General features: G+C 40.6%; 3 long non-coding RNA genes across 4 annotated transcripts; all 3 read right to left on the minus strand.

The window, feature by feature from the left end:
• Nucleotides 1-28,534: 28,534 nt before the first annotated feature.
• LOC124711780 lies at nt 28,535-40,555 on the minus strand. Its single transcript, XR_007005515.1, has 4 exons — nt 40,495-40,555; nt 40,188-40,384; nt 39,885-40,069; nt 28,535-28,854 (listed from the first exon to the last, which is right to left on the minus strand). It is a non-coding gene; the product is annotated as an uncharacterized LOC124711780 (long non-coding RNA).
• Nucleotides 40,556-40,560: 5 nt separating this feature from the next.
• LOC124711781 lies at nt 40,561-41,143 on the minus strand. The gene is made up of 3 exons (XR_007005516.1): nt 41,111-41,143; nt 40,803-41,001; nt 40,561-40,692 (listed from the first exon to the last, which is right to left on the minus strand). It is a non-coding gene; the product is annotated as an uncharacterized LOC124711781 (long non-coding RNA).
• A 24-nt stretch (nt 41,144-41,167) lies between these two features.
• Nucleotides 41,168-111,591, minus strand: LOC124711782. 2 transcript variants are annotated; one of them, XR_007005518.1, is made up of 5 exons: nt 111,420-111,591; nt 51,437-51,469; nt 47,486-47,628; nt 41,420-41,512; nt 41,168-41,308 (listed from the first exon to the last, which is right to left on the minus strand). It is a non-coding gene; the product is annotated as an uncharacterized LOC124711782 (long non-coding RNA). The 2 variants fall into 2 exon arrangements; XR_007005517.1 differs by lacking the exon at nt 111,420-111,591 and having other exon boundaries at nt 51,437-51,768.
• Between the last annotated feature and the right edge of the window lie 32,588 nt (nt 111,592-144,179).

Here is a 144,179-nt window from a genome sequence, read left to right on the forward strand (position 1 = left end):
TTTACCCTATAGGATGCCATCATCATGTAAACACACAGTAAAGCTGCATGCCCTCGGGAAAAATTAGGACTGTACTTTCTCCTTGCTTTCAGCTGTTCACAGTACCAGCACAGCAAGGCCGTTTTGATTGATGTTACAAGGCCAGATCAGTCAATCATCCAGACTGTTGCCCTTGCAACTACTGAAAAGGCTGCTGCCCCTCTTCAGGAACCACACATTTGTTTAGCCTCTTAACAGATACCCTTCCATTGTGGTTGCACCTATGGTACGGCTATCTGCATCACTGAGGCACACAAGCCTCTCCACCAAAGGCAAGGTCCATGTTTCATGGGTGTTACTGAATAATATCTGGGGAAAACTGGAAGTATCAAGAGAGAGAGGTGGTCAGGTGGCGGGTTGAGGTGGGGAAGAAAGAGTGAGTGAGAGAGAGAGAGAGAGAGAGAGAGAGAGAACTGTTTGGATTTTTACTACAATTACCATCGTTCTGTAAGTTAATTGTATCTGTTACTGAACAAATGACAGTCTCTTAAAATTTTTGAAGTTCAACCATTGTGTTGAAGAAGTAAGAACTCATTTGTGTTTTTAGGCTCTCGTGGCAGATGATAGTATGTGGTGCTGATGGCCATGGCCACCTGAAAATGGCAAGTTAGCTTCCTGAAATATTGGACCATTTGGATGATGCCACCTGGCTTAATACCTGAGATTTTGAGAGTTCATTTAACTAAATTGGCAACAGTGTGTACTGTGAAACACAGTGTGTATTATATCCATTTGCAGTGATCTGGAAAGTATTCTTATTACAATATGGAGAAAAAGATCACTCAAGTAGTATGCTGAATAGCAAATTACTCTTTTACAAGTCTCTAGAAATTCAGAGGTACAAATACTCTGGAAATAAGCCTCATTCTTAGCGAAGCTGGATGTCAGGGAGGACGTGGCAGTCTTAATATAATTTACTGAACAAAAACATTTTAACGTAAAATCTTTTAATGCAAAGGCCACAATTTTCAATATATAGTCAAAGGACAGTGATTAGTTTTGGTTGTTCTTCACAACCATCTTCAGATCATAACTTCGCAAGATGATGATAATAGACGTTGAAAACGCCCAGTGTCATTAATAAATATTGAATCACAGGCCCATGATTTGCAACTGTTTAGCATGTGTTATAGTGAGAACAGTATAAGCAATGGTAACAAGAATTGTCAGCTATTCCATAGCCTAGCTAGCAAAGGAGTGATCCAGCATGGCATATAAAATAGTCATCTGCAGTGGGATTTTGGAACATATACTATGTTTATTTACTTATTTATTTCATGTTCCGTAGATCCAGTTAGTGAGTCAATCACAAGGACATGGAACATGTCAAATTTTACAGGTTTTGATTTAAACTTACAATAGATACAAGGGCAATTCAATGCCAAATTTTACATAATTTAAGTAAGATATGCTATAAATACAGCAATAGATACAATGTCAACTAGATAACATAACAACAATTTAACAGGAAAGGGAGTTTCAAATAAAGGTTATAAATAAGAGCACGAAGTTAAATCAGATATTAGGCCTACAAGAGTAAATACAGGTACAGCCAATCTGTTGCTACAAAAAGTGTGACAATGCTCAAATGCTCAATAAAATCAGTTGAACTGGTTCTAGACACAATAAGTTTAGTGATGGTATACATTTTCTTTCAAATATTCACCCACAGTATAAAAAGATTTCTCTGTCAGGTAATCCTTGAGAACTTGTTTAAATTTTGGCAGTTCTGTATGAACACATTTGATATGTAGTGGGAGAGCATTGAACAGCTTAATGCTGGAGTAGTAAACTCCTTCTTGTACCAGATGAGATGTTTCATTTCGACATGTTGATTGTTTTTGTTTCTGGTGTTGTAGCCATGGAATTTACTGTTGTCTTGGTAGATAGAATAATTTTTGCACACAAAGGTCAGCAAGGAAAAAATGTACTGTGAGGCAGTTGTTAGGATACCTATCTTTTGAAACAAGTGCCTGCAAGAGTGTCTTTGATGGACCTCACACATTATTCTGATTGCTTTTTTTTGGATGGTGAAAACTTTTTTTGCAAGTGGTTGGTTCCCCAAGAATATGATAGCATTTGAGATCAATGAGCGGAAGTAGCCAAAGTAAACAACCTTAATGGAGTAACTTCAGCCACTGAAGAAATTACCCGTAATGCAAATGTTGCTGAGCTAAGTTTTTTACATAGATGGAGAATGTGAACTGAGCAATTACATTTGCTGTCTATATAAGCACCCAGGAATTTTGTATCTTCAACTTTCTGTATTGGTTGATCTCTACATTTTATGTTAATTTCATTGAGATTACTTTGTGATGTACATAACCTCATATAATGAGTTTTATTTGCATTGAGTGAGAAACCATTTGAGGAGAACCAATTTAAAATACGTTTGAACATTATGAATTGCCTCAAAGAACATGACTTATTAGCATATAGCTACAATATATTCAGAAAATACTGTTCTTGTAAAATATAATTAGCTCTTTATTCTCATGAAGTAATGAGTGCTATCAACAGCAGATGTCAGATTGATTACATATATTTTAGATTTCCAGAAGGCTTTTGACACCATTCCTCACAAGTGACTTCTAAACAAATTGTGTGCCTATTGAGTATTGCTTCAGTTGTGTGACTGGATTCTTGAGTTCCAGTCAGATAGACAACAGTTCGTAGCGACTGACAGAAAGTCATTGAGTAAAACAGAAGTAATAACTGGCATTTCCCAAGGAAATGTGATACATCACCTGCTGTTCCTGATCTACATAAATGACTTATGAGTCAATCTGAGCAGACCTTTACCTTTTTTTGCAGAAGAAGCCATCATTTACCATCAGGTAAGGTCTTCAGCTGATGAAAACCAAATGTGTAATGATTTATACAATATATATCATGTAAAATGTGGTAACTGACTATAAATAATTAAAAAGTATGAAGTCATCCACATGGGTACTAAAAGAAGTCCGCTAAAGTTTGGTTACACAATAAGTCAGCATAATCTAAAGACCATAAATCCAACCTGATACTTAGTGATCAGAATTATAAATAACTTAAATTGGAAAAATCATGTAGATAATGTTTTAAAGAAAGCAAACCGCTGTGCGGGTTTAGCCGAGCGTTCTAAGGCCCTACAGTCATGGACTGTGCGGCTGGTCCCGGTGGAGGTTCAAGTCCTTCCTCGGGCATGGGTGTGTGTGTTTGTCCTTAGGATAATTTAGTTTAAGTAGTGTGTAAGCTTAGGGACTGATGACCTTAGCAGTTAAGTCCCACAAGATTTCACACACATTTTAACATTTGAGGAAAGCAAACCAAGAACAGCAGTTTATTGGCAGAACACTTAGGAAGTGCAACAAGTCTACAAAAGAGATTGTTTACACATGCTTGCCTGTCCTATTCTGGAGAACTGCTGTGTGGTGTGGGATCTACTCAGCTGGGACTCATGGAAGACATAAAAAATTCAAGAAGGGCAGCTGATTCTGTATTATTGCAAAATAGAGGAGAGAGTGCTATGGGCATGATATGTGAATTGGGGTGCTTATCTTTAAAAGAAGGGCATTTTTCATTGTGGCAGGATCTTCTCATGAAATTTCAATCACCAACTTTCTCCTCCAATTGTGAAGATATTCTGTTGGTACCCACCTATATACAGAGAAGTGATTGCCATAATAAAATCAGAAAAATCATAGCTTGCTCTGAAAGATTTCAAAACTCCTTTTTCCCATGCACTAGTACCCTGACAGGATGTCCATTAGAGCTCGGAGGAAGGATAATCTTGGCAGACAAAGTAGGAAATTGATCCAACAACTTGTGCACTGACAGATGGACACACAGGAGAAACAGTGATGGACTGCAAACTAAGAGAAGAATGCAAATATGTGTGCAGTGGCTGAAGATGGGTTCCACATGTAATTAAAGTGGTGTTACTTGAAGTGAATCACAAATACTACAAGAGAAATTATCAGATTTCAATGGTGTCACTAAAAGTTGAATTTGTTCAAACGTTTTGGTGCCACTAACTGTCGGCCATGACAAGTTAGTGCCATGCGACTGCAATCCAGCAGCTGCCTTTTGAGACACCAGCAGAATATATACGGCTTTTTTGTGTCAGAAAATGTCAATGAACAATGTGTTGAGAATCACAGAAACTGGAATTTGAAGAATCTACTTGATAAAATGATATGCAGTATAAAAAATAGTTTTTGAGTAGCTTGTAACAATATCTTTCCACTATGTGTACTGAAAAATTATTAAAATACAAGTGAGGTAATTTTTGTGAGTTGGATATAAGTGTGTTTTTACTGAACTCACAAGCTGTACAGGATGGGAATTTCATGTTGTATGATAACATGCCAGATGAAAGAGTATACATTAATAAGAGCAATATTATTATTTATTATTATTCATATATGGACCCAATAGCACCATGCGAGGTAGAATCAATCAATGTCACTTTTGATGGTTGGACTTTCTTTGTGTCCAAGTTTGTTTCATCCTTTCAGAATGAAGTCTTTTTCTTTCGTCAGACCATGGTGTTCCATTCCATTTTCTAATTTCCCTCTGACAAACTTTCCTATGGAATATCTTTTGTCTGAATGTTTTTCTATCTGTAACATCTCCCTGAGTTATACTGACTACTTTAAGATCATCCTTAATTGCAGTGATCCATTTAATTTGCTCAGTTTTGCCCTTACTTCTGTTTTTGTTGAGTTTTACTATTTGTTTTGTCATCCTAGTGCATCTCATTCCATTAATGTGCCCATAAAATTTAAATCTTCATTTTCTCATGTCACTATTTATGTCCGCGTATTCTTCTATTTCCTTATTACTTCTCAGCCTATGAGTTTCTCCATCAGTAATATTGGGGGCCTAATATTTTCCTAATAACCTTTCTTCTTTCTTTTAAATTTCTTCAATATCCATCTTTCTATTTAAAATTAAAGTTTCTGCTCCATAAGACATTCAGGTTTGATTACAATGGATTAATGCCTAAGTTCACTGAATTTAGAACGCGATTTTTTACTATAAATATGTTTTTAATGCCTCTAATGAGCATGTGATAGCAAATTTACACCCTGAATGCATAAATGTTCATACCACATGGTCTATGGGTAATACTTTTTTTGTAAATAAATTACACTGAAGGTACACCAATAAATCTGAATAACTAATAACAGAAGGCCATTTCCCAGCAGCTCAGTTTATTTCACAACTGGGGGAAAGTAAAGAACTGTGGTTAATGTGAACTGGCCTGACTGTATCCAGTTTCTGGTAGTGACAATATAATCTGCTCATAAGTGCACTTAAAGGTCTGAAAATTATGGTTACAAGAGAATGTCTTGGAGGCTAGATTCTAGCAAAACATATTAGATTATGAAAGGCTAAATATCAGGTGTATGCAATAGTTTGTATCAATGATGTAGCCATTAAGGGGCAGGGGAGAGTAGTTGCCCCTCTCTTCTTGCCTACAAAAAATCGCCACAAATGAAACCTGCACCATTCCTAACCTAGCAGACAGATGCCACAATATGTCATGAATATTCATTAACAGAAAGTGTTCCCAGAATCATTTACTGTGATATCTCAAAACTATTTCATCATTTGTCCAAAAATTAACATTTACTATCTTTCTGCCCCCCCCCCCCAAGCCTAAAACTCAGATTTTGAGTATACACTTGCTTTGTGTACTTCATGACAGAATCAATGAATGACTATGAGTAGCAACTGCAGACGCAAGCATGAGTTTTGTGGAAGTCCTGCAGTATCATGACCAGCACTGAGTCAACACTGCTGTGAAACAAGTGAGCAAAGAGTTGGACAGGGTGCTGTTAACTGAAATAAAATCTCATATGTGTGCAGTGCCTGTCACCACAATTGGGAGATAGGAATATTCTAAACATCAAACAATGTTGACATGTAGCCTTGGCCTGCTCAATCACCACGTATATCTCCAATCGAGCATCTATGGGAGATAATCAGATGACAACCAGCTTTATCCACAACCAGCATTAATTATCCCTGTATTGACTCTGACCAAGTACAACAGACATGGAACTCCATTCAACAAACTGATATCCAGAAGCTGCACAGCAAAATGAATGCACGTTTGCATGTTTGCATTCAACATTCTGGCAGTTATGTTAGTTATTAATGTATCAACATTTCACATTTGCATTGGTTTTTCTCATGTTTATATTAACCTGTGATCCTGCAACATAATCACTTAAATATGTTTCCTAGAAAAGTGTATTCCTGAAATTTCATTACTCTACAGTTATTATTTCTAGGTGTTGGAACTTTTTATCCATCAGTTGACTGATACTACCAGTTCCACAAAACCTTATTTTATCTAGGAGGATACTGTGATTTACACAATCAAACATCTTAGACAGATCACGGAAAATGCCAACCTGTGATGTTATGTTGTATAATGTAAATAGGTCAGTGTGTTACTTTCTGTTGTGAGCTCTGCTTCTCCAAAAATAACTATTGTACACAGCCATTATTGAAAAGAAATTGTTTCACTACTATGGTGGACTCAAATTACTCCTTATTAGGGTATAACTTTCCAGCTGTTTATGGCAGCTTATGCTTCATAATGTTCATTTGACTGAAACTAGTAGTGAAGCGAATTGTGCAGATGAAGGTCCACGATGAATTTTAACAATTATTTTCCAGCTGAATATCCCCATCTGCAAACATACATAGATTAAAAACATACCTGCCACCTGGGACTGATCATGCATAAACCCTCCATTTGAACCAACAATGATGTTATCCTGTTCTGTGGCCTGCTGTCCTGTCCCTCATTTCACTATGTTCCATATAGGACTACATTCCATATGGCTTATGTCTGTTGTTGGAATGATTTTTGATGTAAGGTGCACATTTATTATTTGAAACGACTTTCTTAGTCACCTTGCGTCATTTTTGGAGTATGCAACTACTGCAGGATCTTTACCTGTTCTTGCCAACAGATACATTTCCCTTTTCCTTTCACATTATGCTTTAATTTGGCTAGTAATCCAAGTTTCTTTACTTGGATGTTTAATGTCCTTTCTGATTATTTTACGAGGAAAGCTGTTTTCAAACAACTATATGACTTTATCATGGAATAAATTAAATTTTACTTCAGCATTTAATTCACTATAATTTTTATCCCAGGTCATGTGTTGTAAACTATTTGTGGCACCAATGAAATTAACACCAACATCGATATGCATTCATCTTTGGACTCTAAGCATTATCTTTGGCTGTTCTGCCATGTTCAGTTCAGTTATTTGTGATCCTTGTATGTGTTAAGGTTAATAAATGAACTATTGCTAAAAGGGTGTGATTATTCGTGCAACCAACCCGGTAATCCTCCTCACTGGTGACCCCGAGTTGCAACGTCTTCTGTTTTCGCCATTTTACTGTGTCTGCAAGCTCCGCGTCAGTTATTTTCATGTGTATTACATCGACACAGCATTTGAACAATGACTTCGGCCCAGCGCCTAACGCCGGATTTTGTGATCAACATGCATCGTGTTGCAGGTGATGTACGCCCACCAGGACTGCAACGCGATGCCTTTCACTCAATGATTCCGCCGATTTCACCAGACGTTTTTGAGCCTGCAACAATAGGTGAGGTTAGGAGTGCACATGACTCCAGCCATCAAACGCCTTTGTTCCCACCTCATGTGCCCTCCCTCATCGACTGTGCAGTTACCTCTTATGGATCTCCGTGCAGTGCGGGACCAATGCCAATTTCTGCAAATGCTTCGACGGACAACTTACTACCGCCAAGACAACGATTTGCCATGCCGCAATCTGTGCAGTACCACATGAATACCTGCTATGTGGCCGGAACTGCTTCGTTCACAGGTGTATCTCCTCAGCATCTGACCATGCCCGCGCCTACCTTGGTTCAGCGTCAGCACATGCCATCCTACTTCGATACCTCGGCCTGCTACAGGAACAATAATTTGTTATCTGTGCCTGACCTCCACCTCCGTCCCACTGCTACGCATCAGTGTTTTGTGCCACGACATTCACCTTATCCGCACACCATTTTGAGTGGAGTGACTATGAACAGTGAACATTCACACATTCCGTCCCACGTTCGACATCATTTCACACACTGTGCTTCTGGACAGCCTGCACCTCCGCAGCCTCCCTGCAACACAGGTGGCCCCGGCTCTGATGATACGTCGACCTTTCCGTGGACTAACACGTGTTCTCAAACTTTGAACTTTTTCTCACCTGTCACCCCCGCGCCGGCTCCAGTCGAGCTTCCACTACTGTTCTCGGCACATCTCGGTGCCTCATCTGCATCAGTCTTCCACGATGCGTCAATCCAAACACACCCGCAACGTTTTGAGCTTCCGCAACTACAATTGACACATTACAGTGTCTCACCCATGTCGGCGTTCCGCATTGTGACGGATCACGCTCAACCACAATGCGTCACCTTCACGCTGCCACGTGACCAGCCATCGTCGTCTCATCCCCTGGAGGCACACTCTCCTGGAATACTACAGCAACAACAGCTCAATTCAGGCAGGCCCCGACAAATTCAATGCAACCTGTTCTTCCGAAAATTCTACAACACTTACCAATGCTGCCGCCATTAAATCCCGACAGAGCAACAACCTGGTTCAAAATTGTGGACGAAGTGTTCGACCATTACAAACTCAACGAGTCAACCATGCTTCTGTGCCTCATCACCCACCTGCATGACCAGGAGGACTAGATTGCTGACCTGGTCGACGCCCCGGACTCATCTACTTGGTACACTCTAGCCAAAAAGACAGTTCTACATCGGCTTGCACACTCAACTGAGGCAGCAATACGGCAAGTGCTCCACGTCGAGCAACTAGGCAATGACAAACCTTCCCAGCTCTGGAGATGGCTGCGTGCCATGGTCAGCGCCGATCTACACTCTGACACAGCTCTCCTCGCCATCTGGTCAGGTAAACTATTTCCTCACATCCCCTTTGCTCTGGCTCAAAGGTCTCCTGAACCTGTCGAGCAAAGAATGACAATTGCCGCAAGCTACATGATGCATCTCTGTTCTATTTCACCAGCCACTGCCTACCTGACAAGTCTCAGGTTCACGCTCATCGCCCTGCGGCCGGATGCAGCTGGGGCCGTACTGAGCCGACCATTCCACTCGCTCCGGGAAGCAGTAAACAAGCAACTGGGACGTCACTGACTCTGCCCACGGTCACACCCCCTCCTGCAACTGAACTGCCGCTGCCACCTAACCTCCGCCACTGCCAATGGCAATGAACTTTCCACAGGAAATGCAACCTCACTACCCGTACTGTTACTTCCACACACGGTTTGGTGAGGCGGCATGGAACGGCAAACTACCCTGCTACTTCCCAAACGCCAATTGCAGGTAGGTCCAGGTGCCACCTCCTGCGCACAACATGACATGCACCCCCTGGTGCTCCATTCTGTCCAGGAACGACCAGATAATTGTGGATGACTTTACATTAAAGACATTTCATCGGGATACCTTTTCCTAGTGGACACAGGCACCGATGTTTCGCTGCTGCCTACATCCTTAGTGTCGTCGAACATCTGCCCCCATCATACTTCACTGCAAGCCATGAATTCAACTAAACTACAATGCTCGGGTTCAACTTCCCACGTCGTCTCACTCTCCACAAACTGCAAACTTGAGTGGACTTTTTTAGTGTGTGAAATTGATGAACCTATCCTGGGCATTGACTTCTTGCAACACCACAAACTTTCACCATACCTAGTGCGAAACACCGTGTTTCATCATCCGTCCAAGACTCACTTCCCCTGTGCTCTGTTGAGCAATGCCCCCCCCCCCCCCTCCCCCTTGACACATCGGTCCGGGCTCATCTCATCTGTACATGCTCGTCTCTGTCGACGACGTTACAAGAAACCACCCACAAGTGCCTTGTCGAGCTTGAACATGTCACTCGCCTATGCAAGGAAAACTTTGAGCTCTCCCTCCGGCTCCACGAAACACAGCTCCATATCTCTGATGCGGCAAAGGAATTACAGACACTATAGCAAGGACAAAGCAAGGTCAGTAAGTCCGCCGAATCTGCTTGCAATCCCAGCAATCGAGCCTCCGTGGGTTTACCCCCCCCCCCCCCCCCCCCCCGCTACCCTTGCAACTGTGCTATCAAGACTGCCATAATGTGTACTGCCAGTTCCGCAGGGCCACACCCTCCTAACACGGCAGCGTTTGACACTCGGCCAGACATAAGTGCGCATGCGCGACGAACGTCACGTGTTCCCAAACCGACGGCCCCTACCCCGCCCCTTGTGGGCAGCACCTCAAACTATGCAACTTTGGCTCCTGCGCGCCGCCATGCAACCACCACTGACAACACAAACAGTGCACCCGTGCCAAGCATTTCGCCCACGACTGCGCTGCCACAGGCCGCACCCATGGCAATGGACTCACTAACGGCCCACGAGCTCTACCGAGCTCACCCAACCATGGTGCCACTGCCTCGGGCCAGCGGCCATCTTGTCACATTGACTCATGGGACACTTTGCTGCCTCGTCTCCCGTCAGAAACGCCGAGTGGCTCCGAACACCCCGATCACGCCTCGCCTGCCCCGCCCGCCACACATTGTAAACAAACCGCCTTCCGTGCCACCGGCAACATTTCCGTCATCACCAACGGCGCGGTTCACAAGCTTCGCCTCATGCCAGGACCCCCGATCTCCAGTAACCCATGTTGACTTTGTCCCGAGCCCCACTCCGACCTTAAAAAACATATTTCTGAACTACTAACCTCTGGCGTCATTGAACCCTCTGCCAGTAGCTGGTCTACGCCCATACATATGACACCCGAGAAAGACGGGTTCTGGCGCATGTGCAGAGACTACCGTCGACTAAACGCATGAACAATTATGGACACCTACCCCATACCCAACATTGCCAACTTTACCAGTTCCCTCGCAGGTGCGACCACATTCTCTGTCATTGATTGCAAATGGGCCTACCACCAGATCCCCATGGCACCTGAAGACATCAAGAAGACAGCAATCATCACCCCAATCGGTTTATTTCAGTTTTGATTCATGCCCTTTGGTCTGAAAAACGCAACCCAGACCTGGCAATGTTTCATCAAGGAAGTGCTATTCGACCTAAAATTCTGCTTTGCGTATCTTGATGACATTCTTGTGTTCAGCTCCTCCGTTGAGGACAACATTCGACATGTGCACACTGTTATGAACACACCCACACCAGCAGGCATCGAGACCAACCAGGACAAATTGCAGCTACATCAACCTGCTGTCACTTTTCTTGGTTTTCGGGTCTCTCCCGACAGCATTTCACTGCCCCCTGAGAAAGTGCAAACAATACTAAACCTACTGAGACCTTCATCATTCAAAGAGCTCCTACACTTTCTGGGGTCAGTTAATTATTATCGCCAACATCTACCTTGGGCTGTGGAGATTCAGGCTCCACTGACGGACACCTTGGCAGGCACCAACACTTCTGGATCTCGGCCCGTTCCATGGACCCCAGCTATGACTGACTCTTTCACTGCCCTCAAAAATCTTCTTGCCGAGGCCTGCACCATCGTGCATCTCATCCCAATGCACAGCTTTTCATCACCACAGACGCAAGCGATACTGTCATTGGAGCTGTCCTTAGCCAGACAATCAACGGCCAGACTTTGCCTCTGCAGTTCTTCTCGTGCAAGCTCACCAATGCACAATGGAAATATTCCATATTTGACAGGGAGTTGCTCATGGTCTACGAAATGATTAAACCTTTTAAGACTGACATTAAAGGACGCCCTTTCTATGTTTTAACGGACCACAAACCCCTGGCTGCGGCCATTGCAAACCCGCCAGCTGACCCGCCTCCTCGCCGCTTCAGATACGTGGACTTCATATCCCAGTTCACCACTGATGTCAGACACATAAAGGGTGCTGACAATATAGTTGCTGATTTCCTTTCACGAGTCGATGCCGTCCATTCTGTGAACTGCCTAACCTCCAACCCGCCGACGAGGAAACACAAAACCTGATTTCAGACTCTACTTCTTCACTACACTTCATCCGCACCACCTTCCCTGGCATTTCTGGTGAGATGTGGTGCGACGACAGTACGGGCTAGTTATGCCCCCTCATCCCAACCACGTTCTGTTGAGCTGTCTTCAACGCATTGCGTAATTTAGCCCACCCCAATGTTCGTGCGTCTGCCCGCCTCATAGCGGAGCGCTTTGTGTGGGGAAATGACAACAAGGACTGCCAGCAATGGCCACGCTCCTGCATCACCTGCCAACACTGCAAAGTACACAAGCACATTTCACCCTCCCTTGGCGCCTTTTCGATCCCTCCTGGGCGTTTCCAGCATATTCATATTGACATTGTCGGCCCTCTCTCCCCCTCTAACGGCTTTCATTATGTTCTCTCGTCTATCGACCAAACAACTCACTGGGTCGAGGCTGTTCCCCTCCCCAATATTATGGCAGAAACTGTTGCTTGAGCTTTCGTCAAGTCATGAGTATCACGTTTCGGATGTCCAGCTATCATCACGACTGACCAGGGCAGACAATTTGAGTCGGCCCTGTTCAACGGGATTTGTAACATTTGCGGCATCCAGCACATCCGTACCACAGCGTATCACCCGCAAAGTAACGGGCTAGTCAAGCACTGGCACCGCACTTTCAAGGCGGCTCTTCGATGCCACAACTCTCTATGGACAGAGGCCCTTCCCCTTGTGCTACTCAGCAATAGCTGAGTTCATATATGGCCAGAACATTGTTCTCCCTGGCGAACTTGTGAGCCCTTCTGCTTCTCTCCCTCAGTCTGACTTACCTTCCTTTGTGGACTGCGTCAGACGCCACTTATTCAACCTCCATATTCCTCTGCCCACCAGCCATTCCTGCCCTAAGGTTCACGTCCTGAAATCTGTGGACAATTGCGAGTACATCATCCTCTGAGATGACACTGTCTGTGCTCCCCTCCAACCTCCATATACCGGCCTGTACCGAGTCCTCCGGCACTCAGCCAACACCTATGACATCCAGATGAAAGATCCAGCTGTTACAGTCTCTCTCAGCAGACTTAAGCCTGCTCATGTTGAGCCTTCTTCTAACCCCCTTCAGGCCACAACCACACCAATCACTGTCGTGGCTCACAACACTCCAACCACTCCCTCCACGTTGGACTTACACACTCCATCGAGTGGCTTCCAGCTCCAATTGTCGAGCTCTCCTCCAACCTCACCCTATACTCGTGTCTCACGCACTCCGCCAAGTGACCACATGCTCCCGAGCCTTCTTCTAACCCCCTTCAGGCCACGACCACACCAATCACTGTTGTGACTCACAACGCTCCAACCACTCCCTCCACGTTGGACTTACACACTCCATCGAGTGGCTTCCAGCTCCAATTGTCGAGCTCTCCTCCAACCTCACCCTATACTCGTGTCTCACGCACTCCGCCGAGTGACCACATGCTCCCCACGTGAACTTACCTATGATCATGCCCTCGCCACTGGGCCCTTGGACCTCTCCACCGTCGCCTGTCTCACCCTGTCGAGGTTTCTCATGCCCCCCCCCCCCCCCCCTACGTCTTGAACGTGCCCTCGCTCAAGGTGCTGTCCCCCTTGACATAATCCACAACAAGTCAATATTACTGCACAATTATACACTGTTCGTCATGTGTTTCTCGTCATCCAGTGCTCAACAAAAAGACTGACAGCAAGTAATCTTTCAGCCAAAATGGCCTTCATCAGAAACAGACGACATATATGCACACAGACAATCATACAAATCCAACTCTCACACACATATGACCACAGTCTGGTTACTGAATCCAGACTGTCAGCTTCAGCAGCTAGGGTTCATGATCATGTGTGTGTGAGATGCTGTTCAGACGGGTGCTGGTTGGTGGTGCTATGATAATTATTTGGTGGCACCTGAAGATAAAATTTTAAGCTCCAAAATCAGTTGTGAAATAAATTAAGAACATTACTGGCAACTGGAGAGCTATAAATGTCGTTGCAATGATGGAGGAGGCACAAAAGATGACGAAGTTGTCTCCAAACAAAGAAGAACACAGGGCGAGGTAATATTATATTACTACTGTCAAGATTATATTATATTAAAATGTAAATGAACAGATAAAAAATCTACTCTCCAAGCAGTGGCAGGGAAATACATGCACAAAAAGATTTAACTTTCATGAGCTTTTTGAGGTAGTGGCTCCTTCTTCTGGCAGAAGAGTTGAAGGGGAAGAAAGAGGGGTGAAGGGAAAGGACTGGAGAGATTTAGGGAAAGGGGTACAGTTTAGAAAAGTCATCCAGAAACCTAGTTCTGGTTGACTTTTGTAAACTCGACGCCTTTCCTGTTTGCCTTACATAGCACCTGTTATCCTAGTTTTATTCTGGGCGCCACTCTGTCTGGAAGGTGAATCTAGAGCAAGAAGTGATCACCAGTAAAAGTCATCAACCACTTTCCACTGAGCAGTGTGCATGTGGGATGGAGAGCAAACAGAAAGACAAAGAGGAATCAACGACACTAATGAATTGCTGCAGTGAATGCTCCACCCTCTTGCATTGCTGCAGTGAATGCTCCACCCTCTGTTCAGGGCTGTGTTGTTTACGAAAATACTCACTCCTTCTTCAGCCTTCTCTGTCCTAAGATCATATTTTTTGTGGTAGCCACAACCATGTAGTCCAATGGTGAAATATAGCTTAAAATGTACCTGTTGAAATCTTACACACTTTGGTCTTTCCTGAGCTAATGGTCATGGACCCACCACATGTGCCCAAAAGCAATTGATTTTCCACTTTAGTGTGAGAGCTGCCTTAGCAGTGAGGTTTTTCTGCTGTTTTCCCACTGTTATTCCTCCTTGGTGGGTAGTCTGCAACGAGGGTTGGTGAGAGGAACTTGCTGATCTCCAAGGCAGACATCGACATTGATACCACCTAGCTGTTTTCCCATTGTTATTCCTCCTTTGTGTGGAGTCTGCAACGAGGGAGGGTGAGAGGACTTGCTGATCTCCAAGGCAGACATCGACATTGATACCACCTATGACATGGTCATCATCTGATCCGTCAGATAGGATGAAAATCACATAGCCTGATGGTTTTGGACCTGTTTTTTCCGGCCTGTTGTTTTTAATCCTCAGTTTCAAGTTTTGGGAAATTGGTAAGGCTGCTTTAACAGATTTTTTTCTGTTTCTCTCTGCCACGAAGGTGTAGTATTCTTCCCACAATATGTTCTGCAGCCACCATTGTTTCAGTTGTAAGTGGAAGCTTCGAGGGTACATATATAACTGTAGGTTGGGCTCTGTTCAGCTGTCAGTGTCTGGTTGCCACTACAAGTCTTTTGTACAGGCTGGTACAGTTTTGAGATGAAGGACTTCACTGAAGTAGGTGGCTGTGTGGCCTTATGTCTTCTTCACCTCAAAGTATGAGATATGTTCTCCAGGTATATGTGTGCTGAGAGAAAGTGAAACTGAGGATACTGACAGCAGTACCTCAGCCAAAGTTTGGGCCTTCAAAATGAGTGGACATAGTTCACAATTAAGTGTACATGTGAAGAGCTTTCAGCTGAACAGTAAGCCATATAAAATTTAAAAAAAGTCAGCAAGAATTTAAGGAAAATAGTTATAAAATAAATCATCTTTGCTACAAAATTTCTATTATGTTAATATATATGTTTGTCTACAAAACAGTACAGTATCATGTAGTTTTAGTATACTGATGAGAAAATATTGTGGTATTGTACTACAAATATTCTCAATGTTTTGGACGTTATGTAATGTGGCGTCGATAGTTACGACGTAACAACATAGGTGCACGCTCTCGTAAGTTGGCACTATGAGAGAAGACTAACTATGCTGACCACAGCACCATCTGGCAGATGCTGTGCAGCTCAGCGAGTGCCATCTTGATTTCTGGCCCTTTTTCATCAAGAGCAGATGGGCTGGAAATATCGCATCTACTACCAAATGGGCTAGCTTGCTATTGAGACTTTGTATTAGTTACATTCAATTAGAGTTTGGACAGCAATGAGTATTTGTTAGTTTTGAGATTATATAGAACAGTCATCCTAACTTCACAGGATTAGACATGGACTATGGCTTCACACCTACGTGCTCACCCTGTCCAAAGTTATGTATGCATTTGATATTTACTTGTATTTTTGACTCTATTAAAAGTGTTAAAGTTACATGCAGTACCGAAGTGCTTCAGCTCTCCTGCTCCTACTCGCTTCCTTCACTCTCAGCCTATATTACAGAAGCAGTTCACAGGAGCAGACCCATGCATCGCCTATCCAGGAGGGATACAAAAAAGTGTCGATGAGTATGGGATTTTTTTTTTTTTTCTCCTCTTACCTATGTTTTTTGTTTGGCACTGCTTTATCTTTTTTGTGCTATCTCTGTGTGACTGAGTGAATGTGCAGTCCCACTCTTCGCTCTAAGAAATGATTTTGTGTCAATGATGGCTTCGCAACAGGAACAGGCTTCACTGTCCGATATTGTATGGTTTCAGGTTCAGCAAATGACGCCACTGCTTGCTGCTGTGAATGGACTTGTCACACTACAAACTGCAGCTGCCTTGGCACCTCTGATGCCCCTGCCTGTGCCACAGATGATACCTTCGGTGCCGCCATTCTGTGCCATCAATCCGAACTCTGGACGCTGGCCAGATTACATTGCCCAGCTTGAGGCTTAACTTGCCGCATACAACATACCAGGTACAGAGCAGCTTGCCTTTTTCATTGCCAATGTTGGTGTTATGTAATACCCTGCACTCATAAAATTGTTTCCCACCACCCTCCCAGAAACTAAAAATTTCGCCAAAGTGATAGCAGCTTTAAACTCCCACTTCTGTAACAGTGTAAATGTGGTGGCTGCACTCTACAAATTTTTCCGTCCCCTGCATGGTCCTACTCAGTCAAATAATTCATGGTTAGCTGTGACTTTAATTGCTCCTGTGGACTCTCCTATGTGAATATCATGATTCGGGATGCTATAGTGCAGAATGTGGCGGATCACCGCATCCACGAAAAACTCCTAAGATTTAAAAACCCATCTTTGCAGGAAGTAGTAGACTTGTTAGACAGACAAGATACACTACATAGGGCTACTTCCACATTCGACATGACCTCAGGTGTGTGTACTGTTAGTGAGGCACAACACACGTCCTCCCGCCCTGCCCCGGCACAGGGAGCCACGCCGCGCTGCTTGTGCACAAGTAAACAATTTTCCAACCAGGCACCCACTAAGCAACTGAAATCTTATCTGAATTGCTTTCTTGCCCACCCTCAGGACAGTTGCCCATCCTATCATTCACAGTGTTATTTTTGCAATAAGAAAGGACATGTGCAAGGTGTGTGTAGTAAGAGACACACAAAATCTCAGAATGTTTCATGTTCGCGTGACTCATGTGGGCATCACTGCAATGGAAACTGCCGTGATCATAGTTCCCATCATCAGTCTTCTGCTTCACATGCTTCTACAGCTCGTAGTGTGCATGAACAAGTTTTGCCAGACACTTCCTCTCGCATTCAGCATGATGCGAATAAACTTTTTGTGGCTTTGAACATTTGTGGACGTTCTGTTTGTATATAGCTGGACACTGGTGCGTGTGTTTCTATACTCAACTGATCAATGTATGACCTGCTTGGTTTGTCCCGACTTCGTCGTTCGCGTTCCACACTGACTGCATTTCCTGAACAGGAAATCTCAATGCTAGGTGTGTGTAGTTTGCAAGCCATGTATTGTGCGATGACAATAACTGTGTCTTTTTATGTTCTCCACTCTAGTAATGCTCCGAACATGTTTGGCATGGACACATTTGAACTTTTTGGCCTTGCATTTCAGGACAATGTACTTTGCATCAAAGCTTGTGACCATGCAGACAGTGTGGCTACACTATGCGATGATTTTTCTGAATTCTTTTCTGAGGGCCTTGGTTATGCCACAGACTTTGCAGTGCATATTGTAGTTAGAGACAATGCCATGCCTGTTTTCTGGCGTGCACGTCCGGTACCACATGCACAATGCGACGCTGTGGCTGCTAAACTTCAGCATTTGCAAGGCAGTGGTGTCCTTGAACCAGTTTCTGCTTTGCAATGGGCTTTGCCTATAGTGTGTGTGTCAAAAAACTAAATGGTCATCTCAGTACTTGTTCTGACTTTAAGTCTACAGTCAATCCCCAGACGGTGGTAGCTACAGTTCCCTTATCATGCCCTGAAGACATTTTTGTTAAGCTTGGTGCAGGTAAATTCTTTTCCACGATTGACTTGCGGGACGCATACTTTCAAATTCCGCTCAACGAACAGTCATGGCAATATTTTGTGATCAACACCCACCTTGGATAGTTCAGGTTTCGCCGCCTTCCGTTCAGTTGTACTTCAGCTCCTGCTTTTTTTCAGTTGTACTTGCAGCAGTTGTGCACCAGTGTCCCTGGTTGTTCCAATTATGTGGACGATATTGTCGTATCAGGTCACACCCGTGACGAACATCTGCAGAATTTGCGTGCCTTATTTACTGTACTTTTGCAGGCAGGACTCTAGTGTAACAGAAACAAGTGCAATTTTTTTAAAACCGAGATTCAGTATTTAGGACATATGATTAACGGACAGGGTATCCACCACTCACCATCACATCTCCATGCGATTAGGGACTTGCCAGTACCCAGGAACTTGAAAGAACTTGTCTGTGTTAGGCAGAATTACATATTATGTTTGGTTTGTACCAAATGCAGTGCACATTGCAGCACCTTTGCATTGCCTTCGGGGTAAGAACATTCTTTTTGTTTGGTCTTCAGACTGTGATGCTGCTTTCCACAACCTCAAATCTGCTCTGTTGAGTGATCGCTGTTTGATTCCTTCCGATCCCTGCTAACCAGTTGTTTTGGCTGCCGATGCATCTTCTCATGGCATCGGAGCAGTTCTGTTGCACCATATTACTTCTGTTGATCGCCCGGTCACTTTTGCGTCTAAATTGCTCAGTTCTGCCCAGCAAAACTATTCTCATATCGAGAAAGAGGCTTTAGCTATTGTATATGGAGTGACCAAGTTTCACGATTTATTGTACGATGTTCAATTTGGTCACCGACCATAAGCCTTTGCAATCGTTGTTTCACCTGTCAAAGGCAGTTCCAGCCCATACTGCACAAAAGTTGCAACGTTGGTCTTTGTTTTTGTCAAACTGCAATTATGAAATTTTGTTTTGGCCTAAGGCCAATGCTCTGTCTCATCTACCTGTCCGTCCTGATGAAGTGTTTGATTCTTCGGAATTGCCAAGCATGTTCATTGATTCGCAAGATTTCAATGATGGTTTTCCAGTGGATTTTCGTCGCATTGCTTCCATGACAGCTGCTGATGCTTCTCTGCAGATTGTTTTGCAGTATATTCGAACTCAATGGCCTCTGTCTGCTATGCGGGTTAGTGATTGCAGTCGGAAATCCTGTGCTTACTGTACGTCATTGAGGTATAGTGCGGACGAAGCAATTAGTGTATCATCACTGCACTTCCGTCGGTGTTGATAACCAAATTGAGAATTTGCTTGCTAATTGTCGCTCTTGCACAGAGAACCAGTGTGCTCCCCGCCAGTGCTTCTTTGCAGGGCCGACTCCTACTGCACCTTGGCAGCATGTGCATATTGATTTTGCGGGTCCTTTCTGGGGCACCCACTGGTTGCTAGTCATTGATGCTTACAGCAACGTTGCTTTTGTTGTACCTATGTCTTGTACCACATCTGCCAGTACTATTCAGACCTTGACGTCTATTTCTTCCATTGAGGGCCTTCCTGAAGTCATTGTCTCCGACATTGGCCCGCAATTTGTGTCCTCTGAGTTTTAAGTGTTCTGCGCTGCTAATGGCATTCGCCATCTGACCTCAGCCCCATTCCACCCCCAGTTGAATGGCAAGGTTGAACACTTTGTGCATACGTTTATGTCACAGATGAACAAGTTGCGTGCCACACGCTCTTGCAAGCCTGCGCTATGGGCTTCCTTTGATTGATATCTCTCCCAGCTGCATGGCACCTGTTCCCCAGTGGAACCACTGTATGGCTGCACACATCGGTTGCTATTGCAGGTGTTGCACCCACCGCTGCATGCTCCGATTGCTTCGCCTTGTTATGGCTGGGCGCCACATGATTTGGTTTTCTATCATGTTTTCTCTGTCAGGCAGCACTGGGAGCAGGGGCGCGTTCTTCGTCAGCTTGGCCATGCCTTGTGTGTGATTTCTGGTCCCTCTGGCACTGTCAAGCAACGCCATAACCAGATCCATTTGTGACGTCCTCGGTTTTTTGCTGCTGGTTCTTTTCCAGCAGAATTGGATGCTCTGCAGCTTCCGTTGCAACAGCCCACAACTCAACCAACAGCGGCTCCGCTGCTCCTGCCTATGGTGCTGGCACCCCTGACTGCAGCATTGGTCTGGTCTGCGGCACTGGGCGGGTGCCTCTCGTCACCGCCATGGCCCCCCCTCCAGCTGCCATCGCTGTCGTCTTACTTCGTGGTGCCTGAGTCGATGAATGCTGAGGCTTACGTCATGCCGCCACTGTCGTCCATGGAAGTTGTTGCTCTGACTCTTTGTCTGAGCATACCCAATGGTGGTGCGCGTCACAGGCAGGTTTTGCAAAGGACATTTTCCTCTGCCCCTCACAAGCAATTCAAGGATGCAGGTGGGAAGCCATCCCTGCAATTCAGCTGTCCGCCCCCTCAATTGTGCCGCTCCTGGGTCCCTCCCCCCATCGTCGGGAGCCCTATTCCATGACGGTGCACTGTTGCAGAAGTTTATAAATCAGTGTTGATGTAACACTGGTCTCAATGATGGACTGTGAAGGAGTGGGCTGGGTTTTGATCCTGTGGTGTTGTGCAACATTTCACGTATAAAGCAGTGGCCATGTTGATTGAGCTCCAAGGAAGCTCCAGAGCACTGCAATACAAGTGGTATGCCTAGGAGGGCGAAGAAATTAATTCTGTTTGTTGGTGTCAAAGTGTTCTAGTTTAAGTGTTTCATTATGTTCTTGGTTTTTGAATCTATTATGCTTGCAACTTGGAAGTAAATGAAGGTATTTTCTGACGAGATGTTTTTGGATAACTTACTTGGGGCAGAAATTATAACACTGTGTTTGCTTACTGCATTATTGAAATTTATGAGCCTAATCATTGCAAACCACACAAGGGTATTTAAAATTTTGATTATTTTACCACTGTTTTGCTGGATTGTAAAGTTTTGCTTTACAAAACTGAAGTGAGTTGTTTTAAGCATTTTAAAGACAGATAGAAGATCCAAGTTATTGGGGATGATTCTGAAAGGTCAAGGCATGTGTGTAATGACAATGGTAAAATAATTGTTATGTTACATAATTAATCATCTATTCAAAAAAGAATCCTCCTATATTGAAGTATGACCCACTCAAGCGATCACCCTCCCATATCCTATTTTGTCCAAGGGGGTTTGAATTATGTGGATTTTAATCATTTGTAGACTGTCGAATTATCGAGGCAACTGTTTCTTAATATCTCTCCAGGGTTGCCACAAGTTTCCTCAAGTGAAATTCCCTGATATTTCTCTGATTTCCAGATAGGTTTTGCATTTTTCCCTGACAAATTTTGATCTCAAGAGTAAGGACAGATGTAAGTTGATAAAAAAAGTAAGGACTTCTGCATTTCTAAACTTCTGAACAAAAATGTTAAGTACTAACATCAACATCTTTTGTGATGAACTGTTTTTAGATGGAGAAAGCAAGCAAAATGGTATATATGTTTCATTAAGACCACTGATGTTATTTTACTTCAATAAAGCAAAACACGTTTGATGACAACAATAGGCACTTTGCTGGAGTCGCAAGACAGATTTAAAATACCTTCTCTATTTCCCGAAATAACCTCAGAAAAAAGTAAACCTCTTGAAGAAAATATGTAAGGTGGGGAAGAGTTGTGTAAACCAACATTATAAGTGCCTGCCAATAAAATGTTGCTTCTACTAAGTTTGTTATTGTCGGTTATTATCCACTGTGTTATGTCCATTATTCCAGAGGTATTGTGTGATTTCTTCTTCTTCTTTTTTTTTTTCAAGAAATACATGGGTACATAGAATACACACCGAGCGAGGTGGCGCAGTGGTTAGACACTGGACTCGCATTCGGGAGGACGACGGTTCAATCCCGCGTCCGGCCATCCTGATTTAGGTTTTCCGTGATTTCCCTAAATCGCTCCAGGCAAATGCCGGGATGGTTCCTTTCAAAGGGCACGGCCGAATTCCTTCCCCATCCTTCCCTAATCCGATGAGACCGATGACCTCGCTGTCTGGTCTCCTTCCCCAAAACAACCAACCAACATAGAATACAAACTGCAGTGACTGCCACAATTTTCTTTGTCTTATCATCCATACTTTCTAAAATATAAACTGCTTTAGAAGTGCCAAAATGTACTAGAATAAATAAAAAGTCTATAAAATGCTGCACTGTTCAATGTACTTGCATTGAGACAGTTGCAATTCCCGAAATCCATCGCCTGTGGCCTCTGGCCTGCTGAGGAACACCACAGTCCATGGTTAAACCATGAAAATCCATTGCATTCTGCCAGACACAACCTGAAGACTGGCTTGATGCAGCTCTCCACATTACTCTATCTCACACAAGGCTCTGCATCTCTAAATAGCTACTGTACTCGCATCCTTTCGAACCTGAGTACTGTGTTCATCTCTTGGCCTCCCTCTATAAGGTACCCCTCGCACTTCCCTCTAATATTAAATTTGTGATACTCTGATGTGTCAGAATGTGTCCCATCAGCCAATCCCTTCTTCTAGTCATGCAGTGCCACAAACTTCTTTTTTCTCCAATTTTATTCAGTAATTCCTCATTGGTTACATGACCTACCCATCCAGTTTTGAGTATTCTTCTGTAGCACCACATTTCAAAAGCCTCTGTTTCTTCCTGTCTAAAGTGTTTATCATCCACATACATACAGAACTACACTCCATAGAAATACTTCCAGAAAAATACTTCCTAAAATTTAAATCTTTATTCAACATTAATAAATTTCTCTTCTTTAGAAACACTTTTCTTGCCACTGCCAATCCACATTTTTACATCCTCTCTCTTTGACCACCATTAGTTATTTTGCTGCTCAAACAGCAAAACTCATGTAATACTTTAAATGCCTCATTTCCTAATCTGATTCCATCTGCATCACCTGACTACATTCCCTCATCCTTGTTTTGCTTTTGTTAATGTTCATCTTTTAACCTCCTTTCAAGACACTGTCCATTCTATTCAACTGCTCTTCCAAGTTCTTTGCTGTCTCTGACAGATTTACAATCTCACTAGTAAACCTCAAAGTTTTTATTTCTTCTCCTTGGTCTTTAATCCTACTCCTCATTTTTCTTTGGTTTCTTTACTGATTACTAAATGTACAGATCGAACAATATCAGGGATAGGCTACAACCACATCTCTCTCTCTTCTCAACCACTGCTTCCCTTTCATGCCCCTTGACTCATAATCGACATATGGTTTCTGAACAAGTTGTAAATAACCTTTGGCTTCCTGTTTTTTAGCTGTGCTACTATCAAAATTTTATTCCAGTCAGCAGTGTCAAAAGCTTTCTTTAAGTTTATAAATGCTGTAAAAGTGGGTTTTCTTTTCCTTAATTTATCTTCTAAGAAATATCACAGAGTCAATATTGCCTCACATGTCCCTACATTTGTCTGGGATTCAAACAGATCTTCCCCAAGGTCAGCTTCTACCAGTTTTTTCATTCTTTGACAAATAATTCATGTTAGTATTTCACTCATTAAATGTACTGTTTGATAATATCCATACCTATCAACATCTGCTTTCTTTGGAATTAGAATATTATGCTCTTCTTCTTTTGTTAGGAGGGAAACAACTATTTTGAAAAAAGAAAAAAAAGGGGGAACTACGTTTCCCATACATTAATTAGCTGGTGTTTTAACACTTCAAACAGAGTATTTCAGCAACTTTATGCAGACCACAACCAGCTGCCTACATATTTGCAATTTATATTACTCAGTACCCTTGAGTACACTGCACATAGAATGGCTACTAAATTCTTTTATTTTGACTTTAAATATTTGGATATTTTTAGTTTCCAGTCATAAGCCAATTTATAAACAATTATAACTTTTTGCACCAGAATAAATAAGCTCCATTCTGAATACTCGAGGTGGTATGTAATCTATATTAAAATTATATTTAATTCTAAATTGTGTTGCCGGCCGGTGTGGCTGAGCGTTTCTAGGTGCTTCAGTCTGGGACCGTGCAACCGCTACGGTCGCAGGTTCGAATCCGCCTCGGGCATGGATATGTGTGATGTCGTTAGGTTAGTTAGGTTTAAGTAGGTCTAAGTTCTAGGGGATTGATGACCTCACATGTTAAGTCCCATAGTGCTCAGAGCCATTTGAACCATTTTTTTCTAAATTGTGTTAGTGAATTTATGAATTCACCATAAATTCACTTTTATCATGAACCAGAAATACCAGTATGGAGTACATGTACTGTTATGTAAGTATATGAATTCTTAGCTCCCTGAAGAGGCTTCTTCAAGATATTTACTTGTCAACTTGTCATGAATTCTTAGCTCCCTGAAGAGGCTTCTTCAAGATATTTACTTGTCAACTTGTCAAAATGTTCTTATTTCAACTTCTGTGGCAATAATATTTCTTTTCATTTAAAGTTCAACAAATTGCAGATTATACCATAGGACAGAACTGAGTCAGACAAGTACATGAAATGTATTTGTAGTTGCAAATATGGACAAACATTAGCTGTATAATGGAGTGACAATGAAATTTTTTTGTGCTGGACCTAGACTTGCGGCAGATTTCTGTCTTACTAATAGCTGTCAGTTTACCATTAGGTTACCCGAGCATTTCCCACTTATCGGGAGTGATCACTTTACCATTAGGCTATCTGAGTGTGACCCACAGCCAGACCCAAATTTCCATATGTTGTCATTATGCCACACACAGCCAGACCCAAATTTCCATATGTTGTCAACCATGCATCTACAACCGGCATTCGTATGTTAATTATGTATATTGCCATACAGGGGTGACATTTTTAACTGAAAGTCGCTTGCTAAGTGTCGATGGATGGTTACAATATTGAAGTGCCTGTGTTGTTCATAATTATGCTGCAATGTTCCTGAAATCGGAATGATCACATAGATAATATTTTGGGGGAGGCAAACCAAAGACTTCATCTTACTGGTAGAGCACTTAAAATATGCAACAGGTCTACTAAGTAGATTGCCTGCATTATGCTTGCCCATCCTCTGCTAGGGTATGATTGTGCAGTATGGTTCCCTTACCAGATGGGACTGACAAGAGGACATCGAAAAAGTTCAGAGAAGGGCAGCTCATTTGGTATTATCAAAAATTATGGGAGAGAGAGATGGACATGATACATGACTAATGATTCCATTCATTCAAACAAAACTGTTTTTCAGAGCAGTGATCTCTTTTCAGCTAAGTTCGTTTTTCCCTTTCACTGTTACAGAGTGGAATGGTAGAGGAATAGTGAAAGTGCTTTGATGAACCCTCTGCCAGGCACCTAAAGGTGGCTTACACAGTATTCATGTAGGTGTAGCTCAAGGTGACACTACCTCAAGAGATGCAATGAGATTTATTGTGGCTTCAACTGACATTGCTAAATAAATTTATGTAACATCATGTAGGAGGTATTTTATGTACAAAAATTAATTTTGAATGGTGATAATAACTGCAGATCAAGATGTGATGAGATGAACAAAAATTATGTCATACTCCTGTGTCATGTCTCACAACAGGACTTGTACGTAGAGCTATCATCACTATATGACTGTGTGTGGGCTATTCTCGGTGTTGTGTTAGATAATTGCAGATGGCCTTATGATTGCGATTGACTAGAGAAACATAATAGCTGCGTAGAATCTTATTGTGAATCATGTTTTGCAGTATCTTCAATATCATGGTTATTTGTGTATCAAATCATGGCAATATAGCTGTTGTGCAAACCCTATGGACAAAAAGTTCATAATTTTTGCTAGATATGTCTCTGCCAAGTAATATGGTTCAATGAAATGTGGGCCACTCATAGAAAGAATTGCTGCAGTGTGTTGAAGAAGGTCACTGAAACAAGTGTGCAATGAGAAGAACAGAAATAACAATTTCATTCAAAGTAGAATTACACTAAAGTGTCTGCGTTTCATGATGGTCCCCAGGTTTACAAATAGCGGGACATGGTTCTTAAAGGAATGTGTGATCACCACTGATGACAGCAAGGTTGGTAATAAGTTTTTGTGGCAGGGTGTTTGATTCATCTGCCAGCAGGATTGACAGCTGTTGGATGGTCCTTGGTGAATGTGGATATGCTGCAATACATTTCCCTAATGGATCTCACACGTGCTCGATGGGATTTACGTCACGAGAACGGACAGGCCAGCCCATTCGCCAAATATCCTCTCACTGCAAGAGAACCTCCAACTGTGCTGTTCGATGCAGCTGGACATTATTATTCATCAGGGGCCCTGTACAAAACTTTAGCACTTTCATAATTTTAAATAATGACAGTATTTGGGATAAGAATGTAGTTGGGATAAGAATAGTTGTGTGAACTGAAAAAAAAAAATTCTTTAAAAATAAACTGAAAAAGCGAAATAATAATCATAAATTTATGACGCACCATTTTCTACATATTTCCACACAGAAAATTTGAATGAAATTCCTTCCAGGGCTTTAGAATACCTCGTTGTAAACGATATGTCATACAAGAATTAGAGCTTCATGAACTTTATATTTTTGATTTTCCTTAAGGGATACGAAAATGTTAGTTGGTTTAGTTAGTCCTGAAATGGCAGCATGCAACTGCCTCTAAGTAAAGAATGGATATGGTAAATTGGGATTTTGATTGCATTTATTACTTCACGTAAGCAAGTTGGGGCGAAGCAACAATACGTAAATCACAATTTATGATGATTATGACTAATATCTTTGTCGTTTTGAAACGTATATTCATTTAGAAAAGTCAACTGTACGATGGGCAGAGATAATGGACTACTGCAGTGGTCACCGTTATTATCTGTGACACTGCTGTTTACAAATTATCCAGTTAATAAGAAGTTATTTGTAATAAGAAAATATGAAAACCGAGTCTCTTGTTCCTGAGTAAGAGGTTAGCTTCACAAAATACAGGTATGATGCTGGGCATCCATGATGCCCTTTTGCCTATGATAGCTCAAGATTTTCTAATGATGCCTCATTCATCTCTGTACGATAAGAATGTCTTGAAGAAGAGGGATGTTGACTTGAGAAATAATATATATGAATGAAACCGAAGCCAGTGCCAAATGCACCTCCAGAAAGGCAAACGAGGGAAACAAGTACAGTGTCGCAATAACATTGACAGGTGGGCGTGGAGGTCAGTTCGATCAAGTAACATTATGTGTTTGCCCAACATTAACACCTGCACCACAAAAACAATCATGTTCAACAATGTTCCTGGATGCATTACCTATTACTACCTCTTGCCACATTGGGGAAGATTCAACTTCCCAGAAATAGTGTTCTGGTACAGCAGTGGATATCTACTATGTGATGTGCAATACCTGACATGTATTTAAATTCCCCTGTAAGCTGAAAGTATCAATTTGCTACAATGGAAGAGTAAAAATGATGTATTTCACTTTCTGACTTTTAGTAACAGAAAAAGATCCAAAAATGTTGTTCAAAAGAGCTGTTGGCTGTGGTCCAGCTCAAAACACTGTGCTCTAGAGTTTACTTTGTCACATCAGACTCCAGCCACCAATCATGGAAGTCGGCTGATAGGGATAGATGTCCACTCAGGTGACTGCAACACGTCATTTCCTGAACCAATGATGTATGCTGGTGCACTAGCTCTGCCAAGCATGAAATTATTTCCTTTTTATTATGACTTTTCATGAGAAATATCTGTCATGAAATGAATGAACATATTGCAGTAACTAAATTGGTGTGGCCATTTCTCAGGCAGAGTATGTCATGAGAGATGTTTAAGTGTTAAGATTTCCATGGGAAAAAAGTCAGGATTATTAGTTTGTAGCTGTGTCTGTGACAACCACAGATAAATTCTTCTCTATTATAAGTTTGTTTTCTCAGGCATAATCTCTCGATCTGCGACTGTTATTCTCTGAAGATAGTTTCGGACATATGAAGCTCTGGAAAACTGATCTCTATTGAGAGTTCTGCCATGAAGAAATTGCAAGGTTGGTGACGCATAACATACATTGCTACAGATAGGCTTAGTAGTTGGCAGTGAATGCGTTCAACAATGCTGACAGATTTCTGATGAAACAAGATGCTGAATGAAAGAGAATAGGCCAATGCATGTACCATTGTGTAAATAATGCTCTAGTACAAAGGTAAAACAGATGCCCTACACTGATCCCAGTGAAGGTTTTTTATGAGAACTATTAAAAAACAATAGTTACACTCAATGAGTATTCTCATGTTGCTCAAATAATTTGTTTATTGTAAACAAAAATCAGTTTTAAATGCCAGGCAAACATTACTGACTGTACTGATTTTAGCCTCACAATGACGTAACGCTTCTGTTGTGGTAGCAGCAGAGCCACAGCGTCTCCATCCAACAGGTGGTGTCTTGTCAGTGTCCATGACGTCGGCACCTGGTGCTGCTAGTGTGTTGGCTGCACTTATAGTAGGCGGATGCCCACCACAATAGGAAAAAAATCCTCGGCGGTGATGAGCTGTCCCCGTTGCCTGGAAGGTGGGTGTCCACCCCAATACTAATGACTTTCTCACTGCTGGCTGACCTGTCACAGGGGACATTAGGCCTGTCCAAGACAACTGAGCACACCTGTGGACAACAATGATGCTGATTTAAGTGCTGGTGCCTATGCCACACGAGAGAAATCTCAAATTTCAAGTTGTATGCCAAAACACATAGATCTTACACATAATGAGAAGATGGAGGTGCATATCACAAGGAAAAGTTCATAAAAAGGAGTCAGTTTCCAAGTCTGAAACAAATTTTAAACTGGAAACAATTATTACGTTTTAGAAGTTTCGCCTCTTTAGCTGTTACCACAGATTTCAAACATATAAGCTACAGTTTCTACGTTTCATAGTTATATGAGGGACTTACTCACATTTTAGTCTTGCCATGTGGCTTAGTGGTTAATGATACTTTGACAAAGGTAATGATATGATGTAATTTTTGCCTAGTGAAGTTACTAGTGCCTATATTTTGTTAATTTTTGTTTGTTTCAATGTGCTCATAATGTTTGTTACTGTTTATACCATTAAGTTGCACCATAATATCCAAGAGTGTGAAACTAGCTATGGATGAAACTGGCTAATCGCCTAACATCTTTCAGTACAACCTTCTCGTACTTCCAGCCATGTCAAGAAGTCATACTTCCATGTGTTTCTGGACAAGTGCTACTAGCCCCCTGTGAAGTGGTAACCGACTGTTGCCTGGTTGCTGTCCTCATCTTTATTTAGCCATGGAACCAGCTGCTGCTAAGGCCATCCACATAAGACTTTGAGGATACAGCCTGGGATACAACTTGCAGAAAGTCAAGTTGCTCTTACTACCTTTTCTACAACTCATTCACTGTCTGCTTCTTTTACAGCAGAGCAGTTCAAAGATGATGTCTTCAGACAGGTGAATCATTTACAAGTTATCAAGCTCCAATTTTTGAAAGAATATTGGTCTACAGCAATTCAGCAAGAACTGCTCATAGATTTCTGGACCGAAGACTAGTATCAACCTGGTCAGGGCACAATGAAGTCATTCTGTAAGCACTGATGTGGGGGTGGCTGTACAGTTGTTGCTGAGGGTATAAAACTTTTGTTACCATACTGTGTTTTGTGAGATCTTGTAGCACCACTCCATGACAATTATGAGAATTATGAACGTTTTCTCGAAAGAGTCTAATATTCTCATGGCCCTTACAGTATAGTGCAAAATATACCACAGCAAATGCGGGAAGGTGGAAGACTGGTGCCCCTTATGAAGATGTGCACGACAGGCAACAGAATATCAATCATTGTGATGACCAGTTTTAAGTAATAGTGAAGAACATAAATTGAGTGTGGATAGCAGCTGCCACAGATTACCTTGGTGGCAAGGAGGTGCACTCAGTGAGGGAACAAGATTGCTGAATAGCTTGGTTGGGCAGTTGATAGGAAGTTCTAGTGAACTTGGTAGGAATGGAGACACTGATGAGTGGGGGAGACATTCCTGCACCACCGAGTGTGTGTGTGTGAAGAGCCACCGGACTTACACACCAGTTATTATTATGACACAAGTGACGAATTAAACACTGCTGGTACTATAGGGATGGTGTGACAGTTTGACAAAAAGCAATTGACTGGAACTGGAACAATAAGAAGTAAAAATTCATTGATGTGGCAAGTCTGGGAACTTCAGGCTGCAGAGCAGTATATAAAAGACTGCAAGGAAGCAAGCACTTCTGAACTGCAAGTGAGAGAATTCAAACAAGCATGTTCATTACAAAACGCAAGAGTGCCTCCGGACGGAAGTAATATGATTTATAAATTCGTATGATTTATAAATTCGTATTTGATGGAGATTCCAAATATGAACTGCCATCTAGGTTGGACAGTGCTCATGCAGTGTGATTTTTGACTCCCAGGCTCAATGGTGAATAGGAAGAGCAAAGATAGAAATTCGATGCCTGTGACTGAGTTTGGTAAAAAAAAGCCAAATAAAAGAGTTGTTTTGTGGAGGAGAGTTGGTGCCCATTTCAGCTGATGTCAATCCAATTGTAAGAGTAGCAGTAGGTGGCTTAGAAAGTGAGGTATTGGTTGACAGCTGTTCACAGATTTCAGTGACTTCACCCAGCAAAATGGACAAAGTACTACTGCTGATCTGTAATGTTAAAATTTATGATGCTACAGGGATGGTGTCCAAAAACGATCCAACATGAAGTCAAACTACTCTTGCAGTTCAAAGTTGTGGTCACAGAATTACACACATTAGAGAATTCAGAAACTCAGTGTCAACATGATCACAGGTATTGATTTTTTAATATGAATTGTTGTGATGTAAATTTCGAGTGGTGTTGTATAATAATGTACGTGCAGTGTTAATGTATTTTACATCTTTGGTGCTCTTTAACAACTAAATAATTAAAGTCAGTATTTTATGTTCAGTGGTTGGTAATACACACCTGTGTGTGGTTTTTCTGTATATTGTTATTGTTGTTGTATGTGCTTTGTGTTCAACCGGTACCTCCATGTGTATTTCCAAATAGGAAAATATTCATTTTCTAACAAAATCTCAGCAGGTTATGGGCCCAGGTGCATGTTAAAAGGACACTTGTATGAAAATAATAACGTAGCTCTGTGTGAAAGGTTTGTAAAGTTATCTCCAAGAAGACGTCTTTGAAGTTGTTAATTCCACGCAACCAATGATGGATTCAATGAGAATTATCAACATCGGAGTTGTGGAAGGCAAAACAAATTGGAGCACTTGGAAATACAAAATAAGTATTTGTCTACAAGGAATTCCTGGTGCACTTGATCTTGTGGAAGGCAGTTTAGTGAAACCTAGTATTATTTCTGAAAGTGCTACGGTTGAACAAAGAGCGATCTACAAAAGTGCTTTAGAAACTTTTAACAAAGCAGACAGCAATGCTCTACTTGTTTTGACTACAAATATGTCGGAAAAAACTTTGCGGAACATAATGCGTCTAAATACAGCATGTGAAGTGTGGACAGAATTACACAAAATATTTGATGGTGTTTCTGAAGACAAAATGTACAACCTTTGTTTGCAGTTCTTTAGTTACAAAAAGGCTCCTGAAGATGATATTGTGACACACATTTCCAAACTGAAAAATTTGTGGAGTTAATTGAAACAGGAAATTACTAAAGATATTGTAAATAATTCAGAAATGCCTTATTTGTTTTTGATTTGTAAAATATTAGGTACACTACCAGAAGACTATTTTTCGTTTAAATCTAGTTGGATGCTAACATCTAGAGATGACAGAACAATTGATAATTTAACAAATCAATTGTGTGCACATGAAAAAGCTCTGAGTACAATGGAGGGTGATTTTAGTAAACAAGAAGTCCTCACTACAGACTCATCAAGGCTGTCATTCAGCAAGTAAATCCAATGGAGAAAAAGAAGTATAAGAAATTAATATGTAATTACTGCAAGAAACCGAACCATACAATTAAAGTGTGCAGAAAGTGGGCAGCAGATGGCAAACCTCCAAAACCAGCTACAACAGATACAAATATACTACTTCTTTCTGTGACATCTTCTGTGATGAACTCTGAATGTAGAAATGCGGACTGGTATACAGACAATGGTGCAACAAGTCATATTACAAATGACAGGAATTGTTTCAAAACATTTCAGCCTTTTCTAACAAAACACTCAGTTACTACAGCTAATGGGGACATAATTGAAGCAATTGGAAAAGGCTCAGTAGACTCTGAAGCAGCAGTTGGAGGAAAATGGAACAGAATTACCTTGACAGATGTATGGTATGTACCTCAGATTCACAAGAATTTATTCTCTGTTCTTGCAGCACAGGATAAACATCCAGAAAGTAAATTCACATCAAGCGCAGAATTTTGTCATCTTAAGATTGATAATGTCACTAGATTGGTAGGTGACAGTGATTGCTTTGTAGGCCTTTTTAAACTTGCTGTAAGAAATGTGAAACCTAGCTCCCTCAGCAAAGTTAACACCACTAGCAGAGACAATACGTTGCAGCTTTATCACGAAAGATTTGGAAACCATACAAGCGTGATGTGAAGTCTGTACTTTGTAGCGAATTAAATATTGAGGTGGAAATGGACAGTGAACTTTGTGAAGGCTGTATTTATGGCAAGACTCATCGTTTACCATTTGGCAACAGAAAGAGGACAGCAGAACCAGGTGAGCTTATTCACGCTGATGTATGTGTTCCGTTTCATGTACCTTCTGTGTCAGGGCACCGGTATTTTATTCTTTTCAAAGATGATTATACAAAGTTTAGGGCAACACATTTCATACAAGAAAAGTCTGGAGTTGCAGAAAAGTTAAGGCAGTTCATTGCTGAAGCAAAAGCTGCTGGACATACCACCAAGGAACTTCTGAGTGATAATGGGAAAGAATTTGACAACAAACAAGCAAAAGAGATTCTTCACAAAGATGGTGTAATTCAACGCCTCACAATGCCTTACACTCCAGAACAAAATGGGTGCAGTGAAGGAGAGAACTGCAAAGTTGTGGAAACTGTCAGAGCCATAATGCATGCACATGCAAACACTCCACAGGAACTTTGGGCAGAGATGGTGAACACCACAACCTACATTCTATCTGAACAGGGCCTTCCAGTACTCCAGGAACATCTCCATATGAATTGTGGTATGGAAAGAAGCCAAGACTGAAACATCCGCAGGTGATAGGCTCCACTTGCTATGCTCATGTTCCAAAACAACAGAGAAGGAAGATGGACCGAAAACCACTGAAAGGTGTCCTCATTGGATATGATCACAATGAGGGTTACAGAATTTATTGTGGAGAGGTGTGCAAACTCATTAGGTCACGAGATGTCATCTTCGAGGAGAGGCCACTGAAGAGTGAGAAAAGTTCAACTCTTCCAGTGAGTGTTTTCAATCATCAGGATCCAGCACCTCAGACTGAAGACCAATGGTATTGATAGCGAGAGTGAAGAGGATGGCAGTTCCTTGGATGTAGATGAAGACGCTTAGGAGGAAGATCAGGAAGTCACAAGTGGAGAAGCTTTACCATGTCTGCGTGATTGGTTAACCCTCAGACGTCCAAAAAAATTTAATGATTATGTAATGAACCTCTCACTATCTTTCCAAGAACCAGAAACAGACAGCGATGCCATGAAGTTTGTTCAACACTATTTCTAGAAGGAAGCTATGGATTCTGAAATAAAAGCTCTTCAAGAAAATAGAATGTGGGTTGTGGTTGACCTACCATATCCAAAGAGGTCCATTCCTAATAGACGGGTGTATAAAGTCAAAACAAATGCTGAAGGCCCAGTCAATAAATTCAAGGCAAGATTGGTGATTAAGGGTTATTCGCAGCAGAAAGGAGCTGACTATGGCCAGACTTTCAGTTCTGTAGCTAGAGTGTCTACCATTTGAGCACTACTAAGTGTTGCTGCAAGTGAGAGCATGACACTTTTACAAATTGATGTTTCAACGGCTTTTCTTTATGGTGATTTAAAAGAAACAATTTATATGCAACAACCTCAAGGATGTGACAATGGGTCTGGGAGAGCATGTCACTTGAAGAAAAGTCTATACGGACTGAAACAGGCTCCACATTGCTGGAATGAGAAGATCAGTAATCATATCACTAAACTGGGCTTTCTGAGGAGTGAAGCTGATCCTTGTCTTTTCGTGAGACAGTAAGGCTGTAAGAAAATATTCCTTGTGCTTTATGTTGATGATGGTCTGATCGCAGCTCACAGTGAACAGGAACTTGAAGACATTGTCAGTGATTTAAGAGAAGAGTTTAAAATTACTTCAGTGCCTGCATCATTTTTCTTAGGTCTGGAAATTGACCAACAAGAACGTGGAACTGTATGTGTAAGTCAGACTCATTACACAGGAAAATACCAGAGCGTTTCAACATGAAGAACTGCAAGGCTGTAACTACACCCATTATAAATGACAATGATACAGAAGAAAGTCCTCGCAACTCTGAATTTCCATACAGCCAAGCTGTTGGAGCACTGATGTTTCTGATGTGTGGGAGACGTCCTGACATTGCATATGCTGTCAGTGTTGTATCATGAAATCAACAGATTGTGATGTAGTGAAAGTTAAAAGAATCTTACGATACTTGAGAGGCACAACAAATTATGGACTTTTATATAAAAACAATTCTAAGAGGCAGGTTTTAGAGTGTTCTAGTGATGCTGACCACATTGGAGGTGATCTTGGCTCTGGGCTCTCAACATATGGTGTCCTTTGTCTGTACTTTGGGACACCTATTTCCTGGATTAGTCAAAAGGCAATCTTCTGTTGCCATAGCCACAACTGAAGCTGAGGTTGTGGCTGCCAGTGACGCTGCTTGGGAAATTGTCTGGATCAAGAAGCTTCTGACAGAAATGGACCAATTGGAGGCAACACCAGTTCTGCAGGCTGACAACAAAACTGCTATCTGGCTTGCCCAGAAACCTGAGTTTCACTGAAGAATGAAGTATATTCATATAAGGCATTTCTTTGTCTGTGAACTAGTCAACGCTTATGAAATCACAGTTGCAAAGTAGACACTGTAGAACAACATGCTGATATACTAAAAAAGCCACTGTTTTACATTAGATATCAGTATTTATGTAATAAGATTAGACTTTCCAAGTTATTAAATAAGGAAGATCGTTAATGTGTTTCACATCTTTGGTGTTCTTTAATAACTAAATAACTAAAGTCAGTATTTCATGTTCAGTGGTTGGTAATACGCACATGTGTGTGGTTTCTCTGTATGTTGTTGTTGTTGTATGTGCTTTGTGTTGAACCGGTACCTAATAAACCATGTGTATTTCCAAGTATGCAAATATTCGTTTTCTAACAAAATCTCAGCATGCAGTAAAAGGCAGTCATCAGATCAGCGAAGTTAAACGCTGTCAGACAGGGCTATGACTTGAATGGGTGACCATTCGGTCTACTGAGCGCTGTTGGTAAGTGGGCTGTACTCAGCCCTTGTGAGGTAAACTGAGGAGCTACTTGATGGAGGTGGCAGTTCCAGTCATGTAAACTGACTAACGGTCAGTGGTGTGATGTTCTGACCACATGCCCCTCCACATCCCCATTGACGCCTGTGGGCTGAGGATGACATGGCGCCCAGTCGGTACCGCTAGAACTTCATGGTGCCTGTCCACGCAGAGTTTAGTTAGGAAAAGGCAGTAGTAACACAATTTTTGTAGCAAAAGGAGCCATTTCTGGGCAATTTTGAACTTCCAAGTAGGACCAAAGGTTCTAACGAAAAAGAAATATGAAATATAAGTTTATATTGTTTTAGAGTTCAAAGGGAAGCAGAAAAAGGATGTAAGAGTTATCCTCTGGAAGGAGGACCAGAAACAGATGCGTGGGAAGTTGATGAAGGGATGGTAGATGAGGCACATTAAAAAGCGTACGAGGGTTCCTGCTCTATGGGAAACTTCACAGCGAGGCGACTGTGCGTACTTGAGCCGGGTAGAACAATGCATTCTTTCCTTGTTCTATTCTCTTCCCCTTTTGTTTAATCTATTGTTGGTAGTCTTCAGTATGTACATATAGACAACTGAGAAGTGAGGAAGTTATTGAAATGCAAGAGAATATGTGAAGTAAGTCAATGGTTGGATACAGGATGTCATGAAGATATCATGATAAACGTAAAATCCTGAAAGTAGAACAGTGTGAATAGGGTTTTGAAATACAGAGAAAATAACAAGGGGGACATGAAGTGAAAACAAGACAAAATTCTGGGCAAACCATGATATTGGAAGTAACGCTCTGTGATATACAAGTATGAACAGTGTTTTTATGTTTTAAGTTAAATAGGTTACAAGAGGAATAAATCTAATAGAAATGTAACTTGGAACTAAAGTAACAGTGCGGAATGTGTAATATACACGAGGGCAAGAATCTGATGTTAAGAAGATTAGTGATTTGTGTCACAAACAGGTGTGTGATCTGCATATTTTATGTATTTGGCTAAGGAAATAAGAGACTGAGCAGTGTGGAGCACCAGAATAGGTGGACTTAGAAGTATAAATATAAAAAGGTCCAATGATTTAGTAAATGTAGCAAATGCAATCAAGAAAGTATGATTTTCAGTGTATGAAAACCAAAAAAGTACAATAATGGACAGGGAAAAGTCTATGGAGTCATGAGTGGTATTCCTTGGACAGAGTAAATCATAATGAGTAATAATGGTAAACTTCCATCACTGAAGTCATGACTAAAATTATTCTGAAAATATTTGGAAAAAGTAGTGTAACAAATTAATCTGTGTGTAGTTAGAATACAAACTTTGTTACATGGTGTGGAAAATGGTGGCCTTCAGGTGTTATTGTGAGGCTTTTATTCTGAGATTTATGAACCTATCTCACATTAGAGAAAGATGGCTCTGGAGTAGGGATTGGAGTGGACCATGGCGTTGATGAGGAAGAAGGTGTCATGGGAGACATGGTGGACAGCAATACTCTCTTTTGTCCCATGCCTAGGGTTAGATCTCAAGGTGGAGGATCATAATCACTTACCTCATATCTTATAGGTTAACACACCAGCACTAGCATGTGAAACTGTGTGGTGAAGTTAGATGTGAAGTGTTAAGTGGTACGACAAAGTAACTGTGATAACACTACATACATAGCATAAAGAGATACTCTTACTGAAATTTGTTGTATTAGAATTAACTTAAAAATTTTATATATGTATCCTCATGACAAATAAAATTATGTAACTACCAGTGCATGTTTTCTTTAAAATATATAGTGTTAAAAGTTGGGGGGGGGGGGGGGGGGGGAAGTTCTAAAAACTGGTAAGACTTGCAAAGGACATGAAAAGGCCAGAATTGAATACTGTGACCAGTTGGGGGCAGGAGAAAATGTGAGAAAATGAAATATACCTGCATGACGTAGAAATAAACAAAGTGAAGTTTATCATGTACCGATATTCAGTGCTCATGAATGTTTCAAAAACAATATGAGAAGGTTGAGACATGGCAGAGGTAGATTCTTGCATGCTCAGCACACTCATAGCTAATCTGTCGATAAATTAAAATAATGAAGGAGAGTGATTAGTATATGCAATCACAGGATGATGTACATACAATTTGATTAGAGAGGGCCTTGTGAAAACATGCTTTGTGATTTGAGTGTTAGATCTCAAGATATATCAGTTGCAACTAAGCACTGAAATTAGAATTTGTAGGACCACCTGAAGGGAGGAAGCTACCATTGTTGCATAGGGACGAAAGGGCGGGGGAAGGGGGGACAAGGGCACCATGTCATTAGGGCAGGCAGGAGAACATAGTTGCAGAAAGTTTCGGAGAGCTGACATAAGGTTTCGCTAAGGCACAAACAATTCGTAAGATTGAATTTTTGAAGGCAGATATCCCTTGGAAATCAGCGAACGGACGAGTCCAAGGAATGGACGACCAAGGAAAAAAAATACTACTTCCGAAAAAAGCATTTTAAGGCAATAAAAATTAAGTGAAAATTTTTCAGAGAGTGCTGCTAAAGAGTATCCACTGGAGAAACCAATATAGGACACTGCAGTTTCGATAGACAAATAATCGATAAAGTGGCTTGCCTGATGTCACAGCAGCCTCAAAAGTTCTAGGTAAGACAGACAGGCCATTGAATGGAAGAAAAGTCTTGGGGCCTGGCTGATGTCGGACCTACTTCAGACTGTAATCCGCCATGGTTACATCATATGCTTTCTATTTGTTCATTTCATATTAAATAAGACTAAATAGATACAATCACATAGGCAATCTTTTTAGTTGCCGTTTCAGTATTTATTTTTCCTGGTGGCAATATCTACAGACTTAGATGGAGGTAGTTTAAGTGAACAAAGCATATGGGAGGTCATACATCGTGACTCAACCAACTGTCGGTCAGTGGGTTGAGGGCTTCATTGCTATACTGGCTCATTGTTGTAACAAGATGTTGAAGATCGCTGTGTGGTTGAGTCTAGGTTGTTGGTGTGATTTTTGTTCTGAAGAAATCGTGTGATTTTATTGAAGGCAAAGTCCAAAACTTTCCTAAGAGCTACATGGCACAACATCAAAGAGATTTTAAGGTTATCTATGAGTAAATAAATATGACACAACGCGATTGTTTTGTATCCACATTAGTTTGTCTCCCAAGCTCCCTGAACTCAGGTAAGTACTGTTGTCAATTTTGCACAAATGTTTTGCATTCTTACCGTCAACTTCATTGGCAAGTAAGGGGCCTCGAAAAAATAGTTGATTTTACCAGATAGTTTGTTCTTTCTCTGTTGGTGCACTGACCCTTTTCCAAGTGTTATTGTAGTCATCCAAGATTCAGTGATGTGTGCAGACCGGAGTGCAGCATAAAAAGAACTGCATCATAGGTAGGGATTGTGTGGCTGGACTTAAGGCATGCAGTCACTCAACGTAGTTCTACGACAAAATGAAATCCTGCACTCCTGTTAGATCGTCGATTACCGTCACATGCAAGTTGTTCCGAATTACGTTATCGTAGTGTGTATTGCCTTTGTTCTTTCTCTCAGTGCAGTCCAATGTATTTATTTGTATTAACATCAAATTGATAAACTATGTTCACAAAATAACCGAGAGAAGGTCAACTATGTTACAGTTTAAGTTGAAATTTCAATGAATGTTGTTGATCAGTAGAACACAGGTAGCTAACACAAACAACAGTCGGAAGTTACCGGTAAATAATGGTTTGTGTCTATTAGTGTGGCTTTCACAAAGTGACAATCTGAGAGAGAAAAGGTTGTAATGAAATATTTCTATCTGTAACATCGCTAACTGTGGTGAAAAACGGACCAAATTTGTGAATGAGCAACTCTGTAGTTTTAGCCCGAACTGAAAAGTTAAGCAATGACAAACAAAAAACGGAATGGTCTGCAGGTGCTTACTAAGATGTGTGATCGCATGTTGGTGTTAGAAATGTAGAATGGTGATATGGGAGGAAATAAGAATAGTCCAACATAGTTGGGAAGACGTTTGACACTAATCTGTGTGTGCTCTGGAGTCAACAAAAAGTCTTTCCCACCCAACACGTGTAAGTACACTGTGAATGAAAGCATTAAGTTTCATCAAACTGCACTGTTGTCGATGAAGGTAAATAAATAACCAAGTGTAAGATCACAAAAAAATAGTAGATTGGAACATATACTCACCATTCTCCTTGTTCTCGAGGCTGAAGGCTGTTCTGCATGGTGTGCGGAATGCTGATTTCTCCAAGGTAAAATTAGCTCCTTCCTGGCCAACATTTCTGAGTAGTACTAGACACCGAAGGCCAATTTGTCTAGCTAGAAGGGTAGTTGCTGTTCTGGACCAAAATGCTCCTCACCGCCAAGTAGACCTGATTAGACAGTGAAGAAACTGGTTACATTTCATCAAAGTGTATATTTATAGATCATGGTAAAATTGCAAAAGAATATAAGAACACAGTATCACAACGGACTGAAACATGTACTCACAGTCCCATCTCTTGCGCTCGAGTTTGAAGACTGTTTTATCTAGTTAGCAGAATGGTTGCTACTCTGCGCCAAATTCAGCTCCTTTCTAGTCACCAGGCCTGAGTAGTACTTGGCTGTGAAGGCTGTTTTGTTAGCGAGCAGAATACCTGCTGCCCTGGACCAATATAGTCGCCCTCCAGCCAGCAGCTTTGAGTAGGCTGTGAACAAAAACGGTTACTTTTTATCAAAATGTACCCAAATCGTTAGAGGTAAAAAATATAAACAAGTGTGTGAACAAAATATCAAGCAGACTGGATCATGTACTCACCATTCTACTTCCTGTTGTCGAGTCTGAACACCATCTTGCCTGGTGACCGGAATGCTTCCTGCCGTGGGCTGAAATCAGCTTCTTCACGGACAATAGATCTGAGTAGTGGTTGGCTCTGAATGCCGTTTTGTCAAGTGTTCAGAACAGTTTCTGCTTTGGGCCAAAATCAGCACACTGCCAGCAAGCAGGCCTGAGTAACTGTGAACAAAAGAACTATGTTTCATTAAAATAAACCCCAGTTGATCAATGTGAAAAATATAAACCAGTGTAAGAAGACATTATCACAGGACACTGGATTGTGTACTCACCATTTTAGCTCCTTTGGTCGAGTTCGAAGGCCGTTTTGCATGGCGAGCAGAATTCTTGCTGCTCCACGCTATAATCAGATCCTTTACGGCCAACAGCCCTGACCAGTGCTTGGTCCTGAAGGGTATTTTGTTTAGACAGCACAACACTTGCTGCTCTGGGCCAGTATAGTCACTCTTCTGTCCAGCAGGAATGCGTAGACTGTGAGCAAAAAGGTTACATGTTATCAAGATGTACCCATATCGATAGGGGTAAAAAATATAAACAAGTGTGTGTACAAAATATCAAGCAGACTGGATCATATACTCACCATCCTACTTATTGTGCTCTAGTCTGAATGGCGTTTCGTGTGGTGAGCGGAATTCTTTCTGCTCTGGACTAAATCCAGCTTCTTCCCAGCCTACAGGTCTGAGTAGTGCTGGCCCTGAGGGCCGTATTGTGGAGTGTGCAGAACAGGTGTTCCTTGGGGCCAAAATTGGCACACTCCTGGCTACCATGCTTGAGAAGACTGTGAACAAAAGGGATAAAGTTTATCAAAATGTACCCAAATTGACAGAGCTAAAACAATATAAACAAGTTTATGAACGCAATATCACAGCAGTGTTGATTGTATACTAACCAGTCTACTTCTCATGCTCAACCTCTAGCGAGCAGAATGCTGGCTCCGCATGGGGCAAAACAAATTCCTGTATATCTGACATGCCTGAGTGCACTGTAAAGAAAAAGATTAACTTTCATGAAAATGCACCCTTGTTTACAAAGGTAAGAAATATAAACTGGTGTAAGAACACAATAAAATTTACAAAACTGATTAGTTAGTTGTGCAGTAAATTTAATCTCAACTGTTTACACCAAGAGAGCTGTAAGTTTACAGTGTAGAAAACATCGGGTAAAATGTTATTATGATCAAAACACAAATGTCGCGTGAGTATCTACAGCAAATAGCTTAGTTCTTGTGTTACATGCTGAGCAGTGGTGGAGCAATTTTGTAGTGTTTTGGAGAGTGGATTGTAAGCATTTTATCCATTGCTGTAAATTTTCTTTTATTTAATGCTGGTTAAGACAGTCATTCAGCCATCCAACACACCATTCAAGCAGTTCTATCTTTGCAGCATAAGTTCAGAAAATTTTCATCCCTCGACTACACTATCTCACACACACACACACACACACACACACACACACACACACACACACACACACACACACACACACACAAACAAACACACATTAATTTCAGAGTTGCTGACTGCATAGGTCATCACAGTGGGTTTATTTTTTTTAGGAATAACTGTCTTATTTCCATATTGTCTGCAATGAAGATGCTCAATAATAGGTTCAAGGCAATGACATTGGTATCAGGCAGAAGCGGCGGGATGGTGGAAGGTCTCCTGTATCCCACATACAGAATCTGATGAAGTAGTATGCATGTTCCGTATTTCCGTCGCTGGTAGGCAAACACAATGTGGTTAATGTCATCTCACACTCTGTATTGCAATATAGTGAGCCCACTCTCCTACTTATGTAAACATGTGGTTTAAATTGTTATTGCTTGAATTTTAGAAGTGCCAATGCTTCATAAGCACCTTGCAGTATAGTTCACCTAGTATACATGTGGAGTTGTCGTATATCCACTGCCTTATAAAAAAAGAGTGAAACTCCCAGAAACCACGGTCAGATAACAATGTAACTGCGTCTATGTTCACACAATCCATGCATTTAAAACTTCCTGACAGATTAAAACTGCATGCCGGACCAAGACTCGAAGTCTTGAAGTTTCATATTAGCACACACTCCTCTTCAGAGTGAAAATCTCATTCGGGATCCACATATTTCTAAAAAATTAGTGTAGCAATTCTCTAAGACAGAATGGTCACCAAACTGTGTTAGTGGTGTTCATGTTTGGTGTTGTACCAGAACTGGTAGGATATATAAGGAACGTGAACAGCTTCAAATGTTGAGTGCTCACTGTAAATGACATTGATATGCTGCGTACACATGAGAGACAGCATTACCAGCTCCTGACTGGACTGAAAGTAGCCTCACAATGGGCGTCCATTGGGTTGGATGGTCAAATAATGCAGTGTCAAGATGTCACATTGGTTTAAAATTGAACACACACACACACACACACACACACACACACACACACACACACACACACACACACACACACTCAGCAATAAATCATTGTTCTACGTTACCCTGACGACTATGGTCAACGAGTGTGGTGGCGGCATGGGGAGTGGTCTCATTCATCCACTGGTTTGGATAGACACAATTTGTTTGCACCTGGTCTCATATTGAGAGGAGCTATCAGATATCATTTCGGGTCATGGCTGGTAGAGATCAACTGAACTGTGATAGTACACTGGTTTGACATGGACATGCTGCACCATCATGTGTTATCTCTCATGTGACAGTATCATGTTGCATTTTTTTAACAGCACAATGCCTATCCACACATGGACGTATATCCTGTCTGCGTAACTGAGATACCCCTATGGCCTGCAAGATCCCTAGATCTATCTCTGATGGTGCATGATTTAGACCAGTTCGAACATCAACGACGTCGTCATTCCTGTATCCAGAATATCAAGTACGATTACAATCGTTGTGGGTTGGGATGCCTCAGGAGAAACCCTTTCTAACCAATTTAGATCATGCATCCAGGCAGGAGGGATTTCAGCATTTTGCTGATAAATGAAATAATTTTGACTCAGTGTGTTAATCACTGAAATAGCATCATGTATCCTCTCAACTCATGAAATTTCATTTTGTCTCCTCCGCCTTTTCTGGGCATTTCCTATTTTAGTCAAACATTGCAACTCGGACTCCACTACAGCGATGTCCTCTGATAGAGGAAGATGTTATCCGTTTGTGTCTTAATGATTCATTTTATTTCGATTACAGATGACATGTTGTGGATCTCATCGTACTCTTGACTGCTCCTGGTAATCTCTTATTTCGCTAACCTCTCAACCATGTTAGGCCAATTAGGATGACTATTTATCCTATCTGCAAAAAGGAACAAAAATATTGTTTCAGGCCATTGGAGGAAGTATATCTGAAACAGTAAATTTTATCAGTGGTGTTAGTTCCTCTGTGACGAATATTTATAGAAAGGGAACTAACAAGAACTTATTTGGAAATGAAAGTATTTGCATGTGTAAATGCAATTGGCTTCTTGCAGCATCAATTGACAGTGACAGTAACATTTCAGAAGACATTTCTCTCCTTACATCTTTTCATTTTGAAAACTGACTTTTCATGAATATGAATTTTTCACTTTTATTCATTAATTACTTCTTCTTCTTTTGAGACTGGCTTTGTTCTGCATCATGCACAGGGTCAGCAGTGTTTAGTACAGAACTTGCATGGTTAATTTTATGGGATGGCTGGATTACTTTCCTGCCACCACCCCATAACCCCCGTCCCCCCTCCGGGATGGAATCAGTGTATCCCAGCTGCCTGCGACGTGAATAAACCATGAAACAGTGCGAGCAAGAGCATCCTAAAACTTCATCGTAAATATTTCAATTCTAGACAAAGGAGTGCACCTCTTGTGGGTTAATTTTAAGGGGTTGCCAGATTACTGGTCTGGGTGCATGTATTGGTTCAGTACAGAATTGTGTCATAAAACTGTTGATCCAGTCCTGACACAAGCTAGCTGGTCCACAGCTGATGTAACTGGTCCTTGATATCCTGGATCGTTTCACTGGGATGGAGATGGCATACGAGCTGATGTCTCATATATTCTATTGGGTACAGAGCTAATAGCTAAACATAACACAGAGCGCTGATAGGGACGCATGTTGCATGTGGATGATCGTTGTCCTCTTGAAAAATGGCGCCATGGTACTGTCTCATAGAAGGCACCACATGAAGATGCAGGATGTAAGTGACGTACTATTGTGCTGTCAGAGTTACCTTGGTCAATACCAGCCACGACCGGAAGTGATACCCGATTTTTCCCTCCACTGGAAGAATCACACAGCAATACTCTAAATGCAGCCTTTTGTGTTGTGGTGTTGATGCCAGCCCACACCTGGCGTAGTAATCCCCTACTCTGGCTGCTGGTTGTCTCTGACCAATGTTGCAGGATGACACAGAATGTAGAGGGAGTCCATTAATTGTTCTCAGATAGCAGACAAGGATATCTAAGGGTTACAATATGTTTCATGCACAATAAGGAGAATCTCCCTTGTGGTGTAATCATAAGTGTTTCATTGGAACTATGACGATGAGTATGCCTGCCCTCATATTCCCTGCCATGCAGGATTAGCCGAGCGGTCTAAGGTGCTGCAGTCATGGACTGTGCAGCTGGTCCTGGTGGAGTCCTCCCTTGGGCATGGGTGTGTGTGTTTCTCCTTAGGATAATTTAGGTTAAGTAGTGTGTAAGCTTAGGGACTGGTGACCTTAGCAGTTAAGTCCCATAAGATTTCACACACATTTTACTCACATTCATATTCCCTTGCAGTCCACCATCGGGCCACTGTCACATCTGAATGTTTCAAAAACTTACACCTGCCATGAGGACACTTTGAATCTCTGTCAGGCGCTATAACTCCGTTTCACAACAGTTCACAGCGTCTCTGTGCCCTTCACAGTCATCACTTAATGTTGACGCTGTTTTGCCTCTTATAATTTTACCAGGCCTAGTAACAACACTAAATATGAACAACAGTAATGCATGTATGTATGTATGGTGTCTGTTCTTTCTAACATGTCCAAAAGAACAGACACCTCAAAATAATATCTTCTGTGGGGATGCACTTACTTGTCTGAATCCTTGTGCGACTCATGTGATGGGAGATAATGGACAGAGGACACTACATCTGTAGTGTGTGGCATGTAGGAATTTGGGCAGGGCAGGAGCTGTGCTCAGGTGCCTTAAGTGATTAAAGGAACTGCTATAGAGAAGTGGAGCATCCGGATTCGAGTTCTGGTCCAACACAAATTTTCACATGTCGCCATTGGATTTAATACAATGCCTGTATGTAGCTGTGTCTGTAAGATTTCTAACACTAGAGCACTCTGGTGGGCCATTCTACCAGTCACAGAGAACTGCCACTCTAATCGTTTACTTACCATCGATGGTGTACAGGTATACAAAGTCACACTTGACATCCAGCCAAGTCTTCTGGGTGCTTCATTAATTAATTTATTTATTTTCAGGCAATATAATTTGTAGTCAGTTTGGAAGTGATTTTGTTAAATATGTGCTTTATCAGCTATCTGTCGACCTAACTGTTGATATCACAGTGGAAGAGTACTGCATTAAGATTCTACAGTTTGATGGAATGGTAGACATCACTGTCTTCCCAACTCCTTTGTCGCGCCCGCCCTGCTCCGCCCCCCCCCCCCCCTTTTTCTGTGCCCTCTTCCTCTATTGGCTTCCCCCTCCCCCTTATTTGCCCCCCCCCCCCCCCCGCCACTCCATACCCATATGCCATTGTACTCTATATTGCAGTATTTTCCGTGAGTGTTCAGTGTTGTACATCCCCTTTTTAAAGTGTTGCGAACAGAAACCAAACTGTCACCATGTTTTTTAATTGTGCCTGTCTGTTTCCTAAGCGTTTTTAATCAGCATCACTGACCTCTTTGTTTTTTATTTTTCTTCACAACTTTTTTGCCATGTACAAGTTTTAAACAGTCACCATTTTATCACCTCTTTATACTGTTATATCTTCTTATTATGTTTTTTAAATTTATCTGTAGGCTGCAGAGTGGCGTATTATGCTGCTGCCAGCCTGCCCCCCTTCTGGGGGGGGGGGGGGGGGGGGGGGGATCAAAATACAATAAGGGAAGAAATAAATAAAGAATGAAAAAGAGGTAGACATCTCGCAGGAAATGAATTTTTGTCTTAAGAACCAGTTTCGAAATGGGTGTTCAATGTTGTCAATGTAGAAGCGAAATGCCCTAAGGAGAAACTTCAAAAGTGCATTTAAAAAGCTAAAAGTCAGTTCAAAGGTCTCTCAGCATTGTTGAATTTCTGTAGGTTAGTCTTGGATCAATCATTACTCCCTGGAGAAAAAAAAAAAGTGAACTTAAAACAGTAGTTTTGCGAAAATGGTGAATACCGTTTTGCTAATGATTGAAGTGGCAGAACTTCATTAAGGTTGACACAAAAATCATATGCTACTTAATGTGGGGCGGTTGACTATACTTTTGCTATCGCATTAACCAAAGCTCGTTTCTGATTTAATTCACTATGTGCTTGGGTCAAAAGCGGAGCGCAAAAAAAGAACCTGCGACAATTTTATCATCTGCCAAACAATTTCTTTACTCAGAAAGAGGTATCGAGGAAATCTCATCAGAAGCGTTTGCTACAGTCAAATGACATGTTTCATCCACATTTGAACTTATTCGGCACAGAAAAGTGTAAGAATCTATCGAACCTTCACAGCTCCATGAAGCCAACTAGAGTTCTGAGACCTATAGCTATATACGATCATAGACTTTGGATGAAACTTCTGAAGTTCCTCAAAACGGGTTCCATAATTTTTGCATTCCCTGGCAAAACTCTGCAGATTGAAGCAAAGGCTAGGTCACAGGATTGGGCCCAAACAGTACATACAGTGCTTGCCTCACATGAACATTTGTGACATTTCCAGGGTGTGGTACAGGTGCGCAGGAAGTAGCGGCGCCTACTAAATTGCATACAAGAAGTTGCCCCACTTACCAGCGACAAGGCTCAGGCTGTCCACGGACATCTCTCTTGCAGCACCCTCCTCTGCTGCTCCTGCTGCTGGTGGTGGTGGTGGTGGTGGTGCAGCAGGTGGCCCAGACCAATCTTCGTTCTTCGCTACCCGTTCATCAGACTTGCTGCAAGGACGAGAAACATGCTTCAGTATATGACCAGACTGCACATTGACTAACGTTTCTACAACTTCCACTACTATGGACACCCTGGTAATAAAAAAGAGAGTCATGCTCATTAGATTAGCACAGCTAACGAAAGCTCTTAGTGCTCTGCCCAATTTTGAAGAATGTCTTTGGCCTAGCTTGTTCTGAGTTTCCCTAAGGTTCTTCCACTCTAGTTCCAGGACTGTTTGCTGGCGTTATATCTTGAGGAACCATTCCTTAACAGTGGTTGGAATTTTTAACGCTTGCCTTCCAGATTACTTTTGTTGACACATGCTATTGAAGAAAAAAGTGAGTCACATGTGTGGCCTAGGATTTAGATGAAGTGGCGTTTGGACTGAGAGCTGTGTACATGAGGGACTCAATTTATTTTGTTTAACATCAACAGATTAGAAATACAGTTTCCTTAAGTAAGATATTTCTGTAGCCTATAAAGATCCCAACACTGGGCTCCAAACAACCAATAAAAAGTATCTTCCATCAAATAACCTTACCTTAGGACAATCGTACACAGCTAACAATGACAAAAATTTACAATGCTTGGCACATAATGAGTAATAATATGTGAGACAACTTCAGTAGCAAAAGACAGAATATAAAAACACTCTAGGACCTAACTAGGATCATAACACAAAACTGCGTATTTGTTTACTACCACCACTGTCACCATATAATACCACAACTAACTACACATTATGCTCTGTAAAAGTTCATTTGCAGCTGCAAGTGTTTTTTTTTTCAGAAACAATTTATCTAATAATGCAACGAATTGATTTTTGACATAGAACAGGTAACAAGATGAATTTCAAGCAGAATAGTCTCAACAAGAGAGTTATGTTCACAGCATAATTTAAGCTAACATTTTAGGATCAATACAATTAATCACACTCACATCATGTATTTAACAAACTGAAGTGCTCTCATTCACTGCACACACACCCACACATCTATGTGCAATCAATAACCAACCACACCTTGTCACACAACAACCAAAGACTTGCAAGTGGAATGCTTTTGCTATCAGATGTACCAAATGTACAGCTAGTATACCACATGATACACTGTACCAACCATAAAGTCACCAGCATGCAACTGTCAGCTGCAAAAGTTCTCAGTTAGTGCTCCTCTTGATATGCCGAAGCCAGGTTCTCTGCCTCAACTGGGATCACTGTCCATCTGGCTGTGAACAGGCACCAACCACTCCACCAAGTTGTTATGTCCACACAGTGGCCATGCCCCTCACAGACTGTTGTGACATTCAGGTGACAGAAGTGTAGTGCATCAAATTTTTGAGGCCCTCAGGAACAATTCTGCCCAGAACCTGCACATTCGTCTCCATGTAGCTGCCCAGTAACTCCAACATCTTCAGGTCCGCCCCACAATATGGACACATTGGCCACCATGACATTTTGGCCACTGGTTCTTCTCTGTAGGCTTGTTCGCCTCTTAAAAATTGGTGATCGTGCTGGAAGACATTGCTGGTTCCTCTAGTTGCAGCTGACTCATTATACCACCATACATGCTTGATACTAGCTCGACCACAGTGGCACTAACAGCAGTCACATATATGGGCTGTCTGCCACTTTGGGTCCACAGAATGACACTCCATTCAAACTTACTCTCTGGACACAGCAAAATAAATCATACCACTCGACTTGGCACCCATGGTTGGGATACACTGAACAGAAGAGCATACATGGCATAGGATCTGTGATATCAGTACATATGTCACCATTTAGCCAATGTTGTGAGGACACAGCACCGATTCAAGGAAAATCACTACCTCTACAGCCTTTCGTCGACATGTGAACACTGTATTTATACTGTAATTTGTTATTGTCAACTGTCGTGGCTTGTGACTGTGGATTGATGGATAATAATGCAGCGACTATTACCCATTTTAATGCTGGACGACAGCATCCTGCCAACAGCCATATTGCCATATCCCTGTGACAGACAATTCATCGCTCCACATGTGTACCTACACTCGCTGCACAAAACAAGCACTGAAATTGCTGTGGGCACAAGAAAAATGTTATGGTTCTATGTCCCCTTGATGCCAAGAGTGCTGCAGGTTGGACACAAGGCTGGATTGGGAAAGGATGGGGATGGACAGGTAAGGAAACTGGTTGCTTTCTTTCTGAGGGAATCATCTAGAAATTTACCGTAAGCTATTTAGGGACATCACGGAAACCCCAAGACAGGTTTGTGAGGGATGGAGCTGGAACTTCTGTATTGTCAAATGCAAGTCCAGTGTCTGACCACAGCACCAGCTCGTTCAGTCCCAACTATCTTATCGAGAGGTGTGTAGTGTACTCTGAATTGCCGACAGTGGTCGAAGTGTTGGAGATTGGAAGAATATTTGCCCTATAAGCTTGGAAAATACACATCAGGAGTAACGTGTCACGATATAAGTTGGTGCACACCATTGGCAGTGATCAAATTCGTTCAAGCCACATGTTCAGTACGCAGGATGAAAAGAGGTGTTTGATGCACTGCTATCATCTTCTCCCGGCCATCAGTACCTTAACATACTGTTTGATTATAACTGCGTAAATCTGTTTCACCACCTTTAGCGCCCAGTGTTCACTTGTAGTTTCAGGAGTCCAATTCATTACTTTTGTCAGTTAAGTGTGAATGCTTTGAGGAACACTCCACACACATGAGGCCACTTGTGTAAGTTTTCATATCATATGACACTGGTCCTATTAAGTACACCTGGGAGAGCATCGAGCGAGATGTCTATGTCTTGGAGAAAACTCCAGCTGATCTACTCCAGTTGTGGTAGCAGTTCGACTTCACAGAACCTTCTCTCTGTTAGACGAAGCATTGTTTTTAAAGATACAATGACACTCCATCCAGCAGTGGGCTGGAGGACCACAGGGCAGGTAGAGATCTGTATAGCTCATTTCCACGTAGGAGCTTTTCATTCCAAATAAAACTGTATGACGTATTTGTGTTTCTCTGGAAAATAAACCGGGGCCAAAAAGGCAAAAAGCTGTTAATAATTTTATAAATGTTGCCTATATAGACGTTACATACATGAAGATTCAGAGAATTTTGACACGCCTTTGGAACCAGCCTCTGCGGCTGTAGCGATGAACAAGATGTGTAGGCGTTCAGTCTATGACTTTTCCGTATAATTCCTAATGATACAAGATGTTTCCATAGGTTTCCATCAGACTGATGTTCAGACATACTCTTTGGTCACCAAACTATATGTCTGCGCCCTGGTTTCAATGCCCAGGCATTCTGCAGAGACATGTTGAATTACTGGGTACAAAAGTGTCAGTTGTGGTTCGTTGGTCATATTGTGACCTCATGTTTATTGCCCTCTGGTTTGATACTGGAGAAGAATAAGTTAGCTGTGATATCTGCTGTCACTTCCTCTTTCACCATCAAGGACACAAAGTCACCTCTACACTCTACACAGCTTCATTACAACCCTCTGCACTAGACAAATTCGTATGATACAGCACATACACAAGGATTGCTGCAAATGTATGTGAAGAAGATATCCCTTCCCAGTAGTGGCCTAACCACATTCTGGAGTCCTAAAGCCTACATCATCCTGGGACATATCATCATTTCTTTGACATCTGGTACAGTCAGGGACTTGGGGCCCCAGAGTAAGTCCACATACTCGTTTAATTTTGATGATGAAAGGAATGTAATCAAAAGAAATGTACTTTACCTGTGACCAGGCAAAGTACTTAGAAATATCTATGGATAATGTAAAGTAAAAGTAAAAAGCTAAAATGGGTCTTACCGATCCAGGACGATACAGGTCCACCAGAGGAACCTGAAACATGAGAAGTTTAAATATTAGACTGTATACTGCAGTAAGCACAAGACAGTCAGAGTGTGTTGCAGTGGGTGCGACAAGTATTTCCGTGTCACTGTGTGTGTGAGCAGGCCTTGTGGCCAGCCTTGTTCTGTACGGCCCTGCTATCTGCTTCTGCTGTCTGCCGTCTGTGTTATGAGGAGCTCCTGCAGCAAAGAGGCTGCCACCTCTCTTGTCAGCGCCTGTTCATACACTGGGAAGGACTTCCACACCTCCAACTGTTTTGTCAAGTACAAAACTCAAACCACCCTTCCAGCTGTACCTTAACCATCATCCCTTCCGATTTATAAACGTTTACATATATTAAGGGCATTTAGTAATTAACAGAAGATTTGAAAATGAAAGTAAAATTTAATTGTAAAAGCTATAGAAGTTGGCCTATATGTGAGACACATCAATACTGTGCATGAGAAAAATCTATAAACAGTTCAGCATACTGTATATTTGTATATTCAAGCACCTACCTACATCCTAAGATACCTATGGCAAAATAATTAACATTTATGTAGATCTCATTTCCCCAGGGATGAGTCTTATGTGACTTGTTCATCTCCCCCAGACAAACGTTATTTTAAATAAATTTTTGTCAGTAGCCTCAGAGGAACCAGTTTGGGAAAAGATTTGATCTTGGAGACAAATATTTATTTTATTCAAGGTAACAATTCAAGCCACAGCAGTCAGTGGGACTTAGGTTAAGTGTCTCTATTTCTTTATTCAACAGTTTTTGTAGGAACAGTTCCCCTTAGCATCTGATACTTCGCCACATGTGAAATGAATCCCAGTCAGTATCTCTTTTTCCGATGCGTGGAAATAAATAAGGGAGATTGATTATTTGGACAGCACTTTCAGGGATGCGCAATATCAACGATCCTTGCATTGTTGCTTCAAGGAAGGAAGACTATAGACTGAAGTTTGGTCGACTGAACGATATTTAGAGTCGGAACACTTTCTTCACTAAGCAGAAAAGAAGAAGTAAACTATCATTGTTTGCTAGAACCTTAACCCTCCATTCACCTCAAATGATATCCGACATATATATCTATATAACTGCTCTCCAATTCACACTGAGGTGCATGACAGATGGTTCATCGAACCTCCTTCACACTATTTCTCTACCGTTCCACTCACTAACAGCACATGGTAAAAACAAACATTTCAATCTTTCTGTGCAAGCTCTGACGTCCTTATTTTATTACAATGATCATTTCTCCCTATCAGTGTGGGTGTTCACAAAATATTCTTGCACTCGGAGCAGAACACAGTTTATTGAAATGTCATGGGAAATTTTCACTGCAATGAAAAATGCCATTGTTTTACTGGTTGTCACCCCAACTCAAAAGTTGTAGGCCAAGGGCCGTGTCTGTGCATTTTGTTCGTGTGGGTTGCCTACATCAGGGGCTAGTAGGCACTCAGGGTCAACCTGTTGTGGTGACAGGTCATTAACCTATTGTTTTGCTAACATGATCCTTCCTTTTGATTGACAGTTCCTTAACAGATTGTTCCCCACCTCTCCCTCTCCTTCTCCTCCCCTCTGAGCCTTCAGGAAACCTCCAACCCACCCCCTCCCCTCACTGATGTAGGTACACTTGCAGCTCTGAGTTATTTGAATAATCCCCTCTTGAGTCCCATAGTGCTCAGAGCCATTTTTGAACCAATAATCCCCTCTCATTCTTCTCAATATCATTGACTACTTAGTTAAACTGATCAATTAGTCCTACCTCTCTGGTAAACATCCCCATCCCTCCAGCCCCCCCCCCCCTCCCCACCCTTTCCCTACCTGAAAATTGGTGGCTCTGCGATGGAGAGGAAGGAGCTCATAACAGGAAATTCAAAGGTATATTGTTTATTTATAAAAAATTCAGTTTGTGCGGTTGGATTTCTCTCGTTCGTTGTTCTCTGCTGTTAGGAAAGATGCAGGCCGTGCAAGAAGTAATCACATTGAAACTTTCTGGCAGATTAAAACTGTGTGCCGGACCGAGACTCGAACTCCCGAGTTCGAGTCTCGGTCTGGCACACAGTTTTAATCTACCAGGAAGTTTCATATCAGCGCACACTCCACTGCAGAGTGAAAATCTCATTCTGGAGTAATCACATTGATTGATTTACTTTTTTTATTCCGATTGTGCGAGGAATGTCGTCATCAAACACTTATGACATGTAATTATACTGGTAAAAATCTTTCAAACACGAACCATGTGCTCTCCACTGGACTGCACGCAACGCCACCACACGCACTGCCAGGAGTCAGGGTGTACTGGCAGCCCCACAAAGCAACGATGTGGCTATCAGCTGCCGGGCCATGTGCAGGTGTCTGTTTAGGTCCCACAAGCATGAGATGGTGGCAGCCCTTTTATACTTGACACATGAGAAATCCCTGTCGAAGCAATTGCTTTCCTACCCACCATGGCTGACGCATAGCTCTCATAGGTGCGGCTCACCCTTGTAGGTGCAGCTAAAAGGCTGACAGTGTTATACTGATGTCACATGTCTATGTAAATAACAGCCAAGTCTCCCTCTGCTTATGAAAATATCCCAGAATAACACAAGTTGCATTCTTTCTACCGATCCTAGTGGGACAGCCTGTTCATCATGTGTTACGCTGTCCTGCCTTCAAAATACGTCTCAGACATGGTAAACGTTCTCACCACTAAAAGCCTTCATTACGGCTGTGCGTAGTTGCGAAAACTCCGTTTATTATAAACGCATTCTTGTTGTTTGGGAAGAGAGCACTGTCTAAGCAAAGATGGGAAATTCAGAACAATTTCACAAACAGAATTCGAAGCTCTGACCTACAGTGGAGATGTCCTAATGCCACAATCCTGCCAGGGACGGATGGTATGCTTCATCCTGTCTTTGAACACTTGAACAAACAAGACATCACATTACTCTCTGAACTTTAAGTAGATACCTTGCTCCCATCTTGTTTGAACCAGTCTGTAGAGGCTATTGTGTCCCAGCACAAAGGAATTCTTGTGAATGAATGGAGCATTCTGGTTAGCTCTTCCTGAATTCAACCGCCAAATTACTGCCGGCATGGCAGCACTGTTTGCCATTCTCTTCTGCAGACGAGACATTCAGTGGCAAACCTATTTTCTACCGGTCGCCATATTGCACTGACAGCTAAATTCTTCATATAGGTACGAAAAGGGGCTCAGTATAATTTCAGCTACCTAGTTTCAACAACTTTTCAAGGTCTTCAGCTACCCACTTTCCACATCTGAATTCATGCCCACAGATCATTGTATTTAGGAAATATCTTAGGATTTTTGGTAGATTAGCAAACAAGAGAAGCAGATATTCTTGTACTAAGTCTTTATTAACTTTAGCATACACTTTTAGATACAGAAAACAACTCTTTCCTTATTTTTGTTAGACGTAGTTTTAATAGTGTCCAATTTGATTTTTAATTATTAAGTTAAATCCACATCTTAATTTCCCATCTGTGCTTAGACAGTGCTCTCTTCCCAAATAACAAGAATGCTCTTATGATAAATGGTGTTTTCGCAACCATGCACAGACAAGATGAAAACTTTTAGTGGTGAGAATTTTTACCATTTCTGAGATGTATGTCGAAGGCAGTACAGCATAATGCATGACGAATGGGCTATCCCGTAAGGATCTCTAGCAACAATGCAACCTGTGTTATTCTGGGATATTTTCGTAAATGTTTTGTGAATACATTGCATCAGATTTCTAGAGTACATCCAGAGGGAGACTTGGCTGTTATTTACATAGACGTGTGACGTCAGTGTAACACTGACAACCTGTTAGCTGCATCCTGCGAGGGTGAGCCTCTATGCAAACATCTCGATCGGTACTGGACCCACAGCTATGAAAGCCATGCATCAGCTTTGGTGGCTAGGAAAACACTTGTTTCGACAGGAATTTCTCAGGTGTCAAGCGTGAAAGGGATGCCACAGCCTCATGCTTGCGGGTCATGAATGGACTCCTGCATGTGGCTCGGCAGCTGATGGCCGCGTTTGCAGGGGCTGCCAGTGCACCCTGACTCCTGGCAGTGCGTGCGGTGGCATTCTGCGTGGTCCAGTGGATGCTTCATGCTTCGCGCTTGAAAAATTTTTACCAGTGTAATTACATGTCATAGGTGTTTCATGACAGTATTCCTTGCACGATTGGAAAAAAATGAGGAAAGCATTTGATGAAATACTTCCTACAAGACCTGCATGTTCCCAAACAGCAGAGAACAATGAGCAAGAGAAATCCAACCCCGCAAACAGAATTTCTTATAAATAAAGAATATACCCTTGAATTTCCTGTTATGAGATCATTTCTCTCCGCCGCAGAGCCATCAATTTCCAGCTGTGGGTGGAGCAGGGAGAGGGGGAAGGAGGGATGTGGGGGTTTACCAGAGGGGGAGAGGTTAATTAATTGATAAATTTAATTAAGTAGTCAGTCAATTGATAAGAATGAGAGGAGGCTATTCGAATAACTGGGAGCTAAAAGTGTACCTGCATCAGCGAGGGGGAGGGGATGGGTTGGGGGTTTCCTGAGGGTTTTTGGGGAGGGCTCGGTGGAGGTGCCGGCAAACAATAGGTTAAGGGCCTGTGAATCAAGAGGAAGGAGCCTGTTAGCAGAACAGTAGGTTAATGACCTGTTAGTCATAGGAGAACAATCAGTTTGCCCCTGAGTGCATCCTTGCCCCTGATTTAGACAACCCGCATTAACCAAATGCACTGACGCCACCCTTCTCCTACTACTCTCGAATATCATATCCATGACACTCTCTCCCCTACTTTGCTATAATACGAAATGAGGTTCCCTTGTTTTAACTTTTTCAATATCCTCCATCAGTGCTATCTAGTACGGATCCAATACTGCAAAGCAATATTCGAACAGGAAGTGGACAGGTGCAGTGTATGCAGCCTCTTTACTAGACCTGTTTCGTCTTCTAAGTGTTCTGCCAATAAAACACAGTTTTTGGTTTGCCTTCCCCACTACATTGTCTATATGTTCATTCCAATTTAAGTTTTTCATAATTGCAATTCCTAGACCCGTAGTTGAATTCATACATCCAAAATTTAACAGATTCATTTTGGTAGTCATGTGGATGACCTCACACTTTTCTTTATTTAGGATCAATTGCCACTTTTTTCAGCATACACATATCTTGTATAAATCACTTTGCAAATAGTTTTGATCTTCTGATTACTTTATTAGACGCTAAATGAAGCACAATTTGCAAACAATCTAAGACGGCTGCTGAGATCGTCTCTCAATCCTTTTATATAGATGAGGAACAGCAGATGGCCAGTAGGACCTCCTTGGGTGATGCCAGTTATCACTTCTGTTTTACTCGATAACTTTCCTTCAATTACTACGAATTGTGATATTTTTGATAATAAATGATGGATCCAGTCACAGAACAGATACGATACTCTACAGGCATGCAATTTGTTTAAAAACAGCTTGTGAGGAACTGTGTCAAAAGCCATTTGGGAATCTAGGAACATATAAACAACTTGAGGCTCCCTGTCGATAGCACTCACTATTTCATGAGAATAAAGATCTAGTTGTGCTTGTCAAGAATGGTATTTCCTGCATTTGTTCTGACAGATCGTTTTCCTCAAGGTAATTCATAATGTTGGAACGGAAATGAAATGAAATATCGTGTGGCTAAGGCCTCCTGCCGGGAAGATTGGTCACCTGGTGCAAGTCTTTTGATTTGACGCCACTTCAGCGACTTGCGCAGCAGGGAATCGAACCCGGGCCCCTTTGCACAGCATTCGGCCGCGCTGGCCACTACTTTTTTTCTTTGACCTTATTTTGTTCTGTATTGTTCGTTGAATTTGTTCGTGGCGGACGTCCGATGACACTCGTTCAGGTTGTTCGTTGATCCGATCACTCAATATTTTTATTACAATGGGCAGGTAGCTCTCTGACCAAACACGCTGAGCTACTGTGCTGGCCTCCACTCAGCTACTGAGGCGGATTTTCGAATGCAGTACATGTTATAAAATCCTACTTCAAATCGACGTCAGTGTTACGGGTCTGTAATCTGTCGGATTACTCTTACTTCCTTCCTGTGACCTGAGCAACTTTCCATCTTTTACGCATGGATCTTTCATGCAGCGACCGGATGTATACGATAGTAAAGTACAGAGCTTTTATACACTACTGGCCATTAAAATTGCTACACCAAGAAGAAATGCAGATGATAAACGGGTATTCATTGGACAAATATATTATACTAGAACTTACATGTGATTACATTTTCACGTAATTTGGGTGCAGAGATCCTGAGAAATCAGTACCCAGAACAACCACCTCTGGCCGTAATAACAGCCTTGATATGCCTGGGCATTGAGTCAAACAGAGCTTGGATGGCGTGTACAGGTACAGCTGCCCATGCAGCTTCAACACGACACCACATTCCATCAAGAGTAGTGACTGGCATATTGTGACGAGCCAGTTGCTCGGCCACCACTGACCTGACGTTTTCAATTGGTGAGAGATTTGGAGAATGTGCTGGCCAGGGCACCAGTCGAACATTTTCTGTATCCAGAAAGGCCCGTACAGGACCTGCAACATGCGGTCGTGCATTATCCTGCTGAAATGTAGGGTTTCGTGGGAATCGAATGAAGGGTAGAGCCACGGGTTGTAACACATCTGAAATGTAACGTCCACTGTTCAAAGTGCCGTTAATGCAAACAAGAGGTGACCGAGACGTGTAACCAATGGCACCCCATACCATCACGCCGGGTGATACGCCAGTATGGTGATGACAAATACAAGCTTCCAATGTGCGTTCACCAATGTGCGCCAAACACAGATGCGACCATCATGATGCTGTAAACAGAACCTGGATTCATCTGAAAAAATGACATTTTGCCATTCGTGCACCCAGGTTCGTCGTTGAGGTTACCATCGCAGGCGCTACTGTCTGTGATGCAGCGTCAAGGGTAACCTCAGCCATGGTCTCCAAGCTGATAGTCCATGCTGCTGCAAAAGTCGTCGAACTGTTTGTGCAGGTGGTTGTTGTCTTGCAAACGTCCCCATCTGTGGACTCAGGGATCGAGACGTGGCTGCATGATGCGTTACAGCGATGCGGAGAAGATGCCAATCATCTCGACTACTAGTGATACGAGGCCATTGAGATCCAGCACGGCGTTCCATATTACCCTCCTGAACCCACCGATTCCGTATTCTGCTAACAGCCATTGGATCTTGACCGACGCGAGCAGCAATGTCGCGATACGATAAACCGCAATCGCGATAGGCTACAATCCGACCTTTATCAAAGTCATAAACGTGATGGTACGCATTTCTCCTCCTTACACGAGGCATCACAACAACGTTTCACCAGGCTACGCCGGTCAGCAGCTGTTTGTGTATGAGAAATCGGTTGGAAACTTTCCTCATGACAGCACGATGTAGGTGTCGCCACCGGCGCCAACCTTGTATGAATGCTCTGAAAAGCTAATAATTTGCATATCACAGCATCTTCTTTGTTGTGTTGGCAGAAGAGCCAACACCGAGTTACTAGTAGAGGCCGAAATGCACCCGTTTTAGCTCACGCAGGCTGGCGTGAAAAGGGAAGGACTATACTGACGTGAGGTCTGGAACATGATAAGGAATTAGAATTCAGAAAGCGGACGTAATTAGTTTGATACTTAACTTTAGTCCATTAATGATGAACGTCGCTTTTGACAGTACATGAGTCACAATATTATCTGTTCAGAAGACATAGTAACTGAATCTGGCGCCTTGCTAGGTCGTAGCAAATGACGTAGGTGAAGGCTATGCTAAACTGTCGTCTCTACAAATGAGAGCGTCTGTAGTCAGTGAACCATCGCTAGCAAAGTCGGCTGTATAACTGGGTCGAGTACTAGGGAGTCTCTCTAGACCTGCCGTGTGGTGGCGCTCGGTCTGCAATCACTGATAGTGGCGACACGCGAGTCCGACGTATACTACCGGACCGCGGCCGATTTAAAGGCTACCACCTAGCAAGTGTGGTGTCTGGCGGTGACACCACATTCTTCGTGTCGGTTAAATTTCGCTTCTGTAGCACGTCATCCTCGTGGTGTAGCAATTTTAATGGCCAGTAGTGTATTTTCACGTCTGTGCCTACAATCTATTGTGACGACGTCGGAGCATGAAAGTGCTCCGGCATACTTCTCAGTGTTTGCGTTTGTGGTATTTCCTGGCTTGTCACTAGAGGAGCTGAATACTCTTCGTCAGTGTAAATACTGGTATTCCGATACACTAAGGAAGCCATCTGTAACTGTGAGGGTGTTTTAGGTCTTACGACTACTGCGTCATGGAAACTGACATTGGAAGACTAGTGCTAAACATAGTTACAGAAGACAATGTGTTATCAGCGATGGGCAACATTATTTTGAACGATATAAATGAGTGTTATGTTCACCAGGACAATACAGGACTGAAAGATGTCAGTGTGGGAACAGATGTGGATGAAGACAGTGAACATTTGCACACTGACGTGTAATACCGAAGAAACGAGGTGGGCTAGCAGTGGACCCGAAACAGGTGCTTACATATACCGTGGTAAGAAAACTGTTAACTAAGGAAATGGCGTCAGGGCCAACAATAAGTCGCAGCTTAAAGTAACCAACATTGAGAGCACTAACTCTGTTGTAGCACGTGTACGAGAAACCAATCTTTTTGTCAGTGTAAAAACAACTGTCAACACTGACGATCAAAAACATCGAGACAGTTTGGGGGTTAAGGAAAAAGTCAATGTACCAATCCTAGGAGTTTTGATAACTTGTAGAAGCAACATACCGCAAGAATACACAAAAATAACGAAATTGGGAATCGACACGACGCCCACTAATATGTATTCACTCAAGAGAACTCTCAAGCTCCGAGTAATTCCGAGCGTAACCCGACTGCACCCCATGTCAGTAGGCAAACTAGTCCGAGAGACTATGCCCGGAATACAGGACGCCATTATCAGTATACTGTACTTACGCCAGTCTAATGCACCGTGGAATGTAATGCACCCCCCTAGTTAAAGTTGTAAACAAAGAGTTTGTTGGCTTATCACTAGTAGGCTCCGTTTATTTACACGTCAGTGGATGTATACATGAAGCATCAAAACAACAATTTTAAGCCACCACCCATTCTTAAGTGACACAGTCATTATTAAAAAATATGTCCTAAATTGATTACCTACATGACATACAAATAAATAGATCATAAATCACGGTCGTTACTCATCATTATCCACTAATGTCATCATTTCCGGTATTCTCGGAGGATTCTACATCAGAAGCAGTTTCATTTACTCTTTCCCCCGTCGTCCTCGTTCCAGAGCACACCATTTTCATGATCGTCCAGAGTATATAAAATGCAGCATTTCTCGAATGATTCTACTATCATTGGTGCTTCGATTTTTCTCCATGAGGCCGAAATCAAGCGTGTAATAATGTGGGGTGCAGCAATCTTAATTTTCCGTATCGGAGTCAGTTTACAGTTTGGTTCGCAAAACCATGTCTTGCACTCTTCCTGAAAGTAACCTCAGAAAACTTTACTTACACTAACGTTCAATGGTTTTAACACAAAAGTCATTCCTCCAGGAATAATAACAGATCACTGCCTAGACTGTGCATCTTCTTTTTTACGTCATCAGCAAGATGACCACGAAATGCGTATAGACATAGCATTAATTGTAGTTTGGAGTTCTCATACGCTTCGCAGCTAGTCAAGCGTTAGAATTTGTCACGTGTCCCTTCTCTTTATTTCGAACAATGACGTCAACAGGGAACAGCTTTTCATTTTTAGAAGCCTTGGGACTTGTTTTCCGCTTGTAGATTAAGAGAGGAGGAAGTTTTCGCCCATCTGCTGTGACTGCCAGCGTTATAGCTACGTGCTGTTTTTCACACCACGATGCTTTGATGTAACGTCTTTTGTCCCCTTTCATCAGTCGTGTAATCATGTGGCATATTAAACCAAATTGGCGTATCAACAAAGTCGCCTGTTTGGCTCATCGAAACATTCCTTCGTTGCCGAAGTGTGGTGACATAGAGCTGAAATTCTTGATTTTTTCCCCCTCAAAATCTTGTGGAAGCTTTTGTTGTACGGCATCGTAGAGATAAGCCCGCCCCTTTCATAAAGCGATCAACCCATCCACGACTAGCCTGAAACTCTCACCTCGGTATATTAGGAACTGCAGCCACCTCCTTTTGCTTTGTTTCTTATGGCGTAATTAGTTTACAGATTGTCCATTTTTCCTCCTTCCACGGACGAATTCCAAAAATATTGGTTCAACGTCAGGATGTCTTCCACTGTGAGGACCAGTGAATTTCTTTCTAGTACTGGTAGTTGCAAATAATGCCAATTTCTAATTCTTCGAAAAGCAAACGTTACTCTCAGCTACATCGAACTCTCGTCCCGCCCTCCTGTTACCGTATTTTTAAGCATAAGGAATTACTTTATGCTCTATAGTAGTATTATACGATATTCTTCCGTGCTTGCCTTCCATTTCGTGACTACCTAATACGAACACACTACGCAGTAATAGCCCAACAAAAACGTAAGCTGAAAATTACAACAATGCATAGAGATGTAAGGAACCATACGTAAATTTCAATGATCTTGTCCCTGAACGACGGATTCAGGTTGGTACTCGAATGTAATACACCGACGATTCTTATGCACAACCCAGTTTTGATTACTGCATATGGTAAACAAAAAGGTGTGCATTAGATTCGCATAAATACAGTATCTGAGAAAGGTAGAAATCACAGTTCGGCACAGTTGACTAACAGTGTTACAGTTATGGCAAGCCATAAGTCAATGGAAGATACAAGATGGACATAAGCAAAAGCAAAACGAGAATAATGGAATATAGTCGAATTAAATCGAGTGATGCTGAAGGTATCAGATTAGGAAATGAGATGCTTAAAGTAGTACACTCATGCTCATAAATTAAGGATAATTGCAGAATCTTGCGTCACACAACGTGGTACTACACAAAACTGACGCTAATAGCATAGGCACATAGGGGACACACACACGACACAGATCTGTAAGTCCAAGGTATTGCTGATAAGTTGAGAAAACTATCCCAAATTACATATGCTACACAACGCCACTGTTTCCTGTGCATGTACCCCGACATCAATATGAAATATGATCACCATGCAAACGTACACAGGCTGCACAACAGGTTGGCATACTCTGGATCAGGTGGTCGAGCAGCTGCTGGGGTATAGACTCCCATTCTTGCACCAGTGCCTGTCGGAGTTCCCGAAGTGTCGTAGGTTTTCGAAGACATGCAGCTATAAGTCGACTAAGAGCATCCCAGACGTGCTCGATGGGGTTTAGGTCTGGAGAACAGGCACGCCACTCCATTCGCCTGGTATCTTCTGTTTCAAGGTACTCCTCCACGATGGCAGCTCGGTGGTTCCGTGCGTTATCATCCATCACGAGGAAGGTGGGACCCACTGCACCCCTGAAAAGGCTGACATACTCACGCAAAAAGATGTCCCAATAAACCTAACTTGTTACAGTTCCTCTGTCAAAGACATGCAGAGGTGTACGTGCACCAATCATAATCCCACCCCACACCATCAAAAGACGACCTCCATACAGGTCCCTTTCAAGGACGTTAAGGGGTTGGTATCTGGTCCCTGGTTCACGCCAGATGAAAACCCGGCGAGAATCACTGTACCTGGACTCGTCTATGAATATAACCTGGGACCACTGTTCCAATGACCACGTACTGTGTTCTTGAAACCAAGTTTTATGGGCTCTCCTGTGACCAGGGGTCAGTGGAATGCACCTTGCAGGTCTCTGGGCGAATAAACCATGTCTGTTCAGTCGTCTGTAGACTGTGTGTCTGGAGACAACTGTTCCAGTGGCTGCAGCAGGGTCCCGAGCATGGCTACCTGCAGTAATCCTTGGCCATCTGCTGGCACTGATGGTGGGATATCGGTCTCCTTGTGGTAGTGTCGTATACTGTGGACATCCCGTACTGTAGCGCCTGGACACGATTCCTGTCTGCTTGAGTTGTTGCCATAATCTTGATATCACACTTTGTGGCACACGGAGGGCCCATGCTACGACCTGCTGTGTTTGATCAGCCTCCAGTCGCCCTAGTATTCTACCCCTCATAACGTCATCAATATCAGTTATTTGAGCTATTTTCAACACACAGTCACCATTAGCACGTCTGAAAACGTCTGCGCACTTATTCGCTGCACCGTACTCTGACATGCACCAACACACCTCTGCTTATGTGGACTGCTGCCAGCGCCATCGTGCGACGACCGCAGGTCAAATGCACCGTGTTGTCATACCCCCTGGTGATTTAAACCCGCAAACCGCCCACCAGAGCGTTGTTTCACCTCGTATCAGCATTATCCTTAATTTATAAGCATGAGTGTAGATGAGTTTTGCTATATGGGGAGTGTAATTATTGATGACGGTCAAGGTACAGAGGATACAAAATGTAGACTGGCTATGGCAAGGAAAGCGTTTCTGAATAAGAGAAATTTGTTAACATCGAGTATAGATTTAACTGTCAGGAAGTCTTTTCCAAAAATATTTGTATGGAGTGTAGCCTAGTATGGTAGTGAAACATGGAGGACAAATAGTTTAGACAAGAAGAGAATAGAAGCTTTCGAAATGTTGTTCTACAGAAGAATGCTGAAGATTAGATGGGTAGATCACGTAACTAATGAGAAGATACTACTGAATAGAACTGGGGAAAAGAGAAATTTATGGCACAACTTGACTAGAAGAAGGGATCAGTTGGTAGGACAAATTCTGAAGCATCAAGAGATCACCAGTTTAATATTGGAGGGAACCGTGGAAGGTAAAAATTGTAGGAGGAGACCAAGAGGAGAATATATTAAGCAGATTCAGAAGGATGTAGATTGCAGTAGTTACTCGGAGATGATGAAGCTTGTACAGGATAGAGTAGCATGGAGAGCTGCGTCAAACCAGTCTCTGGAGTGAAGACCACAACAACAACAACAATAACTTTCTTATTACCTGTAACTGCCAACAAACCAGCAGAGCTGGAAGAAGCTATTGTTCGTACTGACGTGGCAAATGATTCTGATGTAGAGGGTGGAGTTGCCTCCAATTCCCGTAAGAGACAAGGGATGACAGAAGGGAAGAAACTGTTTCAGGTACTTGCAGCAAACATCAAGAAAAAGAAAATTCATCAAACCGTGAAGGAGATTACCCTGATAATCATTTTCTACTGTCATTATTAGATGATTTGAAATCTGTGGCAAAGCGTTTAAAGATGGACAATAATTTTAAAATAATGTCAGTTTTGTGGTAATACAGCAGGTCTTACAGTTCACTAGAAAACTGTAAGTTTCAGATCACTTCACACATACCAGTACCTATATATTCAAATACACCATAACTGTTCATGCTTTCAATCCATGTCCAAGTACATCAAGTCACTTTCACCTATATCACCTGATTCATCAGTGACCACTGATTTATTCTCTGGGTAGCGTAGATTTTAGGAAGCTGTTTTAACGTATTTCATCGAAAAAAATTATTGTCGAATTTACTTTAAACATAAATTTATATGTAAAAAAGGCATTTTATTTCCTTGAAGTAATCATTCGTCTTTCATCTGATGATATACTATTTCTCATTTATGTACTTTCTTTTATTTTGTTAGCCCTCAGCACAGCACATAACTGATCAAAAGACGTCACAGACATTCTGCAGCAGTTAAAGCATTTTTTAGAGTTTTCTTTCAATTTCTTATAAATTATAAAAAAAGTCCATGTTTTTCTCCAGTAGTTAACATAGGATGAATCCGGTACTTTGGATGATGTCGCTGATGCCTGTGTTTTCTTTTCAATAACAAAACGAAAAGCAACACTTTCTCATCAGAGTCCGTTTCGTCGCTAAGTAGCAGAAGCATACAGACAGCTCTTGCCACAGAGCTTCTGCTGCGTGGTACAGTTGCATGTCTGGCAATTCGACCACGCTGCTCAAAAGTGCGGTAGTCGCCCATTGCTGCGATTGAACCGCGTGGCTGAAACGCCACAACGAAGTCGCCAGTGTGAAAGCAGCCATAGTCTGCGTCACAGTGACACAGACAATGGTCGCCAGATGTTGCCCAATAACATTGGCCGACAGTGTGGTCATAGTGCGTCTTATCTCCTCCGTCTGTTTTTCCCAAGGTCAAGAAGGTTAGGTTAGAATCTATTCTGTGTATGATGTGGGTTAGATTTTAATCTCTTAAGGTGGGGTGGATACAACGACGCCTCTGTGTTGTGGATACAAGGGCTGCGTAGCAGCTTCTGCTATTAAAGAGACACCGAATGCATGGGAATGAGCTTTCGTGAATCGTAAAGAACGTGGCAAGTACTATGCTTTCTGTCCTCAGTTATCGGAATAACCAGACAAGTTTTACGAATATATGAGATGACGGGAGAAACGTTGTTCTATACTCGAGATAATTCGTGGTGACCTTGAAAAGCTAGTTATAAACACTTTGTGTCGCTGTATTTATTTGAAGTTGTGCTGACGTACATCAATTAGTGATTGTCGTTTTACACACGAGTGAAAGACAAGTAAAAGGTGTAGCATAAAGTACTCTGAAAAACTGAAGCACTTAAAAGTGGAAATACTTACCGTACACTGCATTTTCAAACCACTTCATATTAACAGCATCACTAACCTACTGGCATGAAACGCCAGTAAGCAGTAATAATAATTTGTAGACAACTAATGACATCCTACCACAAGAAAGATCCAGTACGGTAGCTATGCGCATAAAACATACGCCACCCTCTTCACGTCAAAAAATACATTTTTGAGGTTATAATCTATTCCTAAAATTTCCAATACCGATTTTGCATATGAGGATTCGAATAAACCTGCGATTTTAGTCCATAGATTCTGAACTATGTGCCGATTATGATATTTTCATCCTCAGGATGCCACAAAGTCATTCTCTTTTGGCGGTTTCTCACGCTCCATAGCTCGTGTGCGAGGATATCGGCCGATTTGACCAAAAAAAACAAACTGATTTGAATTTCACCGATTGCCCTTCGAAATGTGTACATTCAGGAGAAGGGATCAGTTTTAGTGTGGTCGTGCACATAGTGGCGTACGTACTGATTTGGAAAGATCGGCCGTCTCCAGACGATGTCGGCCGTCGGCAGAATCCAGCGATATCGGAGCCGCTACGACTGCAGCCTTAATCCAAGTCCACTTCTTCAAACACTGTCCCATATGACCGTGTCTGGCTTGCGTACCAGATGCTACTTTTGCCCCTGCAATGCAGGCACCATAGACTCAGCCAGCCCCACAGTTTGTCCCACTCAACAACAAGTCAGAACCAGAGGACTCAATCAGCGGTCAGTGCTCAGAGGTTTGTACTACAATGTGCCTGTCCCTATATCCCTGACTGTACATAAACCATTCTGACCCATGTCATCTGTTAGCGCAAACATTATAGATAATTTATATCACAAGTGTATGTCTATCATTAGCATGGTGCAGTTGGGTGCAGTTCAAAAGGATTCGAAACATCATGTTGCGAGAGTGAGTGAGGCACATAATGGACAGTAATCATTTGGACAGAGTTATGTTATGGAACATTTATTTGGCCTGCTCTAATAGGGAAAATCTGGTTTATTTCCAAATGGAATATAAAATTCATATTATGGGATTGGCAGAAACTAGGATAAGAACAGTACATAACTTCTACACTGAAGTGGCAAAGAAACTGATACACCTGCCTAATATCGTGTAGGGCCCCCGAGAGCACGCCAGAGTAGTGCCATAACACGATGTGGCATGAACTTGACTAATGTCTGAAGTAGTGCTGGAAAGAACTGACACCATGAATCCTGCAGGCCTTGGAGATCTCTTCTGAACAGCATGTTATAAGGCATCCCAGATTTCCTCAATAATGTTCGTGTCTGGGAAGTTTGGCGGCCAGCGGAAGTGTTTAAACTAAGGAGAGCAGCTCTGTAGCGATTCTGGAAGTGTGGGGTGTCACATCGTCCTGCTGAAATCGCCGAAGTGCGTCGGAATGCACAATGGACATGGGTTGATGCAGGTGATCAGACAGGATGCTTACGTATGAGTCACCCATCTGAGTCATATCTAGACATATCAGGGTACATATAACTCAAACTGCACACTCCCCACACCGTTACAGGGTCTCCACCAGCCTCTGCTGACAGGCTGGGTCCATTAATTCATGAGGTTGTCTCCATACCTGTACACGTCCATCCTCTCGATACAATTTCAAACGACACTCGTCCGACCAGGCAACATGTTTACAATCATCAACAGTCCAATGTCAGTGTTGACAGGCCAAGACAAGGCATAAAGCTTTGTGTCATGCGGTCATTAAGGGTGTATGAGTGTGCCTTTGGCTCCAAAAGCCCATATCGATGATGTTTCATTGAATTGTTCACACGCTGACACTTGTTGATGGCCCAACACTGAAATCTGCAGCAGTTTGCGGAAGGGTTGCACTTCTATCATGTCGAATGATTCTCTTGTCATTGATCCTATTCTTGCAGGACCTTTTTGCAGTTGGAGCAATGTTGGGGATTTGATGTTTTCCGGATTCCTGATATTCATGGTACTCTCGTGAAACGGTCATATGGGAAAATTCCCACTTCATCGCTGCCTCGAAGATGGTGTTTCCCATCACTCGTCCGCCAACTGTAGCACCACATTCAAACTCGATTAACTCTTGATAACCTGCCATTGTAGCAGCAGTAATCGATCTAACAATTGCGCCAGACACTTGTTCTCTTGGATAGGCGCTGCCGACCGCAATGCCGTATTCTGCCTATTTACATATCTCTGTATTTGAATATGTATACTTATATCAGTTTCTTTGGCACTTGATATAACGGAGATGAAGGTGCGTTCGGTAAGTAATGCAACACATTTTTTCGGCCGGTTTTGGTTGAAAAAATGCGGATTTTGTTGTGCAACTTCGTCGAATATTTCCACTTCAGCTCCTATAGTTTCATGAATTTGTGAATGGTGGCGGCACTATATATAGCCTTGGAAATAGTGTCTGTAATGCATGTGCATTCCAAGCAGAGAGCTGTCACTGATTTCTTTTTATGGAAAACCAGAGCACTGCAGATATTCATGGTCGCATGCAGAATATCTATGGGGACCTGGAACAAAAGAACAGTGAGTCATTGGGTGTTGAGTCTGTTATCATAACAAGGTTGCGCAAACATGCCCAATCCCCTGCGTGCCAGCCGGCTGCAACTCCTGCAATGTTGGAATGTGTAGACACACTCATTTGAGGTGATCAATGGATAACAGTCAAACTCTCTGCACAACTGGATGGCTCTGTTGGTAGCCTAGTACTCTCGTCCTCCAGTTGGGGCACATAAAAGTGTGTGCTCTGTGGATTATTTGCTACCTAGCAGAAGACCATGAAGAGCAATGAAGGACGATTTGTGTGAAGTCACTTGCACGTTATGAGGCTGGGCATGACAGTTTTTCTCGAACATCATTGCAAGCAATGAAACATGGGCTCATCACTTTTAACTGGAAACGAAATGGTGACCCGTTGAGTGGTGCTACACCAGCTCTGCTCCGTAGAAAAATTTCAAAGTCTAACTTTCAACTGGTAAAGTCATGGTTACAGTCTTCTGTGCTGAATGAGTTATTCTAATTTATGTCCTCCAGTGCCAGATTAAGGGAAGGGAAAAGGGGGGCTCTAGACCCAGGACTCCATGTGGACGGGGGGCCTCCACTCTGATCTTCCTCATCTGGCTCTCTAATAAGAATCATTCAAGATACAACCATCACCATGGGATAAAATAAGACCCTAAAATATAAAACAAATTTCTTTGTTTGTTACAACCACCATCTTAAAAAACTATCATAAATCAGTTTAAAACAAAAGGTCGAATATAGTACATGATAATTATGATTCATATTTTCTCGTTGAACAGAAATGTTCTGCAGTCTCATGTAGTCACAGAATACCTAGTCCAAATCCAGCAAAAAATTAAGTTACTGCGCAGTTGCGCAACATTCCTTCCATGTCAACAAGTTCCATCTATTTATAAACTCCGTATGCATGTATTCGAGCAGAATTTTTGACCTTAACAATAGGCGAGTTACTTCAAACACTTTTGCGTTTTGTGTGATGCACTCACCATTCACCCATCGCCCTTTCCTTCTTCTGTTCGTTGCTTATATTCCTCGTCTATTGTTGGAGAGCTGAATTGTTAATTCGAGCAAAAGAAAAGCACAGAAAGAAGGAGCTACATTTATGAAGAAACTGCCACAAGTGACTGCATAGTCTTACGAAAAAAAATTGCCCCACTGGTAATGTTAGTGAAGTCTGTACTGAACCGGTACCTTTTACACTGGTATCTATTTCTTCTAAGGAGTGTTTTACAGATCCCGGTGAAACTGAAATTGTAGTCGGGCAGTATTTTGTAATTGAGGTGGCAATGAAAGCGAATGTTGAACTAAGCGATCATAAAATCGAAATCGGAGACAGAACTTACAGTGAATTAGTGAAGTGCCCAACATTGGAGAAACATTCGGCGAAATAGAAAAACGTGAAAAATCATTGGTGGAATTGATTTTAGCGAATGGTTTAGACTATGATAAGAACAATTTAGATGATCTAAGTAAATCTGAACGTGTCTATAAATCACAAAAAATGTACTCACCCAACACCTTGTTCTGTAGAAAATTGCTAAATGGAGAGAAAAATGAAAGGAAATGGCTGTAGTATTCCGAATCTACAAGAAATGTGTTTTGTATTTTCCGTAAATTATTCAGTGACAGCATTGACTTAGATGATATGAGTTCTCCATTTTCAATTTGTGGGCTTTATGTCTGGAAGAAAGAGGTAGAAAAAGTGACATCTCATGAAAACAATGCTATTCATCCCAAAAATTCAGTGACGCGGCTTCTACCTTGGAAGAATGAGAGACGTGCTGTATCGACAGTGAACTGCAGCATACGATTTAAACCGAGGAAAATTATTGGCAAGAAGTGCTTCCCTGCGTGATAGAGGTAGTTAAGCATTTGGAAATAAGAGGATTTGCTTTTAATGGTGATAACAAAATTTTTTGGACCAAAAATAATGGTAACTATTTAGGTTTCCTTGAATTAATTGCTCATTTTGACCCGTTTTTGAAACAACACATCCATGAGCGTTGCTCTAAAGGTCATTGCCATCAGTCATATTTTTCCAAGGCTACCGGTATTGTGAAGAATTCATTGGTCTTGTGGGAGTCAAGGTATTGAGTAAAATAGTTGCCGAAATTCAAACAGCAAAATTCTAAAGGTTAGCTGTATATTCAACAGTAGACACAGCACATGAAGATCAGCTAGCCCTTGTAGAAGGTATTGTTTCGAGGGAAGAGTTTATGAGGAAGATTTTTATGTTTTGTTCCCAACACAGACACACAGGAGAAAGTCTTAGGAAAGTTTACCTAGATCTCTTTTGGGAATACAGTACCGTATGAGGACAGAAGATTGTCGTTGCCAGTAACACGAGTGGAAAATATTCAGGTTTAAGTGCAAAGATAAAGGAACTGAATTAATTAGCTTTCTATGTGCCTTGTGTTGATACCTGTTAAACCTGGTGTTCCAAACAGTGCTGAGAAATCGTCAGAAACAGCTGTTTTTTTTTTCCAAGTTATTCAATGACTATATGGTTTTTTTGTAGTTTGTACTCACCGTTGGCACATGCTTGTGAGGAAGAATGAGTGACTTAAGATATTGTGTGATACTAGATGGTCATGCTGTGAGGAAGCAATATCAGCTATTCGACAGAATTTCTATGCCGTTTATGTGTTCTTAAAAGAAATTATTGAGAACAAGAAAATGCAGCGACAAGAAATGGGGCAGAATCGCTTTTGAAAAATCTGAAGACAGCAAGCAGTACTAGCTGTCTTCTGCGATGCCATGTTGTCTTGAATGGACAAAACTAACAAATATTTGCAATGGCCTGGACTGAATTTAATTAGCGGGTATCATGTGTTGCGATCATTGATTCCATTTTTCAGCCATGTTAGTGAAAATTTTAATGAACATGAAAACCAGGCTAACTCTGCGACTGCCATTCCCATTCCCGAGGCCTCATCGCGCAAGTTATGAGGAAAGAAGAGGGTGAGGAATATACCCCATAGAAAAACTTGAATCCATCTGGCTCTGGATGGTAGTATCCTTTGAGGCCCCCACCTAGGGTTACAGGTGAAACCGGTCAACAGTCTCAAAGGCAGAAAGGAATCCTAATTCCCAACAGTAGAGAGAGCGGAAGAACCTAATGGAGAAAACCATGAGAAATCATTTTGGACTAACAATCCGTTCTTATCTTGGAATTTATTTCCTGCCATGTACAACATACAATTTCAATTGCAGAATGGAAGGGCTGGTAAAAGTAAGCACTACCCCAGTTGGTAACTCAAAAGAGGTATCCACCATTTGCTTTATGCAGTGCTTAGGGATCTAGAGTTTGGGAAGCAGCAACATGTGCAGTAAGGACGAGATTAAGAAACCTCGGTGTCATTCCAAACTTAAGTTCAAAAGAAAATCTTTACAGCCATCTTGAATGTAAAAACTGGTAAACAATAAGAACTGAAAATTCCCTAAGATAAACATGAAATACAAGTTTCAGCAGTACAAGAAACGCGAGTTTTGGACAAAACTGCTACAGAAACCAAAAATCATAGAATTTTTAAGGGTAAACCAACTGCAAAAATTATGAAAGGCATACCAATACTTGGTATCAGCTTCTATACTCATAAAAATTTAGTAGATGACGTTACAGAATTCAAATCCAGTTCAGAAACACTCTCTTCTCACAGTGAAATGCAAAAATAAACAGTATATCTTTGTTAACGTCCAAGCTGTATTTAATGATGACAGTTAAGATAAATCTGAGTTAAGTAGAAGCATTCTGGCAACTTTTGGCAGACTAAATGTAAAAAATTCCAAAATCAAATATTGTGATTTTACTGGGATATTTTAACGTACATGTAGGATAAGCAAAAAGCTATTTTAAAAATCATAGTCCAACCCATGAATGAGCAAAAAAAGAAAAAACGCTGCAAGACTAATGAATCTTTGGAAAACATTTTTGTTGAAGTTAATGTCAACTTTCTTAAAAAAATTGCTAAGTAAAGCAAAAACATATATATCTCCAAGTCTAGCACTACAGAAGTTCCAGTTAGATCATGTGGATATTTCTCAAAGTAATGTTAAAGAACTTGTAAATGTAACAAGAAACAGGGAATTTTACTCTGTTCATTACCTGACTAAAATTAAACTGAAATTTATCCCTAATAAAAAGGGTAAGAGACAGCAAAAATTGATTAAATATAACGCAGACAAGCTCAACATCACAAACGACACAAACGTGGCAATGAAACATTTTCAAGAAGAAATTAAAATAGCTAAATCAGAGTAATTGGAACAATTATCTAAAGAAATCAACAGGGCAGTGAAGAATGAATTTGAATCAACAAAAATGAGAAGAAAGTCTGCTGGAATGAAATCTGTGAAAAAGGCAGTTGCAGACAGAATAAAACAGTGGAAGAAATGGAAACATTCTGGGAAGACTGAGTACCTTGATCAACTTAAACTGCAAATTTCAATTTATTGTTCATAACATGTACTGTAGTTTTACATGCATGTGCATTTTCAAGTAAGTATAAAGATTTTACAATTACAATTTCTTTTAGTTTACATTATTTCTGAAACTTCCTAGCAGATTAAAACTGTGTCCCAGATCGAGACTCAATCTCAGAGTCTTTGCCTTTAATGGGCAACTGCTCTACATTTTTTTCCCTGTAATTCTAATTTTGTTTGATATTGTTCACTGCATTTGTTTGGGGTAGGTGTCGTATGTCACCCATCGTTGATCCGTTCACTTTTTTTTTCGTTGCAGAGGGCAGCTAACTCTCTGACTGAACATGCTGAGCTACTGTGCTAGCCTATCTGAGCTACCCAAGCATGACTCACAACCAGTCCTCACAGCTTTAATTCCCCCAGTACCTCGTCTCCTACCTTCCAAACTTTACATAAGCTCTCCTGCATCTGTGCTACCCAAGGACAACTCACAACCCATCCTCACAGGGGGTCGTGAGTTGTGCTTGGGCTGCTCAGACGATAGAGCCATTGCCTGCGAAAGGCAAAGATCTCAAGTTCGAGTACTGGACCAGCACACAGTTTTAATCTGCCAGGAAGTTTCATATGAGTGGACACTCCACTACAGAGGAAAAATCTCATTCTGAAAACATCCCCCAGGCTGTGACTAAGCCATGTCTTCGCAGTATCCTTTCTTCCAGGAGTGCTAGTCCTGCAAGGTCTGCAGGAAAGCTTCTGTGAAGTTTGGAAGATAGGAGACGAGGTACTCATAGAATTAAAGCCATGAGGACAGGTCATGAGTCGTGCTTCGATAGTTCAGATGGTACAGCACTTGCCTGCAAAAGGCGAAAGTTCTGAGTTTGAGTCTCGGTCCAGCACACAGTTTTAATTTGCCAGAAAGTTTATATCGGTGCACACTCTGAAAATTTCATTGTGAATACATTATTTCTTATTAAATTATAATTCATGATAAATTCAAGTTATGAGGAAATTTTTGGATAAGCCACTGCTTGACTCGCTTTTTGAAAGTATCCCCTGTCAATATATGAACTTCATTTGGTTACAAATTATGAAAAACATATTTGACATAGGAGCTTTTTGCTGGTAAAGCAAAAAATCTTTTGTTAACCATACGAAAGTCTTTTCTATGCCGTATTTCACAGTTGGGAATATCTATGTTCCTTTTTGTAATCTTAGTGTCTGCTTTCACTAGGCTTAGAGGTTCTAGGTTGTTGTATATAAATGGCACAAACTATGAGACTATTGTGTATAATGAATAGGAATTTGCTAGAAGTTCCTGGTTTTACTTTTGCGATGATCCTCAACGCTCGCTTCTGCAGTATGAAACCCCTTTTCATATTAGTTAGGCCTCTTCCAGCCCACAGTAGTAGTCCATAAAACAAGAAAGGGTACACTAATCCAAAATACACAGTCCTTAGGGTTTGAGAATTAAGATATGGTGATAATCTTCTTAAAAAAAAATAAAGACGGTGTTAATTTTTTACAGATGTAATCAGCTTGCTGCTTCCATGAAAGTCAATCATCTATGCATAAACCTGATTATTCACAATGTTGTTGGTAGAATTTCATCAATCACAGTATTTTGTCTGTTTGTACCATTTGGTTTAAAGTGAATAATATTAGATTTTTCTTTTTTACATGTAGGTTGTCTCTTTCAAAGTGAGCACTTGTCATGTATCGTCTGCATGCATAGTGATCAGTTGCTTATTGTCAAGAGAACTTGATAAATCACTTACATAGCATATGAATAGGACTGGACCTAAAATGGAGATCTGTGGAACATAAAAACATATTTGCTTATACTTGGCCTTCTCCTCTCCAGTATTTCTTCATTAGAGTGTATAATCTCCGTGCACTGCTGTCTACCCTTTGAATATGTTTCTAGCAATTGCATGAGTTTTCCAGTGACACCACTCTTCACAGTTTTTGATAAGACCACATCATTATGTGCTCTATCAAAAGCTCTTAAGAGGTCCAGGAATACTCCTGCTGCTTAAGGTTTTTCATTTATTTTTTCAAGTATATTATGGGAAAATAGTACTGCTGCTGATGTGGTAGTTTGACCTCTTCTGAAACCATGCTAGAAATCACCTAATATGTCAGCATTGTTGTAATGTACCAGGACTTTTTTAATATTATTTTCTCTAACAGCCTGCTGAAAGTAGAGATTAGGGCAATGGGTATGTAGTTCTGTAAATGCTTTTTCAACTTGTCAGGGAACACCCCATTCTTTAGAACACTGTTTAGTAGGTGAACTAGTGGTTTCATTAGTTCATGTTTTCATTGCTTCAATATATATGGTTAAATTTCATCTAATATTGCTGATTTTTTGTTTGTATCAATAAGCTACAGAATGTCATATGTGCTTACTGAGGGTAGTTTACTGCAGTTCTGTTTGTTACAGAACTCAGATGTTTCCTGTATTTCCTGTTTCTCAGAGACATCATTTTCAATTTTCGATGAATGAATTATTAAAAATATTGCTAACTAGAGGGGGATCAGAGATATTTATTATTCATAGTTAACTGTGCATTATTAATTTTAGTTTGTTTCTGATTTTATGTATAACTGACCAGCAACTCTTTGAACCATTATCTGAAACTCATATCTGTTGGCTGAGTCTTTCTGCATTTAAGCTCCAGTCTTCATTGTGGTATTTATATTTGTACTGCTTGTAGAATTCTTTATGTTACTCTGAGTTAGTCACTCTGTGTAGGCTATACATGTTTTCCACTTTTTCTTTCAAATCTTTTGTTTTAAAATCTAACAGCACAGGTTTTGATTTTAAAGGTTGACTTTTCTGTTCACTCACTTTTTTTAATGGCATGGCTCTGTTTATGTCCTCAGTCAGAATTTCTGTGGACATGTTCTGTTTGTTGTTGATCCTAATTGTAGTAATAACTGATTCCCATGATTTCTGGCTTAAACTATGTCTTAGTGTAGCAATGTTGTTTGCAGACAGTATTTGCCTGTGCTCATACATTTTTCTTGGTTTCAATTTGGTGTTACATTTTAGGACCATTATTCAGCCTAAATGATCTGGGAGGTGACCATTTATGACATCTGTTGAGATGATGTGGTCATAATTTGTGATAGCATGATCAGTTAAACTACTATGTGTGTTAGCTATCCTGATGGATACTAATCCAAGAAGATCTTTAGCCCTGTAAGACAGGACGCAATCTGTAAAACGTTTGCTTTCCTGACCGTCACGTAAATTGTTGATGTTCAGATCTCCCGGTATGACAAGATGTACAGTTCTACTACCTGACATTAATTTACTTAAAACTCCATCAGTTGATTTCAGAAAAAGCATCAATAATTTCTGGATAGGGATGTATATACACCTATGACATAGAAAAGAACAGTGCAAAATGTGAGTTTAAGCATTGCGAAACCTTTGTCAACACAGAAATTGTTCCCCCATAGCACTTTTCCTGTGGTGGTTACAAACTTATAATTTCTTGGGTAGATGGCAACACCACCACTTTTATTATGTGTTCTACTGTAGAACATATCTAGGTTGTAGCCTTCTAAATTGCAATATTGGTTGTTGTCCACTGTTTACTGCTGTTCCGTAACTTATACTACTTGTGAAGATAGTCCTGTGATAAATGATTCAAAAGCATCTTATTTTGTTTCGTAAACCCTGTATATTATAATGCAAAAGTGATAAATTAGATTAATAAGATGTTTAAAAATGATCTAAGGGGCTATTGAGCTCCAAGTATTAGCTCGAGATGAAAATGGTAAAATAGGCCTAAGCAATACCCAGAACTGTGAAATACTAAAAAAGCACTTTGAACAGCTCTTGAACTGTGAAGAACTGTACTGTAAACTAGAATTCCTGGATCTTCAAAAAAAAAACACAGAGGCGGATCCCCCACCTACAGCTGAAGAAATAAAAAGAACAATACATATTCCGAAAACTAGCAAAGCCTACGGAGAAAATAATCTCAACCAAAATTTATAACTAACCTTCAGGTCATGTTTGAAGAAATATGGGAAATTGAAAAGATTTCAGAAGACTGGAATGTGGTTCTTATTCATCCTAAGCACGAGAAAGGTGATAAACATAATGTGAATAACTCCATAGGTATATATCTGTAGCCAATGGGTTATAAGATATTTTCAACAATATTACTAAGCCTCTTAGAGAAAATAGTTGTAGAATGGAAACAAAAACTAAAAGAATATAAGATGTCACCAGTAACTATGGGGACTAAGAACAAAGGTATTAAAATTAACTGTCTATCATTTGCAGATGATTTTGCCATTGTTTCTGGAAACCTAACAGATGCAGAAATACAAATCAATCTGTTGGAAGAAATAGCCAACAAAGTAGGTTTAAGAACTTCTCTAGAAATAATAAAATTTATGATAAATGTAAAAACTGCTCCAGAATTCTTTGTAGCAGATTTTGGACAGATAAAGAGGGTTAATAAATGCAAATACTTGGAAAAAATTATTCAATGAAATGGCTTAGAACAATTCGCTGCAAAATAAAGTGTACATAAAATGCAGAGAGAGCATATGGTATAACAAGGAATATTTATGAAAAAGGTATTTGTCTAAGAATTTGAAAATACAACACTACAACACAGTAGTGAAACGAAAATGTATTTATACAAGTGAATGTTTAATACTAAATAACAAATTACACAAACTTGATGTCCTAGAAAGAAGAATGATTCAAAAAATACATGGTCCGCTAAGAAATTCAGAGGTTTGGAAATGAAGAAGTAATGAAGAAGTGTATCACAACATAGAAAATGTAACTGAAATACTACAGAAGATTCAATTGATTTTTTTTGAGCATTTATAAAGAATGAACAACAACAGGTTAACCAAACAGATACTTAAATATATGTGGGACAAGAAGTCAATGATAGGCTGGATTCAAGAAGTTAGGAAAGATATGGAAAGAAACAGCATAAGTGAAAAGGATGCAACAGAAAGAGAGATTTTTAAGATGAAAGGATTCCAAGGCAGTTGGGAGAAGAAAATGGCTGAAAACGGTTTGAGAAGAGAAAAAGATACGTAGTGAGGAGATGAAAGAATACTGTAGGAAGAAGAAAGAAGAACAAAGCAGGAAGCATTGAAATTGGTATGTGGTCCATATGTAAGCCAAAGAGAAAGAGAAATAAGAACAAGGAAACCAAGCTAGCAGGTCAAGTGAGCTTGTGTATCAAGAATATAGTAACAAAAGGAAATTTGAAATACAAAGATTCCCTGATGGAGAAAAATCAGAATAATTTAGTGACATGATAAATTTTATGTGCCACTTATTGCAGTTGCTGAGAAACTGCAAGCAAAACTTAAAAGTGAAAAGAAATGTATTGCAAAGTAATCAGTCTTTTCCTACCTTCAACAAATACATAGTAAAGTACAATGCTAAAGAACTCTTAACAGAAAAGTCTAAACTTCAGGAAAAATACTGAGGTAATCTCAATGAAGAAAGTTTTTCTTCCCAAATTCTTTATTTTAGTGAATATTTGAAGAGTTCTCTAAAAGAAAGCTGCTAAACATTTCAGCAGTCAAACTATATGGCATTATGTATTGTGCTATGAGACCAAGAAGCTGCTGTGTTCAATTATATATTATTTATTACAATAGGCCTATTTTGACATAATTGCCATTATCAGGTTATTGTACATCAGGTGGTCTTGAGGGCCATATGACATTGGTGTCTTATTTGCGGTCACTAATGTATAATTTTGCTCCTTTGACATTGGTGGAGCTACAGTAGGTGTTAAACTGCAACTGGAGCAGTTATTTATGAGGTTTTACAATCATGAAATTTTATTTCATCAGTTAACATCATTATGACATAAACTTCCATAGTTGGAAATTTCAGAAATAACTGGTCCAGCTAGAGTTTAACATCTACTATAGCTCCACCAATGTCAAGGGAGCAAACTTATACAACAGTGACAGCAACCAAGACAGTGATATCATATGGACATCAAGACCATAATCTGATGGTGGCAATCATGCCAAAATTGCCCTGTTGTAATAAAACAATGTAATCAAACACACCAACATCTTGGTCTCATAATACAATATATAATGTCCTTATATGACATATATGATGCAGAAGGCCCAGATGGACATGAATTATATGAATTAATGGTTGAAAATGATCTTGGGGATGTTTTTCCAAAAGTGATGATTTCTTACCAAATTTACCCTGAAAACCAATTGTGAATTGTGTATCTGAGAGGGGATTCTCCAAATTAGCCCTTATCAAGAACAAATTATGTGTTATAGTGCAACAAGAATGCATTTTCACTCTCCCCTTGTTATCAGTTGAACATGAGGTGTCTAGTTCTCTTGACTTCCAGGATATGATAGAGGACTCTGCCAGGACAAAATATTCAGGAAAAGAAATTTTTCAGATACTCATTTTCTATTTATTGCATTTATATAATAGGGTAATGTTGTGTGATTTTTTTAAAAACGCAATTGCAAAGTTCTTTTAGGCATAATATCATCTCCTGATGGCATGGTTGATGTCATAAAAATATATGTATTCTTTTACTTTTCTTATTGTACTTTCACAGAAACGAATTAGGCCTACATGAAGTAAGCAGGATCCATACATTTTTTCTAGCCCCAGGCCTCCACATGGGTTAACCCAGTCCTGATGCCCTCCCTCAAGGTGCAACAATCAACTGAAAAGTGTATTTTGCTACCCTCATGAAACTGAAGAAACGACTTCAATGTGTTTGCCACCATTAAAATGCCAATGGACTTCTCCTTCTCTGACAATGTGAGGCCTAACAGAAGTCTGTGAAAGCAAGAGGAGTTCACAAAATTTCATTGGACTGTTCTTCCTCATCCATCCTACAGCCCGGATCTCACACTTTCTGATTTCCATCTGTTTGGCTGAATGAAGGATGCAGTCTGCAGGAAGCAGTATGTGGATGATGGGGAGGTTTTTGATGCAGTAAGACATTGGCTAAGACGGTGACCAGTAGAGTGGTACCCCTCCCATTATGATGGTCTATGGCCATCACATGGAACAGAGACTATATTATAAAATAGGATTTTGTAGTCAAAAGATTGGGGAATAAAATGGTGTATTGAAATTGTGAATAAAACAACATGCTTTTAGAAAAAAAGTGTTGCATTATGTATTGAACACTCCTCATAATATGGTATGAATAAACAGAGAAGATAGATTTGGGGGAGATGGTATAAAAAATAAAAAATGATTAGTACTTTAATTAACTTACTATAGACACTGGAAATGACCTCTTTCAGAGATCTGCTATTAGATCACAAGTAAAAAACATTGAAATGTCTATTGTGCTACATACTGAGTCCCACAACTTAGTGACACCAAACATGCCTTCCGTAATTTGATGGCTAATATCTCCTACAAAGTAATTATTATGAGAGACCTCAGTGAGCATAATAAAGCATCGGGAAGCATTATAACAGACCAGGTGGGCATGTTAATGCTTGATACAATGCTTGACAATAACTCAGAAGTCCTGAATGATTGTTCTGCCACTGGTTATGTCAAGGAGAGGTGAAGCCCATTCAGCAGTAGATGTGGTCCTAGCATCTCCACAGTTGACGCCACCCAACACATGAGAGGTTCTACAAGATACTGGGGATTCAGATCACTTTCCAATAGGCAGAGGGTATGGGTATGGTAGAAATTACTGTCGACATTATAGTCCACAAATCTGAAATACAAAAAGCGGCAATTGGGAAAAAATACCACAAGCTGGCAGAGAAAGAACTCATGTCATACACTGAATCCAGAGATGTCGAAGGCAACCACAAAGAACTGGTACAAGTCACTGGGATGGCAGTAGTGACACTGATACCATGCATCACACATGCCACATAAAGTACATGAAAGGTAGCCCCATTGTGGATTGAGGAATGTCAAGGAGTCATTTCATAAAGCAAAGAAGTGTTACAAGTGTACAAAAAAAGCCAGTGCAGTGGAAAACTTCATTCCCCTTAAAGCATGCCAGGCATGAGTGAAAATAAAACTTAAAGAAAAGGAAAGATTCAAGTGGGCAGAATACTGTAATAAGTTAAACCATCAAACCACAATAATGACAATCTGGTAACAAATTCAGTGGATCATAAATGCTATAGATGGACACCCCTTCACACGGACACATCACCTATTGATGGAGGAAATATTGTCCAGGTTGGAAAGTTTGGTTAAAAAGCATTTTTAATGGTACATAGAGGATTTTAAATCGTACCCAACTTTCAACTAGGTTTTTGGCATGGGCAGGGCACATCTGTTAGTGGACATACAGTTGTGTCATTCCATAACTAAATATTTAACAGTGTTTTATATAAACATAAATCATGTGTGCAACAAAGTCTTGTTATCTGTTTTTGCTCAAACACCAAGAAACTTGCAGAGACCATGAAGTTTACTCATCTGCAGCCGTCTGTCCCTGGAGGAGGTTAATAACATTTTCTGATAAGGGCACTATCAAACTGATGACAACCAGCATGGCGTTGGCACAAGGATCAGTTCTCTCTCTATTGTGTTTAATATTTATACCAGTGAACTCTTTTAGTAGTTGGTTGTTGAATGTTAAACAATTAGGTACTGAAAGAGTGTTGGATGTGATCTGATGTTCCACTACTCCAAGTTGTAGCATGAGCAATAACTATATTCATCATTGATTCTGAATCAAATGGTCTGGTCTTAGTTATTATTTCCAGGAATGGTTATGAGTAGACAAAAGAAACGTCTGTATAATATGAGCATTTAGTTCCATTTTCAGTGATTTTAGAGTATTCATCTAGTTGATTCTGCTCTATAGCATCACACGTTCATAACAGTTTGTAATAATGCACCCGTTTTAATGTAGTTTTGTGTAATAATAGTGGAACAGCTTTCTGAAAAAATATATAAACAGTAACTCAGGTTGAATGAGCTTCAATTAAAAAAGAGGATCAAATGAGGAGCACTGGTCTTGCAAGAGTTGCAAGAGAACTTCTATGAAGTTTGGATGGTCCAAGCTTACCCATCCAGTGTGGAAGTTAAGGCTGAATTGCAGGATGTGAATCAAGTGGTAAACCTGAAGATGCATCTATAGTGATGGGAAACTGGTAGTTAAGAATGAAGCACCTTCATACAGCTATGCAGCTTTTGGAAACATCCCACAATTCTTGACTTTTTAATTGTTGTAATTTTTATGACAATATGAATGGTTATTGGGTGTTGAGTGTTGTTATTGTCATTCATAATGTCTGCTTATCATATCTGGGTGGATTGGCATGAATGAAACATAATTTCATTGGGATTTGTTGCATAATTTCCTCCTTGGAAAAAGTCATGAAGCTTCAGGCTCAAGTTATTGCCAAAACAAGTGCTAGTGTATGCCATCTCTATTAACAGCCACTCCAGATAAGAAAATGAGTACATTACACATTATAAACACTAATATTTATATTTTGAGAGTTCTATCTCAAAATTAATTAAAGATTGTATTATTAATTCTGTAGTGTCAGGGTTTGCAGTAAGTAATAAGCAACATATTAAGTATTTCTGGTAATTAACAGTTTTTTTAGTATAGTATAATGCAGATACCTTTTAGCTGAATTTTCTTGGTCAAAGACAATAACAGAATGGGAATGCAGATTGGCTGATCAGTTATTTTATGAATTTAATTGACCAGTGAGTAGACTACAACATGGTCACCTTTTGACTTATCCATACAATATCACTTCTGGAATACTATGTGGTTACTGACAAAGACCGCAAACATCACAACTCAAACTATAATGCTATGATATGTTATAAGCTGTGCTGCAAGCCAGTGGCTGATAGTGCTTAGGTAGATCATAATCAAACAATGTGCACTGTGTCATCTCAAAAACTGATCTGTTAGTTATTTCCATAGTACCATTTTCTTCTAGACTATGGAGGACACTAATCTTAGGCTCAGTCCAACTCTCTCTTGGAAATTAATCCAACTTAGAGTTTACAAACTCATTGCCATTGTCAAATCTAACAGCTTTGATGTTTGCATCAATCCTATTTTCTGTCAAAGTTTTAAACTAAAAAAAATAAAATTAAAACCTAATGCTTGATCTTCACTTTTGAGAAACTGGCACAATGTCCTGGAATAATCGCTCACTAGTACCTGTATGTACTCAGCCCTAGTATGTGATGTTTGCTCCATGGGACCACATAAATCCATATGCATCAAGCCAAGCACCTCAAATGCACATTCCCCTCCAGCCTCAGGAAATAAGAATTTAGACTTTTTACCAAGCACACATGATTTAATTTATGTTTGTCAACAAGTTCAAAATCACAACACTCCAACCTAGTGCCTACACCCTCTAAACATGACTTAAGTCTAGCATGAACTGTAGCATGGCCATGTCTAGAATTCTGTAAGTCTTCCATGTTATTAATTTTACTAACAGACTGTAATGGGCCATCCTCCTCTAGCATTACTTTTCTTCAACAGTAATAGTTGACACCAGTAATATTTTTCAAATTTTGGACGTGTCAATATTATCTCAGCTGTTTTTCTGAAAAATTTCATATACTTCTGTACACAATATGTTATATTTCAGAATAAAATTTGTGGAAAGGAATTATTTTACTTTTGATGTTACAATCAATATCTACTAACTCTGAAGGTACAGTTAAAATTATTTTCTTTTAGAAACATTTGAAAATTATGAATTATTTATCATACTTAAATTTTTTTTTATTAATTTTGCAATCTAGTGCTGTTTATTATGTTTGTTTCTGAATTCATTTATAAAATAGTAATTGTACTTAATAGAAATTAATTTGTCAAGAAAAATAGTAAACCCTTTCGAATATTGTTACGACTGCAGAGTGAAGTAGCAGTAAGCATGCCTCTGATGTGAACAGACTGTTTTTGTATTTTGGATGAACAATGTAAAATCGGTTTTGTTGATGTGAAAATTCAAAACACTGTGTTATATACAAAAATGTGACAAAGTACATTAACACAAAAACAAAAATTCTGTAACAACAATCTTCAAAATTATTTAGATCAATTGAACCATGAGAACCTAAAATGTGAGAATTTCAGCTTCAAGAATCAGACCCCTAGACAAGACCAACTGGAGTCAACACTTCAAGAAAAGATAAGTAAACTAAAAAGTTTATTTTGATCTTACGCCTGTCAAATCTTCAGAGAAGACTTTGCACATTGGTGAACAATAGCAACAGCTAGGAAAGATGGAGTAGATTACAAAGAAGAGCATGCTTATCTGAATCCAGTTCAACATGTTTTAATTTATAAATGTGATTTGTTTCTGAACCAGAAACAGTAGCTCATACCTTTTGAATCTCTTATATACACCTTCATGAAAACAACATTTATGCCTTTCTTAATCAAAGTAGAAACTGGCAACAAATTAGTGGCTAAGCTACAGATTGGAATATCATTGCTGATTGAAGATATACCTGATGAATTGAAACTTGCATTTCACTTCTCTTCACAATTTTTTATTTGAAATTTTCTGGTACAAAATCTTTGAAACCATCCCTTTCTTGAAGTCGTGTCTGACGATGCTCTGAAATTGATGATCCACTCACTCCTGTTAACTCTGACACATCAAGTAAAAAAAACAATGACTTTTCTTCTCATCTGGAATTGACCTTTGATGATTCTTGTTTGTGGGAACAATCAGACTTGAAGTGACCATACCTCCAGCAATTAAAGCATTTTATTTTTTTTATTTTCTTGTTTTTCGTTGTAAAGCTGCTTTTATGATATGAAATTTTCATCTATTGTACTGGACTCTATAATTGCCCCTCTGGTAATGTAGATAAACTTCTGGTAAGCTTCACAGCATACTGAATGGAATTAGTTCATTGTAAATTTGTTTGTCTATGCTCTTAACTTTTGTTGGTTATATACAAAATAAGAATTACATAACCTTGAAGACTTTCTTCAGATCTGGATAATGTAGTATCCAGCAAAGCATTCCAAAGATTCATCCATTTAGTTTTGTTTTTATCAGCAAGCAGGTTTTTGAGGACATACCAAGCTTTGTTTGCCTTTGTTATGTTTCCCACATGTAATAAATGTAATAGCTTCATAGTTAAGTAACAGAAAATAATATGTCTCAGTGAGACACAGACATTGTGTGGTGAAAATTGTTGAGACTGGGCTAGCATAGGGATCAGTTCTAGGACCATTATTTTTCATAATTACAATCAATGTTTTGCCACATCATATTTCCTAATCTATTAGCTGCCATACTGATGACACAATGATAATTGCAACTCATCAAGAAATATCAGTATTACAACAAATGTTATTGACAGGGGATCTCAAACTGATTCGATATTTCTAGATATCCAGAAGGCTTTTGACACCATTTCTCACAAGTGACATCTAATCAGATTGTGTGCGTATGGAGTACCAGATTATCACTTCAGTTGTGTGACTGCATTCATGATTTCTTGTCAGAAACGTCACAGTACACAGTAATTACTGGAAAATCAACTTTCAGAGGGAGAAATGATCATCATAGTAAAATAAATCAGAGCTCATACAGGCAGATTTATGTGTTAATTTTTCCCATCCGCTGTTCAAGAGTGGAATGGTAGGGACATAGTCTGAAGATGGCTTGAAGAATCCTCTGCGAGGCATTTAATTGTGAACTGCAGAGTAATCATGTAGATGTAGGTATAAATATATATGTCACTTGAATCTACCAAACTTCTGTGTAACACTGCAGGGCCTTTAATTTTCCATCATCTAACAGAATAGTAAATAGAATGGTTAAAATTTTGGAATTCCATATTGACTCCAAGCTGATCTGCAGAGAACATATCAATTACATCCACAGGAGAATATCTAGGGTAACATACCTAATGAGCATACTGAGAGATTTAGTTTAGAATATTTAACATTAATCTATTTTGAACTGTTTCATTCTCACATTTCATATGGACTGCTGGTATGGGGGGGGGGACTCTTTATATACAAGTGATATACTGAAGATATAAAAAAGTCCTAAGTGAAATGTGCAGGGCTGCACCAAGAGATCACTATTTATTCTGTTAATATGTATATATATTGTTCATCACTATACATTAAACTAAATGTAGAATAATTTCAAATAACAGGAGATATAGACTAACACAACACTTGGAGAAAAATTAAAATGGATATTCCAAGACACCTTATTTGCCCAGAGCCAGGTCCACAGAAATCCTTAACAAAGTACCACACTCAGCATAGTCCATGTCTTGTAAAGTATTTCAAAGGAAATTGTGTAAATGGTTGGCTGAAAATCAATTTTGTAATGTGAAGGAATTTTTTGATTTACAGATTGTGAGCATATGTTGAAATTTAAAATGCATCTCTAAATGTCTATAATTGTGTGTGTAATTAAGTGCATTTATGTTATGTATGAGAAATCAAGAACATTGTATATATGGTCAATGATTAATAAAGAATGAAGATTAAGGCATGTGTTGCAGCACTTGCCCCAGGACATAGGTCCAAAATTTTTCATTTACTAGAATTAGTTTCATCTCAAACTTACATGCATTGTAATTATCTTTCTATTTTAGTTTCCCTAGCCCTGGAGTCATGGTTTTTGTCAAACTGACATCTGAAGACATTTTTAGAAACCTGAACCATAACAAATAACACAAGTAACATGGACACATGAGGTAATACACTTATTCAATTTTTATATTCCTACCAGCATGACATACATAGTTCACTGCAGAGATTAAGCCCACAACCTATCACAATTTGCTATTGTTTATGATATTATGGATAAATCATTCATAATTATTATATTCATGCATCAGCATTGCATCACACATACAGACAACAAAAGCAACAACAACACAGAGATAATCCATTGACTTGTAGATGGTTACAGCAAAGATTAAATCATGTGCTGGGTCACCAGGATAACCACAGAAGTGCTTTCATTTGCTTGATGTTCCCACAGCATGTGATAGGATATTGAAAACACAAATGCAAACTATACTTCTAATGATACATAGAAATTTATTAATATTCAGCTTACAGGCACACATGGTCACAACTGAAGTACAAACAAAAGTGGTCACATTAGTTGACGAAGTCAACCAGAGTTCCTAGTTTTGCTCTGAATTCGAATTACTCATTGTTGGACTGTTGGACCTCTGTTTGCCATCTGTATTGTTGCCAAAGATGTATCGAGAAGACACTGGCAATAATTGCTACCTATTTTTGTCTGTGCTATGTTTGGTCTATGAAGTCAATCACATGATTGGTAATATAAGCAATTTTTTTCGTATTAATTATTTGTACCACCATTTTTATGGGTTGAAATCTTTCCTTATAAAATGAGTTTCATTTTTGCTTGTACTTTTAGGGCTCCATTCAAAAAAGGATTATCACAAGAGGAAATTGAAAAGGTTCTAAATGATGGTTCCAATGACCGTAAGCATTCTGAATTTGACTGGTCCATCAGGCAGGAAAAACAAATATGAGTTAGTGATCACAAAAGTGAATTAGAAATAGAAGCAGATCCTTTGGAGGGAAATGAACACATTCATCTTGAAGAAGATAAAATGCAACATCATGAAGAAGACAATGTTGGTGATGACAATGTAGATTTTATTTGTGCGTCTTTTGTTAGTAAAGATGATAAAACTAAACAGTCCAAGGAAAGTGTTATAGCCAGAACAGCAACATTGCCCTCAAGAAAAACAATAAAAATCCTTCCTTTTCCAAATAGGCTGGCTAAGGATATTACACAGGAACTGACAGTATTCAGCAAGATTACTAGTGCATAAATGATTGATTTACTTGTGGAATACACCAACTTCCATATTAGAAACCTGGTATCACAAATCAACTATTCTAAAGAGAGCTGTGTAAAAGGGACTTCAAAGAAAGAGGTCTGTGCTCTTGTTGGACCCCTTACTTTTATTGGCTTGAAGGGTGGAAATGAAACAAATGTTCAAGAACTTTGGAATAATGATGGCAATGGAATGATAATTCTCAGAGCTTGTATGTTATACAGATGGTTCTTATTTCTCCTCAGAAGTGATAAGAGCATAAAAATCTGAGAAAGATAAATTATCAGTGATCAGGTCATATTTGGATAAATTTGTTACAAGTTGTAAGGAAATCTATAGTTTGGGAGAGTTTGCAGCTGTAATTGAGATGCTGACACCTTTTCGAGGAAGATGTTCATTTGTTCAATACATGTATAACAAACCAGTGAAGTACGACTTGACATTCTATTTTCGATGCCAAAACATTCTGCGCAGCACCAGTTGAGTTATATTGTGCAACACAAGCAGATGGCCCTTACAAGGTGTCAAACAAATCATATGATATTGGGCATTGACTTGTAGAAAATGTGAATGGAATCAATTGGAATATTCAGAATATTATTTTTGATATTTAATATACAAGTTAATCACTGACAGTTTCACTTTTGTACAAAAACATCACTTGTGTTGGAACTCTGGGAGAGAGAGAGAGAGAGAGAGAGAGAGAGGGAGAGAGAGAGAGAGAGAGAGACAAAAGGAAATTCCTACTGCTGAAATTTAGGAGTGTAGGGTCTTCACTGTTTGGATACCAAAAGGATATCACAATTGTGTCAGATGTTCCAGAAATAAATAAATAAATATGTCGTTCTACCTAGCTCCAAGCACAGTGAAGGTGCAATTGATGAAGGAACCAATAAACTACACATTATCATGTACTACAACACTATAAAGGGATGGGCTGACACAGTTAACCAGATGTGTAGTAAATACTCTGTAACTTATGTAACTAGAAAATGGACAATGCCTTTATGGTTTGCTTCACTAAATATTGCTGGCACCCATGTCCATATATTGGTTCAGTTCAATGCAGGAAACCCAAGAGAACCAAGGAGGATATTTTTGAAACAGCTATCTTAACAACTTATGGAAGCTCATTTAGTTACACCAGCCTACACTCCTACACTTCCAGATGACCTCAAAATATTTTTGGCACCTTATAAATTGGAAGAACCTTGAGAGCTGGAAGAGTCTCCAAACAAAAAAAAGAGTTGCTGCATTATGTGTTGTAGAAAAGAGAATGTTGTTATCATAATTCATTGTTGTCAGTGTAATATGGTTGTGTGCAGAAAGTATTCTTCCACTGGGTGTGAAAAGTGTGCATGTAACACAGTGGATGATCTGGAAGAACAGGATGAGTAAAATTTGTGTATATAATAACAAACAACAACAAATCTAATAAATAACCCGAATATAGTACAATTAGTGTTGTAGAAGTAGTATGCACTGCGAAATCAATGTAGGCCAAGTGTGATGTGAGATTATGATGTGTGTTAGAAATTAAATGATTAAAATTTATGTATGTAAAAATCAAAATAACATTAATTTTTTTCAGTAGCAAGCAGAATGTTTTGTGCCTCTAGAGAACGTGTGACAGTGTCAATCATGAGACCACTGATGTTAACAAAAACTGGCACCACTGCTTGAGGGTTAAGGAACACATGGTGTTCATGGATGGCACCAACCTCTCTTGAATTCACAATTCCATTCATTTTTTAAAAGTCCTGTCATACTGAATATGCCATAAACACCATTCTCTAACATATCAGTTCAAATACATACTGTTCAAGACAAGGAATTATATCAGTGTACCCCTGCTTTGTTTAATTATTCCAGTATCTTTATGGGACTCCTAGAGAAATCCTTCCTAACCAGGAAGCACTTTAAATCTCTCATCTCTTTAAGATGGACTTTGTTGATAATCTGGGTCTTTGAGAAGGATAGCCTCTGCTCTTTCTTCCTGAACTGAACACCTACTGCCAAATCTGCATCATCTATATACTTTTCAACTCATTCTTGAGTATTGATCTCCACCTTTCTCATGATTCAATAATATTCTTTGTTGATGTATAAAGCAATAACTACCAACAGAACATCTTCATTTTACACTTGTCAACATTTTCCTATATAAAAAAAAGCACCTTGTTTACGGGCTTTGCACTTGTGGGTGTCACAGTCACAGTGGAATGCAGTAATTATCTCCAAATGTGTATCCTGCCCAGAAGATTCAGAAATTGATTTTTTGTGAGATTTCTTCTCATGCCAGCAACAGCTGAACAAGTTCCACCAATAACTGCCACAGTTTCTTCAGTATCCGCACCTTTTGTATAAATGGTGAACTCTTTCAAATTTGATAGGTGTGTGTGTGTGTGTGTGTGTGTGTGTGTGTGTGTGTGTGTGTAAGAGCAGAAGCTCAAAAGCTACTGTGATTTTCCCATGCTCTAAATGTGCCTGTGCACCACTGTAATGTTAAAAGGCTCTGGTATGTGTTGTAACTGAATCAACAACTTCACTAATGATCTGTCATCTTTATGTTGTTCACGAGCTTTTACCTTGACTGTTTTTGTATGGTCACCTTCTTGTAGTTTCTTGGTGCTCACAGTGGAGACTTTCTAGATACTTAAACAATGTTTTTAAATGAATGTTTTTCATCTTGTTGTGGCAAAGAGGCGAAACATGTTTTTCTAATGAATAGCATGTTCCATCCCCCCACAGAGATGAAAGATATCATTTAAAGTAACTTAATTAATGAATTAGAAATTTGCTATAACATTGTGCTTTTTACTAAATTATTAACATTATTAAAATAAATGTCTTGTAAGACTGAAATCTGTTCCTCCACTCAACATGGCATCAGCACCAGCACCTGCATGTGATGCATCACTGTCACCAGTGGCATTATCAGTAGCAGCATTAGAAAATGAAGCAACTGTAGATTAAAATTGAGCTGTTGGTTTGAAAAAGTGATGTATTTTTAATGACAAATTTCATTAAGGAATAAATATATTGGGAAGCAGTAGTTAGTATCCCTAGTTCCTTAAACAGGCTTCTGCATGATGTTCTTGAGTTCAAGCCACATATAACTCTTGTTGCATGGTTTTGTGCCTGGAAAACTTTAGCTTGGCTTGATGAATTACCTCAAAAATAATCCCATATGACGTTATGGAATGAAAGTAAGCATAGTGTGCCAGCTTTTTCATTTTTATATCTCCTATGTCTGACACAATTCGCCTTGCAAATAGAGATTTCTTAAGACGCTTCGGCAGTTCTGTGGTGTGCTCCTCCTACTTGAATTTATTACCAAGCTGTAATCCCAAGAATTCAACACTGTCCATTTCTTCTATCTGCTTGTCATCGTATGTTAGGCATATACTTGTGGGACATCCTTTACAAGTTCTGAATTGCATGTCATGTGTTTTTTTTTCAAAGTTTAGTAACAAGCAATTGGCTGGGAACCAGTGATTAATGTCCACAAATATTTTATTAGCTGATTTTTCTAAGGCTACACTTGATTTGCTATTTATTGCAATGTTCGTATCATCAGCAAACATAACAAACTTGGCATCTGGTAATGTTACTGATGAAAGGTCATTGATATACACAAGAAAAAGTAAGGCCTCTAAGATGAAACCTTGTGGGACACCACATGTTATTAGTTCCCAATTGGATGATGCCTGGTATCTTAATACATGTCTCTTTGCTGATAACACCCTTTGTTTCCTGCCAGATATATAAGATTTGAACCATTTGCAGCATTTCCTGTTACAGCATAATATTCTGATTTACTAGAGAGGATATTGTGATTTACACAATCAAATGCCTCTGATAGATCACAAAATATACCATTTGCCTGTAATTTTTTGTCTAATGAATTAAGTATATTTTCTCTGTAAGTGGTAGATAGCCTTCTCAATATCAGATCCCTTTAGAAATTCAAATTGTGACCTTGACAGTATGTTAATTGTGGTAAGATGGTTATCTAGCCAATTGTACATTAGTTTTCTAAAATTTTTGAGAATGCTGGCAAAAGTGAAATTGAACGGAAGTTAGATGATATATCTTTAGCTCCCTTCTTAAACAGAGGCTTAACTTCAGCATATTTCAAGCATTTAGGAAATATTCCATTGATAAACAACTGGTTACACAGATAGCTTAATATGTTACTTAACTCAAAATCACATTCTTTGATTAACTTTGTTGATATCATCACACCCACTAGAAGTTTTTGATTTTAAAGACTTTATGATGGACATTACTTCTGCTGGGGTAGTGAGGGTCCAATTCATGTTATGTAAGTTATTTGAAATGTCTGGTCTGAAGTATTCCATAGCAGCATCTACAGAACCTGACAACCCCATCTTGTCAGTAATAGTTATAAAATGTTTGTTAAAAAGTTCTGCAACACTATACACATCTGTCACCAACGTATCATTTACTCTTAATGCTATTTGTCCCTCTTCATGTCTGATTCTACCAGTCTCCTCCTTCACTATATCCCATATTGCCTTTATTTTGTTATCTGATATGACTATCTTTTCCTTGTAATATATTTGCTTTGATGTCCATATTACAGTCTTTAATATTTATCAGTAGTTCTTGTAATGTGCTATAGCATCAACATCAGAACTATTTTGGATTGACAGATACAGTTTTCTTTTTGTTTTACAAGATACCTCTATTCCTTGAGTAATGAATGGCTTCTCTGTAGCCTTTGCTCTAACCTCGATTAGTTTTGGGGGAAAACAGTGTTCAAATAATGTAAGCACCTTATTAGCAAAAGTGTTATATTTTTCACTCATGCCATGAGCACTGTAAACATCACTCCAGTGAATGTCTCTGAGGAGTGTCCAAAAGTAATCAATTTTTGGCTTATTGATTACCGTCTTGAGCACAGATTTAACAGATTTTATATCCTGTGCAGTATTAACATTTAGCAGAAGGAACTGCATGTCATGGTCTGAGAGGCCATTGACTATTGGTTTTTAATATAATTTTGTTCATTGGAATTTTCTATAAAGATGTTATCAATGGCTGTTTGTGAGTAATTGGCTACCCTAGTGGGGAACTTTACAGCGGGAATGAAGTTGAATGATAGTGTTACTAACTCAAATAAATTCTTATTGGAAGAGGTTTTAAGGAAATCTACATTGAAGCCACCAGCAACCACTATTTCTTTGTTTTTGGTTCTTAAATGGGTCAGTACAGCGTCAAGGTGGTTTATGAACAGATTAAAGTTAGCTGCAGGGGCTTGATATACACGTAATATTATGAAGGATTTTTGAGCAAAATTCTACTTCTCTTGCACATGTTTCCATATGCTGTTCTAGGCAAAATTTATGAATGTATATGTTCTTAAATTTATGACAGTTCCTGATGAATGTGGCAACTCCTCCATTCTCCATTTCTGCTCTACAAAAGTCAGATGCTAACCTAAATCCTGTAACACTTAAAAGTTCTATACTAGTGGTCACATGATGTTCAGATGGGCAGATTATGTAAGCTGAGTTTGAGGACTCTAATTCATTTATGCAGAGAATTAATTTATTAATTTTATTTCTCAGTCCTCAAATATTTTGATGCAATAAAGATAGCTGACATTTCACATTGACTGAGTTGAAATTTCTGCTGATTGTTGAAAATTCTTAACCAATAGCTGTTTGTGCTGATGTAATAAGCTACAATTATGTCTTTCGGTTTCTTTCTGAAACTGAAGGTTTTTCTCAATCCTAACCTCTCTTAAAACTTGGTTTCTTTCTGTCCTCCCTATCCTAAAAAGTGTCTTTTATGAATCCTATAACCACTGGTATTTTATCACTCATGGCAATGCTTCCCCCCTTTAACTTTCCTGCTTTTTTCCCAGCCAGTTTACCCTTCCTTACACAAGCCATAAAAAAAGTTTCTCCAGTAACAGTACCATCAGGAGAAGGGAACAGAAATGCAGTTGAAGAAAATGTGTCAGTTGTTATGGGTAAGCAGAAAACAGTGCCTCCTCTCTGTCTAAACGAATTTTTGTGGAACGCAGCAAGATGAAGAGGCTCATAAGTAGTGCAACAGATACTGTAGTTTCTCACCAAAGAGGTTCAGTCTGAAGGGAATAACAATTTTGAGATTAAAATTTGCTACCTAAACATTCAAGGAATAAAAGATAAAGAAATTTTTGGGAGTAGCCTACTTTTGGCCTGGATAATAAATTTGATTTTTTTGTTTGAGGGAACATTGGGCTACTGTTGGTGAACTTACAGTTGTGAAACTTGATAACTATAATACAGCAAATAGTTACTGTAGAAAATTGCATAGAAGGGGTCGTATAACAATCTATTTTAACCAGTCACTCAGTTGCTCCATTAGTAAGGTGGATCGAGAGTATTTCTGTGATGAACAGAATTTTGAAGCTACTGGTATAGTCGTTGATAGTTTTAAGTTAGTAGTAATATCTCTATACAGGACACCTAAGGGTACCACCAGCGTATTTCTAGAAAAACTGGACATGTTGTTGCATGTATTTAGGAAGCCAAAATAGTTGCATTGTGATGTTGTAATGGGTGGAGATCTGAATACAGATTTTGATGTAACAACACACAAATGTAGTGTCACTGAGCTGAAAAATCTTATAAGACAATGCAATTTATACCTTATCAATAATGAACCCACAAGAGAAGCATGACTTGACAACATTTTTGTCAGTTTTGAAACTACAGATGACTCATGTGATGTGACAGTATTTCTATTCTTGGCCCATGATTCTGTATCCTTAAATTGTAAAACTAAATTTTCTGCTGATAAGAGTAATATTGCAAGGCATATCCCAAAAGCTGTAATCACCAGACCTGTCACAAATTATAAAATTGTCGGGTTTTGTGAGTCCCTTGCAGACAGAGACTGGTTAGGCCAGTGTTACAGTGATACACATTATAGCTTATATAATGATTTACCAACAAAGTTAACATTTGAAAAGTTCTTTACAGCATTTTTGACACAATTTAATGACAGCATTCTCTTAAAGAAATGCAAAATAATTGACAAAGGCTTCAAATCAAGGGCACAACTAAATAAAATCCATGGTATAGTGAACAAATAACAAATTTGAAAAACCAAGTTATGCTGTTGCAAATGTATATAAAAGTCTGAAGAATGACCATACCAGATCAGACTATCTTAAATATAGGAATGAGTATAAAAATGCCCTTGTGAAAGCCAAAAACGCACACAATTCCAGCAGTATTGAGAATTCCACCAATAAGTGCTATGCTGTGTGGAAACTAATAAATGGTATTGCTAAAAATGAAAGAAACAGGAAAATTAATGTGTCCCCAAAAATTCAATGATTTTATTAAATCAGTTGAGAAAGAAGGAAATTCTATTATGAAACACGATATTAGTTTATAATTTCGTAGGCTTCCGTGGCCGGAGTCAGTCGACATAAAAGTTTTCTGCGTTTGGTACCGCGTCATAATGTAAAACTACTGCTGCTATAGAAAAGCCAACGTTTAGGCCACGATTGCAGCGGCCTTCTTCTGGGTCTAATGGTGCATTCTAGCTATGCAGTGTCCTTTATATTTTGTTGTTAGTGTTCACTGCGCATGCCATTACGTCATAATTTTAAAAGGTAGTTAGTTTATTGGTCACTAAAGGAAGAAGGAGAGCGAACTTTATTTTAATAGGTTATTGTGGTGGAGGTAGAACGTGACCTCTGTTGTCCATTGGCTCTTGTGTAATGTACCATGATTGGTGGCCACCGTCGAATGAGAAGTTGGCTGTTGTTTACCAACTGGTGGACGTCGGCCGCGCGGCGGCAGTTACTCGCCGGTAGTGCTCGTTCCTCGTGTTGACAGTGCGGTCTGTTGGGCTGTGATTGCTGGCAGCCAGGATGGGGCAAGCCTGAGTCCATCCTCCCTGTTCATGTTGTTACGGTGTTTGAGAATTTCGATGGCCTCTCTGATATTGCGTTTCGTCATAATTGGCTGCTTGGCCAACACACACGCTTCGCTGAATTTTATTCCTTTTCCACAGTCATGGTAGTGTTCTGCCACTGCGGATTTGTTGTCTTGTCCTAGACGAATATAACGCTTGCGCTCCCGAATGCGTGTTGCTATTGGCCTACCAGTCTCGCTGATGTATCCAGGACGTGCTAGGCTCCACCAAGGACAAGGTGGATGCATTACACACTGCAGGCGTTTACAAGGTGGAATGCGAATGTGGAGAGGCACACATCTGCAAAACTGGTAAGCCAATAGCAACGCGCATTCGGGAGCATGAGCGTTATGTTCGTCTAGGGCAACATAACAAATCTGCAGTGGCAGAACACTACCATGACTGCGGAAAAGAAATAAAATTCAGCGAAGCGTGTGTGTTGGCCTAGCAGCCAATTATGATGAAACGCAAAATCAGAGAGGCCATTGAAATACTCAAACACCATAACAACATGAACAGGGAGGATGGACTCAGGCTTGCGCCATCCTGGTTGCCAGCAATCACAGCCCAACAGACCACACTGTCAACACGAGGCACGAGCACTACCGCCGAGTAACTGCCGCCGCGCGGCCGACGTCCACCAGTTGGTAAACAGCAGCAAACTTCTCATTCGACGGTGGCCACCAATCATGGTACGTAACACAAGAGCTAATGGACAACAGAGGTCACTTTCTCCCTCCACCGCAATAACCTATTAAAATAAAGTTCCCTCTCCTTCTTCCTTAAGTGACCAATAAACTAACTACCTTTTAAAATTATGACGTAATGGCATGCGCAGTGAACAGTAACAACAAAATACAAAGGACACTGCATAGCTAGAACGCACCGTTAGACCCAGAAGAAGGCCACTGCAATCGTGGCCGAAACGTTGGCTTTTCTATAGCAGCAGTAGTTTTACATTATGACGCGGTACCAAACCCAGAAAACTTTTATGTCGACTGACTATGGCCGCGGAAGCCTACAAAATTATATTAGCAACCTGTATGGGCAGGAAACACACAGCAACATCCGCAAACTGGAAACACTCAGGAAGAAGAAAGGGAAACTTCTCAACGATCTTATCTACTTGAAGAGGTGTCGGGATCAGGACATTGTACCTAAATTTCTTCGGTTCAAATTTAACATCGACACTCACAAAGCAAGAAGCATCTACAGGTGAGCCATTAAATCTCTTCCGAAGGAGCGTATTCAGCAGGTGCGGAGAGAACTTGACTTTAACAACAAACCGTTGCTGCAAATACATCTTCTGCTATCATCTACGTTATCGCCCACCGACTGGAATAACATCGACAGAATCACTCACCTGCAAGCGTATGCAGCCAGTGCAACTGCCGCCATTCGCCAGAAGAAGAAATTTGAGCATCTGGCTGAGACGACACGGAACACTACGCCTCGACTGGATACATCTCGAACAGTGGTGAACCTTTCTCCTCATCCCATCAGCACCGCAGCTCCAGAAGCACTAGCTAAAGGACTAAACTTTGCTGTCACACCTGAGCGGTTTCCCACGGAAGAAATTATCGAATCCATGGAAACAGCACTCCGGCACACATCTGCGATTGAAGCTGAGAAAACTAGACAGGAAACCGTTCGAGTTCTACTACGTGCCAAGCCACAGAAACACAACCTTAACAGAGAGGAAAGAGCAGCTATCAGGGAGCTGAACAACGACGAAATTGTGATATTAACAGCAGACAAAGGCAATGCTACTATCATCTTAGACACCTTGCAGTATGAATACAAGATGAAAGAATTATTAAATGATCCCACCTACAAAGAACTAAGGGCGGACCCTACGGCAAAGATAATTCGAAAGATGCAGGCCGCGATTAAGGACTCAAGAATTGACGCTGACACAGCCAAGGGTCTTATTCCCAGAGTACCAGTCTCTCCTAGAATTTACGGTGTTCCAAAGATACACAAGGAAAGTTGTCCTTTGAGGCCAATAGTGAATGGGATCAATTCGCCTACTTACAATTTGGCAAAGTACCTAGCCTGCAAACTAAGACGTCTAGTTGGTAAGACGGACTCTTATGTGAAGAACTTGGCACACTTTATAGAATGCCTAAAGGGAGAAACAATTTTACCTACGGACATCATGGTCAGCTTTGACGTGAAATCACTATTTACGAACGTGCCAGTAGATGAAACTATCCACATCCTTCAGGAGCATGTCCCGCCAGACATATGCAACCTGGTTGAGTTGTGCCTGACTTCAACGTACTCCAAATGGCAAGGAAAATACTACGAGCAGACAGACGGTGTAGTAATGGGGTCTCCCCTATCTCCGCTGGCAGCCGACATATTCATGGAAGCCTTTGAAGCAACGGCCCTCAGTTCAGCTCCTTTACAACCACGTTGCCGGTTTAGATACGTGGGCGACACGTTCGCTATATGGCCTCATGGTGAAACGGAGCTACACAAGTTCCACGAATATCTGAACAGTATGCACGGGAAGATACAGTTCACGCTGGAAGTAGAAAAGAATGGTGCTATCCCATTTCTAGACGTCGAAGTGTACAGGAGAATGGAAGGCACACTGGGGCACAGAGTATATCGTAAGCCTACGCATACTGACAGGTATCTGCACACCCAATCCTACCACCACCCAGTGCAGAAGAACTCTGTCATCCGCTCTTTGGCAATCTGTGTGCAGTGCCTTAGTGATGCTCAAAACATCACACCTGAGCTTAAACGGTTACGCACAACGTCTTTGGCCAATGGCTACAGACACAAATCGATAAACACAGCCTTGTCGACGAACACAAGCAAGAAAGATAAGCAGGAAATGGACAAACAGCAGCTAACAGTACGCTTACCCTATGTGAAAAAAGTTACTGACCGAATAGGCAAACACCTTTGCCGCGTTGGGGTGCAGCCTGTCTTCTATAGTGGTCGTAGGATCCAGGACGTGCTCGGCTCCACCACGGATAAGGTGGATGCATTACACACTGCAGGCATTTACAAGGTGGAATGCGAATGTGGAGAGGCACACATCCGCGAGACTGGTAGGCCAATAGCAATGCGCATTCGGGAGCATGAGCGTTATATTCGTCTAGGGCAACATAACAAATCCGCAGTGGCAGAACACTACCATGACTGCGGAAAAGAAATAAAATTCAGCGAAGCGTGTGTGTTGGCCAAGCAGCCAATTATGACGAAACGCAATATCAGAGAGGCCATCGAAATACTCAAACACTGTAACAACATGAACAGGGAGGATGGACTCAGGCTTGCCCCATTCTGGCTGCCAGCAATCAGAGCCCAACAGACCGCACTGTCAACACGAGGAACGAGCACTACCGGCGAGTAACTGCCGCCGCGCGGCCGACGTCCACCAATTGGTAAACAGCAGCCAACTTCTCATTCGATGGTGACCACCAATCATGGTACATAACACAAGAGCCAATGGACAACAGAGGTCACTTTCTCCCTCCACCGCAATAACCTATTAAAATAAAGTTCCCTCTCCTTCTTCCTTAATTGATCAATAAACTAACTACCTTTTAAAATTATGACGTAATGGCATGCGCAGTGAACACTAACAACAAAATATAAAGGACACTGCATAGCTAGAATGCACCATTAGACCCAGAAGAAGGCCGCTGCAATCGTGGCCGAATCATTGGCTTTTCTCTAGCAGCAGTAATTTTACATTATGACACGGTACCAAACCCAGAAAACTTTTATGTCGATGATATTAGTTCATCAGAAATTTTTTCAAAAATGTCTGTAAACCACTGGCTGATACACACATCTGTGCCTTCGCCTAGGTCTCTTCTGGTCTCATCCTAAGAATAGTAAAACAGCTAAAATCATCAGACAGTGTAGATGGCATGTTGTGTAATGTTCTAAAGAAAGTAATATACTGTGTTGTGTATCCCTTAATATATTTTATAAACAATATATTATCTTAATGAGCTAAAAGTGCCTTACCGGATCTAACCCCCCCCCCCCCCCTACTACCCTCTCCTTCATGGTAACCAACTCTTCCCTGACAACCTTAGTAAGGCCAATCACTTTGCCTCCTACCTCTCTGATATCTTTACCATCCCAGACGATCCCCAGTTTGATTACTTCCTCTTCCCAGATGTCCACGATCGAACTGACACCTCTGTCCCTCCCCTCGCTCCTGGTTTCCAGTACTTGGACAACATTGCACACAACAAACTCAAGGCCCCCATCACTACTCAGGATATCATCACTACACTCCGCGCGAAATGCATCACCACTCCCGGTCACGATCGTGTCACCTATCGCCACCTTCGTGAAGCTCCTGCCTCCTTCCTCTCCACCCTGGCCAGGCATTATAATGTGGTCATGTCCACTGGCTACCACCCCAACCTGTGGAAAACCTCCCATATCCTGATGTTCCTTAAACCCAACAAACCGCCATCCGCTGTCTCCTACTGTCCCATCAGCCTTACCTCGGTCTTCAGCAAGGTCCTGGAATCCATCCTTACCCGACGCATCCACCAGCATCTCCGCCACCACCGCCTCCTTCCCATTACCCAGTGTGGCTTTCGGCCGTCTTTCTCTACCGATGACCTTCTCCTTCACCTCACTCATCTCCTCTATGAACAGCTCAACTCCTGTCACTCCACTATCTTCCTCTCCCTTGACCTTGAACGCACCTATGACTGGGTTTGTCATTCCGGTCTCCTCTTCAAGCTCCAAACCTTCACCCTTCCTATCAACTACGTCTGTCCTTTCTTTCCCAACGTCCTACCTACGTCACCATCCATAACACGGATTCTTACACCTTTTTCCCCTCGACCGGTGTGCCCCAAGGTTCCGTCCTTTCCCCTCTTCTATACTTTTTGTATACAGCAGACATGCCGCTGTCTACACCCCCCCGTCCACCTTCTCCAATACACCGATGACACCGCCTTCCTTGCCCTCACCCCCACCCTGCAACGCTCCCAACACCTTCTCCAATCCCATCTTGACCAGTTCACTGCTTGGTGCAACCAGTGGTTGCTGAAGGACAATCCTTCTAAGACCTAGGCGATCACTGTAGGCAAAACCACACCTTTCTTCCGTCTCCACGACTTCTATGTCAACATTTATGGCCATCCTATTACCCTCACCCCCACTCTTAAATACCTTGGTGTCACCCTTGACCATCGCCTCTCCTGGACTCCCCATCTCTGGACAATCCAAGCCAAGACACGCTCACGAGTCTGTCTCCTCAAGCTCCTCTCTGGCCGCACATGAGGTCTGGGCCCCTCCACCATCCTCCACACATGTAAGTCCCTCATCCGCCCTATCCTCTGCTACGCCAGTGCCGGTTGGTCACAGCCAGTGTGCTCCCTGCCGCCGTTGGATAAGCAGCTGCCAGCAGCAAGTCGTATACTCTTAGCTCACTTACTTGTTACATAGTTTAATTCTTAATTTCTTTGCGAGTTTTTGGGCACTTGCTTTGTTTAATAAATTTCGGGCGTATTATAGTATTTGAGAGTTGTAGCATCGCATTTTAGTTCCTGAATAGTGTAAAATCTCCTTCTGCCGCCAAGCAGTGTGTCAGCAGTGCGCAAGTAGCAGCATTACTGCATTTACTAGGCAGTCTTGTATTTTAATAACTGTTTAAATTTTGTGTCGAACTGTTTGTGCTCTCTGTAGATTAGTTCAGACGTTCTTTGCACAACAGTATTTAGCATGGATAGGGACTGTGACTGCTGTGTTCATATGTGGGCTGAGTTGGCATCCCTTCGCCCGCAGCTTCAGGCAGTGTTGGCTTTGGTCACACAGCTTGAGGCTGTTGCCAATGGTCATCACTGTGGGGGTCCGGATGGGGGTTTATCAGGGACGGCCAGCACGTCCCACGCATTCCCCGATCGGACTATGGCTGTGGCTGCCCGTGATACTGCCCACATTGAGACTGACCCCTCACCCGTGGTAGAGTGGGAGGTCGTCTCGAGGTGTGGCAGGGGGCGAAAGACATTCCGAAGGGCTGAACGGAAGGCCTCTCCAGTTTGTCTGACGAACCGGTTTCAGGCTCTGTCTCAGGCTGATACTGATCTCCAGCCAGACATGGCTGCTTGTCCTGTTCCAGAGGTTGCCCCTCAGTCTGCAAGATTCAGGCGGTCGCAGAGGGTGAGCTTACTGGTAGTTGGGAGCTCCAACGTCAGGCACGTAATGGGGCCCTTTAGGGATATGGCAGCAAGACAGGGGAAGGAAACCAATGTGCACTGCGTGTGCATACCGGGGGAGTCACTCCAGATGTGGAAAGGGTCCTTCCGGATGCCATGAAGGGTACAGGATGCACCCATCTGCAAGTGGTCGCTCATGTCAGCACCAATGATGTGTGTCACTACGGATCAGAGGAAATCCTCTCTGGCTTCCGGTGGCTATCTGATTTGGTGAAGACTGCCAGTCTCACTAGCGGGATGAAAGCAGAGCTCACCATCTGCAGCATCGTTGACAGGACTGACTGCGGACCGTTGGTACAGAGCCAAGTGGAGGGTCTGAATCAGAGGCTGAGACGGTTCTGCGACCGTGTGGGCTGCAGATTCCTTGACTTGCGCCATAGGGTGGTGGGGTTTCAGGTTCCGCTGGATAGGTCAGGAGTCCACTACACACAGCAGGCGGCTACACAGGTAGCAGGGGTTGTGTGGCGTGGACTGGGCGGTTTTTTAGGTTAGATGGCCTTGGGCAAGTACAGAAAGGACAACAGCCGCAAAGGGTGCGGGGAAAAGTCAGGACATGCAAGGACCAAGCAGCAATCGGTATTGCAACTGTAAACTGTCGAAGCTGCATTGGTAAAATACCAGAACTTCAAGCGCTGATAGAAAGCACTGAAGCTGAAATCGTTATAGGTACGGAAAGCTGGCTGAAGCCAGAGATAAATTCTGCCGAAATTTTTACAAAGGCACAAAAGGTGCATGCAACTGGTGGTGGAGTGTTTGTCGCTGTTAGTAGTAGTTTATCCTGTAGTGAAGTAGAAGTGGATAGTTCCTGTGAATTATTATGGGTGGAGGTTACACTCAATAACTGAGCTAGGTTAATAATTGGCTCCTTTTACCGACCTCCCGACTCAAGCATTAGTGGCAGAACAACTGAGAGAAAATCTGGAATACATTTCACATAAATTTTCTCAGCATGTTATAGTCTTAGGTGGAGATTTCAATTTACCAGATATAGACTGGGACACTCAGATGTTTAGGACGTGTGGTAGGGACAGAGCATCAAGTGACATTATACTGAGTGCACTATCCGAAAATTACCTCGAGCAATTAAACAGAGAACCGACTCATGTAGATAACAGCTTGGACTTACTGATAACAAACAGACCTGATCTTTTCGACTCTGTAAACGCAGAACAGGGAATCAGTGATCATAAGGCCGTTGCAGCATTCCTGAATATGGAAGTAAATAGGAATATAAACAAAGGGAGGAAGGTTTATCTGTTTAGCAAGAGTAATAGAAGGCAGATTTCAGACTACCTAACAGATCAAAACGAAAATTTCTCTTCCGACACTGACAATGTTGAGTGTTTATGGAAAAAGTTCAAGGCAATTATAAAATGCGTTTTAGACAGGTATGTGCCGAGTAAAACTGTGAGGGATGGGAAAAATCCATTGTGGTTCAACAACAAAGTTAGGAAACTACTGCGAAAGCAAAGAGAGCTTCACTGCAAGTTTAAACGCAGCCAAAACCTCTCAGACAAACAGAAGCTACACGATGTCAAAGTTAGTGTAAGGAGGGCTATGAGTGAAACATTCAGTGGATTTGAAAGTAAAATTCTATGTACCGACTTGACAGAAAATCCTAGGAAGTTCTGGTCTTGCGTTATTTCAGTAAGTGACTCGAAACAGCATATCCAGACACTACGGGATGATGATGGCATTGAAACAGAGGATGACACGCGTAAAGCTGAAATACTAAACACCTTTTTCCAAAGCTGTTTCACAGAGGAAGACCGCACTTCAGTTCCCTCTCTAAATCCTCGTACAAACGAAAAAATGGTTGACATCGAAATAAGTGTCCAAGGAACAGAAAAGCAACTAAAATCACTAAACAGAGGAAAGTGTACTGGACCTTACGGGATACCAATTCGATTCTACACCGAGTATGTGAAAGAACTTGCCCCCCTTCTAACAGCCGTGTACCACAAGTCTCTAGAGGAACTGAAGGTTCCAAATGATTGGAAAAGAGCATAGGTAGTCCCAGTCTTCAAGAAGGGTCGTCGAGCAGATGCGCAAAACTATAGACCTATATCTCTGACATCGATCTGTTGTAGAATATTAGAACATGTTTTTTGCTCGTGTATCATGTCATTTCTGGAAACCCAGAATGTACTCTGTAGGAATCAACATGGATTCCCGAAACAGCGATTGTGTGAGACCCAACTTGCTTTATTTGTTCATGAGACCCAGAAAATATCAGATATAGACTCCCAGGTAGATGCCATTTTCCTTGACTTCCGGAAGGCGTTCGATACAGTTCCACACTGTCGCCTGATAAACAAAGTAAGAGCCTACAGAATATCAGACCAGCTGTGTGGCTGGACTGAAGAGTTTTTAGCAAACAGAACTCAACATGTTGTTCTCAATGGAGAGACGTCTACAGATGTTAATGTAACATCTGGCGTGCCACCGGGGAGTGTTATGGGACCATTGCTTTTCACAATACATATAAATGACATAGTAGATAGTGTTGGAAGTTCCATGTGGCTTTTCGTGGATGATGCTGTAGTATACAGAGAAGTTGCAACTTAAGAAAATTGCAGTGAAATGCAGGAAGATCTGTAGCGGATAGTCACTTGGTGCAGGGAGTGGCAACTGACCATTAACATAGACAAATGTAATGTACTGTGAATACATAGAAAGAAGGATCCTTTATTGTATGATAGCAGCTACTTCTGTAAAATATCTGGGAGTATGCGTGCGGAACGATTCGAAGTGGAATGATCAAATAAAATTAATTGTTGGTAAGGCGGCTGCCAGGTTGAGATTCATTGGGAGAGTCCTTAGAAAATGTAGTCCATCAACAAAGGAGGTGGCTTACAAGACATTCGTGCGACCTATACTTGAGTATTGCTCATCAGTGTGGGATCCGTACCAGGTCGGGTTGACAGAAGAGAGAGAAGATCCAAAGAAGAGCGGCGCGTTTCGTCACAGAGTTATTTTCTAAGCCGGATAGCGTTACGGAGATGATTAGCAAACTGAAGCGGCAGACTCTGCAAGAGAGGCGCTCTGCATCACAGTGTAGCTTGCTGTCCAGGTTTCGAGAGGGTGCATTTCTGGATGAGGTATCGAATATATTGGTCCCCCTACTTATACCTCCCGAGGAGATCACAAATGTAAAATTAGAGAGATTTGAGCGCGCACGGAGGCTTTCCGGCAGTCGTTCTTCCTGCAAACCATACGCGACTGGAACAGGAAAGGGAGGTAATGACAGTGGCACGTAAAGTGCCCTCCGCCACACACCGTTGAGTGGCTTGCGGAGTATAAATGTAGATGTAGATGTACGCCCACCCTGCCTGGATCTCCGCCTTTCCTACCTTTTACAAATCCATTCAAATCCTTGAACGTCCTGCTCTCTGCCTCTTTTATCGCATATGTCTCCCCTCCCCCACGCAGATCCTGTACAACCTTATTCTGTTCCCACACCTCCTCCTTTTCCTCAAATGGATGCGGATCCTCTACACCTCCCGTAAACTTGATCCCCCTCACCCGCTTTTCTCTCCCATCCTCTCCCAACCCCTTCGCTGCCGCGCCTGTATTCCCACATCCCACCTGCTCTCCATCTCTCCAGTCTCCTTACCCTCTCCCTAGGTGGCTTCCACCAGCTCCCCCTCCCTGATGATGCCTTCATCCCCTCCATCTACCCCTCCTATCAACTTTGATCCTCCCCTTCCACTTCCTGTGTTTTTTTCCTTAGGGCGCCCTCTCTCTCTTCTCTCCCTCCTCCCTTCCTACCCCAGGCTTCCCCTACCCCCCAAACCTTCTTTCCTCCCCCCCCCCCCCCATCTCCTCTGCCACTGGCATCTCCACTCTCCCCCCTCCCCTCCCTTTGTTGCCTTTTGGCAGGTCCCCGAACTCGCAGATGTCACGTCAACATTAGTGCGCTTGAAGGTCATCTCCAACAGGTGTGTGTGTGTACCGTCGTGTTTGTGCTTCAGTGTTTTTCGCCACCCACGCTCAATCGTTCACGTGTGTTGTCTTAATCATCAGTGTTTGTGTACAGTGTTAACAGTTTCTTTGTTTTTCTTTGCGTGTGAATGGCTTCGTGTTTTTTCGTTACTCAAATGGTTCAAATGGCTCTGAGCACTATGGGACTCAACTGCTGAGGTCATTAGTCCCCTAGAACTTAGAACTAGTTAAACCTAACTAACCTAATGACATCACAAACATCCATGCCCGAGGCAGGATTCGAACCTGCGACCGTAGCGGTCTTGCGGTTCCAGACTGCAGCGCCTTTAACCGCACGGTTTCGTTACTGCATCTACTGTTATTTGTCCACCGTTACGTTATGTGAACCATGGACCTCGCCGTTGGTGGGGAGGCTTGCGTGCCTCAGCGATACAGATAGCTGTACCGTAGGTGCAACCACAATGGAGGGGTACCTGTTGAGAGGCCAGACAAACGCATGGTTCCTGAAGAGGGGCAGCAGCCTTTTCAGTAGTTGCAGGGGCAGCAGTCTGGATGATTGACTGATCTGGCCTTGTAACACTAACCAAAATGGCCTTGCTGTGCTGTACTGTGAACGGCTGAAAGCAAGGGAAAACTACAGCCGTAATTTTTCCCGAGGAAATGCAGCTTTACTGTATGGTTAAATGATGATGGCGTCCTCTTGGGTAAAATATTCCGGAGGTAAAATAGTCCCCCATTCGGATCTCCGGGCGGGGACTACTCTGGAGGACGTCGTTATCAGGAGAAAGAAAACTGGCATTCTACGGATCGGAGACTGGAATGTCAGTTCCCTTAATTGGGCAGGTAGGTTAGAAAATTTAAAAAGGGAAATGGATAGGTTAAAGTTAGATATAGTGGGAATTAGTGAAGTTCGGTGGCAGGAGGAACAAGAATTTTGCTCAGGTGAATACAGGGTTATAAATACAAAATCAAATAGGGTAATGCAGGAGTAGGTTTAATAATGAATAAAAAAATAGGAGTGCGGGTAAGCTACTACAAACAGCATAGTGAACGCATTATTGTGGCCAAGATCGACATGAAGCCCACACCTACTACACTAGTACAAGTTTATATGCCAACTAGCTCTGCAGATGATAGAAATTGATGAAATGTATGATGAGAAAAAAGAAATTATTCAGGTAGTGAAGGGAGACGAAAATTTAATAGTCATGGGCGACTGGAATTCGGTAGTAGGAAAAGGGAGAGAAGGAAACATAGTAGGTGAATATGGATTGGGGGAAATAAATGAAAGAGGAAGCCGTCTGGTAGAATTTTGCACAGAGCATAACTTAATCATAGCTAACACATGGTTCAAGAATCATAAAAGAAGGTTGCACACATGGAAGAATCCTGGAAATACTAGAAGGTATCAGATAGATTATATAATGGTAAGACAGAGATTTAAGAACCAGGTATTAAATTGTAAGACATTTCCAGGGGCAGATGTGGACTCTGACCACAATCTATTGGTTATGAACTGTAGATTAAAACTGAAGAAACTGCAGAAAGCTGGGAATTTAAGGAGATGGGACCTGGACAGACTGATTAAACCAGAGGTTGTACAGAGTTTCAGGGAGAGCATAAGGGAACAATTGTCACAAATGGTGGAAAGAAATACAGTAGAAGAAGAATGGGTGGCTCTGAGGGATGAAGTAGTGAAGGCAGCAGAGGATCAAGTAGGTAAAAAGACGAGGGCTAGTAGAAATCCTTGGATAACAGAAGAAATATTGAATTTACTTGATGAAAGGAGAAAATATAAAAATGTTATAAATGAAGCGGGCAAAAAGGAATACAAACGTCTCAAAAATGAGATCGACAGGAAGTGCAAAATGGCTAAGCAGGGATGGATGGCTAGAGGACAAATGTAAGGATGTAGAAGCTTATCTCACTAGGGGTAAGATAGATACTGCCTACAGGAAAATTAAAGAGACCTTTGAAGAAAAGAGAACCACTTGTATGAATATCAATAGCTCAAGTGGAAACCCAGTTCTAAGCAAAGAAGGGAAAACAGAAAGGTGGAAGGAGTATATAGAGGGTCTATACAAGGGCGACGTACTTGAGGACAATATTCTGGAAATGGAAGAGAATGTAGATGAAGACAAAATGGGAGATACAATACTGCGTGAAGAGTTTGACAGAGCACTGAAAGACCTAGGTCGAAACAAGGCCCCGGGAGTAGACAACATTACATTAGAACTACTGACGGCCTTGGCAGAGCTAGTCCTGACAAAACTCTACCATCTGGTGAGCAAGATGTATGAGACAGGCGAAATACCCTCAAACTTCAAGAAGAATATAATAATTCCAATGCCAAAGAAAGCAGGTGTTGACAGATGTGAAAATTACCGAACTATCAGTTTAATAAGTCACAGCTGCAAAATACTAATGCGTATTCTTTACAGACGAATGGAAAAACTGGTAGAAGCCGACCTTGAGGAATATCAGTTTGCATTCCATAGAAATATTGGAACATGTGAGGCAATACTGACCTTACGACTTTTCTTAGAAGAAAGATTAAGGAAAGGCAAACCTATGTTTCTAGCATTTGTAGACTTAGAGAAAGCTTTTGACAAAGTTGACTGGAATACTCTCTTTCAAATTCTGAAGGTGGCAGGGGTAAAATACAGGGAGCGAAAGGCTATTTACAATTTGTACAGAAATCAGATGGCAGTTATAAGAGTTGAGGAGCATGAAAACAAAATAGTGGTAGAGAAGGAGTGAGAGAGGGTTGTAGCCTATGCCTCATGTTATTCAGTCTGTATATTGAGCAAGCAGTGAAGGAAACTAAAGAAAAATTCAGAGTAGCAATTAAAATCCACGGAGAAGAAATAAAATCTTCGACGTTTACCAATGACACTGTAATTCTGTCACAGACAGAAAAGGATCTGGAAGAGCATTTGAACAAAATGGACAGTGTCTTGAAAGGAGAATGTAAGATGAACATCAGCAATAACAAAATGAGGATAATGGAATGTAGCTGAATTAAATCAGGTGATGCTGAGGGAATTAGATTAGGAAATGAGACACTTAAAGTAATAAAGGAGTTTTGCTATTTGAGGAGCAAAATAACTGATGATGGTCAAAGTAGAGAGGATATAAAATGTAGACTGGCAATGGCAAGGAAAGCGTTTCTGAAGAAGAGAAATTTGTTAACATCGAGTATAGATTTAAGTGTCAGGAAGTCGTTTCTGAAAGTATTTGTATGGAGTGTGACCTTGTATGGAAGTGAAACATGGACGATAAATAGTTTGGACAGGAAGAGAATAGAAGCTTTCGAAATGTGGTGCTACAGAAGAATGCTGAAGATTAGATGGGTAGATCACATAACTAACGAGGAGGCATTGCATATAATTGGAGAGAAGAGGAGTTTATGGCACAACTTGACAAGAAGAAGGGACCGATTGGTAGGACATGTTCTGAGGCATCAAGGGATCACAAATTTAGCATTGGAGGGCAGCGTGGAGGGTAAAATCGTAGAGGGAGACCAAGAGATGAATACACTAAGCAGATTCAGAGGGATGTAGGTTGCAGTAAGTACTGAGACATGAAGAAGCTTGCACAGGATAGAGTAGCATGGAGAGCTGCATCAAACCAGTCTCAGGACTGAAGACCACAACAACAACAACGTTATGTTCATTCTGTGTCTCCATTGTTTTCTCTTGTACTGCCTGTGGCTGAAGAGCGGCGTACTGTTTCGCTGCCAGCCCACCTTGTATAAGGTGTAAAATGACAATAAAGAAAAAAAAAACAATAAGCTCAGCCTGCCAGTCTAACCTTGCATACGTCTCAGGATATATCGCCTCACATTAGACAGTGTATTTACTTTCGTGTTTTCTTTACGAGTGGACGTGGTTGTCTTTTCTCGTTTTCTTGACTCTGTTGTCCATTCTTGTTGTTGTCGTGAGGTCCTTCATTGGTCGTGTCTGTTCTCTCCCGTTGTGTTGTTATTCGCGGGCTGCTCCGCGGGTCCCACTGTGTTTCCGTCACTTCAACCCTGTGACTGTTCCAGTTGCCGTTACAACAAAGTCACTGAAAAAAGTTCTTAGTACTGCCCAAGAGTTGATACCATGACGTCTGCACCTGTAGTGTGCTATTTAGCTACTGAAACTACAAATATAACAGTCCCGCATATTACTTTTGAACATATGTGGGACGCTACACTAATATGAAAGAAAAGTGTACAACACTTAAGCATGACAGCTGTAAACACACCGCTACTACAGGAAGAAATATTGGTGTTTAATGTCCCTTTGATGAGAGATGAAGAACCAGTTCCAGCTGAGGAAAGTTGAGGTTGGAAAGTAGCAGAGGTCTTACTAGAGCAACAACACCAGAAAGTGTCTTAAAAGTTTAAATGTGGTTATGTGATGGGAAATTTAGCCACCCCCCCCCCCCCAATTGCAATAATAGTTTGCTACCACTTCACCAGTAGTGGAACAAGGGCGGCGTCACCCCCCTCTGCATTGTTGACAAATTTATTCAAAATGGCGCCGATAGATACGGCAACTTTGTAATGACATCATGGTGGGAAGTTCAAATTTTTGTGGGAAAAGCAGGTCAATTGAGCTACCTCCGTTAACCTAACCTTTTTCCCCTTCTCCCCCATAAAATGCTGTACCTAAGAAAATTGCTGGAAAAGTTTGGCAGGAAAATAGGCCACTTGGGCTACCTCCACTAACCTAAGTCATTGGACCACCACCTCTTCCTTGGAATTGCCGGGAAAAGGACTCATCCTGCACTGGGCTGCTGGAGAGGAAAGACTGTACTTTATTTATTTTCAGTGGGAAGTTGGAACAATTTATTTAGGGATGGATTTCACGGAGTTTATTTATTACACTGATGTGTTTGGGGTCACAATACACAGCATACAGAGCTGCAAACTACATATAAATCACGGAAATAATGCAGTATATTGATGTACAGACACATTGTCAAAGTAATGCATGTAAAACGCTCTGCAGACATTCTCACTAATTATGAACAGTTGAAATAATGCTTTGCCCAGCCTACAGACCTGTTCACAAAATAGTGCAACACACACATTCACTACACATAAAATTGTCAATGCATCTATAGAACTCAGCCCACATGCTCACAACACTTAAACAGCTGAAAATAATGCAGTGCGCAGCCACTCACTGCACGTGAAATCACTTTCGAACTATTGTTAAGAAATTCTACTGCAGTATATCAGTGAATTGTTCCCTACAGAGGTCCAATGCGCTTGTGCACCAGTATGGCCTGACCTGCAAAGTGACGATGTAACCATCAGCTGATGGGCCAATTGGTGTCCATTCGGGTCCTGCAAGCATTAGGTTCTGGCATCCCTTTCATAAATGACACTTGCGAAATTCCTGTCAAAACACATATTTACCTGGCCACTGTGGCTGATGCACAGCTGCAGGTCCAGTGCCGAGCAAGAGATGTTTGCACAGCAGTTCACGTTCGCAGGTGCAGCTAGAAGATTGTCAGGGTTACACTGACATCAGGAGTCTATGTAAATAACAGCCAAATCTCCCTCTTGACGTGCTATAGAAACCTTTTGAAGTGCTTCCCAGAATAACACAGGATACATTCTTCCTAGCAATTCCAACAGGGCAGCTGATCCATTACATATCAGTCCCTGCACATAAATCGTAAAGTGTCAGAGAAACAGTTAACAGTCGCTATTGTCGTAAGAGCTTTCGTGATGTCTGAGCTTGCCTGCATGGAAATTCTTGTTCTAACAGGACCTGGTTACGAAAATAGCTCGGAATAATACCAACTGCATTCTCACTGATGGTCCTAATGGCACATCACGTGTTCCCTTCCTGGAAATCGTGACGTCCTGATTTCAACATGTCTCAGAAAAAGTAAACATTCTCGCTGTTAAAAGCATTCATCATGCCTGTGCATGCTTTTGAAAACACTGTTAATCATAAAAGCATTCTTGTTATTTGGAAAGAGAGACAATGGTCGCATCAATCCCTTCCAGGAAATAGTGACGTTCCATAAAAGCTTCTCATTATCTACCCATCCAAATGAAGCTCTCTCACTGGTCACCTCAGTCTATATATAAATCCACAACCAACCACACCCCTCTGTGTGTGCGTGTGTTTTATTCTCCAAGATGAAGAGTGTAGCGGCAAGAGGCGTAGAGTTCTAGAGACAGGATTACCAACTGAGTAAATAAGTGGTATTTTGAGTGTAAATTTTTGTGTGTATGTTAAATTTGCTTTATTAATTCCGTCTCCTTGTTATAGTACAGCTCCAGGAATTTATCTTGGAGTGTGAGGAGAGACCGGAGGGGGCTGGACCTTGGCAGACTCTCAACGTCCAGCCATCCATGGTGGGTTCACAGCTACCATTGCCATATGAGTATAATTTTCCTTGTAATTTGTTCTTGTATAGTAGTGATTCAAAATCTTCTTATTTCATACTTTTTTTTCAATTTATGCATCTTGCTTTTTGTTGTTGTGAGCAAGACAAGACAAACCAATTGCCTGATGCCGATTCTGACAAGGACAGTGATATGCCTGAATGGGACAGACAAAGGGTCATTGAACCAGAGGAGGATGTAATCTGGCCCTGCTAAATGATGATGATGATGATGATGACTTCTTTGAGGTTGTGGTGGAGATTTCCGATGAAGTGTTAATGCCTTGCAGCCAGAGCGAAAAATGTAATCACTCACTCTGCTTATAACCTTGAGATCGTCAGTATTCTTTCTTTCACTGTGCCAGCAGCGGTAAGCAATGTACTTAACTATTATTTTTTTATTTCTTCTTTTACAGCAGTCCCGTCTTCGCAGCCACAACACAGTGTGGCGCACATACCAATGGTGGCTAAACCTTCTTCATCCCCAAAGCGGCGCCCCGTAAGGCATGCATCACCTATAAGGATGCCGCTAGTTGCCGCGAGGGAACTGCAGCCACCGCTGCCCAAAACACCACCGCTCTGGCGTCCATGAGCCAAGCAACGAGCCACCACCCATCAAGTTATTGGGTCAGTTCTGCAGCAGCAGTAGCAGCAACAACAGCATTGAGAACCATCACCGCAGCCTGGCTGTTCCCATCAGTCTGACCTGGTAACACTGCAGCATCCTCCTCCATCATCATCATCATCATCATCATCATCATCATCATATGAGCCTTGTCAGAATCGGTGTAAAAGCAAATGGATTGGTGAATACCGACTGGCCCCTCCTCAACACCATCATCAACAGGGTGGACTCAGAATGAAAATGCGGGGCATGTCAATTGCCGGGTGGTTTCGTAAATCCACCTTGAGTGCTATACTGGCCCGGTTTTCCGAGATGGAGGTCGGAGGGTCAGCTAAAGCACTCAGCTGAATACTACACCTTGTAACGGAACATATTAAAGGCTTTACTTTAATGAAGTATGTGATACCCTCCAAATTCAACCAGTTTAACGAGTATTTATGATTATAGAAGAGTTATTGTGTATGTTAACAATGATTGCACAACATGTCTCCATAAACAGTCAACCCATTAAATTATACTGAATAACTGACCCACACAAAAGTTAATATCACTTGATCACTGATACAGCAAATGTCATCATGTAAAAACACTAAGTTTATCTTAAATAATTAATATGAAGTACGAAAAATAGTAGCCAACTTTGGTATTTTGGATCTCCTTAAATAAAAATCACCCAGTGAAACCTATTTGTTCACTAGGAGCGTTTTCACTCAGTATTCACGTAATCAATCCTATTTTAGACGAAAACCAATGTAATTCTTAATAATTCATGTTACTTACTTATTTATGCAAATTAGAGAAGTCAATTGACAAACTTCTAAAAAATGGCCTTTTTGTAACAGAGAATTATTCTGTCAAGTCAACAAATCTGTCTGTCATTTTCATAACATGTTAAATTATGTCACTCGTTGCAAATTAATAACTTATCTGCACAAATTATGATAACAGATGTACATGTGACTTATAAACTATATATCTTTTTAGTAGTTCTTTGACAATGTTATAAATACAAGCAGCAAGAAGGGTCGAGGAGGCAGTCGGAATGTCACTTTGGTAAAGTGTGTTTGTGTGTTATTGTCTGAGGTGGATAAACAATGCAAAGATCATGTAAAGGAAGTACTACTTTGTGTTGTGTCATGGTCTTTGGTGGACAGTGGAATTAAGATGGCCACCAGAGTAATAAATATATGAAGGTTACATATTTGTTGGTTTTGCTCGTTCTTTATCATCAAAAGCACATAAAAAACACGGACCTCATGTTTTTAACCCTAGACAACCAGATTTAGAGCCAGCATCAGCATCGAGACACAGCAGCGATCCAGCAAGCAGCAGCGATTACTACAACGCATTTTAATGGCGCCAACCAAACATCAAGTGCTAACAAGCTCCGTAAACGGGAGTGAAATAGTGCGATTACAGCAATTAGCTATATCAACGACTAGGCGACCATTACAACCTGGACATCCATATAGATGTCTATGATCTGGTAAATGGAGGGTCAAGCTATATTAAGCTCCCTAAAGATATAGCTAACAAGAGAGCATGCAATAATGTTGAAAATAAAATCAACCAGGTTTGTTTCGCATGATCAGTCCTGGCTTGTGAGAGAAATTACAATTACATAGATCATCCTCAGTATCCCAGTACACACCATGTAGGTGATAATATTCATGGGTGTTATAACTTTGATGGTATCGATTTCCCCATCAAGATGCAGGACATACATAAATTTGAGGCACAAAATACTGGAATATTGGTTCATGTTTATGGCCTGGAGAAGAAAAGCAAGTCAGATGAGCGAGACAAGCACATTGTTGCCAGGCGCTTTCATTTCTCAAAATTTGCAGGTGAGCGTGAGCTGCACGTGAACATGCTGATCTTCTCTGAAGGTGATAATTATCACTATGTTTGGATCAAAGACATGTCTTGACCCCTTTACAGCCAGTTGTCGAAAAAGTAACATAAAAAGCGTATTTTCTTAAGGTGTCTGAATTATTTCTCCTCAGACAAGTTATTAGTGGCGTACCTAGCAGACTGCATTTCCAATGGCCCGGTAGGTGCTATCACGCCTACTGAGGAAAACAAATTCAAAAAGTTTAAGAATGCTCACCGCCAGGAGCAATGCCTGTTTGTAGTGTATGTCAACTTTGAATGCCTCCTCGCTCCTGTGACGCACTGTGGAGGTAACCCTACAGCCTCACACGTCACATTTACAGAAAACCACGTACCATATTTGGCAGTGTATCAAACTGTATCGTCATATGATTCCAGTCTTAACAGCTACAAATGTTATGTCAGGGATAATCCTGAAGTTTGGCTGCTCACTGAGCTCAAAAAACTTTCAAGGGAAGTTGATAACCTTTACAGCGACAACATACCCATGACCAAATCGAAGGAGAATGAAAATTTGTATAATAATGAGGAAAATGACTACTTTGAAAAAAGAAAAAGAAGAAATGGGAACGGCTTCTTCCATACATTAATTAGCTAGTATTTTAATTTAACTCTTCAAACAGAGCGTTTCAGCAACTTTATACAGACCACAACCAGCTGCCTACATACTTGCAAACATAAACACAATATATATTCTTGAGTACACTGCACATAGAATGGCTACTACATTCTTTTATTTCAACTTTAAATATTTGGATATTTTCAGTTTCTTGTCATAAGCCAATATATAACCAATTATAACGTTTTGCACCAGAATAAATAAGCTCCATTCTGAAAACTAGAAATTTATATTTAATCTATATCAAAATTATATTTAATTCTAATATTGTGTTAGTGAATTTATGAATTCACCCTAAATTCACATTTGTCATCAACCAGAAATACCAGTATGGAGCATATGACTGACATGTAAGTATATGAAATCTTAGCTCCCTGAAGAGGCTTCTTCAAGATATTTACTTGTCAACTTGACAAAATGTTCTTATTTCAACCTCTGTAGCAATCATTTTTTTTTTTTTTTTTTCATTTAAACTTCAACAAGTTGCAGATTATACCATAGGACAGAACTGAGTCAGACAAGTGCATGCAATGTAGTTGTAGTTGCAAATATGGAAAAACATTAGCTGTATAATGGAGTGACAACAAAAAATTTTTTGTGCTGGACCTAGAATTGTGGCAGATTTCTGGCTTATTGATAGCTGTCAGTTTACCATTAGCTACCTGTGTATTCTCCATGTATGTCGCCTACCTGCACTTGTACATCTGTTATGTATATTCCCGTACAGGAGAGATATTTTAATTGAAAGTCACTAGCCCAGTATTGGTGGATAAATAAAATACTGCAGTGGCTTTGTTGTTCTGAAGTACAATGCAATGTTCCTTTAGATGTGCATCCATGTGGAAAGGAACAGGCACACATTGGACAACCGTTAACTGTATAACTGAATGACAATAATGAAAATTTGTGCTGGACCAGGACTCAAATGCGGATTTCCCACTTATCGCGAGTGGTCACCTTACCATTAGGCTATCTGAGCCAGACCCAAATTTCCATATGTTGTCAATCATGTGTCTGTAACCAGCATTCATATGTTAATTATGTATATTGCCATACAAGAGTGACATTTTTAATTGAAAGACACTTGCTAATTGTCGGTGGATAGTTATAGTATTGCAGTGCCTGTGTTGTTCATAATTATGATGCAATGTTCCTGAAATTGGAATGATCACATAGATAATATTTTGAGGGAGGCAAACCAAAGACTTCATTTTACTGGCAGAGAACTTAGAAGATGCAATAGGTCTACTAAGGAGATTGCCTACATTATAATTGTCCATCCTGTGCTAGGGTATGACTGTGCAGTATGGTACCCTTACCAGATGGGACTGACGAGAGGACATTGAAAAAGCTCAGTGAGGGGCAGCTCATTTGGTATTATCAAAAAATAGGGGAGAGAGAGATGGACATGTTACATGACTGATGATGCCAGCCATTAAAACAATACTGTTTTTCAGGGCAGTGATATCTTTTCAGCAAAGTCCGTTTTTCCCATTCACTGTTACAGAGTGGAACGGTAGAGGAATAGTAAAAGTGTTTTGATGAACCCTCTGCCAGGCACTTAAAGGTGACTTACAGAGCATTCGTGCAGGTGTAGCTCAAGGTGACACTACCTCAGAGGTGCAATGAGATTTATTGTTACTTCAACTGATGTTGCTAAATAAAATGATGTACTATCGTGTAGGAGATGTGATGAGATGAACGAAAATTTTGTCATACTCCCGTGTCATCTCTCACTACAGGACCGGTACATAGAGCTATCATCACTATCTGACTGCGTATGGGCTATTCTGATGTTGTGGTAGATAATTGCAGGTGGCCTTGTGATTGCGATTGAGTATGGAAACATAATAGCAGTGTAGAATCTTACTGTGAATGGTGTTTTGCACTATCGTCAATATCTTGGCTATTTGTGTGTCAAGTCATGGCAATACAACTGTTGTGCAAACCTTATGGACAAAAAGTTCGTAATTTTCACAAGATGTGTCTCTGCCAAGTAATATGGTTCAATGAAATGTGGTCCATTCATAGAAAGAATTGCTACAGTGTATTAGAGAAGGTTACTGAAAGAAGTGCGCAATGAGAACAGAAATAACTTCATTCAAAGTCGAATTACACTAAAGTGTCTGCGTTTCATGATAGTCCCCTGGTATTACAAATGGCGGGACATGGGTCTTAATGGAATGTGTGATCACCACTGATGACAGTGCATGCTCTATTGCGTCCTCCTATGCTGACCATACGTTTGGTAAAAAGTTCTTGTGGCAGTGCATTTGATTCATCTACCAGCAGGACTGACAGCTGTTGGATGGTCATTGGTGAATGTGGATATGCTGAAATATGTTTTTCTACTGGATCTCACACGTGCTCGATGAAATTTACGTCACGGGACAGGCCAGCCCATTTGCCAAATATCCTCCTACTCCAAGAGCACCTCCAACAGAGCTGTTCGATGCGGCTGGACATTATTACTCATCAGGAGCCCTGTACGAAACTTAAGTGCTTTCATAGTTTTAAATAATGACAGTATTTGGGATAAGAATGTAGTTGGGATACAGATGGTTTGTGAACTGATAAAAATTCTTTAAAAATAAACCAAAAAAGTGAAATAATAATCATAAATTTATGACGCACACTTTTCTATATATTTCCACACAGAAAATTTGAACGAAATTGTTTCCAGAGCTTTAGTATATCTAATTGTAAATGATATATTGCATAAGAATTTGAGCTTCATGAACTTTTTATTTTTCATTTTCCTTAAGGGATAAGAAAATGTTGGTTGATTTATTTTGTCCTGAAATGGCTACATGCGACTGCCTGTAAGTAAAGAATGGATATGGTAAATACGATTTGAAACTTTGTCCCCATAACTTGCTTATAGTGACAGCAAATGCAATTTTAATTCGCTTCTTACCTGGTATTCACTAAGACCTCAAATAAATTCTAACTGTATTTCAGGATTCTGATTGCATTTCGTACTTCATGTAAGCACGTTAGGCCATAGCAGCAATACGTAAATCATAATTTATGTTGGCAGGGGCTAATATTTTTGTCATTTCGAAAGGCATATTCGTATAGGAATGTCAACCTGTAGAACAGGCAGAGATAATGGACTACTGCAGTGGTCACCGTCATAGTCTATGACACTGATGTATACAAATTATCCAGTTAATAAGATGTAATTTGTAATAAGATAAAATGAAAAGTGAGTTTCTTGTTCGTGAGTAAGAGGTTAGCTTCACAAACTACAGGTATGATGCCGGACATCTATGATGCCCTTTTGCCTACGATAGTTCAAAATTTTCGACAAATAGTAAGTCTTAGCACAAAACCGGTATGCAGTATGAGAAACGATTAAAAATTTTCTAATGATGCCTCAGTCATCTGTGTACGATTAGCATGTCTTGAAGAAAAGGGATGTTGACTTGAGAAGTAATATATATGAATAAAACAGAAGCCAGTGCCGAATGCACCTTTGGAAAGACAAACGTGGGGAACAAGTATAATGTCGCAATAACATTATGCCTTTGCCCACCATTAACACCTGCACCATGAAAACAATCATGTTAGACAATGTTCCAGGATGCATTAGCTATTACCACCTCTCACCACTTGGGGGAAGATTCAACTTCCCAGAAATAGTGTTTTGGTACAGCAGTGGATATCTACTATGTGATGTGCAATACCTGACATGTATTTACATTCCCCTAAAAGCTAAAGGTATCATTTTGCTACAATGGAAGAGTAAAAATAATGTGTTTCACTTTCTGACTTTCAGTAATAGAAAAAGATCAAAAAATGTTGTGTGAAAGAGCTGTTGGCTGTGGTCCAGCTCAAAACATTGTGCTCTAGAGTTTGCCTATGTCACACCAGACTCTGGCCACCAATTGTGGAAGTCGGCTGATAGGGACCGATGGCCAGTCATGTGACTGTGACACGTCATTTACTGAACCAATGATGTATGCTGGTGCCCTCGCTCTGCCAAGCATGAAATTATTTCCTTTTTATTTTGACTTTTCATGTGAAATATCTGTGATGAAGCGAATGAATACAGTGTGGTAACTTAACTGGTGTGGCCTTTCTCAGGCAGAATATGTCAAGAGGGATGTTTAAGTGTTAAGATTTCCATGGGAAAAAAGTCAGGATTATTAGTTTGTAGCTGTGTCTGTGACGACCACAGATAAATTCTTCTCTATTATAAGTTTCTTTTCTCAGGCATTATCTCTCGATCTAGGACTGTTATACTCTGAAGATGGCTTCGAAAACATGAAGCTCTGGAAACTTTGTCTGTATTGAGAGTTCTACCATAAAGAAATTGTGAGGTTGATGACGCATAACATACACTGCTACAGATAGGCTAAGTGGTTGGCAGTGAACGCCTTCAAGAATGCTGTTAAATTTCTGATGGAACAAGATGCTGAATGAAAGTGAATAGGCCAATGCATGTATCGTCGTGTAACTAATGCTCTAGTACAAAGCTAAAACAGATGCCCTACACTGATCTCAGTGAAGGTTGTTACGCGAACTATTAAACAATGATAAGTTACTCTCAATGAGTATTCTCATGTTGCTCAAATAATTTGTTTATTGTAAACAAAAATCAGTTTTAAATGCCAGGTAAACATTTCTGACTGTACTGATGTTAGCCTCACAATGATGTAATGTTTCTGTTGTGGTAACAGCAGAGCCACAGCGTCTCCAGCCAATAGGTGATGTCTTCTCTGTGCCCGTGACGTCGACACGTGGTGCTGCTAGTGTATTGGCTGCGCTTATAGTATGCGGATGCCCACCACAATAGAAAAAGAAAACATCGTCAATGATGAGCTGCTGTTCTCGTTGCCTGGAAGGTGGGTGTCCACCCCGATACTAATGACTTTGTCGCTGCTGGCTGACCTGTCACAGGGGACATTAGGAGTGTCCAAGACAACCGAGCACACCTGTGGACAACAAAGACACTGATTTAAGTGTTGGTGCCTATGCCACATAAGAGAAATGTCAAATTTCAAGTTTTATGCCAAAACACATAGACCTTACACATAAAGAGTAGAGGGAGGTGCATATCACAAGGAACAGTTCATCAAAAGGAGTCAGTTTCCAAGTATGAAACAAATTTTAAACTGGAAACAATTATTACATTTTAGAAGTTTCGCCTCTTTAGCTGTTACCACGGATTTCAAACGTATAAGCTACAGTTTCTACATTTTATAGTTATACTAGGGGCATCCTCACATTTTAATCTTGTCATGTGGCTTTATGGTTAATGATACTTTGACAAAGGTAATGATATAAATTAATTTTTGCCTAGTGAAGTTACTAGTGCCTATATTTTGTTAATTTTTGTTTGTTTCATTGTGCTCATAATGTTTGTTACTATTTATACCATTAAGTTGCACCATAATATCCAAGAGTGTGAAACTAGCTATGGATGAAACTCAAAAGGAGTCAGTTTCCAAGTATGAAACAAATTTTAAACTGGAAACAATTATTACATTTTAGAAGTTTCGCCTCTTTAGCTGTTACCACGGATTTCAAACGTATAAGCTACAGTTTCTACATTTTATAGTTATACTAGGGGCATCCTCACATTTTAATCTTGTCATGTGGCTTTATGGTTAATGATACTTTGACAAAGGTAATGATATAAATTAATTTTTGCCTAGTGAAGTTACTAGTGCCTATATTTTGTTAATTTTTGTTTGTTTCATTGTGCTCATAATGTTTGTTACTATTTATACCATTAAGTTGCACCATAATATCCAAGAGTGTGAAACTAGCTATGGATGAAACTGGCTAATCGCCTAACATCTTTCAGTACAATCTTCTCGTACTTCCAGCCATGTCAAGAAGTCATACTTCCATGTGTTTCTGGACAAGTTGCTATTAGCCCACTGTGAAGCAGTAACCGACTGTTGCCTGGTTGCTGTCCTCATCTTTACTTAGCCATGGAACCAGCTGCGGCTAAGGCCATCCACATAAGACTTTGAGGATATAGCCTTGGATACAACTCGCAGAAAGTCAAGTTGCTCTTACTACCTTTTCTACAACTCATTCGCTGTCTGTTTCTTTTACAGCAGAGCAATTCAAAGATGCTGTCTTTAGACAAGTGAATGATGTAACTAAGTACTGTAATAATTTACAAATTATCAAGGTCCAATTTTTGAAAGAATATTGGTCTACAGCAATTCAGTGAGAACTGCTCATACATTTCTGGATCGAAGACTAGTTCAACCTGTCCAGGGCACAATGAAGGCAATCTGTAAGTACTGATGTGGGGTGGCTGTACAGTTGTTGTTGTGGGTATAAAACTTTTGTTACCATTCTGTGTTTGGTGAGAACTTGTAGCACCACTCCATGACAATTACGAGAATTATGAACATTTTCTTGAAAGAGTCTAATATTCTCATGGTCCTTACAGTACAGTGCAAAATATAACATAGGAGCTGCGGGAAGGTGGAAGACTCGTGCCACTTATGATGATGTGCATGGCAGGCAACAGAATTTCAATCATTCTGATGACCAGTTTTAAGTAGAAAACTGGCAAGTAATAGTGAGGAACATAAATAAAGTGTATATAGCAGCTGCCACAGGTGACCTTGGTGGGGAGGAGGTGCACTCAGTGGGGGAACAAGATTGCTGAATAGCTTGGTTGGGCAGCTGATGGGAAGTTCTATTGAACTTTGTAAGAATGGAGACACTAATGAGTGGGGGAGACATTCCTGCACCACTGAGTGTGTGTGAAGAGTCACCTGACTTGCATCCCATTTATTATTATGACATAACTGGTGGATTAAATGCTGCTGGTACTATTGGGATAGTGTGACAGTTTGACAAAAAGCAACTGACTGGAACAGGAACAATAAGAAGTAAAAATTCGTTGATGTGGCAAGTGTGAGGACTTCAGGCTCCAGAACAGTATATGAAAGACTGCAAGGAAGCAAGCACTTCTGAACTGCAAGGGAGAGAATTCAAATAAGAATGTTCATTACAAAACACAAGAGTGCCTCTGGACAGCACTAATATGATTTATAAATTCGTATTTGATGGAGATGCCAAATATGACTGCCATCAAGGTTGGACAGCACTCATGCAGTGTGCTTTTAGACTCCCACACTCAATGGTGAATAGGAAGAGCAAAGATAGAAATTCGATGCCTGTGACTGAGTTGGGTAAAAAAAAAAAAGCCAAAATAAAAGAGTTGTTTTGTGGGGGAGAGCTGGTGCCCATTTCAGCTGATGTCAATCCGATTGTAAAAGTAGCAGTAGGTGGCTTAGAAAGTGAGGTACTGGTTGACAGCTGTTCACAGATTTCAGTGACTTCACCTAGCAAAATGAACACAGTACTACTGCTGACCTGTAACGTTAAAATTTTTGGTGCTACAGGGATGGTGTCCAAAAACAATCCAACATGAAGTCAAACTACTCTTGCAGTTCAAAGTTGTGGTCACAGAATTGCACATGTTTGAGAATTCAGAAACTGTGTTAACATAATCATAGGTATCAATTCTTTATTATAAATTGTTGTGATGTAAATGTCGAGCGGTGTTGTATAATAATGTACATGCAGTGCTAATGTTGGTAATACGCACCTGTCTGTGGTTTTTCTGGATATTGTTTTTCTTGTTGTACGTACTTTGTGTTGAACCGGTACCTAATAAACCATATGTATTTCCAATCATCATCATCATCATCATCATCATTTAAGACTGATTATGCCTTTCAGTGTTCAGTCTGGAGCATAGCCCCCCTTATAAAATTCCTCCATGATCCCCTATTCAGTGCTAACATTGGTGCCTCTTCTGATGTTAAACCTATTACTTCAAAATCATTGTTAACCGAATCCAGGTACCTTCTCCTCGGTCTGCCCCGACTCCTCCTACACTCTACTGCTGAATCCATGAGTCTCTTGGGTAACCTTGCTTCTCCCATGCGTGTAACATGACCCCACCGTCTAAGCCTGTTCGCCCTGACTGCTACATCTATATAGTTCATTCCCAGTTTTTCTTTGATTTCCTCATTGTGGACACCCTCCTGCCATTGTTCCCATCTGCTAGTACCTGCAATCATCCTAGCTACTTTCATATCCGTAACCTCAACCTTGTTGATAAGGTAACCTGAATCCACCCAGCTTTCGCTCCCGTACAACGAAATTGGTCGAAAGATTGAACGGTGCACAGATAACTTAGTCTTGGTACTGACTTCCTTCTTGTAGAAGAGAGTAGATCGTAGCTGAGCGCTCACTGCATTAGCTTTGCTACACCTCGCTTCCAGTTCTTTCACTATGTTGCCATCCTGTGAGAATATGCATCCTAAGTACTTGAAACCGTCCACCTGTTCTAACTTTGTTCCTTCTATTTGGCACTCAATCCGTTTATATTTCTTTCCCACTGACATTGCTTTCGTTTTGGAGATGCTAATCTTCATACCATAGTCCTTACATTTCTGATCTAGCTCTGAAATATTACTTTGCAAACTTTCAATCGAATCTGCCATCACAACTAAGTCATCCGCATATGCAAGACTGCTTATTTTGTGTTCACATATCTTAATCTCACCCAGCCAGTCTATTGTTTTCAACATATGATCCATAAATAATATGAACAACAGTGGAGACAGGTTGCAGCCTTGTCTTACCCCTGAAACTACTCTGAACCATGAACTCAATTTACCATCAACTCTAACTGCTGCCTGACTATCCATATAAAGACCTTTAATTGCTTGCAAAAGTTTGCCTCCTATTCCATAATCTCGTAGAACAGACAATAACTTCCTCCTAGGAACCCGGTCATATGCCTTTTCTAGATCTATAAAGCATAGATACAATTCCCTGTTCCACTCATAACACTTCTCCATTATTTGCTGTAAGCTAAAGATCTGGTCCTGACAACCTCTAAGAGGCCTAAACCCACACTGATTTTCATCCAATTGGTCCTCAACTAATACTCGCACTTTCCTTTCAACAATACCTGAGAAGATTTTACCCACAACGCTGATTAAAGAGATATCTCTATAGTTGTTACAATCTTTTCTGTTTCCATGTTTAAAGATTGGTGTGATTACTGCTTTTGTCCACTCTGATGGAACCTGTCCCGACTCCCAGGCCATTTCAATTATCCTGTGTAGCCATTTAAAACCTGACATTCCACTGAATTTGATGAGTTCCGACTTAATTTCATCCACCCCAGCTGCTTTATTGCACTGCAATCTATTGACCATTTTTTCCACTTCCTCAAATGTGATCCTATTTCCATCATCATTCCTATCCCATTCTACCTCAAAATCTGAAACATTACTGATCGCATTTTCACCTACATTGAGCAACTCTTCAAAATATTCCCTCCATCTGCCCAAGGCATCCACAGGATTCACCAGCAGTTTTCCTGACCTGTCCAAAATACTTGTCATTTCCTTCTTACCTTCCTTTCGAAGACTGCTGATTACACTCCAGAATGGTTTTCCAGCAGCTTGACCCATAGCGTCCAACCTGTTTCCAAAGTCTTCCCACGATTTCTTCTTGGATGCTGCAATTATCTGTTTGGCTTTGTTTCTTTCCTCAACATAATTTTCTCTGTCTACCTGGGTTCTGGTTTGTAGCCATTTTTGATACGCCTTCTTTTTCCTTTTACAGGCTGCCTTGACTGTATCATTCCACCAAGCTGTTTGCTTCATCCTACTTTTACACACTGCTGTTCCAAGACATTCTTTAGCCACTTCTAGTACTGTGTCCCTGTACCTTGTCCATTCCTTTTCCAATGACTGTAATTGACTACATTCAACTAACTGGTACCTTTCTGAGATCGCTGTTATGTACTTGTGCCTGATTTCCTTATCCTGAAGTTTCTCCACTCTTATCCTCCTACATATGGACCTGACCTCCTGCACTTTCGGCCTCACAATCCCAATTTCACTGCAGATTAAATAATGATCAGTGTCATCAAAGAATTCCCTGAATACACGTGTGTCCCTCACAGCCTTCCTGAATTCCTGATCTGTTATTATATAGTCAATGACAGATCTGGTTCCCCTGCATTCCCAAGTATACCGGTGAATGTTCTTATGTTTAAAAAAGGAGTTTGTGATTACTAAGCCCATACTGGCACAGAAATCCAAGAGTTGTTTCCCGTTCCTGTTGGCCTCCATATCCTCTCCAAATTTACCCATAACCTTTTCATACCCTTCTGTTCGATTTCCAATCCTGGCGTTAAAATCACCCATGAGCAGAACACTGTCCTTGTCCTTTACTCTAACAACTACATCACTGAGTGCCTCATAAAAACTATCCATCTTATCTTGATCTGTCCCTTCACAATGCGAATATACTGACACAATCCTAATTTCTTGCTAGACACTGTCAAATCTATCCACATCAGTCGTTCGTTTACGTACCTTATTGCAACTATGCTAGGTTCCATTTCTTTCCTGATGTAAAGCCCTACACCCCATTGTGTTATTCCTGCTTTGACTCCTGACAGTTAGACCTTGTATTCTCCCACTTCCTCTTCTTTCTCAACCCTTACCCGAATGTCACTAACAGCTAAAACGTCCAGCCCCATCTTACTTGCAGCCTCTGCCAGCTCTACCTTCTTCCCAGAGTAGCCCCCATTGATATTAATAGCTCCCCATCTCATTACCATTTGTTTGCCAAGTCGTATCTTTGGAGTCCCTGGTTTGTCAGTTAGAGGTGGGACTCCGTCACCTCCAAAGGTCCGAGGCATTTTGGTCTGATTGTTGCCAGCATCATATTTAAAGTATCAGGGAAGCAGGTTGCTAGCCTTACTTGCCCCGAGTCCCATTGGGTTTTACCCCTAACCGCTGAGGGACTAACTGGTGGATTTAGTAGTCTTTGCCGTATGAGCACAAAGGTGACCACGACTCAGAATATGTCCGAGATGCCCAGCCTTATTCCAAAGTAACTGGTATCCTGACTGTCGGGACCACTTACTTGGCCACTCATACGTTGCCCGTGGTTCATGAACTAGGACATGACTACAGGAACCCACACCATGAACCACATGTATTTCCAAATATGCAAATATTTTTTTTTCTAAGAAAATCTCAGCAGGTTATGGGCCCAGGTGTGTGTTAAAAGGACACTTGTACAAAAATAATAACGTAGCTCTGTGCAAAAGGTTTCATTTTTGAAGTTGTTAATTCCATGCAACCACTATGGATTCAATGAGAATTATCAACATCGGAGTTGTGGAAGGCAAAACAAATTGGAACATTTGGAAATACAAAATAAGTATTTGTCTATGAGGAATTCCTGGTGCACTTGATGTTGTGGAAGGCAGGACAGTGAAACCTAGTATTATTTCAGAAAGTGCTACCGTTGAACAAAGGGCGATCTATAAAAGTGCTTTAGAAGCTTTTAACAAAGTAGACAGCAACGCTCTACTTGTTTTGACTACAATTATGTTGGAAAAAACTTAACAGAAAATAATGCATCTAAATACAGCGTATGAAGTGTGGACAGAATCACAAAAAATATTTGATGGTGTCTCTGAAGACAAAGTGTACAACCTTTGTTTGGAGTTCTTTAGTTACAAAAAGGCTCCTGAAGATGATATTGTGACACATATTTCCTAACAGAAATATTTGTGGAGTGAATTGAAACCAGAAATGACCAAAGATATCGTAAATAATTCAGAAATGCCTGATTTGTCTTTTATTTGTAAAATATAAGGAACACTACCAGAAGACTATTTTTGGTTTAAATCTAGTTGGATGCTAACATATAGAGATGACAGAACAATTGATAATTTAACAAATCAATTGTGTGCATATGAAAAAGCTCTGAGTACAAAGGAGGGTGATTTTAGTAAACAAGAAGCCCTCACTACAGACTCATCAAGGCTGTCATTTCAGCAAGTAAATCCAACAGAGAAAAAGACATTAATATGTAATTACTGCAAGAAACCTAACCATACAATTAAAGTGTGCAGAAAGTGGGCAGCAGATGGCAAACCTCCAAAACCAGCTACCACAGATACAAATATGCTACTTCTTGCTATGACATCTTCTGTGATGAACTCTGAATGTAGAAATGATGACTGGTATATAGACAATGGTGCAACAAGTCATATTACAAATGACAGGAATTGTTTCAAAACATTTCAGCGTTTTCTAACAAAACAGTCAGTTACTACAGCTAATGGTGACATAATTGAAGCAATTGGAAAAAGGTTCAATAGACATTAAAGCAGCAGTTGGAGGAAAATGGAACAGAATTACCTTGACAGATGTATGGTATGTACCTCAGATTCACAACAATCTATTATCTGTTCTTGCAATAAAGGATAAACATCCAGAAAGTAAATTCACATAAACTGCAGAAATTTGTCATCTTAAGATTGATAATGTTACTAGATTGGCAGTTGTCTGTGATTGCTTTGTAGGCCATTTTAAACTTGCTGTAAGAAATGTGAAACCTAGCTCCCTCAGCGCAGTTAATACCACTAGCAGAGACAATACGTTGCAGCTTTATCATGAAACATTTGGAAACCAGAACAAGCCGCCATGTGAAGTCTGTACTTGTAGCGAGTTAAATAATGAGGTGGAAATGGACAGTGAACTTTGTGAAGGCTGTATTTATGTCAAGGCTCTTCGTTTGCCATTTGGCAACAGAAAGAGGACAGCAGAACCAGGTGAACTTATTCACGCTGATGTATGTGGTCCGTTTCAAGTACCTTCTGTGTCAGGGCACTGGTATTTTGTTCTTTTCAAAGATGATTGTACAAAGTTTAGGGCAACATATTTCATGCAAGAAAAGTCTGCAGAAAAGTTAAGGCAGTTAATAGCTGAAGCAAAAGCTGCTGGACATACCATCAAGGAACTTCTGAGTGATAATGGGAAAGAATTTGACAACAAACAAGCAAAAGAGATTCTTCACAAAGAGGGTGTAATTCAACGCCTCACAATGCCTTACACTCCAGAACAAAATGGGTGCAGTGAAAGAGAGAACTGCACAGTTGTGGAAACTGCCAGGGCCATAATGCATGCACATGCAAACATTCCACAGAAACTTTGGGCAGAGATGGTGAACACCACAACCTACATTCTAAACCGAAAAGGGCCTTCCAGTATTCCAGGAACATATTCATATGAATTGTGGTATGGAAGGAAGCCTAGCCTGAAACATCCGCAGGTGACAGGCTCCACTTGCTATGCTCATATTCCAAAACAACAGAGGAGGAACATGGACCGAAAAGCACTGAAATGTGTCCTTATTGAATATGATCATAATGAGGGTTACAGAATTTATTGTGGAGAGGTGTGCACACTCATTAGGTCATGAGATGTCATCTTCGAGGAGAGGCCACTGAAGAGTGAGAAAAGTTCAACTCTTCCAGTGAATGTTTTCAGTCATCAGGATCCAGTACCTCAGAATGAAGACCAATGGTATTGATAGTGAGAGTGAAGAGGATGGCAGTTCCTTGGATGTAGATGAAGACCCTCAGGAGGAAGATCAGGAAGACACAAATGCAGAAGCTTTACCATGTCTGCGTGATCGGTTAACCCTCAGACCTCCACAAAAGTTTAATGATTATGTAATGAACCTCTCAATATCTTTCCAAGAACCAGAAACATACAGCGATGCCATGAAGTCTGTTCAAAACGATTTCTGGAAGGAAGTTATGGATTCTGAAATAAAAGCTCTTCAAGAAAATAAAACGAGGGATGTGATTGACCTACCATATGCAAAGATGTCCATTCCTAATAGATCGGTGTATAAATTCAAACAAATGCTGATGGCTCAGTCAATAAATTCAAGGCAAGATTGGTGATTAAGGGTTATTCACAGCAGAGAGGAGTTGACTATGAGCAGACATTCAGAGCACGTTCAGAGCACTGCTAAGTGTTGCTGCAAGGGAGAGCATGAAACTTTTACAAATTGATGTTTCAACAGCTTTTCTTTATATTGATTTAAAAGAAACCATTTATATGCAACAACCTCAAGGATGTGATGATGGGTCTGGGAGAGTATGTTGCTTGAAGAAAAGTCCATACAGACTGAAACAGGCTCTGCATTGCTGGAATTAGAAGTACAGTAATCATCTCACTAAACTGGGCTTTCTGAGGAGTGAAGCTGATCCATGTCTTTTTGTGAGACAGTAAGGCTGTAAGAAAATATTCCTTGTGCTTTATGTTGATGATGGTCTGATTGCAGCTCACAGTGAACAGGAATTTGAAGACATTGTCAGTGATTTAAGAGAAGAGTTTAAAATTACTTCAGTGCCTGCATCATTTTTCTTAGGTCTGGAAATTGACCAACAAGAACGTGGAACTGTATGTGCAAGTCAGACTCATTACACAGGAAAACACCAGAGCGTTTCAACATGAAGAACTGCAAGGCTGTACCTACACCCATTATAAATGACAATGATACAGAAGAAAGTCCTTGCAACTCTGAATTTCCATACAGCCAAGCTGTTGGAGTACTGATGTTTCTGATGTGTGGGAGACGTCCTGACATTGCATATGCTGTCAGGTGCATCATGAAATCAACAGATTGTGATGTAGTGAAAGTTAAAAGAATCTTACAATACCTGAGAGGCACAACAAATTATGGACTTTTATATAAAAACAATTCTAGGAAGCAGGTTTTAGAGTGTTCTAGTGATGCTGACCACATTGGTGGTGATCTTGGCTCTGGGCTCTCAACATCTGGTGTCCTTTGTCTGTACTCTGGGGTACCCATCACCTGGATTAGTCAAAGGCAATCTTCTGCTGCCATATCCACAACTGAAGCTGAGGTTGTGGCTGCCAGTGGAGCTGCTCGGGAAATTGTCTGGATCAAGAAGCTTCTGACAGAATTGGACCAATTGGAGGCAACACCAGTTCTGGAGGTTGACAATGAAGCTGCTATCTGGCTTGCCCAGAATCCCAAGTTTCACTGAAGAACGAAGCATATTCATATAAGGCATTTCTTTGTTTGTGAACTATTTAGTGCTTATGAAATCATAGTTGCAAAAGTAGATACTGTAGAACAACTTGCTGATATACTAAAAAAGCCTCTGTTTTCGATTAGATATCAGTATTTATGTAATAAGATTAGACTTTGCAAGTTATTAAATAAGGGAGAGTGTTAATGTATTTTACATCTTTGGTGTTCTTTAATAACTAAAGTCAGTATTTCATGCTCAGTGGTTAGTAATATGCACCTGTGTGTGGTTTCTCTGTATGTTGTTGTTGTTGTTGTTGTTGTTGTTGTACGTGCTTTGTGTTGAACCAGTAACTAATAAACCATGTGTATTTCCAAGTATGCAAATATTCGTTTTCTAACAAAATATCAGCATGCAGGAAAAGGCAGTCATCAGATCAGCGTAGTTAAACACTGTCAGAGTGAGCTAGAACTTGGACGGTCTGTTGAGCGCTGCTGGTAAGTGGGGTGTACTCAGCCCTTGTGAGGCAAACTGAGGAGCTACTTGTTGGAGAAGTAGCAGCTCCGGTCATGTAAACTGACTAACGGTCAGGAGTGCGATGTGCTGACCACATGCCCCTCCACATCCATATTCATTGATGCCTGTGGGCTGAGGATGACAAGGCGCCCATTTTGGTACCACTAGAACTTCATAGCACCTGTTCATGCTGAGTTTACTTAGGAAAAGGCAGTAGTAACACAATTTTTTTAGTAAAAGGAGCCATTTCTGGGAAATTTTGAACTTCCAAGTAGGACCAAAGGTTGTACCGAAAAAGAAGTATGACAAGATTTTAAACATGGCTGCAGCAGCAACTGTTAAAATTCTTCACAATAAAGGATGGCAGCCAAAAACAGTTGCAGGATAGAATTTTTTTATTAAAATTCTTGACCAAGGTTTCGGTACATATAAACATACTTTCATCAGAAGTACATTTCTGAAATTACATCATGCACTGGAGAATAATGAAACAATTATGCCAAAAGGCGTCGTCAGTAATTAAAATATCATCTCTATTTGTACGACATGTGTAATGGGTACAGGATCAAAGCATTGTTAAACTGTTCGCTTTGATCCTGTACCCATTACACATGTCGTACAAATAGAGATGATATTTTAATTACTGACGACGCCTTTTGGCATAATTGTTTCATTATTCTCCAGTGCATGATGTAATTTCAGAAATGTACTTCTGATGAAGGTATGTTTATATGTACCGAAACCTTGGTCAAGAATTTTAATAAAAAAATTCTATCCTGCAACTGTTTTTGGCTGCCATCCTTTATTGTGAAAAAAGAAGTATGAAATATAAGTTATATAAGTTTATATTGTTTTGGAGTTCAAAGGGAAGCAGAAAAAGGATGTAAGAGTTATCCTCTGGAAGGAGGACCAGAAACAGATCTGTGGAAAGTTGATCAAGGGATGGTGGATGAGGCACATTAAAAAGGGTATGAGGTTTCCTGCTCTATGGGAAACTTCACAGTGAGGCGACTGTGCGTACTTGAGCTGGGTAGAACAATGCATTCTTTCCTTCTTCTATTCTCTTCCTCTTTTGTTTAATATATTGTTGATAATCTTCAGTATGTGCATATAGACAATTGAAGTGGGGAAGTCATTAAAATGGCAAGAGAATATGTGAAGTAAGTCAATGGTTGGATACAGGATGTCATGAAGATATCATGATAAACGTAAAATCCCAAAAGTAGAACAGTGTGAATAGAGTTTTGAAATACAGAGAAAATAACAAGGGGGACATGAAGTGAAAACAAGACAAAATTCTGGGTAAATCACAACATTGGAAGTAACACACTGATATAGTATGAACAGTGTTTTTATGGTTTAAGTGAAATAGGTTACAAGAGGAATAAATAAAATACAAATGTTACTTGGAACTAAAGTAACAGTGCGGAATGTGTAATATATACGATTGCAAGGATCTGATGTTAAGAAGATGAGTGATTTGTGTCACAGACAGGTGTGTGACCTGTATATTTTATGTGATTGGCTAAGGAAATAAGAGACTGAGCAGTGTGGAGCACCAGAATAGGTGGACTCAGGAGTGTAAATATAAAAAGATCTAGTGATTGAGTAAATGTAGCAAATGCATACAAGAAAGTATCATTTTCAGTCTATGAAAAACAAAAAAGTACATTAATGGACAGGGAAAAAAGTCTATGGAGTCATGAGTGGTATTCCTTGGACAGAGTAAATCATAATGAGCAATAATGGTAAGCTTCCATCACTAAAGTCATGACTAAAATTATTCTGAAAGTATTTGGAAAATGCAGCATAACAAATTAATCTGTGTGTAGTTAGAAAACAACCTTTGTTACATGGTGTGGAAAATGGTACCATTCAGGTGTCATTGTGAGGCTTATATTCTGAGATATATGAACCTAGCTCACATCTTGAGAAAGAGGGCTCTGGAGTAGCAATTGAAGTGGACCATGGTGTTGATGAGAAAGAAGGTGTCATGGCAGACATGGCGGACAGCAATACTCTCTTTTGTCCCATGCCTAGGGTTACATCTCAAGGTGGAGGATCATAATCACTTACCTCATATCTTATAGGTTAACACACCAGCACTAGCATGTGAAACTGTGTGGTGAAGTTAGATGCGAAGTGTTAAGTGGTACGACAAAGTAACTGTGATAACACTACATACATAGCATAAAGAGATACTCTTACTGAAATATGTTGTATTGGAATTAACTGGTGTTACTATCAGTGCATGTTTTCTTAAGATATATAGTGCTAAATGTTGGGGGGTGTTCTAAAAACTGGTAAGACTTGGTAAAGGAAATGAAAATGCCAGAATTGAAGGCTGTGAACAGTTGGGGCCAGGAGAAAATGTGAGAAAGTAAAATATACCTACATGATGTAGAAATAAAGGAAAGAGAAGTTTATCATGAACCGATATTCAGAGCTCATGGAAGTTTCAAAAACAATGTGAGAAGATTGAGACATGACAGTGGTAGATTCTTCCACTTTGCATGCTCAGCAAACTCATAGCTAATCTCTCGATAAATTAAAATAATGAAGGAGAGTGATAAGTATATGCAGTCACAGGATGATGGGCATACAATTTGATTACAGTAAGTTTTGTGAAAACATGCTTTGTGATTTGAGAGTTGGATCTCAAGATAAATCAGTTTCAACTAAGCACTGACATTAGAATTTGTAGGACCACCTGAAGGCAAGAAGCTACCATTGTTGCATAGGGAGGAAAGGGAGGGGGAAGGGGGGACAAGGGCACCACGTCATTAGAGCTGGCAGGAGAGCATAGTTGCTGAAAGTTTCTGGAGAGCTGACATAAGGTTTCGCTAAGGCACAAACAATTAGTAAGACTGAATTTCTGAGGACAGATATCCCTTGGAAATTAGTGAACAGATGAGTCTAAGGAAAGGACAATCAAGGAAAGAAAAATAGTACATCCGAAAAATGCATTTTAAGACAGTAAAAATGAAACGAAAAATTTTCAGAGAGTTTTGCTAAAGAGTATCAAATGGCTCTGAGCACTATGGGACTTAACATCTATGGTCATCAGTCCCCTAGAATTTAGAACTACTTAAACCTAACTAACCTAAGGACATCACACAACACCCAGCCATCACGAGGCAGAGAAAATCCCTGACCTCGCCGGGAATCGAACCCGGGAACCCGGGCGTGGGAAGCGAGAATGCTACCGCACGACCACGAGATGCAGGCTAAAGAGTATCCACTGGAGAAAACAATATAGGACACTGCAGTTTTGATAGACAAATAACTGATAAAGTAGCTTGTCTGCTGTCACAGCAGCCTCCAATGTTCTAAGTAAGACAGACAGGCCATTGAATGGAAGAAAATGTCTTGGGGCTTGGCTGATGTCGGACCTACTTCAGACTGTAATCTGCCTTGGTTACATCATCCACATAGGCAGTCTTTTTAGTTGCCGTTTCAATGTTTATTTTTCCTGGTGGCAATATCTACAGACTTAGATGGAGGTAGTTTAAGAGAACAAAGCATATGGGAGGCCATACATCATGACTCAACCAACTGTCGGTCAGTGGGTTGAGACCTTCATTGGTATACTGGCTCATTGTTGTAACAGGATGTTGACGATGGCCGTGTGGTTGAGTCCAGGTTGTTAGTGTGATTTTTGTTCTGAAGAAATCACGTGATTTTATTAAAGGCAGAGTCCAAAACTTTCCTAAGAGCCACATGGCACAACATCAAAGGGATTTTAAGGTTATCTATGAGTAACTAAATACAACACAATGGGATTGTTTTGTATCCACATAAGTTTGTCTCCCAAACTCCCTGAATTCAGATAAGTACTGTTCTCAATTTTGCATAAATGTTGTGCATTCTTAATGTCAACCACATTGGCAAGTAAGGGGCCTCAACAAAATAGTTGATTTTATCACATAGTCTGTTCTTTCTGTGTTGGTACACTGACCCTTTTCCGAGTGTTATTGTAGTCATGCAAGATTCAGTGATGTGTGCAGACTGGAGTGCAGCATAAAAAGAACTGCCTCATAGGTACGGATTGTGTTGCTGGACTTAAGGCATGCAGTCTCTTAACGTAGGTCTATGATAAAATGAAATTCTGCACTCCTGTTAGATTGTCAATTACCGTCACATGCAAGTTGTTCCATATTATGTTACCGTACTGTGTATTGTCTTGGTTGTTTCTCTCTGTGCAGTCCAGTGTACTTATTTATATTAACATCAAATTGATAAAATATGTTCACAAAATAACCGAGAGAAGGTCAGTTTTTAGTTCTTAACAAGCATGAAACAAAAATTTGTTTAATTCACATACTGTGTAAATTCTCTTATGTCTGTAAATAAGTAAAAATCTGTTCTTATTTTTAAACACACCCAGTGTTACATTAAACTTGTTGAAACTGCTGAAATTTTCCTGTTTGTAAAAGTTAACTTCTTGAAAACTAGCAGTCATAAAGCTTTGGGCAGCGGAAATGATAACAGTGGGATATGACAATGCCAAGCTCCAAATGGTGCGCTGGAGGCGATACCAGTGCAGCATGCTAGTTGTCAGCAGCCAACTGCTTTAAACTTGACCATATATGCCTTCTTGCCTCTATACACCCAAGATCCATATAGCATGTAGGAAGGTAGGAAATGAGGTACTGTTGGAAATGGACCTATGAGGGGCCATCATGAGTTGTGCTTGCATAGCTGAGTCAGTAGAGCACTTGCCCACAAATGACAAAAGTTCCAGGTTCACGTACTGGTCTGGCACACAGCCTTACTCCACAGGAACTCTCAGATCAGTTCTTGCTCTCCTGCACAGTGAGAATTCATTATGTCCTCTCCAAGGCAGGCCATTCTCACATGTGTCATAAGGCCTATAACATCTATCCCTCAAATAATAGTTACCAATAGGTACTGACGTAAAGAAGAAATTGGTGCAGGAACAGCTCTTCATTGTGTCATACAATAAAAGCATATGGGTGATACAGCAAGAATGCATTTATGTATGTTGACATCAGCAAATACTACAGGACAACTTTGGCAGTTTCTTTACAAGCCTTTAAGATTTTCCACAGTAGATGCATTAGCTTTGCTGTGAATGTATTTATTGTAGAACATTTGACAAAGGCAACTGGAACAGCATGCAAAAGAAAATACTCTGTAATGAGTCACTAGATACCAATGATTGCTTATGTCAAAACACTCACTGGATAAAACTCATTGATCTTTGGAAACTTGTCAGCATAGACAGGATTCAAACCACCTAATTGTGTTTCATTGGAGAGCTGGTCACAGAGGCCATGATAATAATTAAGAATCTATTCTCTGCAAAATGGGTTTTTATTATTTCAGAGCCGCATTGCTCACTATTTTTTTAATGAGACAGAAATTAGCATCATCAACAATTTTACAAACATTGATTGTTTGATTTTTATTAATGCACACCACTGTTGCTTCTCTGAGGCTTTGCAGAAATGCAGTGTCTGCCATAGACAGAGGTCATATTGGATGTGGTATGCAATGAAATTAGTTAAGGCTTTCACTTCTCTGAGAGACAGATGTGCTTGTCTTGCACTGAATGACTTTTGAAATTTCTTACATGGTTATGCATTCAGAGTTAATGCCCTACACCGATGCTAACAGCATGCATCCCAGTAACAGCAATGCATTCATGTGTGAAGTCACATAAAGTTGATAACCTATTCGTGTCATTTTGATCAGGGGCATGGAATTTGGGATTCTGGTCTGCTACTCATTTTGTTTACTTAGTAGCATTTCATTTGCAAGTGCTGGAATTTCCAACACTTAATGCAACATACAGAGCTGAGAGAGATCACAGAAAAACAATGTAGGATACACTAGATGCTGAAGAAAGATACCTTGAAACAAAGGCAAATGCTTTTACTTGAGGTTGACAGATGAAGTGAATGTGTCATTGCTTACTAGGCCATTCATTCTTTTCATTGTGTTTATACTTGCTGTACTGAAATAAAACTTTCACAGTTGTGAAACAACTTGAGGTGCTCATAAACAACAGAAGTAGATGAGAAATTGACACTGCACACTTATTGAAAATTACCTATCAAATTATTAAGTTCTATTTGTGCTTGCACAGGTTAAGATGAACATTAAAGATTAGCTGGAAAGCTTCTACTTTATGGGAAGAAACCATTGTTAATACCACAGTTCTCTTATTACTGCTTCTTGCTTTGAATTTACAGAATTCTAGTTATAATTATCACAGAACAAGTCTGCTTTCAAGTAACACTTTTAATCACTTTTTCGCAGAAGAAGCTGACTTGCACTGTGGTGTAGTGGTTATTATACTAAACTATTGAATGGGGGGTGCTGAGTTCAAAACTCACCTGCAGTATACCATTTTAATTTCTATATTCAGTTTGAGTACATTCTAGAAGTATCCACAAATGTCAAGAATCATCGTACTGGAATGTTCTATATATGTGTGTGTGTGCGAGTGTATACCTGTCCCTTTTTTCCCCCTAAGGTAAGTCTTTCCGCTCCCGGGATTGGAATGACTCCTTATCCTCTTCCTTAAAACCCACATCCTTTTGTCTTTCCCTCTCCTTCCCTCTTTCCTGATCAAGCAACCGTGGGTTGCGAAAGCTTGAATTTTGTGTGTGTGTTTGTGTTTGTTAGTGTCTCTATCAACATACCAATGCTTTCATTTGGTAAGTTACATTGTATGTGGTTTGGCCAAAGGCTCTGTGCTCTTGTACGTGCAAGTGCTGAATAAATCTTCTTTAAGTGAAGTAAGTGTCCATCATTCATCTAAGTACACCTTCTTCTACATGACATTATTCTGGTGGAGATGCTGGGTATTGGAACCTGTGACGACACAGTTGCTCCCATCAGGCCACAACAGAGCCACCGTTAATGTGGCGAGAAACCTGAGTTTGGGCCATATTCAACAGATTGCAATCTACCGGAGACAGAAGAAGAAGAGGATATTACAATGACAGCGACTGTGTGCCACCACATGAGACATCCTTCTGGGTTCTCTGGTGACGATGGCCAAGATCCAAACAAGTGGCTGAAGGTATATGAGCATTTGGCCAAATTTAACAAATGGGATAACACTGTGTGTTTGGCTAACGTATTTTTCTACTTGGAGGGTACTGCCAAGCAGTGGTATGAGAACAACGAGGAGAAGTTAACAAGGTGCGAAGTATTCTGGGTGGAACTGCGCAAGTATTTCAGTGACACACAGTGACAGAAAGGCAAGGCTGATGATAAATTAAAGTGCAGGGCACAGCATCCACAAGAAACTACTGCATCCTACATTCAAGACAGCTTCGAGCTGTGTAAAATAGTGGATCCTAGAATGAAGGAGGAAGATAAGGTTGCACATATCATGAAGGGTGTTGCTGAGGACATGTATCAAGCCCTACTCCTGAAGGAGGTTTCGACAGCAGACGACTTTATAAAATGGTGCCAGTATATTGAGACAATGCATCAAAAAAGAATTACATGCAAGAAGTTTGAATGGCCAGATTAGCACTGTAGACTATCAACCAATAAGCCAGAGAGCATACCATGTGTCAGCAACTGAACGTCAAATAATTTGCGATGAGATAGAGAAAATGACGAAAAATGACTTCATTCAACCTTCGCAGAGCCCATGGTCATCACCAGTGGCCCTTGTCAGGAAGAAGGAGGGCAGTTGGTGCTTTTGTGTTGATTACAGGAAGCTTAATAAGATAACTAAAAAGAACGTTTACCCTCTTCCAAAAATTGATGATACACTAGATGGTCTGAAGGAGGCTAAGTTTTTCTCAACCATGGACATGTACCCGGGATACTGGCATATTGAAGTAGATAAGCCTGATCATCAGAAAACTGCATTCATCACCCCTGAGGGCCTGTATGGGTTTAAGGTAATGCCATTTGGTTTGTGTAATGCACCAGCAACTTTTGAATGGATGATGGATAACCTTCTACGTCACCTGAAGTGGACGATTTGTCTTTGTTATTTAGATGACATTATAGTGTACTCAGAGACATGTGATGAACATATCAAAAGACTGAGGGCTGTTCGTAAGTGTCTCCAACAAGGCAGACTGAAAGTCTGTCTTTGGAGCAAAATAAATCAAAATACTTGGACACCTAGTGTCAAACTACGGTGTGTGGCCAGACCCAGAAAAGGTGAAATCTATAATGGAATTTCCTATTCCTAAAAGTATTAGAAATGTGGGAAGCTTCCTCATATTATATTCTTATTACCATTGTTTTATCAAAGACTTTTGCATCAAAGCCAGGCCACTCCATGAGTTGTTAAAAGCTGATGCTAAATTTATCTGGGGTGGTGCTCAACAAGATTCTTTCAATGTGCTGTGAAAAGTTCTGAAGACTGACCCTGTAATTGGTCTGTATGATGAGAGAGCACCTACAGAACTACACACAGATGCCAGCGGTTATGGGCTTGGTGTTGTTCTGGTGCAAATTTCGGATGGAAAAGAAAAGGTTATAGCCTATACTTCTAGGGCACTTACAAAAACTGAGAGAAACTACTCAACTACAGAAAGAGAATGACTTGCTGTGATCTGGGCCATGTGCAAATTTTGACAGTATCCCTATGGAAGGCCATTCACAGTTGTTACACACCATCATTCATTTTGTTGGTTGACAGAATCGAACAGGACGACTCGCCAGGTGGGCACCATGTTGGGCACCATGTTTTCAAGAGTATGACATTACCGTAGTGTACAAAAGTGGAAGAAAACACCAAGATGCAGACTGCCTCTCAAGAAACCCTGTGCAAGACCATCAAGGCTTGGTGAAGATAGTGACTGTCTCACTACACTTCAGGATCTTTCTGCTTAGCAGAAGAAGGACGCCAATATATCTCAAATTACGCTTGCCCTAAATCAGTCAGAGGATGTGAAAGGACAATTTAAGGTAGTTAATGGATTACTTTGCAAGAAAAACTTTGATCTGTTTGGAAAGAGGTGGCTACCAGTGATTCCTGAACACATGTGCTCAGATGTTCTACAGAAATTCCATGACACACCTGAGGCTGGACATTTAGGATTTGTTAAGACATACGATAGAATCCGCAAGAGATTTTTCTGGCCAGGTTTATTTAGGAGTGTCCGTCACTATGTATCGTATTGCAGAGAGTGCCAGAGGAGAAAGGAAGTTCCTCAGAAACCATCTGGCCAACTCATACCAATTCCACCAGCCGAAACACCTTACCAGCATGTTGGGATTGACCTCCTTGGATGATTTCCAACGTCTGCTAGTGGAAATAGATGGATTATTGTTTGCACTGATTATCTGACACACTATAACATTACAAAAGCTGTGAAAACAGCTGAAGCATCCGAGGTAGCCAAATTCATTGTGGAAGACACTGTATTAAAACATGGTGACCCAAGGTCGTTAATTACAGATCGAGGGAAAGTTTTTCAATCGAATCTTGTGACAGAGATAAGCCGTCAGTAACATTAATCATCACATGATGACTGCCTACCATCCACAAACTAATGGGCTTACTGAATGCCTTAATAAGACCTTGGACAACATGCTATCATTGTTTGTTAATGTTGAGCAGAGCAGCTGGGAGGGGGTGCTACCTTTCGTGATGTTTGCCTACAACACCGCAAAACAAGACACCAAAGGATTTACGCCATTTTTCCTGGTGCATGGGCGTGAGGCGACTATGACAATGGACATTGTGTTTCCATTACATCTTATGATGTGGACGATGACCACATCAGCCAGGTGTTAACCAGAGCTGAGGAAGCTTGGCAGTTAGCTCAACTCTGCATGTTGGAGGCTCAAGAAAATGATCGCTGAAGGTATGATGTGAGCTACCGCCCTGTTGTCTACCAGCCTGGTGACCTCGTTTGGATCTTCACTCTGGTTCAGAAGGTTGGTCTCTCTGAGAAGCTCCTCAGGCCCTAATTTGGACCTTATAATGTTGTAAGACAGTTGTCTGATGTTACTTAAGTTGAAGATTTTGACCCCGACGCAAGATTAAGAAAGATCAGAGATACGGTCCAGGCCCTTCAAATGAAGCCCTACAAGGATCATGCTACCCAGGGTAAATTCAAAGTTATGGTGACAGGCAACAAGCAGAAACATGATGAACAGCAGAGTGGCAAAAGAAGTTCTAAGAAGATCACCGCCAGGGTAAGCATCAGTCATCGAGGGTCAGGGTGTGCAGTATCGATGACTCGTTCCCGGACTAGGACAACGTAACACAGAGATGCAGTTCTCTTAAGGAGGGAGCAATATCACAGAACAAGCTGAGTAGTACTGTGGTGTAGTGGTTATGATACTAAACTGTTGAAAGGAGGGTGCTGAGTTCATAACTCATCTGGATTGTACCATTTTAATTTCTATATTCGGTTAGAGTACATTCTAGAAGTATCCACAAATGTCAAGTACCACTGTACTGGAATGTTCTGTAGTTGTACATATACTGTATGTGTTCTAGCTGGAGGCAGTCCTCTCCCCACTCTTATATGTAGAAGTGCTGAATAAACCTTCTTTAAGTGAAGTTAGAGTTCATCATTCATCTAAGTACACCTTCTTCTATATGACAGTATTGTTCTGAACAGAAGTTTTTAAACTACACAGTGGCAATGACTCACTCAGTGATTTGCACCCCATAAAATTACCAAATGTTAATAACCAGAAAGTCAAAACTGATAGTAAATAATGAATTATTTATCAGCAGCTATCAGCAGTTTTGTGAGTATAATTTTTTTCAAAGCCAGTGCAAAAGTTACAGTACAGCTGGTGTATGACTGCCACACTAGTGGCTCTGCCTCAGGTAGGATAAGGTATGCCTGGGAAGATAATGGGAAGTTATGTGCTAGGTAAGAACTTAGAACTGATCTTGCACCTGGGTTTTTTGAAGGAACAGAATCCATTTGGAGATGGGTTGTATTTAAAGTAGAATAATGATGGAGCAAGATATTTTTTAGCTGTGGTGGATGGTGGAATACCACTTTGGGAGGAGTGGGAAAGAATACAGGTAGAATGTATATCAATCCCGAAACCAAAGATGCACTTTTAATAATGTTAATCAACAACATATTTATATTTCAACAGTGCCAATGTCAGTTCCATGTTAAAATTAGGACGCAAAATAGAAATCTCACATTCAGTCTGTGTTGGGAAAAACCAAGTTACATCAACTGAATATTACAGCACCACACATTAGCATACGACCTGATACCAAATGTCTCACATCACTGTATACTTTACGTAAGTGTATTACAACAAATTATATCCATCATTGCAACAATAATGACACCTGTAAAGCTTTGATTAGCTAATTAAGTAACAGAGTGGTACTTCGAAAGTAATTTCTTGAGCAAATTTTAAACAAACAACATAGTTTCATATTTTGATACAACCTATTTATTTAATAAAGAAACAAGTTAACGATAATACCAAGTAATGTATTTGAATCTTAAGGAAATGTTAACTACAACATCTGAACTTTAATTAAAAAGGAAATCATCATTATATATTTTCAGTTATCGTATCCAACATAAAACACTATTTTGTACAGAAAATCACAAAATCCAAGACAATCATTACTATTTATGGATATCAAGTAACACATTGGAGTTCATGAAAACATTATCAACAAAAGCCAATTTGTAATTAAGAATAAGATCAATATTTTATACTTTGCATTATTGGGTCAGAAATAAAAGATTATTTTACACTCTAAAATACAAAATTCACAATTTCAACCACAGAATATCTATCTGGCAATTTGTTTGATGTATAACTGTTGCAGCAAGAACTATTGTAATTAATTTTTTTAACTTTAAGTATTGTATTTGACTGTTTCAATAATTACTATTTTGTTTACTTGATTATTAAGAATATGTTTATATCTGTCAGCTGCAGAGGCAGGAGGTGAGAGATATTAGTTGTTGAGAGTTTTGTTATTTACTGTTGTGGAGTGGAGGAAATTCACAATAAATACCAAGGAGATGTAAAATGGTGTTAATTTTTAGAAAGCCTGGATTACAAAAATTATGATTATTCAGGCTGCAAAGAGAGATTTACACCCTGCATTCTACATGGAGGGTTGTTAAACATAGGATGAGTATTCCATTCTACTAAATTACTCATAGCAACAAATACTTGTTTGAAAGTTCATTGCTGGCCATATTTAGAGCGTAAAGATTCATGCTTGATTAGTAGACGGTATGCTGTAAGTCCTAGATAAAGTCCTTGCAGTGGTGGTTCAATCTTGTCTCCCATTGACTTGAAAAGGAGGCTCAAAGTTAGCATCTGCATCATACGAGTTACTATCACGAATCCTAAAACATTACAGAATTGGGTTTTTGTTGTTATGAAGGAGTATGTTTGAGTTTAGAAGCCTTATTGCCTCCTGGCTTGGTGTGGGAGACCAACAGAGGAACAAGGTGGAGTTCCATACACTTGATCACTATAGGATGCTGAGTACGAAGCTAGGCTACTACAGAAAGTGGACTGAAATTCCTGAAAGGATTGTGGTGTTTGAGCCAGCTATAGATATGTGGCTGACTGGTGAAATGTCACTTTCCAGTGACAATATATTATTTATGATAATAACATACACAAGTGGTAAAAGTAAAGTACATGAGGAAATCAAACTGTGCATCTTGATGACTTGAGTTCAGTGGAGTACTGCATGATATGGTGAAAACTTTAATTTTTAATGGACTTAGATCTTTATAGGTAATGATTACAAAACTTTTTAAATTATACTACTGGTAAACCAAAAATACTACTATCATAAACAATATGTCATATAAGGGCTGAACTGCAAATTGAACATGTATTGATATTGTTTGTCTGAAACTTATCTGGGTCTAGAGTATCAATGATTTGATTAAAACCACTTAAATTGAACAGAATCTTATAATGTCAACATGTGTTACTCTGTGCCCTAACCGTTCATGTAAGTGTATTTGCAATCAGATATGCAACATATTTCTGTGCCAAATTAAGTTTATTTTGTTTGATTAGGTTAGGCCTCTAATTAAATCAGCTATGATTCACATGCAGTGTGCTGTGAGAAAACCAAGAGCACCATATAAATGAGCAAGAAACTGTGCTAAGTTTTCATACGCAGTGTTTATGTATGTAGAAACATTTTCTTGTGTTTGCTTGTTTTAAAAGTTTTTCATGATAGCACCATATCATTTTTTTTTTCATATCCAGTGTAAAAAAATAGTCTCGAGTCCATATGGATGAGCCTTATTCATCTTCT

The sequence above is a fragment of the Schistocerca piceifrons genome, chromosome 8, assembly GCF_021461385.2.
Source record: "Schistocerca piceifrons isolate TAMUIC-IGC-003096 chromosome 8, iqSchPice1.1, whole genome shotgun sequence".
NCBI classification, from domain to species: domain Eukaryota; kingdom Metazoa; phylum Arthropoda; class Insecta; order Orthoptera; family Acrididae; genus Schistocerca; species Schistocerca piceifrons.